The sequence below is a fragment of the Brassica napus genome, chromosome C1 (assembly GCF_020379485.1).
Source record: "Brassica napus cultivar Da-Ae chromosome C1, Da-Ae, whole genome shotgun sequence".
In the NCBI taxonomy this organism is placed as follows: domain Eukaryota; kingdom Viridiplantae; phylum Streptophyta; class Magnoliopsida; order Brassicales; family Brassicaceae; genus Brassica; species Brassica napus.
This window is the reverse complement of record NC_063444.1, coordinates 17,634,106-17,760,917: the sequence shown is the minus strand read 5'-3', so window position 1 is coordinate 17,760,917 and position 126,812 is coordinate 17,634,106. Positions and strand designations below refer to the sequence as shown.

The 126,812-nt window shown below is 37.1% G+C and overlaps 10 protein-coding genes and 5 long non-coding RNA genes across 19 annotated transcripts in view; 8 read left to right on the top strand and 7 right to left on the bottom strand.

The window, feature by feature from the left end:
* Positions 1-9,842: 9,842 nt before the first annotated feature.
* LOC106367466 (jasmonate-induced oxygenase 4) lies at positions 9,843-11,437 on the bottom strand. Its single transcript, XM_013807247.3, has 3 exons — positions 10,811-11,437; positions 10,291-10,612; positions 9,843-10,219 (listed from the first exon to the last, which is right to left on the bottom strand). Exons 1-3 carry the CDS (start codon positions 11,272-11,274, stop codon positions 9,977-9,979), a joined length of 1,029 nt encoding a protein of 342 aa, XP_013662701.1. The 5' UTR covers positions 11,275-11,437; the 3' UTR covers positions 9,843-9,976.
* Positions 11,438-11,521: 84 nt separating this feature from the next.
* Positions 11,522-13,400, top strand: LOC111202269. Its single transcript, XR_002655193.2, has 3 exons — positions 11,522-12,212; positions 12,298-12,353; positions 13,074-13,400. It is a non-coding gene; the product is annotated as an uncharacterized LOC111202269 (long non-coding RNA).
* Positions 13,401-14,432: 1,032 nt separating this feature from the next.
* Positions 14,433-26,353, bottom strand: LOC106367464 (guanine nucleotide exchange factor SPIKE 1). Its single transcript, XM_048746241.1, has 30 exons — positions 26,044-26,353; positions 25,808-25,970; positions 25,638-25,729; positions 25,461-25,573; positions 25,322-25,377; positions 25,137-25,234; positions 24,888-25,025; positions 24,382-24,693; positions 23,511-23,786; positions 23,109-23,270; positions 22,831-23,022; positions 22,705-22,748; positions 22,333-22,402; positions 21,709-21,870; positions 21,523-21,630; positions 21,347-21,384; positions 20,757-20,901; positions 20,441-20,567; positions 19,948-20,141; positions 19,416-19,546; positions 19,045-19,120; positions 18,842-18,952; positions 18,323-18,505; positions 17,885-18,028; positions 17,516-17,689; positions 17,062-17,409; positions 16,655-16,984; positions 15,978-16,163; positions 14,903-15,877; positions 14,433-14,829 (listed from the first exon to the last, which is right to left on the bottom strand). The coding sequence occupies exons 1-30, from the start codon at positions 26,122-26,124 to the stop codon at positions 14,575-14,577; spliced, it is 5,484 nt and encodes a 1,827-aa protein (XP_048602198.1). The 5' UTR covers positions 26,125-26,353; the 3' UTR covers positions 14,433-14,574.
* A 605-nt stretch (positions 26,354-26,958) lies between these two features.
* LOC106367463 (calcineurin B-like protein 6) lies at positions 26,959-29,165 on the bottom strand. Its single transcript, XM_048746242.1, has 10 exons — positions 28,834-29,165; positions 28,646-28,745; positions 28,259-28,413; positions 28,110-28,180; positions 27,973-28,032; positions 27,794-27,902; positions 27,656-27,708; positions 27,497-27,577; positions 27,279-27,391; positions 26,959-27,186 (listed from the first exon to the last, which is right to left on the bottom strand). Exons 1-10 carry the CDS (start codon positions 28,892-28,894, stop codon positions 27,117-27,119), a joined length of 873 nt encoding a protein of 290 aa, XP_048602199.1. The 5' UTR covers positions 28,895-29,165; the 3' UTR covers positions 26,959-27,116.
* Positions 29,166-33,550: 4,385 nt separating this feature from the next.
* On the top strand, positions 33,551-35,074 carry LOC106367462 (protein PYRICULARIA ORYZAE RESISTANCE 21-like). The gene is made up of 3 exons (XM_048746243.1): positions 33,551-33,813; positions 34,218-34,299; positions 34,427-35,074. Exons 1-3 carry the CDS (start codon positions 33,790-33,792, stop codon positions 34,846-34,848), a joined length of 528 nt encoding a protein of 175 aa, XP_048602200.1. The 5' UTR covers positions 33,551-33,789; the 3' UTR covers positions 34,849-35,074.
* An 837-nt stretch (positions 35,075-35,911) lies between these two features.
* LOC125580939 lies at positions 35,912-37,075 on the top strand. Its single transcript, XR_007318657.1, has 3 exons — positions 35,912-36,520; positions 36,621-36,756; positions 36,858-37,075. It is a non-coding gene; the product is annotated as an uncharacterized LOC125580939 (long non-coding RNA).
* A 7,861-nt stretch (positions 37,076-44,936) lies between these two features.
* Positions 44,937-45,665, bottom strand: LOC125579857. Its single transcript, XM_048743738.1, has one exon. The coding sequence runs from the start codon at positions 45,663-45,665 to the stop codon at positions 44,937-44,939; it is 729 nt and encodes a 242-aa protein (XP_048599695.1).
* A 6,861-nt stretch (positions 45,666-52,526) lies between these two features.
* On the top strand, positions 52,527-91,460 carry LOC106446440 (leucine-rich repeat extensin-like protein 3). Of its 3 annotated transcripts, none has more exons than XM_048746240.1 (3): positions 52,527-52,674; positions 53,081-53,162; positions 54,211-55,016. In XM_048746240.1, the coding sequence occupies exons 1-3, from the start codon at positions 52,651-52,653 to the stop codon at positions 54,783-54,785; spliced, it is 681 nt and encodes a 226-aa protein (XP_048602197.1). In that variant the 5' UTR covers positions 52,527-52,650; the 3' UTR covers positions 54,786-55,016. The 3 variants fall into 3 exon arrangements, with proteins under 3 accessions (XP_048602197.1, XP_048602196.1, XP_013743627.2); XM_048746239.1 differs by lacking the exon at positions 54,211-55,016 and adding an exon at positions 90,508-91,460 and having other exon boundaries at positions 52,619-52,674; XM_013888173.3 differs by lacking the exons at positions 52,527-52,674; positions 53,081-53,162; positions 54,211-55,016 and adding exons at positions 89,679-89,888; positions 90,302-90,383; positions 90,508-91,460.
* Positions 57,277-58,594, top strand: LOC125580938. The gene is made up of 2 exons (XR_007318656.1): positions 57,277-57,529; positions 57,630-58,594. It is a non-coding gene; the product is annotated as an uncharacterized LOC125580938 (long non-coding RNA).
* LOC111201916 lies at positions 69,670-75,153 on the top strand. 2 transcript variants are annotated; one of them, XR_007318655.1, is made up of 5 exons: positions 69,670-71,992; positions 72,090-72,892; positions 72,995-73,786; positions 73,888-74,035; positions 74,119-75,153. It is a non-coding gene; the product is annotated as an uncharacterized LOC111201916 (long non-coding RNA). The 2 variants fall into 2 exon arrangements; XR_007318654.1 differs by having other exon boundaries at positions 72,995-74,035.
* A 433-nt stretch (positions 91,461-91,893) lies between the features above and the next one.
* LOC125580937 (pentatricopeptide repeat-containing protein At4g16390, chloroplastic-like) lies at positions 91,894-94,293 on the top strand. Its single transcript, XM_048746237.1, has one exon. The coding sequence runs from the start codon at positions 91,980-91,982 to the stop codon at positions 94,080-94,082; it is 2,103 nt and encodes a 700-aa protein (XP_048602194.1). The 5' UTR covers positions 91,894-91,979; the 3' UTR covers positions 94,083-94,293.
* A 6,845-nt stretch (positions 94,294-101,138) lies between these two features.
* Positions 101,139-104,815, bottom strand: LOC125580936. Its single transcript, XM_048746236.1, has 6 exons — positions 103,976-104,815; positions 103,398-103,721; positions 102,951-103,256; positions 102,402-102,739; positions 102,239-102,332; positions 101,139-102,071 (listed from the first exon to the last, which is right to left on the bottom strand). Exons 1-6 carry the CDS (start codon positions 104,813-104,815, stop codon positions 101,364-101,366), a joined length of 2,610 nt encoding a protein of 869 aa, XP_048602193.1. The 3' UTR covers positions 101,139-101,363.
* A 3,041-nt stretch (positions 104,816-107,856) lies between these two features.
* Positions 107,857-112,394, bottom strand: LOC111201911. The gene is made up of 3 exons (XR_002654844.2): positions 111,026-112,394; positions 110,768-110,830; positions 107,857-109,244 (listed from the first exon to the last, which is right to left on the bottom strand). It is a non-coding gene; the product is annotated as an uncharacterized LOC111201911 (long non-coding RNA).
* A 331-nt stretch (positions 112,395-112,725) lies between these two features.
* Positions 112,726-117,507, bottom strand: LOC106395373. Of its 2 annotated transcripts, XM_048746238.1 has the most exons (8): positions 116,892-117,507; positions 116,194-116,792; positions 115,949-115,989; positions 115,681-115,853; positions 114,765-114,830; positions 114,544-114,669; positions 113,869-114,252; positions 112,726-113,782 (listed from the first exon to the last, which is right to left on the bottom strand). In XM_048746238.1, exons 2-8 carry the CDS (start codon positions 116,238-116,240, stop codon positions 113,249-113,251), a joined length of 1,371 nt encoding a protein of 456 aa, XP_048602195.1. In that variant the 5' UTR covers positions 116,241-116,792; positions 116,892-117,507; the 3' UTR covers positions 112,726-113,248. The 2 variants fall into 2 exon arrangements, with proteins under 2 accessions (XP_048602195.1, XP_013691303.1); XM_013835849.3 differs by having other exon boundaries at positions 116,194-117,507.
* A 7,718-nt stretch (positions 117,508-125,225) lies between these two features.
* Positions 125,226-126,812, top strand: part of LOC106391981 (transcription factor bHLH3-like) — a 1,861-nt gene continuing 274 nt past the window's right edge. Inside the window, exons 1-2 of the mRNA XM_013832741.2 lie at positions 125,226-125,318; positions 125,428-126,812. The exon at positions 125,428-126,812 is cut by the window's right edge and continues 274 nt beyond it. Of these exons, the coding sequence (XP_013688195.2) occupies positions 125,595-126,812 (1,218 nt within the window). The 5' untranslated portion in view covers positions 125,226-125,318; positions 125,428-125,594. The remainder of the gene's footprint in view (positions 125,319-125,427) is intronic.

Below are 126,812 nucleotides of genomic sequence, written 5' to 3'. Positions count from 1 at the left end.
ATCTGTGCGGTTTGACCTCTACGGCTTCTCGTTCTCTGGTGGCTCGTCGGTTCGATGGTGGCGTTTTCTGTTTTGAGGACAACTGAGAGGCTGCCCGTAGCCGCTTGTCAGTCATGGGGGGTGGGTTTGTTGCCATTGGTGAGAATGGTTTTGTGTCGGCGGAGCTTTCTAGAGAGATGGCGGTTCACTTTAGCTCATTTCTCGTTGGCCTGGATCCTTCTCTTCACCGCTGGGAGAGTGGAGGAGTAGCAGCATCTCAGACCTGTGTGGTGGCGGATCTGCGAAAGCGGCAGCGTTAGGGTTTCAAGAGTCGGGTCTTCTCCTTGGATCTGGCGTGCTTAGGTCGCGGGGCTCCTCTGGGGTGCTTGAACGAAGGCGTTTGGTGATGGATCCTGTGTCGGCTTGGACACCTGCCAGGTGATGTCCAGGACTTCGGAGTGATAGTCACCGGTGTTCATCGGAGTAGGGAGCAAACTCCCTTTTTCCTTCTTTCCCTAGCCTTGAATCTCTATTCCGTTTCACCGGTGATCCCGAACGGCGGAGAAGGTAAGTGTTTAGCTGTCGAAGAGGAGGAAAACAAAACGACGTTCCCCGTGTTTGGAGATGCGATTTTGATACCTTTATTGGGCCACTCAATGGGATTTATACAAAGCTCGAAAAACTCAGAACTCTTTTTGTCGCCGAAGAATTGAGTAGTACGTAGAATTCAAGCTGACATGGCAAAATGATTGGCCAGGAATATTTCATCCGACGTGGCACCCCTTAGAAGCTCCAAAAATAGCTCCTTTTATATAGTAGTGATTTCGTGTGTAATCAAATTTGATCTAAACGAAAAATCCCAATGTTTTTTTTTTTGTAACACGTATTCATTTAATTAAATAAAAGTCAAAGAGGCCTCGGGCCCAAGTTAGCCCATTATTGGATCCATTACAAGAGAAGATGAAAGTACATGTTTAGCTAAACGATCGAGTTCGACATTGGAAGACCGAGGAGTGTGAGAGAACGTTATCTCGACAAAAACAGGGGAAATCTGTTGGATATCTTTGAGAATACCAAAGATTTCCTTCACATGTGTGTCGTTGTTGATTACTCGGATGAGGGTTGAGTTGTCAGAGAAGATCTGGAGCTTGTCTAGCTCGAGATTCACTGCAGAAATTAATCCGTTTCGAAGAGCGAGCGCTTCTGCCATTAGTGGAAAGCTAACGAGATCATGTGAGGTGGCTCCTTGATTGAGATGGGTACCAGATGGTTCCTTGAAGATCCATGCCAGTCCTGCCCTTCGGGATCGCTTGTCATAGGCTGCGTCAGATCTGCATGTCGTTGTCGTTCCGGTGATCATCTGTTGTCGCTTCGCCTGCTTGGGTTGAGGTACTGGACCTTTCCTTTCAAGATTTGATTTTGGGCATTTATCCATTCTCTTGCTAATTTGAGGGCTTTTGTCGCCACTTCTATAGCTGTGAGAGTGTGATTCTCAAATATGCGCATGTTTCGAGCTGACCAAAGGGCCCAACACACCCACGGGAGAATAGTCGTTGTGATGCCTGTCAGGGGTAGGCAAACCGCTTGCCTGAAGGCTACTATTGCGTTTGTGAAGTCGATATCAGTAGCTAGGTGAACTACTCTTTTCATTGGGATGAGCTTCCAGACTTCTTGTGCGAATGGGCAATTGAAAAAGGTATGTGTTGCTGATTCCACTTAATTACATCGGACACAAGCCACTCCTGATTGGATTCCTCTCCTTTGTAGGAGTTCTCCCAGCGGAAGAGCTTCTTGGGCAATGGACCACATGAATAGTTTCATTTTTGGTGGGCTTCTCTCTGCCCAAATATCTTTTATCCAGTCGAATGAATCATCACTCGGTCTTACTTGGATTTGATCTTTCATAGCTGCAGTGTAATAGCCTGACTTGGTGCTATATACACCAGATTGGAGGGGTTGCCACACATAGATGTCTCTGGCTGCTCTGTGTCCTGGCTGCAACATCTGAATTTCCTTCGCTACCTGAGGTAATAGTTGCTCAATTATGCTTTTATTCCATTGCATATCTGAAGTTAGGAGGTTCGAAACTGTGAGGTCCAGAGCGTCTTCTTGGATAGGGCCATAGAACTTAGTATCTTTATCTAGCGAGATCCATGAGTCTTTCCAAACTATAGTGGTTAGACCGTTCCCAATGGCTTTACCTACATTTCCTTTTAGTAGTTCTCTTCCATGAAGTATGCTTCTCCATCCATGCGAACAAACCGTAGGCAATTGCACCTCCATAAATGATTTGTTATTGCAATATTTACCTAGGAGCACTTTCGCAAAGAGACAATTTGGATTTGTTAGTACCCTCCACACTTGTTTAGCCAATAGGGCTTGATTGAAAAGTTGTATATCCCTCAGTCCTAAACCTCCTCCTGCTTTAGGTTTAGTGAGTCTATTCCAAGCCACCCAGCACATCTTTCTTTTACCATCTGAAGTGTCCCACCAGAACCTAGTGAGTACTGACAAGATTCTTTTGCATAAACTCACAGGTAGCTCGAAGCAGGACATGGTATAAGTAGGGATTGCGGTCAGTACTGCTTTCAGCATTGTCATCTTTCCAGCCTTGGAGAGGTGTCTTTTGGACCAACTCGCTGCGCATTGCCTGATACGATCCACAATCGTAGTGAAGAGGTCTTTTTTCGATGGTCAAAGTGTTCAGGTAAGCCCAAATACTTCCCTGACCCTCCCTCCTTGTCGATTCCTAAATTTTCTTTCACTAACTTCTTTGTCTCTTCAGGAGTCTTTGATGAGAAGGTGATGGAAGATTTGGTGGTATTAATATTTTGTCTCGAAGCTTGCTCGTACTTCTATAGGATGCTCCTCAATTTATCACAGTTCGGTACTGAAGTTTGGCAGAAGAACATGGTGGCGTCTGCAAATAGCAAGTGGTTCACCCTTGGACAGTTTCTCGCGACCCTTATTCCTTGTAAGGTACCCTCTTTTTCCGCATTACGACATAGACCTGATAGAACTTGGCTACAGAGGATGAACAGATAGGGGGAGAGTGGATCTCCCTGTCTTATTCCTCGTTTAGGCGTTACCGCCCCATGAACTGAGTCATTGATTAGGTATGAGTATGATACCGTAGAAACACATTGCATTATTAGTTTCACCCATTTTGCATGAAAGCCTAGACGTTGTGGGACTTTTTCTATGAATCTCCACTCAACTCTGTCATAGGCTTTAGACATATCAGTCTTTACCGCCATCGTGCATCTTTTTTTCGCCTGAGACGTTTTCAAAAATTGAAGTACTTCATGTGTGATCAAAATGTTGTCTGCTATAGCTCTTCCTGGTATAAATGCTGATTGGTTCTCTGATATGATCGTGTGGAGCACTAGTTTTAGCCTTAACGCCAACATCTTAGAAATTATCTTGAAAAATACGTTGCATAGAGCTATAGGACGATAATCTGCAACCTTCTTTGTTCCTACTATCTTCGGGATCAGTCTAACATGTGTAACGTTTTGCGAGGGGCGGAGCATACCAGTTGAGAAGAACAACATTATTTCTTTAGTCACCGCCGGTCCTACCGTCTCCCAGTTGGCTTGGAAGAAGCTAGCTGAGAACCCATCCGGTCCTGGAGCTTTGTCCGGATGAATGGCAAAGGTAGCTTCTTTTATCTCAGCTGGTGTTGGCTCTTTTATGAGTTCTTCATTTATCTGTTGGGCGACGCAGGGTTGGAGTGCTTCTTCTACAATCTGCAGGCCTTCATTTGGAGAGGAGGTAAAGAGATCCTCGTAGTATTTGCAAATCACATCAGCTATTTGATCCTCCTCAAACCAAGGTACTCCATCATCATTTTCTATAACCGTCATACGGTTTCTAGATTTTCTTGTCTTTGTTGCGGCATGGAAGTAACTTGTGTTTGAATCACCCAGTGTTAGCCATAGTTGTCTGCTGCGTTGTTGCCAATACTCTTCTTCTTGTTTGTATGCCAGTAGCAGACTGATATTTATTTTATGAATCAGGTCCTCGTCTGGGCTTGGATTAGACAGAGCTTCATCTAAATCTTCACGCAGACCGTCTAGGGTCTTCCTGCTATTTATTTAGAACTCTCTACTCCATCTACAAATGGCTTTTCTGCAACTGCTTAATCTTTCTTCAACACTCAGGTGAGTATCTGCTTCCCAAACATTCTTGATGATCAATTTTACTTCATCGTTATCTTTTAATCTTCGATCAAACCTGAAGATTTTAAGACCTTTCTTTCTTCGTGTGTCCATGAAGGTTAGGAGAGGGCGATGGTCAGATGCTTCATATTTCAGATATTGGCTTCGGCATGAGGAAAAGATGTTTAGCCATTCGCTGTTGCTTAATGCGCTGTCGAGACGGCATTGTACCACGTGTGAGCTTCTGTTTCCCCTCCATGAGAGAAAGTTCCCATAGTGCTTGATGTCAAAAAGATCATTCTCCGATAAGAAGGTTCTAAATGCGCAGAAAGTGCCTTCTGCTCGTTCCGGTCCACCTTTCTTTTCACTATTGTCTGTAATCTCATTGAAATCACCAGTTAAAAACCATGGGTCTCCTGTCGCAGGTTGTAAAGAGGACAGTTCATTCCAGACAGCGAGTCTCTTTGTATGGTCTGGCTCTCCATAAACAAAGGTGACTTGGAAGGTAATCCCTTTCTCTGTTATTAGCGTGTCAATAAAGTTCTTATTGCTCGTTCTAACTGTAAGTTGGATGTCGTTCTTCCAGATGAGAAACAGGCCTCCACTCCCTGGACTGTTAGGGGGAACTTCATGGTTGTTATCTAGTGGAAGGCCTTGCAGTTTCTTCTTGACTGTTTCCAGGTTGTTCTTGGTTTCCATGAGGATGTAAATATCAGGAAAGTTCCTCTTATGTATCTCCCTCAACCGCTGGACTGTTGCAGGGTTCCCCAACCCGCAGCAGTTCCAGCTTAATACGACTAAGGAGCCCGGGGTGGAGTGTCCCGAAAATCCGCTTTCTTTCGGGTCATTGCTGGTATGAGTTGGATTGGTGGGTTTCCCGTCCCTTGGGAGTGTCCTTTTGGGTCATTTGTTATCTTTCTTTTCTGATTTGCTCTGGATGTACCTTCACCTGCACCTCTTCCTCCACTAGGTGAGTTCTGCACCTGTGTTAACTTCCTTTTCTTGAAACTAGTTCCTCTGAGATTAGGGCTGTTTCTCGAGCTTCTTAATTATCTTTGCAGGGTTTCGGGGTTTTCTTACTTTGTTTTGAAAATCTCGCAGAATTTCCTCCTGCTCAGATGAGATCAGTTGTTCTTGGTGTTCTCGAGCTTTTGGAGGTAGCTCCTCCCTTTCCACATTAGGGCTGATAATAATTTATTTCATCCTTGCTGATCTTTCATTGTTTTTGCGTATAGGTGCTGCCACTTGTGGTGGGGAGACTTCACTGTAATAGGGATCAAGCTCATTGTCATCGTCCTTATCTTCTCCTCCTTGTGGGCTAAGCATGAGAGACTGGCAGTGCAGAAGAGAGCGTTCAGAGGATTATCCTTCGCTTGAGGGCTTTCTGACCTTATTCCTCGTTCCCATGGAGATAGCGGGCGTCTGATGTTTGCTGAGGCAGCCAAAATAGAGTCTGCTGTCTCTTCCATTAAGCCCGAGGTGCCATCCGCTAAAACTCTCTGTTTTCTAGCTGCAGCTTCCGTAGAATCTGTGCAGCTAAGGTACTGCTTTGTGACATCTTGGAGATCTTCCATTATACGCTCCTTTGTCTGCTTATAACCTGTTCTAATCTCCTGAGCTCCCGCAGGTATCTGTTTTAGGTGATTCGAAGTTGATCTCATCATAACAACCATTGTTTCTGCTCTCTGGCCCTTGGCATCACTACTCATTACACGTTGTCTTCTAGCCGCCGCTTCTGTTGGATCTGGACAGCTAAGGTAGAGTAATGTGGCCTCATCTAGATCTCTTTGAATTTCTTCTTCTGTCTGATTGATATTTGACATTGGAGTAAGAGGTTTGCTTTGCAGGTTCTGGTCTCTTCGTGGATGAGGAGTCATCATGTGTATCTCGTCATTCACTTTAGGTGAAGATGTCAGAGCTAGTGGTTTAACTCTCCATTCCTTAAGGCCTCTCTGAGGAAATGGAGCTCGCTTATGTTGTCGTCCTTCCAACTCCTCTCTTTGTACTGTGTACAGGGGGGAGTTATAACCTTGGACCTCCACCACAAGATTGTTAGATCTGCTTCTCTAGTTCTGTGTAGTATCTGCCTTAGAAGTCAGAGCTCTGGCCGGCGGGGGCACTCTAGTTTGTTTAGTTGCTACTCTATCTCCGAAACTGTTGCCATGTCTGTCGACTCTTTCGTTGAATGTCTTTGCGCTCATATCATTCTTGTGGAACTCTCTTCCTTGGCTTGAAGAACGGTTTATCAGTCTTTGGTATGAGTGTCTTGTTTTATGCTCTTGTGATTTAGATCTCTACCCAAGTTGTGGAGATCTTCTTCCTCCTGCAGTTTTAGGGTTTTGTTTCTTTACATAAGATTATGGCAGTCTTCTTTTAGGTGGGAGAGAGACTGGCAGAAGGAGCAATGATTCTCCAATCTTTCATACTCCAGGTAAATGAAACTCTCTTCTCCAGAATCAAATTATATAATGGATTTATTCTCTAGGGGTTTGAGACCGTCAATTAAGACTTTGATTCTTGCAGATGTCTTGGTGAGTTCGTGATTCAGCAGCGTTTCCAACTCCTTTCCAATGTCACATATCATGTCTTCATGCCAGTAATGGAGCGGTAGCAGATATGACAGGTTCCCATCGTTGAAGGATGATCATCCAGTAAGCAAAATGATAGGGTCTGTTATCTAAGACTCTCTGTAGTTCTTCCTCTCTTTCAAATCTGAACTGAAAGCAACCATTCCAGAGATCTGAACCGGTAACCTTCCCTTGTAGGTGCCATTTGCGAGGCAGCGCTGGGAGGAGAACCCAGATTTTTTGTTCTTGTGGGTTGGTGACTCTGCCTATGAGTGTGAGCATGTTTTCCTTGATGAGGATTGAGTTGTCTACGTAATGAGCTTTGATTCTCTTGATGGTGGGTTCCATGTCTCCGGAGAGGTGATGTTTTCCTTTTTCTTCCTTGGTAAATCTACTTGCCATCGTATCTCTACACCTTTCACTAACTCTTGTTTCTGGTTTCAGGAATTCTTGGTAGTAGAAAGACTCTTACTGCTAGTTTGGAAGTGATTTAATAGCGGAATATTCGTAGAAATGGAGTTAGATCTACGAAGTTGTGAGATCTTGAAGGTTGAGGAATTGAGAAAAAAAATCCTTGGAGGATGCCACTTCCGGTAAGATAATAGAGTTTTCACAAGGAGGCAATGAACGGACCGGTGGATTCTTCCAAATTCGGTAACTTCTTGAGTAGTCACTATCAAGACTTTTGAACGTTAGACAAGTTGCTATGCCCGTCTTGGAGTATGTGCCTGGGAGAATCCTTTCTCACCGAGGCATAATTTATTGTTTACTTCTCCACCTATATAAACATGAAAAATTGTTTAAGGAAAGATAAAAGTAAATCAGAGTAAGAACAAATAAGTGTAAAACTTATTAAACCTGTCTTGATTCAAACATTTGAGGCACAGATTTTCTAGGTGTGTGAACAAAAAAAAAATCATCCTTTTTTTAAACTCCAATCACCAAAATAGAGGCTTTGAGTCCATAATTGCTAATGATATATCATCGTGTGGTAACCTACATATATAGAATAAAAAGAAAACTAAAAATACTCATGGTCGATTAGTTTAAGGAAAACATTCCAACAAACATGCCTGAAGTGAATTATTGACTAAAAGTTCATTATAAAATTTAAATAGACACAAAAACTTCCACCTCTGCCATATTCGAATTTAGGTGTGATATCTGACACATTATAGGCATTGGAGATGCTCCGATCTTCAGCCAAAAAAAATATATTCAAATATACAATTAGAAACACTACTAATATAAGATCCACCATCAATGAGAAACTGTCTACATCCGTAAATATTTAACTTTTCAAACTTTAATCTTTCTAAACCTCAAAACACAAATCTGTGAATGTTGACTACAAACCCGAATATCATCAGCAACATCTGTTGCAAATTGACCCCATAATACAGGTGGGAGACGTTCGTCCCTAATTCAAATAGAAGATGTTAGTCGTTTAAAAATTGTATTTGATGTTGTGGTTGAATATAAGTCGTGTTTAGTCTTCGATAGATACTCAGGTTGTGAAGTTCAATGGAAATCTTGTTGGTGTCTTTCCCATTGACTGAATCAACCTCAAGATGGGTCACTTTGACTATTTGTCCGATAACATTTCGAAAATTAAAATTCAACTTCTGGTTTATGAAGATGCAAGATATGCTAAAATTCAACCTCAAGATGTTATATGTCAATAGTCTTCCGTGACTAACTTGGCGACGAAGTCACTGATGTTGGATGCATTAGTCGTTACTATATAAGGCATACGCAGTGGTGGGTTACCATGTGGATGCAAGATATGCTGAGATGGAGAAGGATAAACTGAGGGTTTATGTCTTGACGTAGTCGTTGAAATAATTGATGAGGCATTGTGTGTCGGAGAGTAAACCAGGAGGCATGCAGAGTGGTAGAAACCATGTGGACGCAATGAAAGCTAGTTTCAGGGGCTTGATGGTTGGGAATATTTTTTCATGTGTTTAGAAAGCTCGTTAGAAGTTACGAATACTCTTCTTCGTGCTATGAAAGCTAGTTTCAGAGGCTTGATGTATATTCAAAATCAAAGTTGTTTTTACAAGCCTTAAAACATCATATCTACTTCACGCTGAAACTTTCAGATTAATAGACAGAGATGTGAGGAACACAATAACTGCAAGGCACAAGAGGCGCAAATTCACCAACATCATGGCACTTTGGATCTGATGACCTGGTCATTCCCAATAGCTAAAAATCTACTATCTTTCTTGTTCTTTATTTAATTTTTGCGAAGAAAAATATATGTAAAAGCCTTTTATTTTGTAAAAGACAAAAGTTTCATTTTAGTTAATGATATTTACAGTTTAGCAAAAAAAAACATCATATCTATTATGTACATAGAGATCATAATTCTTTGCGTAAAAGCTATACGATGCGCTACATCACTATCCATGTTAACAAGTTTGTTACAGTTTTAGAAGTTTTAGAGCCTCTAAAGCTGACCAACTAAAAATGAAGTGTCATCTTTGTTAGAGGTTAAATCCTAAGCACGCGTAGTATGTTGAGAAAATATGAAACTTAAATCAAAGTGGAAAATATTAATGTTCAAGCTTCTATGATTCAAGTTCAGAAAAACTTCGGTTTAAGGTTTGATTTGTGATTGTGGTGAAAATAAAAAGTTAATCTAAAGGATCAAAGTGACAAGAAATTCAAAGTGACTATTTTTATGCCTTAGGTAACAAAATTTTCTCTTTACATTGAATATAAATACTCTGCATTTTTATCTTTTGCATGGTGTGAGAGAAGAAACATTTGGAAACCAATATATTGTCTAGATTGATAGCAGGCGTAAACGTGATCTAATAATATGTCATTATATCCATTGTAGAAAGAAACACAAATTTGATTGAGTTGGCAGAGATAGAGGCGCTAAAGCAGAGAGGTGGAGTACAAGAAAATTGCTGTTGCAAAATTTACTCTTGCAAAACACTTCATCGTAGCTTCTGGCTCCGATGCAATGTTTCAGACAAAAGAAAAAACAAACCGTCGCTCATCTAAGTATTGTTTTTGACGTTGTTACTTTTTCAAGCAAGCAACAGAACTCATATCTTTCTACCATTTTCTTTGACACAAGTACTCTGTTCAACTTACAGCTTCCAGCTTTGTGTACGACATATTATCGTTAAAACAACTTTGTGTATTGGAAATTTAGGTTGTCTACAGATGCACATAAACTTGAAAAACTGCGGGTAACGCAAGTTGAGACAGAATAAAAAGATAGCCATTAAACAAAGTTTGAAGATATAAGATTTAGCAAAGGAGAGCATCAAGGTTTCGTTTACCCTCAGGACCCTTTGAGTACCAAGAAGAAACATACTGGCCGTACACAACTTCCTTGTAAGCCGGTTTGGTGTGTTGCCCAATAAGGTGAGAAGCTGGTGCTATCCTTGCCGTCTTAGAAGGATCATGAAACGTTGCAACAGATAACCTCGCCCTGTTCGCATTAGTCACTGCTCTATGTTGAGCACTTTTGTATATGCCATTGGTTATGATCTGTAAGAAAGGACCGAGCACGATCAGAGCTTCTTACTAGCTTATATGAGAGAATATTACATAGAAACAACCTCGGTTTGGTCAGCTATAAGAACAAGAATGGCGTGAGAGATGGGAGGAACAGTGAGCCAGTGATCATCCTTGTAAAGCTGAAGACCACCAACATCATCTTGAATCAAGAGAGTGATGACACCCATGTCTGAATGTGACTGGAGACCAAGAGTAAGCTCAGGCTGAGGACAAGGAGGGTAATAACTCATGGTAATGTTCTGATAGATTTCTCCAACAGCTTCCTCTATAGATGAGCATGGAAGACTCAAGCTCTCTGAGATGATCCCCAACAGCTTCTGAGCTAGTTTCTTCATCTCATTACCATACTCTTCCACTACTTGTCTAGCCCCCAAATCAATAAAAAAAAACATTAGGAGTCCAAGTGGTAACGTAAGGAACAATTATACCGAACAATATGCAGTTCATATAGTAACAAAAATATATAGATATATTGTTACTATTAACGGCAGTGCGGGTGGTGCGGTATGTCACCCAAGTGATGTGTTTTTTTTTCATAAGTGAAGGAATAAAAGGAGGAACCTGTAGTCAGGAGGATGTAACGGCCAATGAGAAGGGTCGCGGCGAGAGAGAGGGAACGTGTGGTGATCAAAGTAGTCTCTCCAATCCAAAACGACGTCGCCTTCGGCTCCGAGGAGCATGCGGCTGCCGTAACCTTCGGAGGCGGCGGAGGTTGAGTCGCAGGCGTATTGGAGCTTCTCTTCCAATGGACAGTCTTGGAAGAAGGAGAGGCCTAGAGACTTCATGCGATCGAGGAGATGGATGGGGACGCCATGGTTGACCACGTGGAAGGCTCCCCAGTTGCGGCAAGCTTCGCCGATTGATTCCGTCACGGAATCGGAGTTAGAGAGGTCGATGGTTGGGATTGGAGCAGCGTCGCCGGCGTGGAGGAGGTTGGGGCGAGCTTCCGGTGGCTGGATGTACTGGGAAGGGACTACAGGCAAGCCGCCTTTGGTAACTGCTTCGACTCTCGACGCTGTTTCCATGGAGATTGGAGATGATGTGATCTTTTCTTTTGGGATTCGACTACAACATGATCCGGACTTGCGTAAGAAAGACAGCTATCGAAATTTGCAAAAATACCCTCAGACAATCAATTTGTTTTGTGAACATACCATCAATTTGAAAAAAGTTACAAAAACATGCCAGTTGTTCATCCTTGAAGATTAGATTGATGAATTTTTGGGGAATTGCGCTAAATGGTGTACTTCGGCAACCCAAAAAACCTTTGCTAAATGCTCTTTTTTGTTGTATTGACTGAGATTTGAAAAAATGATAATGCCTCTCATCTTCTTTTTCAAGAGACTCCTCAGCATGTGAAAAAAATTGGGCTAAAGGATGTTTAGACGTGATATTTTTATAGCTTAATAATGTTATTATTTATGTATTAATATGATTAGTCTTGAGTAGGTTTCTAACCATTGGTGGTATAACTTATTATTCTTACCATTATGTTGTCAGTTCAGAAGTGGTTTTCGAATGGCATATGATGTGTTGTATTTTGTTCAGACATGTGTAACCATTTAAGTTAGGGAAATTTGAACTCATAACAATAGGAACACACAAAACAAAGATTCTAACCATTGCATACTTTAGGCTACGATATAGTCGGTATATTTATGTATAATGGCAAAAATACCCAACATGCGCGTGAAAAAACGTTGGCCCCACCACTTCTTCCAATTTCACTTACCCCTGGCAACTGAACAATTTCTTCTCCCGTTCTACACTCAACAAAGCGACAACAAAGACGGATTTGGAGAAAGTTCACTTTTGTTTCACTTGTGAAACAAGGCGGACTATTTGTCATATCGTTGTGGGTTAAAGCGTGAGGCAACACTACTTCAAATTTTGGGTACAAAAGGTGGTGGTAAATGTCGTTGGTGGCTCCAATTCAGAGAAGAAAAGGAAGACATCACGGCAGGTAATTTTGATTTCATAGCATTATAGCACCCAGTTTCATTATCCGAGAAAACCTGATCGGGTTTTTGAAATCGATACCACCCTAGCCAATATATTGCAGATCTGTGGTTGAGGGGTGAATGGCTTCGGAGTATAAAGAAAGGTACTTTAAAACTGTTTCACCGTTCGATCATACAAGAACAAATTAATTTTCTAAATTACTAAACTATTTGCTAAACATAAGTAGTATAGACGTTGTTTGTTCTGCATATTTGGTAACTTGTCTTTGACCAAGTTTTGTGTAGTTATTTGTGGCATACAAGCTGTCCTTTTGCTTTATATATATTTGAAGTATACCATGGTACATGTTTGTATTATGTATTGTCAATATTACGAATAAATTGTATAGCCTAAAATTCAGCAGATGTGGCCCAGTGACTATACTATTAGTATTCTTTGACATGGTCAGCTAATGAACATTTGACCGATTGCCAATTGGCCTAGTTATGTTGTTGCATTTACTTTCTTTGTGTCTAATGTACATCCGGAAATGGGTTCGTTGTTATAATAGTCCTGATATTTTTTTTATAATGTATGAAAATTGTTCTACCATGTATACTGATGTAAAGAGATACATACTAGATGAGCAAAGTATATAGTATAGTCACCATGGTGTCAAAAAAATGGTTCGATTATAGTCTACAAGCTAGGTGTGTCTCTTAGCATAGTTTACTATGCTATATGATATATGTGCATAGTATAAAAATATATATTGAATTGAACATGTCGTGATATATGTGACTATATTATATGCAATATAGAATAGTTGAAATTGTAATCAAGTTGGTTTGTAAGTATAACATACAATGATTCCATTTCGCAGGTTTATCGTGTGTTGCATTGCTTGTTCTCATTGACCTCAATGCCACTCAGTGCATGCACCAGTGTACGACCCTAACGAAAGAGGCATTTTAAACTGCAGTTATGCCATATGCAATTGAAGCATTCTCCACATTTAACCCACACCAACTCCCGTAATAATCCACTTGATGCTTCCCCTCTGTTTAACTTTCTTCAGCTGAGACATTGAACTTATCGCATTTTCTTAACTTTTTCCATAAGCGTGCACTTTGGACTTCTATGTCGTCCGAATTTCTTGTATTATTTCGAATTATATCTTATTTTCAACTAAGCGCAACGTATTTATTTATCCTTAGCCATTGCCAAGGCTTGATTGTTTTATATGTCAGTACGACATAATGCAAATACAGAGACTATTACATTATTAATATAGTATAGTATCGGTCATCTTGTTTGTACAAAGACATCTGAATCTGATGCCATACTATATTAAATATAGTATAGTTGCATGTCAGCGTTTTTTCATACAAGTACATGCGTACATATATGTTCCCTCCGTCGATGATGTCATATTCCCATGTAACTCATGCCTCTTATTTTGTATTTTGCTCACAGTCTTTACGAAAAGATCTCCTTGATTGGTTGACTATATGACCATATTATATGCCATATAGTATAGTCTTTTGACCTCGGGTTGGTATAAAACAGAAAAAATAATTTCCCCAACATTAGAGTCTGATTATTTGGTCCCCATTAATTCACAAGTTTTATCTCCTATTTTATTAGCCATGTACATTAATATACTTAGCTGTTTACACTGCTCGTATACATTTTATTCACCAACTGTCATTACCTTTATTTGCATTTGATATATGTGGGGTTCCATATTGGATCCGGTTAACTTTCTCCCTACACATACTCAAGTTTCTACCGCTCGAACATAAATGCCATATGTTTGTTTGATTGTGCGGCCATCCTCCATTGCATGAATCATACTTGTGTTATTGTATTTTGTTTCTTGTCCGCCCATACTATATTACATTTAGTATATATTTATATAGCAGAGACTAACATGAGTCACACGAACACCATGGTTGGGAAATACCGATGGTTTAAATTTATTAAATTAGTGGTTAGGATATAAAAGTGAGTATAGTTTTTGGTACAACGCAATTAAGCACATGGGTTCTCTTTTATTTATGCTTGCCCACGCGCGCTTGGAGGGTTCTCCTTTATTTATGCTTGCCCACGCGCGCTTGAAGGGTTCTTTTCAACAATTTTAGACCAGACCTGTCTCTTCTGTGGGTCCGAACGGGAAGAATTCTCCCTCCAAGTTACCTCTTCTAATCATTTAATTAAAGTATGCCACGAGAACAGATGATTGGATGTAATCCGAAGCGTATGTGTTTTTTTCTTTAAAGATAGACAAACAAAGCTATCCAAAGGCAGTTAAACAAAACCAAATAGTGGAAATAAAACACACAAACTCGTAATAAACACTGACAAAAATTACAAAGATTACACTAAAGTTCGGACAAGATAGCAGGAATGTAATGGGAGAGCTCTGCGGTAAGAGACTGAAATCCATTGACGAGCTGAGTATGGAACTCTTGGTCTTCTTCTCCGATTAATCTGAAGTGAACCCTTATGGCTCGCTTGCAAACCGCCATGAATTCAAGAAGTGCCGCGATGAGTTGCTGCAGCTCTTGCGAACGCAATCTCGTTGCAGGCTCACCTGATAAGAAGGCTGTGCAAACACTCAAGACTCCACTGTTGACCTGCATTGTTTCCATAGAAGGTTAATGAGCATTTCATTTCCACACAATAACAAAGATAACAATATGTACTCACCTGCACTGCAACACTTCCTTGAAGAATCCTCTGCAGACTCTGAAGCCGTGGTAAGTGATCCCCGTCCGAGCTACGAGGCTCCTCTAGCTCGTTTCTAAGAGCGGTTGTTCTGGTTTCAATCATTCCAATTGCATTCTCCACCGGCGAGAATTCAAGGGATTCGGATTTGGTAACCAACACTCTATTCACGAGAGCAGGGAACGATCCTTCCGTCTGCAGCACTGTTCTTCTCTTCCACTGATCTTCTAACCCACCTTGCGTCTTACCGTTCTTTGTAAACGGTGTATCAAACAAGAACCGGTCAAAGACTCGTGCTCGAACACTACCAGTCGAAAGAGAAAATATCCTCTCTCTTCTGCTCCCAAGATCCTCATCTTCCATGACTGCATCAACCGCAGTGATTTGCAGGTAGCACGCTCCGGCCTGCAACTCTTCTGCCTTCACTTGTCTCGAATCTGGAATGATGTGCAGAATATGGTTGCTGTCCATCCTTGATTCGTATATATGGCTCAGCTTCTCCATTATATCTCCAAGCCGCACATCTCGCGGTTCACGGTATACATACTCTTTCCTGTCCAGCTTCCCAAACTTTTCTCCGTAGAATCCCACCCGGTAATACGTGGCGTCGATAAATGGGATGGGGTTTGATTCTTGGTCAAGAATGGACTCGTATATGTTAGTAAGCAGCGTGTGACACTTAGCCAACTGCCCATAAGCCTTCCTGCTCTTGTAAACTGGTATAACAAGCTCCAAAATGCTTGCACAGAAATGGTAGAGCTCAGCTTGAGAGAAAAGCTTATTTGCAAGCTGTAGATACTTGACGGCAGAGTCAACTGTTAGCTTTGAAGCACCGTAACCCTCTACTTCAGCTGCAGATGCCTCTGTCGTGAACTCGCCACTTACCATGGGGCAAATTTTACGCAAGGCAGAGACATGATCCTTGCTCCAGACACCATCATTTCTAGCCACCAAGGCCTACACATGTATATAAGTTCAAGTAGTAGTATTTAGTAGACATGAAGATTTGAATGCCAAAGAGATATCACATACACACAATAAATTTAGAAGCTATTACCTGCATAATCACACCTGCAACCGCCACAGCACACTGTGCAGCTTCAGCCCAGGACTGCATTTCCTGGTGAGCATCACATAGGTGCAACAACCACATTATGTGAAGATCTGGAACAGGAGCAAATGCCATTCCAAGTTTGTAAAAGCTCTCTGCTGCAGCATATCGATCCATAGCCATCACCGATCCCTGTAACCACAGAATTTTGCGTTCACATTCATTCAAAGAAATATCTTAACTCACCCATTAGGGAGCTTCCTAAAATTGCTAAACTCTAAACCAGATTAAAAATTTTAAAAGGGAAAGGAGTCCACTCTCTATAAGCATAAAATTATCCACATGATCATGACACAAGATGCAGATCTACTCGAACACACTATAAGTTCGATTTTACACACACAGGAAACTGAATCCTGTGTTACCTACACAGGAAACTGAATCCTGTGTTACCTTATGACCTATCAGTTTCATGAACAAGATAAAAATACTAAAAATAGGTGCTGATGGGGAGGATTTTGAGTGTAGAAGACATGACGCTTCCGCCATATAACAAAGGCAAGAACCAGTTTAGCAATCAAGTCCTCTAATACAGGTAACAAAACTAGCAGAAAACATTTCTTCTATCACTAAAACGAGAGAAGATATCTTTAAAAAAATGCCAAGTTGTTTAAAAACCGTACCAAAAGAGCGTGCCCAAGGCTCGCATCAAGAGCAAGAACAAGGCTGTCAGAAAGTTGTTTCACTTGAGCCCAAGACCAGCGGTTTTCTGTAAACTTCCCGGGAATTACCAACAGAGTATCATCAGGAAGACCACATTCCCTCAACAGAGTGACACTCTTAGCTTCATCAGCCATTTCGCTTAATGACAGTTGAAGCCGCCTTGCCTCTCCACTCTCTTCCAATGTATTATCCGTTTTCATATGAGTAACTTGGACATCCGACATGAGTTCTGACAGTGTAATGGTCAGCAAAGCCCTCAGCCTAGCAGTCTGCATAAAATATAGCGAGCTCTGCAAGAACAAAGCAATTGAACTCAAGCCTGATGGCAAGAAACTGAGAAGTCTTTACATGAAGCTCGATGTCTCACCTTGACTAGTATTTGAAGACCAATAACGGCTCTTTTCCTGACACTGTCATTTCGGTAAACGGCAAGCCGGAGAAGATGGAAGGCTATCTGTTTTAAGAAGCGATCATTTTCCCTTGCCATCAGTGTAGCCCCGTGAAGATCAAAGATTCTGTTGAAAATAGGAAAGAAGGCTTTCCAGAAGGCTAGTGACTGGTTTCGGGAGAAGAAACTTGTCAATATTGTAGTAATGCAGTCCAATTTGCCATAGTCCGTAGCAATGTTGTGAGAGGCTGCCATTGATGAAAATTTCTCAGTGATCTCCAAAACCTGGAGGCTAACAGTAGCACTTACATTCTCTTCCCAGAGTTCCTGGTCAATGTGAATACAATTAGTAGAACAGCTCACTGAAGATTATGCCAACAAAAATGATGATAAATATAAAGGAGAAGGCATGAAAGACAACAGAGAATTATACCAGTTTTTGCCTTAAAATAGGGTGCAGCGATTCTCTTAATGCCTGGGCTGAAGCTCCAATCCGCGAAGATTGTGCTTGAGCTAAAGCTTCTCTTAGGGAATAAGGTTGGCTAGGGGAGGCTAACTGAGAATTTACTCTCTGCCACAGGTACCCATTATCAGGTGTTCCCTCTAGCTGCAGTAAAACGTCAGACAATACTTAAGTCTTCCCTTGGTTTAACTTAAGAAAAGCAAAAAAGCAGAAGAGTTTCTAACTTAGTTTTGAGAAGTCTACCAGAAGAACTTTAAGGAATTCTAGGTGAACTGGTATGTGTCTTTACTACAAAGTAGATGAGAGGAACGAACACACAAAATAAAATCAGCAACTCACCCTGACTTCTTGACGGGATGCCTCTGACAAATAATTGTTGATAGCAGGAGAAAGTCGCTCGGAGTACTTTGGTGATCCAGTTCCTTCACTAACAGGCCCACGAGAGTTGTTGCCCCCGAGGATGCTATCAGCAGCTTTCTTGTGCTGAAAGTTTTATTAATTCAAGATTATCAATCGCCATAGGAGTCAAACATTATGTAGATTACAACTATATAAATTTGTGTGTAATACAATTAAGTGCTAATAGACCGTAAGCTGCCGCCCATATCATTCTACCACATCACACAAATAGATAAAGTCAAATTTTCTCCAACAAAACTTCAGAGCATGATAGATAACTTTATTACACACCATAGACCACCAGTTTAACAATTTTATAGCGCTTCCTTGATGTAAATGTATTTTCCCAAGTTTTAAGAAAGGGTTGTGGAACGGAACCTCAAATAGTATAAGACATTCTTCCATGAGTTTGAAATACAATCTTGTACGAGCAATGCTCTGCTGCCATGCCTTGACAAGTGATGTGTCATCCAGATTTCGAACGATTTGCAACACACCGATTAAAACCTCACGCTTTTCAGTAGCATTTAGGTTATAGAAAACAGGCATTTCGTCTAAAATCTGCACAAGGAAGAAAATAAAACATAAATTGTCAGCCGAATATATCAGCTGGCTTTAGCTATGATCGTTTGACACAGCAACCAGTATAAAGCTTGTGATTGCCACACCATTTAATTCTTTTAAACATATATTCTATATTCCAGTAATAACGAATGCTTATGACGATAACTGAGGGGGAGGGCAACTGAGTGAATGGTTCTGGGCTACTTTTTAGCCTTGGAAAACAACCACTGATCACGAAACCTTTTAAAGCAGAAGTGGACTAAAGAAGCATTTTTTTTACTACGTAAATGAAAGATTTTGTGCGTGATTATTTTTCAAGCCATCATGACATACCTGCCCCACAAAAGGAAAATATAGCTGTGCAATATACAGCTTATCTTCGGCTTTCTGGTACCGAGCATCAAATTCATGCTTGCATAAGAGGATCACTAAAATTCTTGCACCCTGCAAGGATACCAAAAAGGAATCCGCATTACAATGTAAACTTCTTACATCATAAGTATCTCATACGAACAAACACTTGCAACCAAACATACCTTTGTCCGCAGAGGCAGCTCATCATGGTCCAGGGAGAGAAATAGCTCCTGTATTAAGATGGATGATAAATAGTTCCTAGAACATACAAATAGAGTCAGCTCAGGAAATTTCCTTTCTCCCTCCTTCCAAAGTATGTAAAGATGCAAAGCCGCATAAAATAAAAGACTGTAGGTTCAGTTTAGGCTTCTCTTTTCTGCATCATTTTAAGAGTTCAAGTGCTTACTGCAGAAGTGGCTTCATAACATTCTAATTCTAACTTTTATGTGCTCAAGTGTGCTAATACTTAGAAAATGATTTCAAGCAATAAAGTGCAAATGTTTGAAAATGCCAAATTGAATAAACATGTGATGAAGTTTCCATGGGAGAGTACCTGTCCGATGGGTCTCTGCCAGGCATTTCTACAAAGAGATCATGATCGGAGATAATTTGCAAAAATGTGAGCTTGCACTCGTGTAGGATAGATTGACAAACACCAGAAAACTTGTCCATGTACAACGATACCTGTTGAGTGAGAGAAGGACATTTAAATTTATCACTATCAAACGTAATTGAAGACCTAGATTATTCCCACGTCCTAAACTACTGACAACTGATAACTAGATAAGCTCTATGACTGTATTGAATTCAAGGTTTTCTCAAGAACAATTTTAACATACAATATTTAGAACTGAAAACCATACTTATGCACATGATCAATTAATACGCTGCTAGCAAACCTAACCAGTAAATAATCATTAATCAGATCAAAACGAAACTTCTATGACAGAATAATTCATGAAACCATTCTCATGCTTGAAGTCAACCAAAGATAATATCATCAAGAGACTTCCATAGAAACTCAAATGCAGTTTAGTACTAACGCAACCGTTGCTACCACGTACGATAGTCTGAACAAAACATACCAATTCATAGACCTGGCAGGGCTCAATGATATATAAGAGATCATAGCAGAAGAAGGCCAAACTGCTGTTCAGACGTTTTGCCAAGCTTAGACCCTTTTTACAACGTTCATGAACTTCAGTTAAAAGACAATCAAACAATTGCATGATACATCGAAAGACACTTTCTTTGAGCTGCATGGGTGGAACATCCTCGCCTAAAATCATGAAAAAAAGGCATTAAGATTAAGAAAGCTAGCAATCTGTATCCAAGGGTAAGTTTAATTTTTTTTTTTATCATAATATGCGTGACTTTAGTACAAATAAGTTACTAGAGTCCTTAGTCATTGAGTTCTAGACAATCACCCATATTACAGGTCATCACGTTCTTTATGAATTTAGGTATGCAGTTTTTTAATTATTATTTGGAGAGGCCAATTCCTAGAACAGCATTGCATGAAAGCTTAACGAAGAAAACTCTATGGAAAAAAAATGAAACTGGATACCACAGAAGTACCTGAAGGTAGATTGTGATCAAAAAGACGTGCCTGCTCCAATGCCATTGATTTAACAATTAACTCGAGGAAAAACCACGCCATTGATAAAACATCGTCATATACAGGTCCAACCCGGTAACCTTTAGCCTGTACAAGTCATAGTGTTTATCAACCAATTAAGAATAAAATAAGAAAATTCACAGCATATAGCTGCAAGACTAGGAGAGATGGAGATATGCTTTATTATCGTTGGGATGAGTGATAGGTCTAAGGAATGTACATCACATTAGAACAAAGATAAGCTAGTAGTTTTATCAAAACGTGTGCACTTTATACCTTGCTTCTAGCTAAACTTCCCCACACAGTTGATAATCCCGGATAAACCGGTGGTTGATTGCCTCCAAAATCATCAAAAGAATAATCAACATAGGTGACCAGAAAACGATTTCGGTCAGCATCATCAAACGACACCTGCTGCACCCTGTTAAACCAAATTGAAAGATCTATTAAGCAAAAGGACGTTACAAACTTGTGGTTTTTATACACCGGCTTACAATTGAGAAAAATGGTACAGAGAACGAAATATCAAACTGAGCATCTAATGCTTGATAATCGATGGATACAAATAAAAGGATCAAGCGGTCATGTTGTACATTTACTGTGTCTAGTCATACACATTGATTGCAACTGAAGTGACGGTTGACAATCCAAAATCGTACACCAATGACATTGTGGCATAGCGTTCTTTATTTATTTAGCTAAACCTAAAACCCTTCTTTATACAACAGTTTTTTTAATAGTTTCTATGATCCTTTGAGATTAAGTTCTATTGGTAAACAATTATATGATCCAACTCGACAAGTCCTTTGACAAATCGTATTAAACTAGATTAAACCCAGTTGAGTGAAATACAGTAAATTGCATACCGAGTTAAAATATCCACCATGGCTCTGAATGCTGCGACCTGAAGCAAATACAGGATGGTGCATATTGAGTGGTAAATGATGTAAAAGAAAATTCACATGGACAACAGAAATACGATCTACCAGTGCTTATATCACAAATATGTGGTAAAGGAATCAGAAGCTTTTAGCTGACAAACCTGAAGAGTTTCTCCACCATTGCCAATAAGATGAAGGAGCATGTTAAGAATTGGGTAGAGAAACTGAAGCAGGGCAGTGGAGTCAACGTGCTTCAAACTGTTAATTGCCTTGGGAGAAAGATAAAGAGCATGTTACTAGACAAGTGAAGAAAATAAATCAAATGAGACAAGAGTTAATGTGACTACCTGCAACAGTTCTGAACCCCAGGGAGGGCTTGTTCGGAGGGTATGTCTATCATATTCTAGACAGAAATCCCTGACACGTTCGTTGGTGGGATAAAGCGATGAACAAAGTCTCAGTCTCAACTTAAAAATACTCTTGCCATCTTCCAAATAATCTAATCTCTCCTGTGAATATCAGACAGTATCATCGTCAACATTATGTTCGAAATAGTGTTGTATTGATCAAGATATAAGATTATACTATACAAATCAGTGTGATTAGAAATAATAAAAGGACACTAAGAATAGAATTATCTCACAAGTTATACCGAGGTCAAAATCAAGATCTGATTAACAGGTTCACCTACCACTATCTCTAAACTAGACCAAATCACACACAATGTGGTGGCAGAATATACTTTTATTAATATCGTAATGGTTTGTTTTGCTTAAGGTAACTACGCCTTCTTAACAGTCTAGCCTTTTTGCTCTTTACCGTTATTTCATCTATGAACAATTTTCCTAGTCCATTTCCCAACTTTCTCAGACATTCATGTGGATTTGACCAGTAATCATTAGCTAAGCACCCAGAAAAAGATATAAATCAATGATGAAAGCATATGATGAAAGCATATGATGATAGCATACCTTGGTGGTCTCTTGAAGATAATGAGGAACCAGTTCTCTCATAACCGGAAGAGAAATATCAGACCGTGAGCTGCATTAATGATCAAAGAAACTATCAGTAAAAGAAAGAATTACTAAACCAAGGCATACACTTCTCCCAGCTTGTTATTACTGAAAGCACAAATAGCCTAATCCAGTTGTCCAGATAAGTTTGACATCAATGATTTATTGCATGTTTCAATTTCATTTTGGTTTGTATACTAGCACTTTTGCGCACACATGAAAAACGCGCGCCCATTAGCAGTCTAAGGAAATCTAAAAGAGAAGCCTTCTTTCAGAAAAAACATAAGAAAATTCTAGTGACCATATGGAAGACTGATATCATATACATACTGGATATATGTAGACAATGGAAGTGATGCATATCCAATAACTACCTGAAAAAAATAAGAGATAATTAGTAACTAGGCACCAGATTCATCAAAGAGGAATAAGCACATAACTCTATATAAATCTTACTGGTCTTGGAGCTTCAAGCTTTGTCTGGAGATCAACATGAAAGAAAGTGAATAGCAGATGATGTGATGGCGTCCAGGTGGCAGGGAGAGACACCTTAATTTCATCATGGTAACTAGCAGCTCTAGCTCCAACAGCAACTTGTGTGTGAGCCCACTTCTGGAGTGACACACCAGGCTCTCTTGGATATATTGCCTAGCCAAATCAAAAGTAATATTCAAATAAAGACTCGATAAAAAGGCATGATCGTGCCCAGGACTAGTGATGATCAAAACAATTACCTCCAGTGGTTGTTTTCGGACATCTGTATCATCCTTTCTCAATTCTACCCGGATAAAGGGATTCCTCTTCCGACTCAGTGTAACAGCTACGGGATACACATAAAGGCAATGGAAGAGATGTAGAAAAGGCTCGTTTCTTGTCGTAGAGCAGAAATCAAAAGCCTGGAACCAGAAGATGGATAACCAGATCAAATTGTTGGTCAATTATAGCAAGGACTAGAACACAGCTTTCCAGCTTCATAACTAGTTAGAAAATAGAATGATCACTGTTTTACTTCAACGTAGAACCACGGTCAAAGATCGATTATCAGGAGGAAAAAACAGGTTGATAAAAAATAAAGGGAAGCTAAAGAAGAAGAACAAGGAATGAGTTGAACGAATGATAAAAGCTGGTATACTTACATAGTAACAATTGTCAACATTCCCACTTGAGCTCGTTAGGTTTTTTGAAACATCCTCTGTACTCCACTTGGAACCACTGTTATGGGGTCCACCGGAACCAGCACTAGGACACTTCATAAGCGTCAGGTCACCGAGGCGGTCAGTCAGATCAAGAGATTCATTTCTGATACTCCCATTCTCAGATAGATCTTCAACGTCTCCATGTCCATTCCTATGTTTCTCAATTTCCAGTCTTAGAACTCCTTTAACAGGTTTATGAACCTTTCGTTTAGGGTCCTGTAAAAACCAAAGAACAAGTTATTAAACAATAGTATATTAGTGTATGTCCAAAGGTTTAAGATGGGCTATAGGGATTTTATATATGTTTATCCTCCAAATGAAAGCAGCAAGATACAGTATGATATTATATGCATGAAAAGCGTGCCAGTTATATCTACAATTCAGATCTGAAACTTTTTTGTAAGCGTAAGAAGAGACATCTCAGAAATCTTATTTTCTTGTGATGCATTTAATAAATATACTCAGTCACTAACTACACTTCAGAAAAAAGAAAACTAAATGAGGGACTTCACTTCCTCAAACCTTATGAATTGACTCGCTCATACAGAAAAAAAAATGTCTATTAAAATAAAAAAGGCTGTATGTAATCAATCAATTGTGTATACAACTCTAATTGCTTACATATATGACCAGTTCAGGAAAGACAAACCAAAGGGTACCTAGCAAGTAACAGACATACTACGATGATCAGGTTGAACGAACTCTAGGAAATCATAAAGAAAATTACTTTACACCATATCTAGTTCAAAACAATCATAAAAGAACATGAATTACTTAAAAACTTGTTGGCTGTGAAAATTTAACACTCTACCTGAATCGACTCCTCAGAGTAGTTCTCCTTAACTTTGTTTAAATTAGATATTTCAACAACGACAGAACTTCCACCTGAAGAACCTTGCTTCCCATCTGATGTGATCTTTGCCATGGGTTCAAAAACACCATCATGGGAACTTGCGGCAGTCATACTGGGAGTAAGAGGACTGCTAGGGGAAGCAGATTCGCCAGTGTTTGTGGTGATATTATTATCAAAAAGCGGAACGACTGCCCAGGCAAAAGACTCTCGGTAAGGCATAATGCGGGACCAGACCTGTAACTTTTGCTTTTCCCTTTCAGTTAAGTGCACCTAATTCACAAATGGCCAAATAATGGAGTTACTACAAAAATTATGATATAGATAAATCTAAAACACTCCACGGTTTGTAAGTCATGATATTATATGCCATTGTAAGTCATAGACTATCTTTATGTTACTAAAAAAGCACTAAGAGCGAGGCATTGACATGAACAAGAGACACGAGCGACAGTAAGGGAAATTACAGGTTCTTTACGGGAATAGACAGATGTTGTAACGCCTCCCTCCTCCGTTGCTGTCTTTTCTAACTGAATCAGCAAGCAAACTGATGCTGATGGGGCATCTAGATAAAACACTCCACGGTTTTCAGATGAAGGTTTGGCCTACAAAAAAATGGAGCACGTTCACAATATTTAAGTGGAGAAAATAACCCAAACCAACTTCACACAATCATGAGAAGGAAAAGGCTAAAAGGAGAAAGTTCAGTGACTTGCATCCTGCATTTCGGTTGGCGAAATATGGAAATAAAAATCCTCAGAGAGTTTCTCCTTCCTCTCTTGGTTGTACAATGAAATGGAGCCATAAAATGGTTCTGCAGGGTTGCAAGAGAAGGATTTAAAAAGAAAGGAACTTTAAGATAGACATTATCATCCCCCAAACAGCTAATCAAAGTCCTCACCAACTAAGCCAGACTGAAAAGCTAGAGACAAAACTCTGACAGAAATCTTCAACCCACTGTGAAAAGAAGAGAAGAACAAATGAGAAGAATATAATAACAAATAAGAGAGTATGACAAGTACAGCAAAAAAAAAAAAAACCTGGAATAGCTAGCTGCAGGAGACTCAGGAGTTCTCTGACCAAATATCATAGATCTTTCATTTTCCCAGTCAAAAGCCGGTTCATACGCAGGGAGTGGAGGTAGCCCAAAATGCTGCAAACAAAAACAAAATCACGCCACTGAAACTAAGAGCTGTACAGAGAAAAAAAGTTGAAACCTTGGGGGATCCAGAATCAGTAAAGGGCGTCCCAGAAACGCTGGCTACATCCTCATCCAATGTAGCACTCCTAGCACTAGCAAGATGGAACTCTGGAGGAGAAAGAACAGCAGTGAGATTTCATTTTGACAAAAAAACAAAAAAAGGACATGCATCATCACTTCTCTTACCAGTCTCAGTATCAGTGTCGGGACCTTCGAAAATCTGAGTTTGGAAAGTATCAGGCCGAGTAGTCTCGTAGTGTCCGTATTTATTAGCATCCTTAATCCACTCCGTTCCGTAGCACTGAACCAATTGGTTCAAGTGCGGCCACTGTTCCAGATTCCCATCAAGCTGTGACCCAAAGAAGAGGTGAGAGAGAGAGAGAGAGAAACGCAATTTAAAGCTGGAGGTTAGACATACATACCAAAGGTTCGAGCTTGGGGAGAGAAAGAGGCTGCCGAGGAATCTTGCGGAAGCGAAGGCTAAGGTTGTTGTTGTTCTCCATGGTTTCGAGATCGGAGAGATGTCGGTTACAGCATCTGAGCTACTAGGAAGGAGAAAAGGAAGCACATTTGGAGAGTTGGTATATAGATCTGGAGAAGTTAGTGAAGGTGAGAAGGAGACACGAGTGGGGGCGATGAATCTTTGTCTTTACGCAGAGGGAAAGAGATCCGTGTGAGAGAGAGAGAGAGAGAGATGGAGGAAGCAGTTGAGAGAAAGCAGTAGAAAGAAAAAAAGTGAAGGATTATATTATATTTAATCAAAGATTTACATATAGTTCCTCGTAAGAACAGTGTCGAGCTGGAGTCCAACCACAGTCCTTTTTTATTGAAGAGTCAATCATTCCAACGACCGAGACGAGACGAAAATGTTACCTTTCATATCTACTAGAAAATGGGTATTATCGTATACTACAAAAGATATTGTAAGACTAGGCCTAATCATGTTGTTCATACTTCCACTTTTGATTCCATAGCGTCTTAGGTGGTTTTAACTCACAGCCTTGGTTCCAGTATTGTTCATTACACTCCATTCTACTGAAGAGGAAAAGCACAAGTCTTATCCTTTAACACTTGCCAATCAACACACATATTGTTCAGTTTCATGCAACTTTCTCAACCGCAGCACACCTTTACTTGGTCTAAACAAAGTGCCATACATCAAACAAAGAGGGTATATCATTGTGATTAAAAAATAATAATAACATCAACCATGATGAAAATCTCATATTTTTTTTTAGCAAACCAACTAATTTCTAATTAATTTTGGCAACCGGTTAAGTTCTAATTTCTATTTAATTTTGGTTCCAAGGTTTGTCAATTTGAAAATTGCTTTAAAATAAATCAGAAAGGCCAGGTTTCAGATACAAATAGAATTAGAGTCGAAGTTAAGTAAGAAACAAGTTTTCAAAATACAATATTGTACCATCTCTTTTGCCAAAAAAAAAGAAAAGAATCAACTTGCACCAACAAAAATCCAAAATCACATCCCTCATGATCATCCAGATGATGGGTTGTCAGTCACTATGGTGTAAAACACAAAGTTCGGAAACGTCTTTGTTATGTCTCTGCACATACACAAACATGGAAGAACTGTGTAAGCCCCCACCGAAGAAGATAACAAAAGAGATGAAGGCATAGAAAGAGAGGCATGGCTTACTTGAGATGCTGAAGGGTCATGTTCTGCAACAAAGAGGGGTGACGAAGAACAAGACTCTGCCACTCTTCCTTATCAATCTTCCCGTCCATTTTACTATCAGCTTCTTCAAATGTCTACACACACACCAATCAGTTTTTTTTTTAATACCTCATGTCAAAGAATAACGATGAGAAAAGCCTATTCAATGGTCATTGGATATCAATTTAATCAAAGCCCACCTTGTCTATGATGATCTCTATCACGCCATCAGAAAGATTCATGCCAGATTCAGCTAGAGTCGCCACCATCATTTGCCTCAACTTCACATCAAATAGAGGATCAGAGAAACGAAACACACAAACACTTACCTAAGAATAACACCAACTGTATATACATACCTCTTGTCTCTCTATAAACCCCTGGTGCTTCAGATCATACAGCTTGAAAGCAACTGTAGAGGCACAAAGAGATCATATCAAAGAGCTGTGACAAGGTTGAATATCAAGGGAAAATGGTAGATCTCTTCTACTACTTACACTCGAGCTTATCCTCCATTCGAGCCTTGGGGTGGAAAACCGAAATGGCACGTGCAAAGGTTTCAAAATCAAGGATTCCAGTATGCTTGGTGTCAAACAAGTCAAACACCTGCAAAGTCTTGAATATGAGTTCACGGCAAGGAAACCTAGATGTGGGGAGTTAAGAAGTTTTTTTTTACCCTGTCAGCAAAAAGGCTCTTCTTTCTGTTGGATTTAAAGAGTACCAACTGAAACTGTTCCTGCATAATTTGAAAGGATCCTAATTGAGAGTGTATACTGTATAGGACGAAGAAAGTGAGGATGGTTTATGGCATACCTTGTCGATAAGGCCGGCTTTGCTGATGCTCTTGAACATTTCGTAAAGAGCTTCAATCTCATTCACAGTAACTGCAATTGGTATATGAATATGACTTAAGTTGCGAAGTTAAAAAGGGAAAAAAAAAGGTGGAGGAGAAGAATACATACAGACAGTGCCTCTAGCCAGATCCTTAGGGTTGGGAAGACCCCCGGAGTGTTGATGACGATCAGAATCACAACAAGTCAAGAGAAATATGGAGAAGTGCTTTAATGCATCTAAACACTGCATCATCATCTCTCCTTCCAACTCACTGTTTCCATGCCTACCACAAACACATAAAAATATGCTTAGCTACTTTTGAATATCAACAGGCATTGAGAAGAGAAATCAAGAATCGAACACAAGTTTGCCGATCAACGCATCAAATGAACAGCTTTGACTTTCGAGAGAGAAGGAAAGTTTTACTCTTTTATGGAGTTGTGTCTAGATTGCGTGTAAAAAAGGAAGCTTCACACTACGACTTGTTCCATAAAAAAAAAGTTATTCAATTTCACCACGATCTAGAGCTGTAGTTGGCTGCTGATAGCTGAGAAGGGATCAACAAGCTCGTTGGCGTGTATATAAGTCGTCTGTCTCTTTGTTGGTTGGTGACAACTTAGATCAACAAGTTTGACATTTTCAATGAGAGAGAGAGAGAGAGATAAAGAGTATAATAATGCATTCGTCAAGACCAATAAGATACCTAAGAATCTTTCCTGGTAGGTCATTGACTCAGGTCTCAGTTCTTGAAATTTTATTGACATTTTGAGATAATCTCTTTATCATCAACCGTCGCTGACTCCAAAGCTGAGCCTCAAGAAGAGCTTGCTCTCATCGGCACTGCTTCACTTCGGCATTCTTCTTCCGTCTCTCTACTGTAATCCAATTTCACCATCATCATCAAGCAAGCTTCGCCTGCGATGATTCTCCATCGCCAGCCACAATCGATGATCTCGAACTCAAATCTCCATCAAAGGTCATTCACCCATGTCACAAGAAAGATACAGGCCCAAAGGCTCATTTTCTTCATAATAAGATATTGTCCTAAAATAGGCCTATTTATGCCGATGTGAGCTTTTTGATTGATGAAAGGTTAAGTCTATATTATTAAAATTAAATTACTTTTTCGTACTATTTAAAAACAAGGATAACAAGTATTTTTAGTAATTTTATTAATATAATTACAATAATTATCTTTCCATACTTCACTTAGTTTAATTTTTTATTAATTATATTATCTTAACAATATCATTAAGAGAAAAAGACAAAAATAACACTAAATCAAGTTTATGTTCTCAAACTAGCACTCAAGGTCAAAAGTCACAAAAATAGCACTTAATGTTTTATCGAAAGTCACAAACTTAAGGTTTAGAGTTAAAGGGTGGGGTTTAGGATTTAGGGTTTAGGGTTTAGAGTTTAGGGTTTAGGATTTAGGGTTTAGGGTTTAGGGTTTAGAGTTTAGGGTTTATGGTTTAGAGTTTAGGGTTTAGAGTTTATGGTTTAGAGTTTAGGGTTTAGGGTTTAGAGTTGAGAAATGAGGTTTTGAGGATAAGATTTCAAATTTTGAAAAATAAAAAAATTAAAATTTTCAAAGGATAAACTTAGAAAGATGCTATTTGGGTCATTTTAGTTTTTGAGTGCTATTTTTGTGATATAAACTTAGAAACGTGCTATTTTGGAGATTTGCCCTATCATTAATTATATTATCATAATAAAGATAGTGCAGATTTTTATTTATTAGTTAATCAACATTAACTTTGTTCCAGTTATAAAATCAAGAGTGTAAAATAATTGGGTTTTATTAAAACTGAAGTATTTTTTGATACTGTTTGAAAATATGAATAGAAATATAAATGATAATTGTTTGGAAACATATTAAAACTACTTTTTCAGTTTTGGCGGGACAATGCGTTTTTCGGTTTTAGCGGGAAAATGCAGTTTTTTCCGGTTTTGACGGAAAATACGTTTTTGCGGTTTTGGCGGAAAATGCATTTTTGGGGTTTTGGCAGGAAAAATGCAGTTTTTTCCGGTTTTGGCGGGAAATGCGTTTTTGCGATTTTGGCGGGAAAATGTGTGTTCCGGTTTTTGCGGGAAAATGCCAGTTTACGGTTTTGACGGGAAAGTGCGTTTTTACCGTTTTGGCCTAAAAGTATGGTTTTACTGGTTTGGCCGAAAAATGTGTTTTTATGGAAATGTGCGTTTTACATTTTTTGCGGAAACACATTATCGGTTTTAGCGGAAAAATGTGTTTTTCAGTTTTGGCGGGAAAATACATTTTTCGGTTCTGGCGGAAAAATGTTCATGCAAAAAAAAAAATAGAATTTTTGGTTTGAAAATAATATTTTGATTTTAAAAAGTTATTTTTGTCATTTATCATTTTGCAGTGAACTAGATGCATATGCATCCAGATGCAGCATCAAGGCTCGTCTTTATTTGGATGAGAATTTGAGATGAGTTTTTAAAAATTAAGCTAGGTGATCCATATAGATGTAGCATTATAATGTACAAAACGAATATTGATTTGCATCTTCACCCAGATGGATCACCTGGGTGAGCAAACAAACAGCCCCATAGCAGTATAAAAAGAAGTATAGTGTTTTTTTTATAATTTCATTAATATAATTAATTGTATTTTTATGTTTCATTCAGGTTAACAGTTTCATTAATTATATTACATTAAAAATACATCACATCATTAATTATATTAACATGATAATAATAATGCATATTTTTATTTACAGACATGTTTTGTGAATCAAATAATAACTTAAATCAAAATAATAAAAATATAAAACTGAAGTACCTTTCTGTATTTTTTGGAAACATGGATGATAGCAGTAAAATAAGAAATGCTTGGAAATATGAATAGTAGTATAAAAGAAGAAGTATATTATCTTTTTAGTAATTTCATTAATATAATTACATTAATTTTCTTTTCATATTTCACTCAGTTGAACAATTTTATTAATTACGTAATCTTAAAAATACATCACATCATTAATTTTATTATCATAATAAAGATAGTGCAAATTTGTATTATTAGTTAATCAACATTAAATTTGTGCCAATTATAAAATAAAAAATAAAAATAACTGGTTTTTGCTTATGGTTAAACGTTCGGTTTGGGTTGTTTTACTAATTTTTTAATATAATACATAAATTAAATATTTATACAAGATTTATAAATATATTTATATATGTTTATAATATTATAAGATTAATTCATGTATAAATATTAATATAAGATTTATTCATGTATAAATATTATAATATTATAAGATTAATTCATGTATAATATTCATTGTAAAAACAAAATATTATATTATAAGATTAAATCATGTATAAATATTAATATATCAAATATTAATATTAATGAAATTTAAAAATTTAATGTGTTTTAAAAATATGGATGCGGATCCGGATATCCGGACCTAAAAATTAAGATATCCGGATCCGGATTCGGTTTGGACAGATCCAAGATTTTACTATCCGGATCGAATCCGGATCTCAGATAATAAATCTCAGGCCTAGGTAATATCGTGAAATTATTATTTTACTGAATAACTAACTTTGAAATTTTATATAGCCAAAATAAGCTCAATAAAATGAATGGTATTACATTGCTCTCCTTGTTTTTAGCGGCCTATTTATGCATATCAAGCTAAGGCAAGAGACCTCTTTGCCGAAAAGAAACTCAATGGTGGAACATATATGTAAACCACATAAAAAATTCTCAGTTTAAGATTTGTTTTCACTGGTTTAAGGTAGTAAATATTAATCATTGTTAGATAATATGATTTTTGTTATTTAGGGGATACGAAACCATATCTCTTTGCCTATCAGATGATTAAGCATGTGATGTATTGTAGAAGTTGGAGTAGTTGGATTAGTGGATAGTGGTGCTGGAGAAACAATTACAGATCTCCAAAGAACAGCAAATAAGAGAAACAAGGAGGTGCGTTGAAGGAGCAAATGGTTGAAATAGCCGCCGGCTCAAACTTTAATTTTAACTTTTCACTAGATCTCAATCCACGCAACCGTGCGGGTTTTTGTATTCATTTATTTTTATATAAATATTTTGTTTTCAATTTTAAATTGGTATATATTATATATATGTGTCTATCAAGTTTTAAAACATAATAATTTTATTGTATATTTTTTTCATTGAATATATTGTTTCAAACTTTCACATGTATTTGTATCTTCTCCTATATATATATTTTCGGATTATTATTTCATTATTGTTTTATTGTCATATTCAAAGATATTGTAAAATTTCACAAATTTATAAAGTTTTTTAAAAATTAAACTTTTCGCTTCATAGATTTATATTATCGAGTAAATAATTAAACATTTAGTTTTTGTTTAATTTTTAAAATAAACTATATAGTTTAAAATTTGTTTTCATTGGTTTGAGGTAGTAAAGATTAATCATTGTTAGATAATATGATTTTTGTTATTTTAAAAAAAATATTTCTAATTTTAAAAGTTAACATCGACAAATATTTAAATATTTAGCATATAGAGTTATAGTATTACAACATTAAATTATATCTATTTAATTTATACTATCTATAAATCCAATAAATCATCTATTGTTTAAGTCTAATTATTGATAGCCCAATAAAAATTTATGGTAGACCCAAAATTTAAATGATAAGATTAGATATTAAATGTAACATGACTTTCTATGAATAGGTCCATTAAGTCCATTTAAAAAAAAAAATCACACATGAATCAAGGCTGTGACTTCTGTTTTAATATATAAGATGTGAATTAATCTAACTAAACTAAAAAGAAACATTAGAAGAGAAGTAAATATAAAATGGCAAAAGAAAATAAGAAAGAAAAATTGATTAGTAGGAGTGGGCAAAATCTCGGTAAATTTTTATTTAATTCGTTATTCGTTTCAGTTCGAATCAAAACGTCCGGATATCCGTAATGGTACAAAGTAAAACAAATACACAAATACTAATATTTTTAGGAACGAATATCTGATTCGATTCGTTATATGCATATATATAAATATATTTTAAAAAATTATATATATAAATTATATAAATATTCCTAAGTTTTACAATATTTTATTTATTAAATTTACTATTTTATTTATTAGAGTTTGAAAAATAAAATAAATTTTATTTTTGTAAAAAAGAAATATTGTTCTATATTATTTATGGATTTTTATTATTTATTTAATTTGTATGAATCAAACAAGATTTCTGTCTAAAAAATTGGATATGGATACTGGATATTCGAGTAGCCATAAATCAAATCAAATAGGATAATTGATTATTGGGATGAAACGGATTGGATCACAAATACTTCCAAAAACCTTGATATTCGATTCGTATCTACCCATATTAATGGCAACTCTGAAAGCTGGATGTAAAAAGAGTTTTTTTTTCTCCTTTTCAGTGATACATTTTTTTGTTGAACACCTTTCAGTGATACATTATTGTACACTAATTACGAGCAAAAAAGAAATGATAAAGTTTTTGATTTAAATAAAGAATAGATGCCAAATTGACAACTGCATACGCGTGCAGCATATCATTGGTTGAGTAAGGTTTGAGTGTGTGTGTGTGTTATAAAAAGCTACACTAATCATCAGTAGACTCTAAGCCACCGCCAGAACTCAGCTCTCTGTTCTAAAGCCATGGCCGAGAAGGGCAAGAAAAAGGTCTTTCTTCGTTTCTTTTTATCTTCTTGTTTTGTTCTTCTTTCGGTAGACAGAGAAAGTTGTGTGGGTCTTTAGAGTTTACATCTTGTGGGAGCTTTTGATACTTATTTTTCTGCTCATTTTTTGTTTTCTGTTATTATAGTGTAGGTTTTTGTATATATGGGATATGTATGTTTTGTGTGGATTAAAATGAAATTCGATCGTATTAAATAAAGTTTTTAACTTTATGGAAGTTATAAGAAGAATCTATGTTTCTTTCTTAACTTTTGTGTGTCAGAGATCGAACCAGGTCTTCTGCCTCTTTCTTCTACAGTGATTAGATCTTTAGAAACGTCCAATCCAAGTGTATGTTGTCACTTTACGGCAGAACCTGACTTTTAGTGATGTCGATATCCATTAAACAGATAACTATGATGAAGTTGAAGGTGGATCTTGATTGTGCCAAGTGTTACAAGAAGGTCAAGAAGGTTCTTTGCAAGATCCCTCGTGAGTTCCTTCTCTCTTCTTTTTTTTTTATCTTAGATTCTGTTGAATTATATTGTTTGTTTGATCTGATTTGATTGGTGAGGAAATGGACTGAGTGGATAATGACTTGTGTGATTGGGAACAAGAGAAATCAGAGACCAATGGTTCGATGAAAAGTCCAACATAGTCATCATCAAGGTGGTTTGCTGCAGCCCTGAGAGGATCATGGACAAACTCTGTTCTAAAGGTGGCGGCTCTATTAAGACCATTGAGATCATCGAGCAACCCAAGCCACCACCGACACCACCCAAGCCACCACCGACACCACCGGTGGTGCCGAAGCAGCAAGGGCAGCCCGTAGCAATGTGTTGTTGGCCATACTACGACGGTTGTGGAGGTGGACCAGCGTTCTATGGATACGGAATGCTGCTGCCACAACCATACGAGTACTATGGCCGACCAGTCTGCGATTGCTGGGGAGGTGGCCCACCACCTGGTTACCGACCATGCCATCTCACCAGATGCAATTTCTTCAGCGAAGAAAACCCACAAAGCTGCTCCATCATGTGATATATATGACTCATCTTCCTTTTCAATCTTTTAAAATCTTTATTTTCCTTCGAATCTTTCCTTTTCCAATAGAAATAATAAAACAATGTTATCTAGATGTTTACGTGTAATGTTGTGTAAGAGAGGAATAAGGAAGGAAGGATCGTATTTTGTAGATTTTGTAATTGGTAGCCATTTCCATCTGTAAATGTAAACATTATGCAAATAAAAATAATCTGTTTCATTCCTTAGATATAAACCAAAATAGTATTTCCGTTTATCAATTATCTATTTTATGTGTTGCGCCCGTGATTGAACAAATTATTTCATCCAAATAAGTGTTGGTGGGATATATATTGGGATGTTAAGAAGTTTGTGATGCATCATGCATAAGAAGCAACTTAATCTCAATTCAAGATGAGATGATTCCTAATACCCAAAACCCAATTCTTTAGTTGATTTTTATAAAAATATTACAAAATCGTTTATATAAAATTTCATTTTCATAGTTTCTTTCAAATTCAAGTCTAGTTCACCTTTTTGAACTAATTTCTTACATATTTGACTAAAAACTGTTTTAATATTTTTTCACATCTTTTGACTATTTTATTTATAATCTAAGTTTTTTTCGCGATACTTCTAAATTGTTAAATTGTTCAACTTAAATAGTATATGAATTCTTGCATTTTACATTTTTATGTTTGTTTTATTTCGCTCTAAATTCAATTTTAAATTAATAATAGTTATTTAATTGTATATATTTCAAATACATATTTTACTATTTTCTACTTAATTTATTTGCATAAATTAGAAATTAATTTTACTGTAGCATGGAGTTTATACTATTCTTTTCTTTTTTTTTGAACACATAAATTTATACTATTCTATAGTAGGTTTTTATTGTATGAAGCAGAAGGTTATCAAAACAAAGATGAGCAAAGTATGTTGGGATTGTTTTTCTTCTTTAATTAATCATAAACTTAGTATCACTTGTGTATATACTTGAATCATCTTATTTAAAAAGGATCTGAATTTAATCATAAACAAATGCATTGAAAGAAAAAAATTTCCATGATTAACCCGGGTTCTTAGAGTGGGGTTCTTAGCTTCGGTTAAGAACCGTTTCTTAGCTTTTAACTAAGAAAAGCTAAGAACCGGCTCTTAAATAAGAGATATAAAAACTGGTTTTTAGCCGAAAAGCGTAAAAAAAAAAAACAAAAAAGTGTCAAATCATAAATTAAGAATCCTAAATTAAGAACCCGGTTAATCATGCTCTTAGGAGCATTGTTTTACGTTTACATCAACATTTTAAAATCGTTTGGTGCTTGTGTTTGGAGGCGTGTTAGGAATGAACTCAATCACTCCACTGGTACCGTATAATACAAGATTACTTAGATGCCAATTAAGGCCCCTTATCGAAGCTAAGAGAATTTGTGAAGAACAAATTACTAAAACAAAACAAATTACAACAGTTTCTCTTCTTCTTCGTTATCTTCCCAATTCATGCTTAAATACAAAACTAAATAAACAAACTAACTACCACGTGAACATGTGCAACTAGCACATCCACTACACTCTCCACTAAACAAAACATAAATTAAGATAAACGTTTGACTACTCATTATTTTGATCTAAGGCCACGTCATCGTCTTCTCCACATTGTATCTCATCAATACTTGTAGTAGATGTGCTAGTGAGTTAAACGTTTATATTTATTTAATGTGCTTGTAATTGATTCTGATTTGAACCACTCATCTCTTTCATCCGTGGTCTTCGCTTGTAACTCTTATTAGGTCTGTTTTGGCGGCTCTATCTCTTCCACTGTCACTTTTTCTGCACTGATTCCAATCATCAGCTGTTTGTTATATGCAACGCAAAGAACGCACCGTTTACACCATATTATTGGGTAGTGAAACACTGAAATAGAAGGTTTCATCTCTGATTTTGTTTTTGCCTGACTTTTTTTTTCTATTTAAATATATTGTCATTAGCTTACCTTGATTGCTTTAACTTGTACTTATTCTTGTCAGGTATTTACCAGAACTTCATATTTAATTATCACAAGAATAGAAGCTCAGATTTTGGGGAATAAGCTTCCCTGATATTTTTTTTTGTTCAATGTCGATCATGGGATTCTGTATGATTGTATTCTAAAGTTTAGTTTAAAAAAATGTCTTGCTAAGTATAATGGGAACCGCACAATGTTGTAAGCTTTATTTCTTCCTACTGATAGCTCATGTATCCTGAATTTCTAGATTTTGAAACTTCATCTATGCAGACATTATCCAAATTCATGCTCCTTGTATGCCTTAAGCAATAATCATGCGAGGATTTGAGCACCTAAAATGTGTACACTAAGCTTGCCGGTGAGAAGAGGTGGGAGATTTCAAAAGTCAGAATGAGTTGCTGGCCAGTAAGATGTAGATGCAAAGATCAGATGGACATTCTGATACAGACGTAAATACATCAGCGAATGGAGCATAGTCTGCAACAGAGAAGTGTACGTGCGGATGAACAAGTCAAGATGAAGATTTCGACTTGAAGAATGGATTGCGGACCAAGGCGAAATTAATGAGAAGACATCTTGGGGAGCAAGCTTGAAGATATTCACCTTGGAGAAGGGAGATCTCACAATGAGAAGTTTTTTAAGGACTTTGGAGAGGTTTTAGGGAACTTACCATATTTGGGTAGATAGTGAATATTGGGTAGATAGGCGTGGATAGCCGACTTGGCTGTATTGTATATGTAGTCATACTCGACATGTGGATTATGGTCGTTGAGAGAATTGTATTCTTAGCATAAGAGTGGAGTTCACTAAGCTTGTAAGCGAGTGAATAACACTAAGGGCTATGGGGTAGAGGTTCTAGAGATCTTGTATTCGATCTTAGGACGTGTGAGGCTAGGGGAGCAAGTCAAGAAGGGTCTTGATCTTGTTCGAGTTCTGTTTAAAGAGAGACTTGTAAGTTCACTTTAAAAGAATACTAGTAATAACACATATCTTTGTAGAGATATTCTCTGGTGTACTATGTGCTTTACTTTGTGGGTTTGTTCTTGCATTTACAAGTGGTATCAGAGCAGTCACCCGTTCGATTATATAACAGGTGAGATCTTGCGGAAGAAATGGAGAACTATCATGAGTTGGTATCAAGCACAAGGGTGATGTTGGATGGATCTAACTATGGACTTTGGAAGTCACAGATGAGATCTATCATTTGAGGGATTGATGCCATGGCGTGGAAGTCTGTGACAACTGGATGGTCAGAACCAAAGGCCAAGGACGAGAATGGTGTTGAATCCAAGAAAGAAGAAGAACATTGGACAGAGACGGAACTCAAGATGGCGAAGTTCAACTCCATAGCACTTTCAGCTATACATGCCAGTGTTACGAAGAAGCATTTTGAGCTGATTCAAGAATGTGAGACAGCCAAGAAAGCATGGGAAATACTGCAAACTCACTTCGAAGGAACTTCAAAGGTGAAGAGCTCACGATTGGATTATCCAGCATCCAAGTTTGAAAATCTCAAAATGGGAGAAAATGAGTCAGTTGAAGAATTCAGTTCACAATTCGGTGGCATAGCTTAGGAATCCTTGATACTGGGAAAGAAATACACTTAGTTTATTTTTTTTATTAATTATATTATCTTAACAACATCATTAATTATATTATCATAATAAAGATAGTGCAGATTTTTATTTATTAGTTAATCAGCATTAACTTTGTGCCAGTTATAAAATCAAGAATGTAAAATAATTGGGTTTTATTAAAACTGAAGTATCTTTTGGTAATGTTTGAAAACATGAATAGAAATATAAATGAGAATTGTATGGAAACATATTAAAACTATTTTTTCAGTTTTGGCGGGACAATGCGTTTTTTGGTTTTAGCGGGAAAACTGAATGCAGTTTTTCCGGTTTTGGCGGGAAATGTGTTTTTGCGGTTTTGGCGGGAAATGCGTTTTTGCGGTTTTGGCGGGAAAATGCGTTTTTGGGGTTTTGGCAGGAAAATGCATTTTACGGTTTTGGCAGGAAAATGTGTGTTCCAGTTTTTGCCGGAAAATGCGATTTTACGGTTTTGACGGGAAAGTGCATTTTTACCGTTTTGGCCTAAAAGTGTGGTTTTACTGGTTTGGCCGAAAAGTGTGTTTTTATGGAAATGTGCGTTTTACATTTTTTACGGAAAACATATTTTATCTGTTTTGGCGGAAAAATGTGTTTTTCAGTTTTGGCGGGAAAATACATTTTTTGGTTCTAGCGGAAAAATGTTCATGCAAAAAAATAATAGAATTTTTGGTTTGAAAATAATATTTTGATTTTAAAAAGTTATTTTTGTCATTTATCATTTTGGACTGAACTAGATGCATTTGCATCCAGATGCACCATCAAGACTCACCTTCATTTGAATGAGAATTTGAGATGAGTTTTTAAAAATTCAGCTGGGTGATCCATCTGGATGTAGCATTATAATGTACAAAACGAACATTGATTTGCATCTTCACCCAGATGGATCACCTGGGTGAGCAAACGAACAGCCCCATAGCAGTATAAAAAGAAGTATAGTGTCTTTTTATAATTTCATTAATATAATTAATTATATTTTTATATTTCATTCAGTTTAACAGTTTCATTAATTATATTACATTAAAAATACATCATATCATTAATTATATTAACATGATAATAATAATGCATATTTTTATTTAAAGACATGTTTTGTGAATCAAATAATAACTTGAATCAAAATAATAAAAATGTATTACAACTGTTTCTATATTATTAAAAATTTAAAACTGAAGTACCTTTCTATATTGTTTGGAAACATGGATGATAGCAGTAAAATAAGAAATGCTTGGAAATATGAATTGCAGTATAAAAAAAAGAAATATATTGTGCTTTTAGTAATTTCATTAATATAATTACATTAATTTTCTTTTCATATTTCACTCAGTTTAACAACTTTATTAATTATATAACCTTAAAAATACATCACATCATTAATTTTATTACCATAATAAAGATAGTGCAGATTTGTATTTATTAGTTAATCAACATTAAATTTGTGCCAATTATAAAATAAAAAATGTAAAATAACTGGTTTTTGCTTATGGTTAAACGTTCGGTTTGGTTTGTTTTACTAATTTTTTTAATATAATACATAAATTAAATATTTATACAAGATTTATAAATATATTTATATATGTTTATAATATTATAAGATTAATTCATGTATAAATATTAATATAAGATTAATTCATGTATAAATATTATAAGATTAAATCATGTATAAGTATTAATATATCAAATATTAATATTAATGAAATTTAAAAATTTAATGTGTTTTAAAAATACGGATGCGGATCCGGATATCCGGACCTAAAAATTAAGATATTTGGATCCGGATTCGGTTTGGACGGATCCAAGATTTTATTATCCGGATCGAATCCTGATCTCGGATAATAAGTCTCAGGCCTAGGTAATATCGTGAAATTATTATTTTTCTGAATAACTAACTTTGAAATTTTATATAGCGAAAATAAGCTCAATAAAATGAATAGTATTACATTGCTCTCCTTGTTATTAGCGGCCTATTTATGCATATCAAGCTAAGGCAAGAGACCTCTTTGCCGAAAAGAAACTCAATGGTGGAACATAAATGTAAACCACATAAAAAATTCTCTGTTTAAGAAACTACTTCAAAATCCCCTTAAACAATTTGTTTCATCAAGTGTTCTATAGTTTTAGTAAATAAAAAATTAGACCTTCTCTACGAAAACCACAAATCTTTAGAACTGGGTCTTGTCCTTGTAATCAACTTTGTCCGTGAGAGATCAGATAGATTCGCCATCTGGTTGCTGTTAGTACATTCTTCTTATAATAAGGTAACACAAGATTAGATTAGATTACCTTTTGGTTGTATCCCTTTTGTGTGATACAGATAACGTGAACGCAAGAGAAGAAGCAAATCGTACCCACAAACCTATATGCGGACAACGCTGAGATTTTCTCTCGTGGAACCATATGTCTACTTCTTCCGACAGTAACCACACCCGCAGCACATGAGATCATCGATCAATCTCCTTCTCACAGCCCTATTAGTCACACAATATCTTCATATATTTCATAAAAATAAATAGTTATTTAATAAATGCTAAATATAATTAAATAAGTTAGTGACGTAATTATTTTTATAGTTTATAAAATAAATTTTAAATGTGTATGCAACCTAAAAACACATTTATGTTTTTCAAATAAAATTATTTTAAAAATTGAATATTAAAAAAGAAATTATTTAAATTAGTACTAATTAATTTAATTTATAAAGTAAAGTTATTTAAAAATAAAATTTTGAACATTTAGATCAATATACATTTAACTTGGAAAGATAAATAGAAATTTACAAAAATATATTATTTTGATATCATGGGTCGGATTACAAATTGATATTTTGTACAGTTAAAAAAATTTCCATTAAATATGCAAAAGTTTAAATGAAGGTGCGATGAGTTAAAACAGATGATCTCATTTCAATTTTAAAAATACCAAAAACAAATGTGACCAATGTAAGATGAGTTAAAATGATGTTATATCAATTGATGTAGCCTAAGCTTTTAGGGTTTAAAAATAATCTTTTGAATGCTTTATCAAAAGCTCTTTAGAGTTTTAAAGTACTATTTCTCGTGCTATAAAAGTCGTTTAGAAATATTTTTCTTATTAAATCATCAAAAATTGAATGCATCTTTAGGTTTGAATTCCTATTTATAATAGATCACTAACCTAGATAACCCTAATCTTATTTCATATATAGGAAAACCATTAAAACTTTAAAATAATAAAATAAATTTTTTATTAATAAATAATAAACTAAATAATCATGATATTTGGAATATTATCATGGATTAACTTATTAAAATTATAAAAGTGTCCAAGAACTAAAATCAATGAAGAAAATAATTGAGTTTTTGCTCTCTTGTAAGGGTATCCACCTCAACATTTCATTTATTTTGGTGGGACCCATCTTTATGCTTTTGTTTTAATATATTATCTATTCGTAAAAACTTACAATAAATAACACTTAGTGCAGCAGTTTATACATCTTTAATAAGACTAACAACCCGGGTTCGAATAGAAACCATGAGCGTTTTGCATGTTTTTATGATTAAGTTTACTTAAAGGCAATTATGATTTTTACAAGTCGTCTTCCTCTTTAGACTTTTAGGTTTTATGCAATATTGACTTCGACGGCTCATAATTTTTCACGAGTTATAGATCAATTTCTTTGTTTTTACAATTTTCATGAAAACATCATGAATCTTTATATATACTACTCGATTATAGGATGCAACGAGTAAAAAATAATTTTTTTAAGAATCCTGATTTTTAGACCGAATCAGTCTAAATCGTCACCGTTGGTGCCCGAGTTACGTTTCTACGGCGATTTTACGGCCCTCGGTGATGAGTTTTCGAACATGGTTGTTTAATGAATTAATGGTTGTTGGGTCATTTTAATTAACTCGCGGCCTATCGGACCCAGTTTCTACGTAAGCCTTAAAAGGTAAGGCTGACGTCAGACAGGCCCAAAGAAGCCTCCTAATCGTCTATTCTTTTTCACTGTCTCTAAGCTAGGGTCTAGGGTTCTCCCACTTCGTCGCTTAACTCTCACCTCAATGTCGCGTATCATTGCAACTCTTTAAATTGATAGAATTTCATAGTCCTACTGAAAACTTGATTAATATAATTTTTCTTTGTTGTTTGTTCTACTTTAATTTCCGAAGTTGTCCACCAAGACATGTACGCCATGGAGGGATTCACTAATTTTCCACTTTAAATCCGAATTAAAACACATTGGTAGTTTCAAGGAGGAGGTGAACAAAATTGTTTACAAAGCCAAAAACTACAGGAACGACCAATGAAAAAGAAACACAGCTTTTTGGATGGACTAAGAGGGTTCGCATAGATCTGAGATGAGTTCATGGAGATACATTTTTTATTTCTGTTAAATTATCTCGCCTTGACCATTTTTAAAGGTTATGTATATTTTCCTGCTCTATGTCTAATAAAAGGTTTCACTATTGTTTGGGGTTTCTAAACTGTGGTAGATAATTATTTTCTTATACTTGCACAGCTTGCGGATTTACTGGATAGCTAATGAGGATGTAAATTAGTCAGCGTATCAGATGTTTAATCTCAGCGGATATGTGGGTCTCTGTCCGACATATTCATCGGGAAAATGTTGCTAGACGTCAAATTCATGAAGATAAATTGGAAACTATTTTAGACGTTCACATAAGATGTGAAATATCAACACATAAGAAATCATCGGTTATTCTCATATCAATCTAATCGATCTATTATAATATAGATTATATACAACACGGAAAAACAAAAGTTAAAAAAAAAATCTCATACATAAGACTACATAATGCATCAATAACGTACCTGGCGCGCGGGGACTATGCCCCTAGTACTATTAAATGAGCGAATGCTCTTTTTCCTTTGTATTTAATTATATCGACTAAGTATTAGGTAATAAGGTAAACTTTCTTAATCAATAAAATGAGTTTATTATATTTTAGAACCAAATAATTTTATTTCAAACTTAATTACATGTGTTTATTACCAGAAAATTTTAAAAACGGTCCACAAACATATGCTCTTTTTCTTTTGTATTTAATGAAAAGGTTGTCAAAATAATTATGCACTTTGGAAATGTGGATAAGAATTTAGTATTCTTCTCACGTATAAAAGAATTGATGATGATGTTTGTTCTGTTGGTTTCTTAGTGTTTATACTATAAGCTAGACAAACTAGGATAGAAATATTTATTTAAAAACTTATATTTTTATATTATAAAATCTGATTATTTCTGCGGGTCTGGTTTAATTCGGATTGGATTTTTGCGGGTCTGGTTCGGGTTTGGATTCACATAACCTATTTAATTTTTTTTCTAAAATTAAAGTTTTTATATACTTTAAATTTTTAAAATAAAATAAAAATAATATATAACATATAAATTTGAATAATATATGCCAAAATACTTAAACTTAATATAAAAATTGGTTTAGCTTAAATATTTGGATAGAAAACCAATAGATATTTTAAGTATTTTAGGTATTTTAAGTATCGTTTAGATATTTTAAACATGTACTTATAAATATTTGTATATATTTCCAAGTATTTTGGACAACTTAAAAACATCATATAGATTTTGTATATATTTTTAGATATTAAACTAATTAATTTATTTAAGTATATAAATCTTGTTTGAATATATTCGGATATCCGAAATATTTCAGATCGGGTTCATTATGGGGCTCTAGATACCAAAATTTTGGACTCATTCGGATATCTAACCAATTTTGGTTAAAGTTCAATACTATTTTTTGGATTGGCTTTGGTTTGGTTTTTTGGATTCAAATTGTTTTGCCCAACCCTATATTTTTATTGCTGCAAAATTTTAAACGAAAATGATGATGGTTCATATTGATTTTGGGTATGAAATAATTTTTAAACCAAAACACATTTTACTATGTACGTGACTCATTTAGTTAATCATTAAAAACTGTTCTATGCACATTTAAAGAAAACAATGGGCTGAACTTAAAAACGCTACCATTTCAGATTGTCAATCGACACTTTCAAATATGCTATGTCGGTGTTGTGAAGAATAGAAAGGGGGGTTAGGGTTAGGAAATCAAATTTTTTGTGCAATTGATGTCTCGAAAAGTGATTTCAATAGCTTCTAAATAAATCTTAGTTATATCGATCTCTTGTAAGATTTTTGAACAATATTAATTAATAAAATCTTACATTTGCTAGAGTAATGAATTGGTTCTCAAGTAATATATAAGAAATTAAAGTGACTTGTTTTTTTGCACTTGATAATTAGTGTTCATATTCAAAGTAAAACAAAATAAGCACATATGTGAATATCATATTAGAAGAATTTACTTGGACTCACTTCAAGAAATAATGAAAATCTTATATAAAATGAGATGTGACTTTTTTTTTTTGATGAAATTTTAAATTTATTGATCATCGCTAAAAGAATATATGAAAATATTTACAACTATGAGTAGTTCATACAACTACCTCTGAAAAAGAATTTGAAAACTCTAATGTGCAGTGTCATGAGCTGCAAACCACCTGATCATTAAACCTTGCAGTCGCGGGTTGAGAGTGTACTTTGTACATGAGATGCGATTCCTAACTATTTTATCAATCAAATTTGCAAGCTGCTCAACTGTCTTATTGCTAGTACCGTGCTTCCTATCGTTGTGTTCACGCCAGATGAAGTAAATGGTGACTTGCAGGACCAGTCGGAGGAGTATGAAAGTCAGGCGGTCATATGATCTAGACAGCACTGTAGACAGAGTGATGTCCCAGTCTGGATCCGGATCAGTCCCAAACAAATTCCCTACCATCTTCAGCCAAAGAGTGAAAGTATAAGGACACACAAAGAAAAGGTGGTCTCTAGTCTCGTCTGGTTCACCACAGTAGAGGCAATGTTGCGGTTGACCCCACCGTCGAGAACGATGACCAGTGGCGAGCCTATCCTTAACCGCAAGCCAAGTGATGAAAGCAAAGCGAGGAACACCTTGAGGGAACCAAACAATTTTGCTCCAAAGTACAGTCTCCTTGTGCACCATGATTTGATCCCAAGTTTCAGAAGAATTAAACTTAGTGCCATAATCATTAGCACCACGCTTCCATAAAACTTCATCCCTTCCATCCGTTAGCGTTAACTGAAACGTTCGTATCTCTATTACCAAGCTTTGGATATGTCTGTCACGACATCTGCAGAATCTCCATTGACCCTCTCTAAAGACATCACAAATCCTCATATCTCTACTGATGCCCAACTTTTGTGTACCAAGTTCCCTAGCAATCTCAATAAGTCTTCCTTAAGGAAACCACAGATCAGTCCAGAACCTTGCAGTGGCGCCATCCTTAACATCCATCAGAAGGAAGTTTTTTGCCAGAGATCGATACTTCAGCAACTTGCGCCACGCCCATGAACCCTAACCCGTGTCTTTTGCATCCCATAAGGTCTCACCTCGCAAGAGATACCTCTTCACCCAAATGACCCAAAGCGAATCAGACTGGACAAATAAGCGCCATATAAGCTTTTGAGTGAACACCGTACTGACCTCCTGAATGCATAAGCTTTAGAGTGAACACCGTACTGACCTCCTGAATGCGGCGAATACCTAGACCTCCCTCAGCATAAGGACAACACACATCTTCCCAAGCAATTTTTGCCTTTGACGTTATATTTGGCGAACAACTCCAGAGGAATGCAGAGCACATGCTCTCAACCTCGTCGATACAGCTCTGCGGAAGACATAAAGCAGCACACCAGAAATTTTTGATGCTTGCTATGACTGACTTGATAAGAGTCAACCTTCCCGTATATGAGAGGGCCTTCCTCGTCCATGATAAAATCCGGTTCCTGATCCTCATTATCAGAGGCTCATAATCGCTTCTAGTCATGACTTTAGTAGTGAGAGGGAGTCCAAGATACTTGATAGGCAACGCAGAGGTGGATAAACCCGAGCCTGCTGCTGCATCCTCAAGAACGAGCTTCCCTCTTCCTGCTGCAAAGACCGTGGATTTGGCTACATTAATTCTCAAACCCGACATTACAGCAAACTCCTTGAACACTTAGAGAGTACCAAGAAGCGAATCTGGTGTTCCATCATTGAAGACAACTATATCGTCTGCAAAACTCAAATGTGACAGATTAACTTCTTGGCACTGAGGATGAAACCCAATATGGCCTGCCGAGACTGCTTTGTTGATGAGTTTGGACAGAACGTTACTGACGATGACGTAGAGATAAGGAGAGAGGGATCACCATTGTCTTATTCCTCTGATGCTCGTAAAAAAAACCTCTAGCTCTCCATTGACAGAAACTGAAAAGGTTGCAGTTTCTATACATTTCATTATCCAGGTTACAAAGATATCTGGATAGTTCATCGCACGAAGAGTACTCTCGATGAAAGACCATCTTACTGTATCAAAAGCTTTGGAGATGTCCAGTTTAATAGCAAATCTGGAGGAGACCGATGGCTTATGGTAGTCTTTAACAAGCTCCATAGCTAAGAGGACGTTTTCCAGGAGTAATCTGCCCTCCACAAAAGCGCATTTGTTCAGTTCTATAGCTTCCGGGAGAGTGGCTTTGAGTCTTCTAGCAAGGATCTTGGAGATAACCTTATAGATGACGTTGCAGCAAGCAATAGGTCTGAAGTCGGTCATCTTCTCAGCATCAGTAGTTTTCGGAATCAGCGACAGCAGGGTGGCGTTGACACTATGAGGCATGAAGCCGAAGAGGAAAAAAGACTAGATAGCTATGATGAGATCCTTTCCAATCACTGGCCAAGCTGCTTTATAGAACTCCATTGGGTACCCATCAGGTCCCGGCGCTTTGTTTGCAGGCATGGGAAACAACACCTCTTTAATTTCTGAGGCCTCCACCGGTATAGTAAGGATGACTCTATCTTCATTTGAGCAATGATAGTCAACAAGATCACTAATATAGTCAGGAGAGACATCTGAAGTGAGCGGAGGAGAGCCGTTGAGGAAGTTCTCAAAGTGAGCAGCAGCCTCTAGTTTGATGTCAGACGGAAAGGTGAGAATTCTGCCATCTTCGATGACTATACGCCTGATAGTGTTCCTCACATTACGACTTTGGGTGACTTTATGGAAAAACCGTGAGTTCCTGTCTCCAAGACCCAACCACTGCACCCTGGACTTCTGATAATAAATATGCTCCTCAATACCCGATATGTGATGCCAGTGCTCCCAAGCATCAGACGCAGCTTCAAAAGTGGAGGTTTGGGGGTTCTGCATAGCTTTAGTTTGTTTCGCACACAAGTCCTCATAAGCATGTTTCACATGACTGGGTAAATCGCCACACATATTACGGTTTAAACCACGCATCTCCGATTTTAGAGCTTTCAATTTATCCTGGAATCTCCGAAGAGCAGTGCGAGAATGGAACAGGGGCGCAGTCTCATTCCAAACCCTATCAACAACTTCAAGAAAGCGGGGATTCGAGGCTGTGTGGTTGAAAATTGTAAAAGGCTTTGCGTTCCCTTGCGGCACCTCGCGGAGCTGTATGTGCATTCGTAAGTGATCAGACACGCCACTTGATTCAAAAGTAACAAAGGAGTTCGGAAGGGCACTGATCCAACAGCTGTTGATCATAACACGGTCCAACTTCTTACTAATAGGATTCTCATCTTGACAGTTTGTCCAAGTAAAAGAAGGGCCAACTTGAGCTAAATCCATCATATCGCAGTTTCGCACTACATTTTGGAACTCTCTGATTGAGCTCCTATCCGCAGCATTTTTCATGAGGCGAGAATGCTCCGTAGAGGATAAAGCGACATTAAAATCACCCTGGATGATCCAAGGGTTAGTATCTCCTGCCACTGATCCAACAATAACCTCCATCTCATTCCAAAGCTCCCTTCTCTCCATCCTACAGTTTGATGCGTAGATGAAGGAATATAGAAAAGTGTCACCAGATGCTTTGTATCTAACCCAAACTGTAATCATTTGCATACTCGTAGAGACCGGTATAACTTCCACTTCATCGGACCAACAAACCCAAATCCTTCCGAGCCTATGATTGGAGTAGTTGTTTACACAACTCCAGCCCGGGAAAGTAGTATCAAATATCTTTTTAAAATTTTCCTCTTGCACTCTAGTTTCCAGCAAGCACCCAAAAGACAATTTTGCAGCATTGACCCAATAATTAACTGCCTTTTATTTACGTGGCTTATTGAACCCACGTATGTTCCAAGCGAAGATTGACGACATCAGTGCTTCCTAGAGGAAGCTTTCCTTGCTTGACTATTAGCCTTTTTCTGTTGAGTCACAGCCTGAACCAAATCTCTCGAGTTAGCTATCCCTCGCTTAGCACCTCTGCCTTTATTTCGCTGAGAGCCTCCCTGTCGCTGAACTGTCACTGATGTTTTCTCATTTGTGACCACAACCACTGGTAAGCTTCCCACGTTTAGACTAGCAGAATCAGCTACCTCCACTTCCTCAGTCTCCTCATCTTCTTCTATCTCTCCTTCTTCACAGATATCCTGAAGAGATTGAAAACCATTAGGAGAGATGCAATCATTGCTGATGTTCTGTACTTTACGAGGAGATGCTGGAGGGCTACTCTGACCCGAAACTAGAGACCAAGAGTTACTTTCTGGAGCCAAACTATAGTTTGAAACCGTCTGATCTACCTCCGCCTTGGAGCTACCTTCACCAGAGAGACTAGCCTTTCCAGTCATAGACTCCAGGTCTTCCATTAGTTTTGTAACAATCTCATAAGGGGATTTCTCCGTAGTGTCCTTTGTCTAAAAACCCTCCAGTACAACGAAGTCATTCGCCACCACTATAGCCTGCTCAATCACCACATTGGCCTGCTTTGCCGCCTCTACGTTGGCCTTTGGAGCTGAGCAATCCTTCTCAACATGTCCCCATTTAGAGCAAGAGAGACAGCGAGGAGGTAGCCAGGGGTAGGTAATGGAAACAACAACATCAGAGCCATCTCTCCCTTTGAAGTTGATCTTGGTAGGCAGTGGTTTAGTTAGGTCAACCTCCACCAGCACACGAGCAACATCCAAGCGGACACAATGTTCTGTATTAGGGTGAAGTTTAATGAACTTCCCAGAAGTTCTAGACAAAAAGCTCAAGCCTTTCTTGGAGTAGAGATAACCGGGTACATTCATCAAGTCAACCCACAATGGCATTGCAGAGAGATCTGGAGGGGAACAAGCCGTTTCAGGAGTCCATTCACCCAACATTAGCGGAACATCGGAGATGTGCCAAAACTTTCGCTTCAAGATCCTGTTACGGATCCCTGCATCCTCAATCCTGAATAGTACCGTTGTTTTTCCTATGAACTGAACATCAATCTTGGTCTTCTTCAGAGGAGAAGCCCAAATCCTGTTAACTGTCGCGTGAATCGATCCAATGTGGGGAGCATCATTCATGAAATACCCTACAATGAAACTAGTCCACAATAGCTCAGCCTCTTCCATTAACGACATTAGAACTTCCACTTCTGCAACACCGTCTTTCACCACAATCTCAGGATACTCCTCCGATCTTGAGGATCCACCGACTAGAACATCAGAGTACGAAACTTCTGGACATGTTCCTTCCACTTCAAGCGCTTTCAGAACAGGAGAGGGGTTCTCCTTTTCTTTTGGGGCACTGTCTCCACCTGCGCCTCCTGCGCTATTCTGTCGAACACCCAGATCCGGCGCCTCCTGCGCAGTACGATCTTGGTCGGATGGGTTTGGGGAATCGTCGCCGCCGTCGTCTGTCATTATGTTCTTCGATTTTATTGTTTGATGAGACGTGACTTGTGTTTATATAAAGTTAACAAATTAAATTAAAATCTATATAAAATTCATGATAATTATCTTAAACATATATTTACTTAAACACATATTTATCCTAAACATAAATAATTATAATTTCAAATTTATATATTAATTATTCAAATATCAAATTGGGTAAAAAGGTAAATTCACATTAATGAAAGTGTAGTTTTGAAAAAAAAAATAAAGACGGTGTATTTTTCAAATTTCGAATCTTAAATAGGGTATTTTGCAAATTATTCCTTATTTTAAATATGATTTAGAAGACATACATAACTGCCACATATGATGAGTTTTTTTTTTAATTAATACAAATTTAAAGTTCTAATTTTTTAAAAGATTCTCGATTAATATATAGGGGATACGAAATCATATCTCTTTTCCTATGAGATGATTAAGCATGTGATGTATTGTAGAAGTTGGAGTAGTTGGATTAGTGGATAGTGGTGCTGGAGAAACAATTACAGATCTCCAAATAACAGCAAATAAGAGAAACAAGGAGTTGCGTTGAAGGAGCAAATGGTTGAAATAGCCGCCGGCTCAATACTTTTATTTTAACTTTTCGCTAGATTTCGATCCACGCAACCGCGCAGATTTTTGTTTTCATTTATTTGTATATAAATATTTTTTTTTTCAATTCTAAATTGGTATATATTATAATATATATGTGTCTATCAAGTTTTAAAACATAATAAGTTTACTGTATATTTTTTTTCATTGAATATATTGTTTCAAACTTTCACATGTATTTGTATCTTCTTCTATATATATATATATTTTTCGGATTATTATTTTATTATTAAAATCATAAATATATATATAAAGATTAGTAAAATATTGTTTTATTGTCATATTCAAAGATATTGTAAAATTTCACAAATTTAAAAAGTTTTTTAAAAATTAAACTTTTCGCTTCATAGATTTATATTATAGAGTAAATAATTAAACATTTAGCTTTTGTTTAATTTTTAAATAAACTATATAGTTTAAAATTTGTTTTCATTGGTTTAAGGTAGTAAATATTAATCATTGTTAGATAATATGATTTTTGTTATTTAAAAAAAATCTTTCTAATTTTAAAAGTTAACATCAATAAATATTTAAATATTTAGCATATAGAGTTATAGTATTACAACATTGAATTATATCTATTTAATTTATACTATCTATAAATCCATTGGATCATCTATTGTTTAAATCCAATTATTGATAGCCCAATAAAAATTTCTGGTATGCCCAAAATTTAAATGATAAGATTAGATATTAAATGTAACATGACTTTCTATGAATATGTCCATTAGATCCATTTTTTTTAAAAATCACACATTAATCAAGGCTGTGATATCTGTTTTAATATATAAGATGTTAATTAATTTAACTAAACTAAAAAGAAACATTAGAAGAGAAGTAAATATAAAATGGCAAAAGAAAATAAGAAAGAAAAATTGATTAGTAGGAGTGGGCAAAATCTTGGTAAATTTTTATTTAATTTGTAATTTGTTTCAGTTTGAATCAAAACGTCCGGATATCCGTAATGGTACAAAGTAAAACAAATACACAAATACTAATATTTTTAGGAATGAATATCAGATTCGATTCGTTATATGCATATATATAGATATATTTAAAAAAATTATATATATAAATTATATAAATATTCCTAAGTTTTGCAATATTTTATTTATAAATTTACAATTTTATTTATTAGAGTTTGAAAAATAAAATAAAATTTATTTCTGTAAAAAACAATATTGTTCTATAATATTTCTGGATTTTTATTATTTATTTAATTTGTATGAATCAAACAAGATATCCGTTTAAAAAAATTGGATATGGATACTGGATATTCGAGTAGCCATAAATCAAATCAAATAGGCTAATTGATTATTCGGATGAAACGGATTGGATCACAAATACTTCCAAAAACCTTGATATTTGATTCTTATCTACCCATATCAATGGCAACTCTGAAAGCTGGATGTAAAAAGAGTTTTTTTTCTCCTTTTCGGTGATACATTTTTTTGTTGAACACCTTTCAGTGATACGTTATTGTACACTAATTACGAGCAAAAAAGAAATGATAAAGTTTTTGATTTAAATAAAGAATGGATGCCAAATTGACAACTGCATACGCGTGCAGCATATCATTGGTTGAGTAAGGTTTGAGTGTGAGTGTTTGTGTGTGTCAGGGGCGGAGGGAGTGTATGGGGAGTGGGGTCAGCTGACCCCACTATTTTTTAATTTTTTTTTGTTTTTGTTAAAAAAAAATTATTTTGACCCCATTTAATAATAAATTTTGACCCCATAAAATTATTTTGACCCCAGTGTAAATTGATCCTGGCTCCGCCACTGGTGTGTGTGTGTTATAAAAAGCTACACTAATCATCAGTAGACTCTAAGCCACCGCCAGAACTCAGTTCTCTGTTCTAAAGCCATGGCCGAGAAGGGCAAGAAAAAGGTCTTTCTTCGTTTCTTTTTATCTTCTTGGTTTGTTCTTCTTTCGGTAGACAGAGAAAGTTGTGTGGGTCTTTAGAGTTTACATCTTGTGGGAGCTTTTGATACTTATTTTTCTGCTCATTTCTTGTTTTCTGTTATTATATTGTGTAGGTTTTTGTATATATGGGATATGTATGTTTTGTGTGGATTAAAAAGAAATTCGATCGTATTAAATAAAGTTTTTAACTTTATGGAAGTTATAAGAAGAATCTATGTTTCTTTCTTAACTTTTGTGTGTCAGAGATCGAACCAGTTCTTCTGCCTCTTTCTTCTGCAGTGATTAGATCTTTAGAAACGTCCAATCCAAGTGTATGTTGTCACTTTACGGCAGAACCTGACTTTTAGTGATGTCGATATCCATTAAACAGGTAACTATGATGAAGTTGAAGGTGGATCTTGATTGTGCCAAGTGTTACAAGAAGGTCAAGAAGGTTCTTTGCAAGATCCCTCGTGAGTTCCGTCTCTCTTCTTTTTTTTTTATCTTAGATTCTGTTGAATTATATTGTTTGTTTGATCTGATTTGATTGGTGAGGAAATGGATCGAGAGGTTGATTGTTTGTAATTTTTGTTTTAGTTTTCGGTTTTTGCTTTTGTAAAAATCATTTTTTATCCAATCAAGTTTTATCGTGTAGTTTTTGTTTTGTAAAAACCACTTCATTTGCCAATCAAATTTTTAAACAAATAGATTCCCTAAGGGAAACTAGTTTTTCAAAATTTCAACCAATTTGTGAAGAAAAGCTAAAAACCAACTTTTGTGGATTTTCAATATAAAAACGAATTTTGTTTATTTTGTATAAAATACTATATTTTAATTAATTAATAATTATGTAAATAATATTTTCATAAAGATAAAATTCCCATACAATTTGTTTTTTTATCATTTAACATTAATGTAAAATAATTTATGTGTTTCATATATGTAAATAAATATAGATAATTTTAGTATTAGTTGTAGCCAATTAATTCTTAATATCTATAAATAAATTATTGAATAATATTATTATACATAATAAACAACAACTAAAAATTATAAAATTTAAAATATTTTATCAATACAATTTATTATATTAATTTGAAAAATAGCCATTCAAGTTCTAAAAAACGAAAAATATTTTATGTAATAAAATTTATAAATAGTTTCAAAATTTTAAAATATTTTAATTTTTATAATTTATAGATATTTTATTAATTATATTTAAGTATAACACTTAAAATAAAATAATTTAAAACATGGTGATGTTTTTAATTTAAATATCAGCCACTATATTTTGATAAATTTTAATGGTAATTTTAAAAAAATATTATTTTAAAACAATGTATTGCTTATTTTATAAAAAAAACTAAGAATAAACCAAAACCAAAATCTAAAAACCAAAAACCAAAATCTAAAAGTTAAAAACCAAAAACCAAAATTTAAAAACCAAAAACTAAAACCAAAATCTAATGGAAACAATCATCAACTGAGTGGATAATGACTTGTGTGATTGGGGAACAAGAGAAATCAGAGACCAATGGTTCGATGAAAAGTCCAACATAGTCATCATCAAGACAGTTTGCTGCAGCCCTGAGAGGATCATGGACAAACTCTGTTCTAAAGGTGGCGGCTCTATTAAGACCATTGAGATCATCGAGCCACCCAAGCCACCACCACCACCACCGGTAGGGCCGAAGCAGCCAGGACCGACACCACCGGCTGTGCCGAAGCAGCCAGGACCGACACCACCACCGGTGGTTCCGAAGCAGCCAGGACCGACACCACCACCGGTGGTTCCGAAGCAGCCAGGACCGACACCACCGGCTGTGCCAAAGCAGCCAGGACCGCTACCACAGCCGGTGCCGATGATGCCGCAAGGGCAGCCCGTAGCAATGTGTTGTTGGCCATACTACGACGGTTGTGGAGGTGGACCAGCGTTCTATGGATACGGAATGCTGCTGCCACAACCATACGAGTACTATGGCCGACCAGTCTGCGATTGCTGGGGAGGTGGCCCACCACCTGGTTACCGACCATGCCATCTCACCAGATGCAATTTCTTCAGCGAAGAAAACCCACAAAGCTGCTCCATCATGTGATATATGACTCATCTTCCTTTTCAATCTTTTAAAATCTTTATTTTCCTTCGAATCTTTCCTTTTCCAATAGAAATAATAAAACAATGTTATCTAGATGTTTACGTGTAATGTTGTGTAAGAGAGGAATAAGGAAGGAAGGATCGTATTTTGTAGATTTTGTAATTGGTAGCCATTTCCATCTTGTAAATGTAAACATTATGCAAATAAAAATAAACTGTTTCATTCCTTAGATATTATGGGTTTGATTGGATGAAGCTGTGGCTTGTTATTTTTTGCTCTAAGATGTAGGCTTTAAATTTTTAGCTTTGGCTTTAATTTATTTTGGTGTAGAAATTTTTTCTGAGCACTAAATAAAAGCTCTAGAGAAAGTGATTTTTAAAGCTAGCATATTTCCTTTTTAATGTTTTGGCTTTGGATTCAATTTTAAAAATAAAAGCATAATTACTTTTAAAAATGTCTGTAGAAATTAAAAATCTGTCTACAACTTCTAAAATAAAAACATGATTGCTTTATAAGATGGTTCTAGAAACTAAAAAGGCTGTCCACAGCTTCTACAGACACTACCAATCACCCCCATAAACCAAAATAGTATTTCCGTTTATCAATTATCTATTTTATGTGTTGCGCCGGTGATTGAACAAATTATTTCATCCAAATAAGTGTTGGTGGGATATATATTGGGATGTTAAGAAGTTTGTGATGAATCATGCATAAGAAGCAACTTAATCTCAATTCAAGATGAGATGATTCCTATTACCCAAAACCCAATATTCTTTAGTTGATTTTTATAAAAGTATTACAAAATCGTTTATATAAAATTTCATTTTCATAGTTTCTTTCAAATTCAAGTCTAGTTCACCTTTTTGAACTATTTTCTTACATATTTGACTAAAAATTGTTTTAATATTTTTTCACATCTTTTGACTATTTTATTTATAATCTAAGTTTTTTTTCGCGATACTTCTAAATTGTTAAATTGTTCAACTTAAATAGTATATGAATTCTTGCATTTTACATTTTTATGTTTGTTTTATTTCGCTCTAAATTCAATTTTAAATTAATAATAGTTATTTAATTGTATATATTTCAAATACATATTTTACTATTTTCTACTTAATTTATTTGCATAAATTAGAAATTAATTTTACTGTAGCATGGAGTTTATACTATTCTTTTCTTTTTTTTTGAACACATAAATTTATACTATTATATAGTAGGTTTTTATTGTATGAAGCAGAAGGTTATCAAAACAAAGTTGAGCAAAGTATGTTGGGGTTGTTTTTCTTCTTTAATTAATCATAAACTTAGTATCACTTGTGTATATACTTGAATCATCTTATTTAAAAAGGATCTGAATTTAATCATAAACAAATGCATTGAGAGAAAAAAATCTCCAATAAGGCACTTAGACCATGATTAACCCGGGTTCTTAGAGTGGAGTTCTTAGCTTAGGTTAAGAACCGTTTCTTAGCTTTTAACTCAGAAAAGCTAAGAACCGGCTCTTAAATAAGAGATATAAGAACCGACTTTTAGCCAAAAAGTGTAAAAAAAAAAATAAGTGTCAAATCATAAATTAAGAATCCTAAATTAAGAACCCGGTTAATCATGCTCTTAGGAGCATTGTTTCACGTTTACATCAACATTTTAAAATCGTTTGGTGCTTGTGTGTGGAGGCGTGTTAGGAATGAACTCAATCACTCCACTGATACTGTATAATACAAGATTACTTAGATACCAATTAAGGCCCCTTATCAAAGCTAAGAGAGTTTGTGAAGAACAAATCCCCTAGACTATATTTGCGAAGTGATTTTGCCACATGTCCTTTCTACAATTAATTTCACAAAACAAATATGACATGACTACTGAAATTGATGACATGTCTTATAGCTTAATATGACATGGACAATTGCATTTAATGTTAATTTATATTTTTGGTAAAATTTTTAAAATATGGTAATAACTCATATATTACATTTAATGTCAATTTATATTTTTGGAAATTTTTTTAGAATATGGGAATAACTCATAAATCATCATTAAAATAAATATATTCAAATATGACATTATAAATTTCGAAATATAATTTAATTATATATTTTTAAATTATACAATTTTATTACTAAAATTTTCAAAAATGTATACAATTTTTTAAGAAAATTATAAAAATTTAATCGTAAAATCATTATTTTCTTATATATCTACAAATTTTATAAATATTGTTTAATTTTTGGTAATTATGCAACTTTTACAAATTTATTTATTATATTTAATTAAAATAAATAGATAGAAAAATATATCTAAGATTATAATTTCAAATATATACATGCATATTTTTAAATATAATTTTTATGTTTAATTAAGTCAAATTTATATTAAAATATTGATACGAAAAAGAAAATTTACAATATTAATAAAATTTATTTTTAAATATAATTTATATTTATCTGTTAAAAAATACTTTAAATTTTTTTATTGCACATGGTGCAGGAAGACACCTAGTTAATAAAACAAAACAAGTTACAACCGTTTCTTTTCTTCTTCGTTCTTCTCCCAACTCATGCTTAAATACAAAACTAAATAAACAAACTAACTACCACGTGAACATGTGCAACTAGCACATCCACTACACCCTCCACTAAACAAAACATAAATTAAGATAAACGTTTGACTCATTATTTTGATCTAAGGCCACGTCATCGTCTTCTCCACATTGTATCTCATCAATACTTGTAGTGGATGTGCTAGTGAGTCAAACATATATATTTATTTAATGCGCTTGTAATTGATTCTGATTTGAACCACTCATCTCTTTCATCCGTGGTCTTCGCTTGTAACTCTTATTAGGTCTGTTTTGGCGGCTCTATCTCTTCCACTGTCACTTTTTCTGTACTGATTCCAATCATCAGCTGTTTGTTATATGCAACGCAAAGAACGCACCGTTTACACCATATTATTGGGTAGTGAAGCACTGAAATAGATGGTTTCATCTCTGATTTTGTTTTTGCCTGACTTTTTTTTTTCTATTTAAATATATTCTCATTAGCTTACCTTGATTGCTTTAACTTGTACTTATTCTTGTCAGGTATTTACCAGAACTTCATATTTAATTATCACAAGAATAGAAGCTCAGATTTTGGGGAATAAGCTTCCCTGTTATTTTTTTTTGTTCAATGTCGATCATGGGATTCTGTATGATTGTATTCTAAAATATGTCTTGCTAAGTATAATGGGAACCGCACAATGTTGTATAATTCTTCCTATTGATAGCTCATATGTATCCTGAATTTCTAGATTTTGAAACTTCATCTAGATGAATATGCAGACATTATCCAAATTCATGCTCCTTGTATACCTTAAGCAATAATGATGCGAGGATTTGAGCACCTAAAATGTGTACACTAAGCTTGCCGGTGAGAAGAAGTGGAAGATTTCAAAAGTCAGAATGAGTTGCTGACCAGTAAGATGTAGATGCAAAGATCAGATGGACGTTCTGATACAGACGTAAATACAGCAGCGAATAGAGCATAGTCTGCAACAGAGAAGTGTACGTGCAGATGAACAAGTCAAGATGAAGATTACGACTTGAAGAATGGATTGCGGACCAAGGCGAAGTTAATGCGAAGACATCTTGGGGAGCAAGCTTGAAGAGATTCACCTTGGAGACGGGAGATCTCACGATGGGAAGTTTCTTAAAGACTTTGGAGAGGTTTTAGGGAACTTACCATATTTGGGTAGATAGTGAATATTGGGTAAATAGGCGTGGATAGCCGACTTGGCTGTATTGTATATATAGTCATACTCGACCTGTGGATTATGGTCGTTGAGAGAATTGTATTCTTAGCATAAGAGTGGAGTTCACTAAGCTTGTAAGCGAGCGAATAACACTAAGGGCTAAGGGGTATAGGTTCTAGAGATCTTGTATTCGATCTTAGGACGTGTGAGGCTAGGGGAGCAAGTCAAGAAGGGTCTTGATCTTGTTCGAGTTCTGTTTAAAAAGAGACTTGTAAGTTCACTTTAAAAGAATACTAGTAATAACACATATCTTTGTAGAGATATTCTCTGGTGTACTATGTGCTTTACTTTGTGGGTTAGTTCTTGCATTTACAAGTGGTATCAGAGCAGTCACCCGTTCGATTATATAACAGGTGAGATCTTGCGAAAGAAATGGAGAACTATCATGAGCTGGTATCAAGCACAAGGGTGATGTTGGATGGATCTAACTATGGACTTTGGAAGTCACAGATAAGATCTATCATTCGAGGGATTGATGCCATGGCGTGGAAGTCTGTGACAACTGAATGGTCAGAGCCAAAGGCTAAGGACGAGAATGGTGTTGAATCCAACAAAGAAGAAGAACATTGGACAGAGACGGAACTCAAGATGGCGAAGTTCAACTCCATAGCACTTTCAGCTATACATGCCAGTGTTACGATGAAGCATTTTGAGCTGATTCAAGGATGTGAGACAGCCAAGAAAGCATGGGAAATACTGCAAACTCACTTCGAAGGAACTTCAAAAGTAACTCATTTCGAAGGAACTTCAAAAGTAAAGAGCTCACGATTGGATTATCTAGCATCCAAGTTTGAAAATCTCAAAATGGGAGAAAATGAGTCAGTTGAAGAATTCAGTTCACAATTCAGTGGCATAGCTCAGGATCCTTGATACTGGGAAAGAAATACAAGGATAAGAAGCTGGTCAAGAAGTTTCTAAGGTGTCTACCATCTAAGTATACCACGTACAAGCAGCTATGTCAGTATCTCTAAACACAGATGAGATAAGCTTTGATGAAGTGGTAGGGATGCTGAGAGCACATGAAATGGAGATTGACGGAGGAAAGAAAGGAAAAGGAGTCGCACTGGTATCACAAGAATCAGATGACAGAGAAGATGACGATGATCTAGTAAGTATGCTAGTCAGACGTTTTGACAAAGTTCTTCGTAGAGCCGAATCAGGTCAGAGAAGAGGAAGTACATCACAATGTGCTGCAGAAGGTGAGAAAGAAACATTTGAGTCAGAAAAGAACGATCATAAAGTGGAGGTTCAATGTCATGAGTGTACGGGGTATGGACACTACAAAACTGAATGTCCAACTGTCCGAAGGAGAGAAATCAAGTGCTACAAGTGCAAAGGAATTGGACACACTCAGCTGGAATGCGTCAATGATCAGAAGAGGAGACGAGAGAAGTCGATGATCGGAATTGATGAGATAGACTCAGAAGAAGATAGTGATGAAGAGGAGCTGGCTAACGTCGTAGCATTCATTGGCATCACAGAGTTCGTGGAAGGGGTAACTGACACTGATGATGATCAGTCAAGCGCAGACGGTGATGATGGAATTGACTACCAAGAACTGTGTCAAACAGTAGTTCAGATTGGTAAGGAGAATCTGTGTCTCAAAAAGGAGAAAAGCTGGTTGGAAGACACGATGATAAATCTCAGAAAAGAACTCGTTGATGAAAGAAAGAATGAGGCAGATACCTCAGATCTGAAGAAGGAGAATGAACAGCTTGTTGTCCAAATTGAAGTACTAGTGAAACATGTGAAAAACGAGAAGGCCCGATCGTCTGACTTAAATGCCAAGCTGGAACATCATTACAAGACTGTCAGGATGCTCACTGGGTCAAAGGAACTTGATAAAATATTGAGTCTGGGAAGACAGGATCAGACTCCTCGAAGTCAAGGATACACTGGGTATGGAAAGAGTGATACAAGACCTATCAAATTTGTCCCAAGCTCCAACTCCGAAGGAAGAACAACAAGTGAAGGTACTACCTTAAAGACTGTTGCTGAGAAAGTTAAGAATCATCAGAAGGTGCTACGATCAGAGACTCAGCAGGAGAAATGATGTTACTACTGTGAAAAACCAGGTCACATCAAGAAGAAATGCTATCACTATCGGGAGAAAGTAAATCAGTTGCTGAGACAAGAAAAGTACGATGGAATGGCTCTCGAAATCAAGTCTGGATCAGGAAATCTGATTTAGGACATACAATAGTGAAAAGCATGGCACTTGTATCAGAAGCAGTGGCATTGGTGTCCGAAGATGAAAATCCATGGTACTTCGACAGTGGATGTTCTCGTCATATGACAGGAGCACGCAAGAATCTCAGAGATATAAAGCCATTGAAAGTTGGAAGAGTCACATTTGGAGATGGAAGCCAAGGAGCGATCAAAGGCAAAGGAAAGACAGTTGAAACCAGACTACCTCTGAAGGATATGTTCTTAGTCAAGGGACTAAAAGCAAACCTAATCAGCATCAGTCAACTATGTGATGAAGGGTTGATGGTCCAATTCACAAGCAGAGATTGCAAAGCTGTGAATGTGGAGAACAGAGTCATGCTCCATGGAGTACGATCTGCTAACAATTGCTATGTATGGCAGAGTGTACAGCAGTGCTTTGTTGAACATGATGAAACAAGTCTGTGGCATCAAAGACTGGGTCACATGAATATGAGGCATATGATTTAACATCATCAGGAAAGGTGCAGTCAGAGGCATTCCTCAGCTGGAGGAAACAGAGAAGACAGTATGCGGACCGTGCAATCAAGGAAAGCATGTCAAAGTCCAACACAAGATGATTCAAGATATTCAGTCAAAGGATATGCTTGGAATGATACACATGGATCTCATGGGTCCTATGCAGACAGAGAGCATAGCAGGGAAGAGGTATGTTCTAGTTCTGGTTGATGATTACACAGGGTTCACATGGGTCAGATTCATTCGTGAAAAGTCTGATACACTGGAAAGCTTCAAGATCTGGGTTCTTCAAGTTACAAATGGGAAGAGAAGACTGAAGCAGATTCACAGTGATCATGGGGGAGAATTCCAGAATGAAGCCATGAGTAACTTCTGTGGACAACACAAAATAGTTCAGCAATTTGCTGCACCCAGAACTCCTCAACAAAATGGAGTGTTAGAAAGGAAGAATCGCACGCTTCAGGAGATGGCGAGAGCTATGATGCATGGTAACAATGTGCAGCAGAGGTTCTGGGCAAAGGCTATTAGCACCGCATGCTACATCATAAACCGTGTATATGTCAAAAGAGGAACTGTCAAGACTCCGTATGAGGTAAAACACCAAATCTCAGCTACTTTCACGTTTTTGGGTGCAAGTGTTACATTCTGAACGACAAAGAGCATCTTGGCAAATTTGATGCAAGAAGTGATGAAAGCATGTTCTTGGGGTACTCAGCAAACAACTCAGCATTCAGAGTCTACAACTTGATGTCCCTGATGATCATGGAGTAGTAAATGTTGTGTTTGATGATGTCACATCAGTTCAATGGGAAAACGATGAGGAACAGAAGACGGATACACCATCGGATGCATCAAAAGATCCATCAAATGAATCAACGAATGGCACATCGCCACCTTCAGAGTTAACTCAGGAGATGAGTACTCCAAATGTTCACAGAAATCATTCATCAAGTGATGTTATTGGCAAGGTGAATGAAGGAAGAAGAACAAGAGGTATGAAGATCAATTTCAGAGAAATGGTGCAGTCTACATGTTTTGTCTCAAATATTGAGCCAAAAGATCACACTGAAACACTCTCGGATGAGTTCTGGATCCAAGCCATGCAGGAGGAACTAGAACAGTTCATCATAAATAATGTATGGGAGTTGGTGAAGAATCCATCTGATGGCCACATAGTTGGGACTAAGTGGATCTTCAAGAACAAGATTGATGAGAATGGAATTGTGGTCAGAAACAAAGCAAGATTAGTGGCCCAGGGGTATTCGCAAATCGAGGGAGTTGATTTTGAAGAAACATTTGCTCCAGTGGCTAGATTGAAATCTATCAGATTGTTCTTTGGTATGGCGTGTATCATGAACTTCACATTGTACCAAATGGATTTTAAGAGTGCATTTCTGAATGGGGTACTGTCTGAAGAAGTATATTTGCATCAGCCTAAGGGTTTTGAAGATGCAACTAATCCTGAGTATGTGTACAAACTCAACAAATCCCTATACGGGTTGAAGCAAGCACCTCGGGAAAGGATGACAAACTTTCTGAGTGACAAAGGCTACATCAGAGGAAGTGTTGACAAAACACTGTTTGTGCTGAAGAATAAAACAGGGATGATGGTGGTTCAGATCTATGTTGACGACATCATCTTTGGAGGAACATCTTAACAACTTGTAGATGCTTTCACTCGAGACATGACTAAAGAGTTTGAAATGAGTATGGTGGGGGAGGTGAAATATTTCCTCGGGTTGCAAATTCAGCAGACAGAGGAAGGTGTTTTCATCTCGCAAAGTACCTATGCAAAGGCACTACTGAAAAGGTTTCAACTGGATCACTGCAAGGAGGTAAAAACTCCGAGGAGCTCTACCAACAAAAGCTTCAAAGATGAGGAGGGTGAACTAGTGGACACGAAGCTGTACAGAGGAATGATCGGGAGCTTACTATACCTTACGGCTAGTCGACCAGATCTAAGTCTGAGCGTGGGGATATGTGCTAGGTATCAAGCAAAACCAAAGAAGTCTCATCTGGAGGCAACTAAGAGAATCATTCGATATGTCAAAAGCACGACTAACCTTGGGATCTACTACTCAAATGGATCGAATGGAAATCTTGCTAGATACTGTGATGCAGACTGGGCTGGAAGTGTAGACGACCGGAAGAGTACTTGTAACATCCGCGATCCTAGATAAGGATCGTCGGGATGGCCATGGTTCGAGGAAACGAACCAGCCGGTCTTAGGACCTTAAGGCTAGCGTTACATGGCCAAGATAGAAGGTTAAGACGTCAGGATGCTGATACTTAACCTTATAAGAGAAAGAAGTCAGCTAGGACAAGCTGTACAGAAGCTGGGAGATGCTTACGGGAAGCTCGATCAACTAGACGTAGCTCGGTCAAGCTCAGCCTAGCTCGTTCCAAGTTAAGTTAGCTCAACCATCTGGACGACTAGCTCACTCAGTTGGGTCAGCTGAGAGCCAGCTCAACTCAGCTCGACAGAGTGTTCGGGTCTCGGGCAGTTGGACCGGGTCTGGGCCGGTGGCGGGCTGGTTGGCCGGCCATGTGGGCTAGGGACTGATGGGTCTTTGGGCAAGTCCGTGGGCTATGTCCAGAAGGCCTGGGTATCTCTTTGGGCTCAGGACCGACCCAAGAAAGGGCAGTTATGGGCGCTGGGGTGCAAGTGGCCAAAGTTGCAACCTTTCGGTCAAGTCATGCCCATTCGCCTAGCAAGTTGTACCTGTTCGTGTGTCAAGTCCTGGCCGTCCATTCTCTATAAATATAGTCCCTCTCTGTCCATTCTGTACAATCAGTTTCGTGAGAAACGAAAGGCAGAGGCCAATTAGAAAGAGAGAGAGAGAGAGATCGGCCAGAAAAGGCTCAGTTGTGGTGGTTTAGTATCTCCGGCAAGGAGAACGGTTTAGGAGAGAGGAGGCCGTGTGGTTATGGATACCCAAGGCATATAGAAAGGTCTGAAGAAGGACTCCAACCCCGTGGTTCAGTCAGATAGGGTCAGTGGGGTGACCACCGACTCATCGGCTAAGACAATCGGACAGTCCGAACCGGTCTAGCTATGGGCGTTTGGATTATGTCATATTCTTCTTATTCTTTTCATCTATTTCTTCTTCTACTCCTCCTGTACATTGGCGTGGCCTTGTTGATATGTTGGGATTTGGTTATAACCGTGGTTCTGATTGAGTAATGCGGTCGCAGTCCATAACCGATGAGTTAGGCGCATGCATGGTCTAAACCGGCCTCAGGTGATCCGATTGGATAGGATCGGTTCTGTTCTGTTCTGAACGGTTGCAACATTTCCGTGAATAGTCACAATGGTTCATGACTTGTGTAGGTTAAGGCGTGGTCTTTTGGCCATAGGCCGGACACACGCACGGACCAGACAGTCCGTACGGGCGGTTAAGTCGAACGGTTGGAACATCTGAATGGGTGCAAGTTGCCAAGGGTCATGAGTTGCCAAGAGGCACGTGTGTCCAAAGGGTACTAGTTCCCAAAGTATGTGAGTTCTAAACGGTGCCAGTGGTTCAAGGCTTAGGCCGAACCAAGTGGACAGTCTGCGGCTGCATAGTCGAACAGACGGACGATTCGTTTAACCGGAGTGTTGTGTCGCAAGGTCGTATCGGTTGCAAGGCAATCCGGTTTGGGCTTGGGCCTTACTCGGTGATATGGATCCAGGCTTTGGGTCGGATCAGGTGTTGGGGTCAAAATCGGTCACGACGGAATCGATGTCCGAAAGTCCTTAGAAAAACCGAATCTCGGTCAAAACTTCAAAAGTCGAGAAAACGAACAGCCGAAACGGATCGCCCGGCAGGCACGGCCGTGTTGCCGGTCGAGTCGCCGATGAGCTCGGCCGTGACACGGGCCAGCTCGCCCGGCGAGCACGGCCGTGTCGCCGGTCAACTCGCCGGCGAGCTCGGCCGCGACACGAGCCAGCTCGCCCGGCGAACACGGTCGTGTTGCCGGTCGACTCGCCGGCGAGCTCGGCCGTGACATGGGCCAGCTTGCCCGGCGAGCATGACCGTGTTGCCGGTCGGCTCACCGGCGAGCTCGATCGTGCCACGGATCGGCTCGCCCGGCGAGCGCGGCCAATTCTCCATGGACCATTCCGAACCCGGTTCCATCCCATAACCATGCATCTTCGTCCGAAGTTTCCATAACTCAGTCTTCGGGTCCGGGGATACGACACCAATGTTCCTTCTAAAAAACATCGTCGAAAGTATTCAGGAAGTTAGGGAAGGTTATGTCTCTCGAACAGTTTCCTATTCTTCGTAGTAGAGCAGGTTACGGTTAACTTAAACTGCCTCGGCTATGCGAAGAAAGAGGGTTCCGTTGGAAGAACCATGCCTTTACCAACGGCTACTTCGCGAGTAAAATCGTAAAAACGCTTAAGTCTCGATACGGCCCAAAGAGGGTCCGAATTGCGGACAACGGCCCATCTTTGGTCCCAAAAGACTTGAACCCAAAGACTGGTATGACGGTTTATCTCATCCGTGGGGAGAGATAAATTTCAAATTTCCGAAGATAATCACAAAGAAGAAGGAAATATGGAAAAGCCCGCTTCACGACAAATCCGGCCCGAGAAGAAATAAACCGACCTAAGGATGAGTATATAAGGAGGACATAGGACGAAGAGAAAAGGGGCATTCTAAGAGCAAACTTAATACTTAGAGTAATTTAGGCATTTTTCCGTTTTTACTACCGAGCTGCGACTCGACTAGGTTAGAACTTAGGTGGCTAGACTAGCGAACATACCGACATCTCTCGTGGCCTAGGATCTTTCCTGTTGTACACGCTCAAACGCGAATTCGGAAATAAGACCTCTTTGTTCTCTTCTCGCTCTTTTACGATTTATTACTTTCGAATATTTCATCTTGATTATGTTGTGCGTGGCCCAGCAGATAACCGGGACCTTTAGGGAAGGCTAGGTTAACTTGGCTTTCCTCCGATTAACAAAACTCGACGGTGTCAATTTTGGTTCCCACATCAGGTAAGAAGGTCCGTGAGCCTTTGGGCCGGACTTATAAATGGCCGATCGCACCTAGATCTTTACCGGACGGTTAGACGGGACTATGGACGATCCATCTATGGTTGGATGGTTCTAGCCGCAAAGGCTAAGTAGGATATCTTATAATCAACTTCGGGTTGATGAGTAGGATAGGCGCCATATGCCTTATGTAGGGCGTAGACCCACATGATGGCAATGGAAGGCCGGTTATGTCAATACCTGCTAAGTAGATGATGGCTTATCAAGTCTAATGGTCGGATCATGTTTCATGACGATGGTTTGATGGCCAAGCACTAGTATGGATAGTCACATTGCTGGAGTAAGAGTATTGATGTGATGCTTCTAGATATCAACCTTGGTGTTGATAACTTCGAGATTGGCTAAGAGTCATGACGAAGTGTATGGCTAGTACTATGTGTCGTAGACCATAAGTATTGAGCTTAGGTGTGATTGTTCAAGGAAAGCCGTGTAAGATCTGATTTTGGTTGAGTATGGACGACCTGGCCTCTGAATGATGGTTCAAGGTGTCGGAACTAACATGATTAATGAATGCATCGGTTGGTATGAACAAGTCATATCTGTTGTCTGGGTTAAGTCCCAAGGCCGGTCAGGCCAGATGATGACTCATCAGTTCCAAGTCATGTGAGGATGGTTGGTTGATTGACTTAGGATCTAATGAGCTTTGTTAGTCCATAAGATGGACTTGGTACTATTGCCTATAAGGCAAAAGGATTTCGGATTGTGCATGAGCCAAGAAAGGCCAGATGTATATCCTTATCCTTTCAAAGACTTCTCAAAGGTTACTTATGTCTGTGGGGATGGTTGGCTGAATGACTAAGTACCTAGGGGAGTTGTTTAATGCAGGAACAAAGATAAAGACCAATAAGAGACTCAATGAGTTGAATGGTTAGTTCGAGTCAATGGAGGACCGATGAGCTAATGAGCTCCGTAGATGTGGCAAAGGTAAGATCTTGCAATACTTGCATAGATCTAGATAGAATGGTTTAGGGGAATGGAACCTCAGAATCATATGACTTGGTTTGGGTTTAGGATTGACCTTTAAGCTAATCGGTAGTTGTGTAAACTGACCAAGGCTAAGGTGATTCGACCAGACAAGTGTTAGATTGGTTTTAGACCAATGGTTAATTAGAGAATAATCTGCTGTGTATCTGTTGAAAGGATCTAGGCTATAAAAGACTAAGAAAGTCTTTAGCTAAGGTCTAAGTTAGCCCTCGCCTTTAGGCGATATTATAACTAAAGGGCGAAAATTAAAAGGTTCGGCCAGGAAGTGGGCCGAGCGACGTAAGGCTTCGACCGCGGCCTAGTCGGCCGGATCGGGGTGTTACAGTACTAGTGGGGGATGTTTCTTTCTCGGAAACAACCTGGTTGCATGGCTGAGCAAGAAGCAGAATTTTGTATCATTGTCTACAGCAGAGGCAGAATACATTGCTATGGGGAGTTGCTGCACGCAGCTGATGTGGATGAAGCAAATGTCTGCTGACTATGGCAAGGATACTGGATCATTCCTGGTCTACTGTGACAACAAGAGTGCAATTGACATATCAAAGAACCCAGTGCAACAGTAAAGGACCAAGCATATTGACATTCGACATCACTTCATCAGGGAACTAGTCGATGAACAACAGGTAGTGATTGAACATGTTGTCACAGAATTACAACTAGCTGACCTTTTCACTAAACCTCTAGATCTTAACCGTTTTGTTACTCTTCGAAACTCCATTGGGGTTTTGTGAGATGTAACAAGTTTGTGTAAGTGTACATGGGATGATGGAAGGGCTGATGCAAAGGCACTCAAAGCTCATATTTTGTCTTACATCAGAAGTGAGTAGTGGAAAAGAGCTGCCAAATATGCCGTCATGATCTTAAAAAGTACAGGTTTCGCATCGAGAGAGCAATCAAGTAACAAGGGGAAGAAGATGTTATGTGTTTCCCATCATCGAAAAAAGGGAGCACAAGAGAAATTTTAGAAAGGAAAAGAGAAAAAGAAAAGAAAAGAAAAGAAAAGAAAAGAAAAAGAAAAAGAAAAAGAAGAAAAGAAGTAACAACCCCCAGCTCTCTCATGACGAATAAAAGTTGAAAACTGAGTCAGGACATGATAAAGACATATTTGTGTGAAAGCTAGATATGAAATAAGCCTGATGATCAGATGATGATCTAGTAGAGCAGTGCATCTGTAGCAGAAGCTATGTCAGCCTCTAGATCACTCGACGAACAGCTGTTAGCGGGAAAAGGTAAAACATAAATCTTTCTATACTTAAAAAAAAAATTGATAATTAACCTTTGTGACATGTGTTCTCTCATTGCTTTGCTTGCATGTTTAATATACTGAATGTTCTTTTGTCTAAGTGATTGTGTCAGCAAAGGTCATTGAGTAAATGTCACTAGTCTATGTCATCGAGTGTCACAGTGAAACAATGAAGATTCGACCCGTTCAAGTCTTGAGTGGACAATACGTGTCGACATCAGAGTAAAGGAAAGAGAGATCGTGTGAGCCTAAATGGAAGATTTCAAAATTTCAAAATTTGAAAAACTTCCATTTTAGAGAGAGTGGGAGATATGACGAATATCTAGGAGATCATGGGGTAATGCACCAAAAAGGAAATGATTACCCCTTGATAAACCCTAGAAGCTAACTTATCTCTCCTACAATTCTCTTTGCTCTTAAAGCTCAAAAGTTTCAAAAGAAAGAAAACTCTCTCTCTCAAGAAATCATGTCGATGAACAAAAACACTTCCGCCGCCGGTAAAGCTTCAAACCCACCGCTGTTGAGTCTCGTGGACTACTCTGATGATGAGCAAACGACGCCACAACAAATCCAGACGTCTCAATCCATGTTAAGATCTTCATACTGCAGCCGAACAACTGGTCTCTGAGTCAGATGGCGAGTCAGAACCGGTGGGAAGGAAGAAGAAGAACGTGAAGGAGGGAAGAAGCAAACAATCCTCTGAAGCGATTCTAGAGGAAGCTGATGCAACTAAGGCTCGCAAGGAAAATCGAGGCAAAGCGATCGAAGTCTCTTCAGTTGAATCTGAGGAAGAAGATGACTCGGAGAACACTGACTCAGATGAAGTTGAGGAAGTTGATGCTGAAGACGTGGAACCATCAATCAGTGTTAAGGAGAAAGAGAAAAAAAAGGAAAGCTCCATCATCAGCAACCCAGAGCAATCCTGTGAGAAAATCGACCAGAAAAACCTCTGCCTCAGGAATAAAATCTCAGACGAAGGACAAAACAACTTCAGGTGCAGCACCATCTGAGCTAATCAAGAGAGGATTGACTAGTGCATAGCGTCTTGCAGAGCAAAGGTATGCGAGCTTTGCCTCTAGAGAGATCATTCCAGAACATTCAGTGGATCTAAACTCAGAAGACACATGGGGAGACTTGATCAGGAGAACTAGATTATGGGGGAGAAAATTTTAGTTTTCTCGTTTTTTAATTATAGGGGAGTGAGAGATAAAACAATGTTGTTGTTTTTTGTTTTGGTTTTATGTTTATTTCTAACTCTTGAACTTGCATGTTTTGAACCTTCATTTTAATGCACGTATTATTCAGGATATATGTGTTCGAATGTGTGTGGTTGTTTGAGCGGATCTGTGCAGGTACTTGAGAGGCATCCAAAGCTAAAAGGGGGAGATTGTAGGTGCAAAGATCAGATGGATGTTCTGATATAGACGCAAGTACAACAGCGAATGGAGCAGAGTCTGCAACAGAGAAGTGTACATGCGGATGAACAAGTCAAGATGAAGATTACGACTTGAAGAATGGATTGCAGACCAAGGCGAAGTTAATGCGAAGACATCTTGGGGAGCAAGCTTGAAGAGATTCACCTTAGAGAAGGGAGATCTCACGATGGGAAGTTTCTTAAAGACTTTGGAGAGGTTTAAGGGAACTTACCATATTTAGGTAGATAGTGAATATTGGGTAGATAGGCGTGGATAGTCGACTTGGCTGTATTGTATATATAGTCATACTCGACCTGTGGATTAGGGTCGTTGAGAGAATTGTATTCTTAGCATAAGAGTGGAGTTTACTAAGCTTGTAAGCAAGTGGAGTTCACTAAGCTTGTAAGCGAGTGAATAACACTAACGGCTAAGGGGTAGATGTTCTAGAGATCTTGTATTCGATCTTAGGATGTATGAGGTTAGGGGAGCAAGTCAAGAAGGGTCTTGATCTTGTTTGAGTTTTGTTTAAAGAGAGACTTGTAAGTTCACTTTAAAAGAATATTAGTAATAACACATATCTTTGTAGAGATATTCTCTGGTGTACTCTGTGTTTTACTTTGTGGGTTAGTTCTTGCATTTACATAAGAAGGATAGTATGATGGTAAGAGATTGCATAGGTTATTTGTGGATTTAGAGTAGAGAATTTGAGAGCCATTTAAGTGAAGAATGTCATATATATAGAGTTAAGGAGTGGCCGGACATCATTCGGTTACTGTCTTGAATGCGGCCATGATTGATCTGGAGAGGTAGAGGAAGTGGGTCCACCTTAGGGATGAAATGGTTGGATGTTTGAAAAATGACTTAATGGGCCAGGACGAAGAGAGCCACGAGAAAGTCAACCACGTGAAAATTGAGTATGACTTAGGCTTGTTAATCTATTGGGCCTAAATAATTTGATATTTTGCTTCTGTATTTAGTTTGGTGGTCCAAAATGGTAATGAACAATATGTTTGTAGTTAGGCCACAAAAATTTACATAGAAAAGAAAAATATTTGGGGAAGAGTATTATTGAAAAAAAATTGAATTCGATGTCAATTTATCTATAATAATAAAGTTGGCTTATCTGCCCTCTCAGACGTCCACGTCATCAGTCACATAGGGGAGTTTTGCGACACGTCAGCGGTTTCCTCTTGCATAGTCTCTTTCTTCAGTAAATGATTAAACGTCTTGGGCTTGTTGAATTTAAAATCAACATTTGTTTTTTGTTGGGTTTCTTCGTTGTCGTCGCAAGCCGTAACTCTCCTCATATTGTCTTCCATCAGTTCCTTCTACAGAGTGACTTAGCATTGATGGCATTCAATTAATTCACCCACTTTCTCGTCATCAATACATGTTTTTCTCCTCCCATCAATCGAATTGGATATATATATATAAGCTCTGTTCTTTTGATTAACGCAGCTTCTCGCGTCAGCGACTCCAAATCTTACGGTGGCTGCTTCGTGTGAAACGACGCGGACAATGGTGATAACATAAAAAGTGTTGCCGTAACAGTAAAAAATAGTCGCCGCGTGAGTCGTAACTGATTTCATCGAAGTTGAGTAAGAGTCACTCAGTCGGCCTAGTGAAAATAGCCCTAGAAAGATCAAGGTGCGGAATAGAATTTTTAGCGATCAATTATCAGCCCAAAAATAACGCTGCGTCTCTTATAATTAACATAGGCAAAGTGGTTTTTCAGCAATCTTGCTTTTAAAGTAACGGAAATACAGAGCGAAAAATAGACGCAGACGCTAACACAGCGTTTATCAAAAGAACATGACTATAGTCTCTAGGGCCTCAGGAGAAATCTCAAACGTCTTACGAATCATATTCTTGCTACAACCCTAGAAGTAGAAGTTCTTAGAATGGTGATTACTCAGCTCCACTTGATTTGAAGGCTGGTCGTCTCGAGGACAGAGTTGTCACAAGTCTCCTTCGTTTTTGGGAGGCTAGGAATGTTAAGAAATCTGGGGAACTTATGAGTGTGGATTTCATGTTCCTCAATGAGAAGGTAGCGAATCTTGAAAATCTTTCTTTTAATTACTTTAATATTTTCGCAAGAGTATGTACCATTTAAAATCAACACTCACTGGGTGTGCTGTGTGCAGTGCCGTCGACATTCCAAGATTACGGGGAAGAAAGTCACAATTGGTCTTATCTCTGCAACCTCTCTGAACGAACACTACTCTTTCCAGCGATGGCGTTAAAACCTAGGTTAGATCTTGAGCTTGACGAGATTCATTTCTTGGACGCAATTCCTATAATTTTGAGTTTGGTGATTTTAATTATAAACAGCTCCAGTTATGGGAGAAATTGTGAAAGTGCATCGATTTAGTATTGTTTCGTGTTGTTTATATGCCTTGCCTACACCGACAGTAAAGCACGTGATTAATACACACCTTCTGGTGGCAATATCTATCTTTTAGATTTCTCTTTTGTAGGCTGCATTAACTCTGCAAACTCATACTTGGTGTGAGGCGGGAAGCTCGCAAGGTGTGAAGCGTGAAAGTGAAACTGAAACTGATGCCTGACTCAGAGAACCGGCTTCTCTTCGGTTTCTTTTTTTTCTATCATATATATGGCTTAACAATCTTATGCTTTTAGAAAAGGTTTGGAGGAAAATCCATGGTTACAGGAGAAATATAGAGCCACCACTGCGACGACATTTAAAACAATTGGAGGCAATGCAGGTTAATAAAACAAGTTTCGGTTTTGATTTGTCTCTCCACATTAATTTTTGGAAGCTACAATTTTTCTACTTTGTCCCAGAGAAGATTACTGGTTAGTAGTCCCGGTCACTGGTGAGGTAACAATGGTGTAGAAATCTCGAGAGTTCTTTTGTGGGTTCAAAAAGAAAACATGGCAACGGTGGTGAAACACATCTCGATGAGCTTAGCAATGGAGACACGGGGTATCATCATCCGTAATTTTAAACCATTGATTTTCCTCTGTACGTTTAACTATTTCTGCCATGAATTTTTTGGATTCATGTATCTGTTAATGTCTTATGCAGAAAACAGCTATGGTTTCAAGAGGAGAGTTCACGTTTCAAGATATTCACGGTGCAGAGGCATTGCTGAATGAAGAAGATGAGGACGGCTATAGTTGTGATTGGGAACCTGTGCATCAGAAGATGCCAGTTGAGTTTGTGAAATGGTGTTGCTTCAGTTGCACCATGGCAAATCCTGGTGATATGGTTCATTGTTATGTATATTTTGCTTACTTTTTCATGTTTGAATACTTTTGTTTCTGATCTTATCATTACCAGTATCTGCAATTATTTGTCTGAGACATGGATATTTTGCATCTCTGTTATTTAAAAGACACTTGTCTCTCACCGAAGTCGAAGAGAAATGCGGAGGTAAGATTTTGCTTCTTTTCGAACATGTCGTTAAGATATATTGCTATTTCGTTCCACATTACCTAACTTCAAGTAACACTAAGCGTGCTCACGTCTCTTTTATCTTGATCTTAGGAAATTCATCTGCAACTAGCTCGACAGCTATTGGTTTCGAGGAGATAATGTTGTTGCACTCAGAAGTATGATTTTATTACTGTTACAGTTTCGTGAGATATCTGTTGACGTCAATACAATTTATTTATCTCCAATGCTTTTCTTCGTGCAATTATTTCGCAAGAGCTCCAGATGGTGAGCTGCTACTTAATTTCCTTAGAGACATATCTACCTGCGAGTAGTTTGTTTATTTCCTTACTTTTACAAACAAGTCGTTAACTGATTTTTTTCTTTCAATTTTAAGGTCTACACTTCAGAGCATGTTAATATCACAAGCCAGCTTCTCTATAGGTTTGAATTTACCTGTAATGTTTCAGGGTTCAGCATGCAAAACATGATTTGTTTGTGTTATTTTGTCTTTCACTGCTCATAATTTTCCTATTGTTTGCCAGCTACTTCACTGCCGACACATACTAATAAGTATTCAGCACCTGCTGCTAGAATAGCAGCACGTCTGTGTGCTGATCTAGCTAAAGAAATGTTCTCATGATACAATGTTAATCAGCCGGGAACTTAGAAGCTCATTATGTTTAAGCTCAGGTTAGATTGGTAAGTTGCTCAAATGTGATGTCCCGAGGTTAGATGTCTTTAAACTTGCAACTAAAGGTATATTCACACAGCAGTTTGGGTGACCCTGACATGAACTGCTCACAAGTTCGACAAAGTATGGCGGTGTTCAGAAAATTTAAACTATGACGGTCTCTGAGCTAAACGCTTATGTCCTCCATTGTTCCCCGCATGTGCATTCCGTTCCTGGTCCATTCTGCTAAATGTTATCACAAGTATTATATTATTAACGTTTGTAGCCTCAATGCACTACAGACTACTCTTCACCAGCAAAGTAGAGGCCATTGAAACAACCAATGGGTGGTGCTATATTTCTTGCTCCAAATATTCTAGGAAGCTTCAGCGTGGTTTTTCATTGTTCACCTGTAACTCATGCAATGACTGTAAGGCTATTTATTCTTTCATTTTGGCTTCTCGTGCCTATTTCTTGGAAAGGTTCGGTATTTGATGAAATAACAACTTATGTTGATTTACCTAAATATTTTTTCTTCTGAATCTTATCTAAAGACAACCAAAATGGAAATAACAAACTGAGCTTAACTTCTGCAACAACTACAATATACATATTACATACATGTAATATTACGTCTACATCTTCAGTTGATTATTTTGTTCTGGTGCTTATCTTTTTCCAGTTTACAGTTTAAGGGTTCGATAGATAAATGTTTGGTTTATCTCACTTGATCAACTCCTCCGCAACTAAAGTCATTGTCGAGTTCTACAAGTAATAAACCCGTTTCTAATATTACAGAGGTATAAGAGCAACTATTACATGTCACCGCTACAATATAGTTGACCGGTCCGGCACATGCTACTATTACAAGCTACCAAAATTATTTTCATCATTTGACGAATATTTGTCCACCTATCTATTACCATATTAAATAAAACCAATCCAACTTCTATTGTTTAACAATTAGGCAACCAGATTCAACCAAAACAAACCCAACAAAAGTTATGTATCTTTTTTTTTTTTCCTCAACTGATTATATTATCAAACGATGAAACATACATGACCAACGGACGAAGATATGCCGTGGTTAGCTAATCCGACAGACAACACAATGTCTCCGGAAACTAGAACACATAAAGGGCAACCGAAGCCCAAACAATAACAAACCAGGGCACTTACAGACCAACATTTTAAGCTGAGTAACAAGACTCATGGACCACTGATAGCACGGTCAACAAATCATAGAAATCTAAATGATAGAGAGTCTATGAAAGTTGTTAAACGGGAATGCCCCTGGCCAAACCACCGTAAAACCACTCCCTCCTAGTACAACGAGGATACACCTCAAGAACCAAGTAACACAAGCTTCACAAACCGGTAAGGGAGAACCTTCAGATTCAATCAACCTCCGAAAACAGATGAGTCGTACACGACTGAGAAACGCCAAGTTATGAAGCCACACCAAAATCAAATCTCCACAAGATCTGAACTAACAACTAGGAGCCAAGCCCACCTAATCCGGAGCACCAAGAGCACAGGCCACGAACGGCATAAAGACGGATCAGAGGAATCCACGACAAACTCCGCCCACTTAGATTAAGACTGAAAAGGAGAGAGCCACACAAGAAATCCAGAGATATGCAACACAACAAAATTCACCAAACCCAAGCACAGATTTCTAAACAAAAGCCTTGTGGCTAGACCACACCGTGAATCATCAGATCCGGAGCTTTTATCAAAAATCTACAATAGATCTAGGGTTTCATTGATTTGATCCAAGCATATCTCTCAAAATTGAGTCACAGTCACAAACCGAACTAGAACCACGCAAAGAGGAAGAAATACCGAGGTTGTGACCGGCGGCGGTGCTGAACGAGCCACCACGCGCCGCTCGACGGAACTCACGCGTTAAGACTCTCTCGCTCGCCTTTTTCTCTCGATATGATGTTATCTCTCACTTTTTATATATTATATTTATCTTATTTTAAGTTATGTATCTTTAGACGATGGAAAAATATGTGAAACCCCATAAATGACATCAAAAAGTACATAGACAAACATTCTTGACACAATGTTAAAAAAAAGAACACAACTGCAACTTACAGATACGGAGTAAATTCCAAAACAAACATCAATGCTATACTAACAAATATTAAGTTCGTCTATTTCATTTGATACACACACGGTCAATCATTTTTATATCTTAAGATAATACTTCAAAACGCAAGACTTTTATATGCTATCCAATAAACATGCTAGCGGAGTTTATGTTCACCACAAATAAAAAGTTACTAGGCATGAATATTCTTAAGAAAATAAAATATAAAAAATATGGGTAGTATTTTGTTAGTTTTCGTTTTAGCTTTATTTGAGTTATTTAATTTCTCTTGCAATATTTTCAACTTGGCCATAGTATTTTCTAAAATAGGGGAATTTCAAATTTACCACGAATTTGATACCAGTTTCAAATTTATTCTTAAAAGATAACAATTTACATATTAAGTTTGTGATTAAAAAATCTTAGTTAAGACTCTTAAATCATTTATAAAAATATAAATATATTTCATACAGCATTAATAAAATTTTATAAACTCAGCTTCATCCCTTAAATATTAAACCGAAAACAATACTTAATTTTGTTTCACCTTCTACCAACTTTTCAAACTTTTTAACCAAATCATCACCTTCAGTTGTTTCATGAATACGATTTTTCTATGAAATAGTGAGAGTATAATTAGAAATTATATAAATTGAAGGATTAAATTTTGAAATACACTTTTTAAAAAAATATATATTTTTAAAATAAATAATTATTATTTTACTGAAAATTAAAAATTGAAACATCATACATTAATTTCAAGCATTTAGTTTTAGTATCTATTAAATTACTGTTTTATCTTCAAAACAAAATAATGACGACAAGTAAAAATACAATCTATATATTTAAATCTTATTTCATTTGGATGAGAGGTCTGTATTCTAATCGTAAAAAAGAATGAAACACCGTAAACTAACAAAACCCAAATTTTACTTTCAAAACCCAAATTTTACTTTCTCGAATCAATAAAAATATTTAATTTTATTGAAACAAGTCGTTCTAAATAATAAAAAGTATGGGAAATAAAATTAATTGAAAAGTACGTCTAAAGCATTAATAAAACTTATAAGAAAAGTAAATCAACAACATATAGTTATTAAGTCATATAATATTTATTTTCAAATTTATATTCGTTTGCACTCTAATAATTTTAAATTCATTTTATAATTTATATTTTGTGAAAATTGATAGATATGCATTATATATATTCAAATAGTAATATAATAGATTAAATTAAACTAAAATTTATATAAGAAACCCGGGCGTAGCCAGGGAAAACCACTAGTTTCTTAATATAAGTGTTGAAATATCATAACTAAATGGTCAGAAAAATAGTCTCTTTTATATGGAGGATAATTCTACTGTTTTTAGTCGATTAAGAAAATAAAATAAAATGTCCATTGGCTTAATAATTCACTAGATTTTGACACGCGCTTAGAAAACGCATGTTTATTTTTGAAATTAAATAAATTCTTCTTATATAATTTTTATATAAGATAATGTATATGTTTGGGTACATTTATCCGGGTGCATTGAACCGTACCAAACTGAAGAAAAAAACCAAAAATTAAGCTGAATTTCATAAATAACCGAGCATTTCCTATATTTTTAGAACCGAAAAATAGAAACTGAACTGAGAACCAGTGCTTAAAATTTTAAAATAGAATTATATACCTACAAATATTAATTATATTTAATTTCTAAATAATCAAATATCCTAAAAATATTATTAATAAAGCAAATTATGCACAAAAAAAAATAATGACTCAAATATTTTTTATTCAAATAATTAATAGTTAATTATTTATCCTATAGTTTTTTCCAAACAGCCTAAACTACCCGATTTTAAGCTAGAATATTTTACATTTGTGAAAATTCAATAAAACATATAATATTCATTGTTAGAATTTGTAAAGTAAATAAACATGTTCTATTCAAACCAGTTTGTTTTTAATTTCATTTAAATCTCCAATCCGTTTAGATCCATTTGATATTTTTTTTTATGATAAGTCATTTAGTTCATATATAAGAATGTAAGATCAAATCCTAATAATTGATTGCATGTAATTAATTAAATTAACGTTTCATAGTTGAATAGTTGACATTAAGACTTTTAGTTTTCAATTCACGTAAAAATGAAAAAAAAATGTTATATACCAGAGGATTCTCTATTACAACATATATTAAATATAACTAAACTATTGAAAATCCCTATATATTATTTGAGACGCAGTACAACTTCTTTTTTGTAGCCACATGTCATTACTAGAATGATTCTTAGAATCATTAGAGAAATATGTTGGTCCATCTAATTATATAATAAGTTTTTTATTAAACTAACAGTAAATTCATCATTAATGTACTTTATTATTTTCTTAAATAAAATTTACGGAATTGCTTAATGTGGCTAAAGTATATATGACAATTAATTATTTTGAATAATAAAGATTTGATAAAAAAAAATAGTGTATCTTCTATCATATTTGTTTCATTTTAAGTTATTAAATAAATTAAACAACCACAATAACCATATAATAAAAATTTAGATTTTTATATATATGTTATATTTTGAATATTTACAAACGGCTATAAATTACTAAAACTGTTAAAAGTCTCACATTCAAATTTTATAATCCATGGTTTAGAATTTTTTTATGACAATATGCAAATGATTACAAAAATTATATAAGTAAAAAGTCTAATGTAATTAATTATTAAGATTAATATATATATCGTTTTAAATTAAACTATAAACCATATAAATACAATATTTTAGTTTCAAAATTTACTTTGAACAATTTTTTTGATAAAAGTTTTGAACGATCTTTGACAACTTATTTTTTTTTGAAATTATAAATTACTAAAACTATTAATCCCACAATGAAAATTTTGTTATCAGTAATTTAAATTTTTTTCTATAAAAGATACAAATGATCAAAAAAAACAATATGAGTAGAAATCATCATTTAATAGACATTAATATTAAAAATACTAAAATATATTATCTATGTTAGTATCATTAAAATTTAATAACATATCCTATCAAATATAAAAAAAATATTTTTTGGATTAATAAAATTGATTTATATGTTCGCACCAATTTAATTATATTTTTAATAGGTACTAACTTTTAATTATTTAATATATATTTATTATTTCATAATATGTAAAAATATTTAATACATAAAATAATTTATATATATAATGTTGATCTCGCGCAAGGCGCAGATCTTATCCTAGTTTTATACTATTAATGGAACTATATGTGGTTAGGATCACGTCATGTGTAAACATGTTTGAATAATCCGTCTTATATTTATGGAGATTTATTGTTAGAGTAATTATATAATAGATTATGGGAGAATAATAAATGAGTTCATTTAAATTATGTAAAGTATTTACATATTTAGTGAAATATAAGGTAAGACCAAAAAAATAGTTAAGAGTGTGACTGGTGACCAACAGAATGAGGAAGAACCCAATGTTCCTTAATATTCCTTAAACTTTTTACTATTCATGAAGAATATGTTTTCTTTTGCATTCATTTGTTTGCAGAGAATTATAGTACAAATCAATTCCTCATTAATTTTGATAATGAACCATCATTCCTCATCATTCTTAAAATTTTATTCATATTCATTTCTTTTTCCTATCTATTCCTATTGTTCCTATGATGGTTACCACTAAGTCTAATGAAATTTTACAACAAACTTGTTTAAGTATATATATATTTTTAAGAATGCTTCTCTTTTAATATTATAGATAGTAGGCTTGTTTAATAAACCGGTTTGGTATTAAGATTACAATCGTATGATATTATGTATATAGTGCAATCTAGATAATTTATGAGGTGTTATAAGGTAGTATTTTTTATAAAGGTTATAAAGTAGTGTTCGTAAAACAAATATATATCTAAAGAAAACCAACTGAAAATTATTTAATATATTTGTATAGTTTACCCATATAAAGAAAGAATGAAGTATATGTGGTACAGTAGAACCTCTATAAATTAATACTCGATAAATTAATAATCTCTATACATTAATAAATTTTGTCGGTCCCAACTTGGGCCGGTTCAAAATTTGATACAAATCGATAAAATAATAAGATAATATTTTTTAGAAAATTCTATATAAACACATGGTCCCATTAAAATTATAAATTAATAATTTATATATATAAATTTTATATAAGTAAGAACCTATTATTATATTGTTTGTTTTATATTCACAATGGAATTATTTTTATATTTTTTAACAATATATATTTTTGATGAGATTTAATATTATTATATCTAAAACTACATTTTAGTTCTATACAATATATATTATATACACCAAATAATATAACAAAATTAATATGAATGTCAAATTTTAAGAAATAACAACTAACACTACAAGAAAACGTGCCCATAACAAAGAAAATATTTTCGTCGTAAATTTACATGGTGTTTACAACGCAGTTACGAGGAATCCAACTTTCATCGTAAACGCCATGTAAATTTACGACTAATTGTGTTCGTCGTAAAATCCATGTAAGTTTACGACGAATGTACGTGGAATGAGAAATACGTCGTAATCATTACATGGACATTACAACGAAACATGTTACCGTTATATTTAGGTGAAAACGTGTATTCAATGTGTTTTAACTTACCTAATTTCGTCGTAAAGTCGTTGTAAATATTATGTTAAAACCATGTAAAATCCATGTAAAATATTCCTTGTAAATTCGTAGTTATATTTCAACTACCCAACTCGAAAATTTCTCTATATATATGTCATTTCCCACAACTCTCTTCCTCACAACACACAAACGGAAAAAAAAAATCCGAAAAAATCAGAAAAAAAGATTTCAAAAAAAAATCTAAGAAAAAAATGGCCGGTGGCGGTAGTATTTACGAGTTACGGAGTTGGATGTATTTGCACAAAGATTCCGACGGGAGGGTGATGAACACATTTCTGAGCGGGCTAGAGACATTCATGCAGCAGGCGGGTTGTACACCGATCACACAGGAAAGCGGTAAGATGTTCTGCCCCTGTCGGAAATGCAAGAATTCAAAATTTGCACGTAGTGAAACTGTATGGAAGCATTTAGTAAACAGATGATTTACACCACAGTACTACATTTGGTATCAACATGGAGAGGGTTATGGGGGAAATGAAGCTAGTAGTAGTAATAATAATTTTGAGGATGGTCATCATAGTGAAGAACCGAATCATTTTCATAATGAATATAATTATCATCCAGATCATGAGCAGATGGTAGATCATGATAGGGTTCAAGATATGATTAGTGATGCATTTTTAGAAACAACTACGAAAATAGATGATGGAACTGGAAATGTAGAAGAACCTAATTTGGATGCAAAAAGGTTTTATGAAATGCTAGATGCTGCAAATCAACCAATCTACACTGGTTGTAGAGAAGGTCTCTCTAAATTGTCTCTAGCAGCTAGGATGATGAATATTAAAACGGATCATAATTTACCTGAGAATTGCATGGATGCATGGGCGGAGTTGTTTAAAGAGTATTTGCCAGAAGACAACGTGTCTGCTGAATCTTATTATGAGATTCAGAAATTGGTTTATAGTCTTGGGTTGCCTTCGGAGATGATTGATGTTTGCATCGACAACTGCATGATCTACTGGAAAGAAGATGACAAGTTAGAAGAGTGTCGATTCTGCAAAAAACCACGATTCAAACCGCAAGGCCGTGGGAGGAATAGGGTACCGTACCAAAGGATGTGGTACCTACCAATTACAGACAGATTGAAAAGATTATATCAATCTGAGAGGACTGCTGCGTCGATGAGGTGGCATGCGGAACATGTCCAGAGAGATGGTGAGGTTGCACATCCATCAGACGCAAGAGCGTGGAAACATTTCAACAAGGTACACGCAGATTTTGCTACAAATATTCGGAATGTCTATCTTGGGTTATGCACCGATGGATTTAGTCCATTTGGAATGTCTGGTAGACAATATTCTTTGTGGCCAGTCATTCTTACGCCGTACAATTTACCGCCGGATATGTGCATGGAACAAGAATTTCTATTTTTGACCATATTAATCTCTGGGCCGAAGCATCCAAAACGGCCTCTTGATGTTTTTCTTCAACCGTTGATAGAAGAGCTAAAGCAATTGTGGTCAGAAGGGGTGGGGAAGTACGATTGTTCCTTGAAAAACAATTTTACGATGCGAGCAGTTCTGCTGTGGACGATAAGTGATTTCCCTGCTTATGGGATGTTTTCTGGCTGGACAACACATGGAAGATTATCTTGTCCATATTGTCTTGGATCGACGGATGCTTTTCAACTGAAGAATGGTAGGAAGAGTTGTTGGTTTGATTGTCATCGTCGCTTTCTTCCACTTGCCCATCTGTACAGAAGAAATAAGACATTGTTTCGGCACAAAAAAATTGTCAGAGACGGTCCTCCTCCATATCTCACCGGCCAGCAGATCGAAGCAGACATTGATTATTACGGAGCTCAGGAAACAGTTAAAGTTGGAGGAAATTGGCATGTTCCTGGAAATATGCCTGATGGGTATGGTGTGTCTCACAATTGGCATAAGAAGAGTATATTTTGGGAGCTACCCTATTGGAAGGATCTTCTCTTACGCCACAATCTGGATGTCATGCATATTGAGAAGAACTTTTTTGAGAACATCATGAATACATTACTTAACGTCCCTGGGAAGACAAAAGATAACAAAAAGTCAAGGATGGACTTACCTGATATTTGCTCAAGAAGTGAGTTACATATCAAGAGCAATGGAAACGTTCCTGTTCCCATCTTCCGGTTGTCATCAGAAGCCAAAACAACCTTGTTTGACTGGGTTGCATCAGAAGTTAAGTTTTCTGATGGTTATGTTTCAAATCTGTCAAGATGTGTTGAACGAGGTCAAAAGTTCTCCGGAATGAAGAGTCATGATTGTCATGTGTTTATGCAACGACTACTTCCATTTGCTTTTGCCGAGCTCCTTCCAGCAAATGTCCATGAAGCACTTGCAGGTAATTATAATTTTATAATAAATATACATATGTTATGAAATGTTATTAATTTGATTACTTTTGCAATATACAGCCATCAGCGCTTTTTTCAGAGATCTTAGCACACGTACGTTCAAGGAAGAATTCATCGAACAACTTCATCATAACATTCCGATCATATTGTGCAACCTGGAGAAGATATTTCCTCCTTCATTTTTTGACGTCATGGAGCATCTAGTTGTCCACCTACCGTATGAAGCATTGCTTCGTGGACCTGTTCACAACGGATGGATGTATCCGTATGAGCGACAGATGAAACATTTGAAGGGGAAAGCAAGAAATCTTGCAAAGGTGGAAGGTTCAATAGTTGCGGGGAGTTTGACAGCCGAAACATCTAACTTCACATCATACTACTTTGCTCCAACTGTTCGTACGAGAAAAAGAGTTCCTAGAAGATATGATGATGGTGGAGTACCGACATCATATCCAATTGATGGTGTTCCTGACATTTTCTGCGAAATTGCACGGTTTGGTGGTAAAACGAAAGAAGTATGGTGGTCATGTGAAGAGGATAAACATAGTGCCCACACTTATATTCTGCTCAACTGCGAGGATGCAGTGACCCGTTACTTTGAAAGGTAAATATTTTTGTGAATGTTAATTATATGAATTGAAGTTAATTATGTATGACTTGATTATTTGTTTAATTTGCAGCATGTTTGTATCTCAAGTTGAAGAAGCAATACCAGGAATATCTGCAACTGATGTGGACACACGTAAAGATAAGCACTTTGTCAAGTGGTTAAAATCACAGGTACGTAATATATCTCATACATTGATTAATTAAGTAAGTGTTTTGATACTTCAATATTAATTAAGAATAACTGCTTTTTGCAGGTTGATTATGACGATCCTTATTATCCCGTATGGTTTCACGAATTGGTTCAAGGTCCAGTTGCAAAGGTCACCACATCACCTATGTATTTCACACGAGGATTTACCTTTCACACATACGAGTATGGGAGACATCGGGCAACGAGTAACTACGGAATATGTGTGAAAGGTGAAACGGACTTTTACGGGATCTTGCAGGAGATTATTGAAGTGGAATTTCCGGGGTTATTGAAGCTAAAATGCGTCCTCTTCAAATGTGAATGGTTCGATCCTGTTGTGAACCGAGGGATTCGGTATAACAAATTTGGTGTTGTGGATGTCAATTTTGGGAGAAGATACAACAAATTTGAGCCTTTCATTTTAGCTTCACAAGCCGAGCAAGTTAGCTTCCTTCCTTATCCTCGGCTTCGAACTTCCGGGATAAACTGGTTAGCTGCTATCAAAATTACACCTCGTGGACGCATTGTCGCTGGAGAAGAACCGCCCTTGCAAGAAGAAGACGCTATCAATGAAGTTGAGGTACCAGAACAACCAACTGATGAAATCCTTTTGATCGACCCGCAAAACTTTCAATATGAAGATATTCCCGAAGATGCGACAGATGAAGCACGTGAAGACGAGTTCGAGAGAAGCGACGATGATGATTGTAATGATAGTGATGAGAACGAAAACGATTTAGAGTGATGTAATATTGATGAGAACGAAAACGATTTAGAGTGATGTAATATATGTAACAAATGTTGTATTTCTCTATTGTAACGTATGTTTAAAGAAATATTGTTTTTTTACCATCCTAATGTATGTGTAACAAATGTTGTTTTATATAATATGTATTTCTTTAGTTTTTAAAAAATTATTTGGAGTTTTAGGGTTTTAGAGTTTAAGTTGGAGAAAGAGCACATAGTAGTAGAGAAGAGATATGATGTTAGATGATATGTGACTTTGGGGTTTAGGGATTTCATTCTCGGTGTTTAGGGTTAACCGTTGTAAAATCGTCGTAAATGTATCTATTCCACGTAATTTCGTCGTAAATGAAAAAATGCGGGCCTGGTAACTTCGTCGTAAACGCGGGCCTGGTAAATTCGTCGTAAACCGACGTTTCGACGTAATTTCGTCGTAAATCGAAAAACGCGGAACCTGGTAACTTTGTCGTAAATGAAAAAATGCGGGCCTGGTAAATTCGTCGTAACCCGACGCTTCGACGTAATTTCGTCGTAAATCGAAAAACGCGGGCCTGGTAACTTCGTCGTAAATGAAAAAACGCGGGCCTGGTAACTTCGTCGTAATATTACGTCGCGTTTACGACGAATCCTTTTCTATATATTGAGACGCCGAGACGAGGCTTCCTCGTTCATTCCTCCCAAACTCCTCTCCTCTCCCTCTAAGGTACACTCTCTTTACTCCTTTTTTTTTTTAAAGTTAGTTTAGGTTATCAGTTTAGGTGATTAGTTAGATATTTAGTTTAGGTGATTAGTTAGATGACGGAATACTATAGTTTAGGTGATTTGTTAGGTAACAGAATAATTTTTTAATTATGTCATCATAATTGATTAAATTTATTTAATTTTTTTTTAGATGGCTCCTAGAAGGAAACCAGCAGCACCTACTTATGCCCAGTTGTTTGGCGATGGTTCCGGTACATCTTCTTCTGGTCCATCGTCTTCCGATGCAGTTACAGACTCTCAGACTTCTCAGAGAGTTTTTTCGAGTCCTCCTCTTCCACCGCAGATGCCTCCACCTCCTCCTCCAGCGGCTGCACCTCAGCCTGTCCCAGAAGGTGCAGTTCATCCGGATTTGCGTGTGCCTTCATATGCTCCCTTCGCGAGATATACGGTGGAGGATTTGCTTGCCCAGCCTGGACGGGAGGGTTTGGATGTTCTAGACCCCGATAAACCCCGAGGAACTTATTGGTAAGTTATTAATTTTTATTACATTAAAATTTAATTATTTTTATTTTCTAACGGTTAAATTTTTTTTTTTCAGGTTTGGGGCTAACAACCGTGTTAGCCGGAGCGTTTCGGCGACGATTAAGGGTTACTACGACGGGGCATACCCGAACTGGAGCAAGACACCAAATCACGTTAAGATCACGTGGTTTAAATGTTTTGCGGTAAGATTTTTAAATTTAATTAAATTTTCACTTTTAAATATATATATATATTTTTAATATTTATTATTAATTGTAATTTTTTCAAAATTTTTATGTTTCAGCAAAAGTGGCATTGGTCTTTGAGAATCACCGAGAGGGTGAAGGCGGAATTCGTTGCAAAGGCAAAGATACGCCTCTGCAACACAGTCTCTGATTGGAAGGACAAGTGAGAGATCTACGGGTATGAGGGAAAGCCCACTGAGCTCACGACGGATGTGTGGGATGGCCTCATCGCCTATTGGGAGCACCCCTCTTCGATCAAAAAGGCCAATTCGTGTTCGGCTTCTCGAAGGACGAAGGATAAAGATGGTCATTTGCCCATGCTTCACAGAACCGGACAAAAACCTCATGCAGGAGTCCGTCTAGAATCTGTAAGTTTTGTTTTAAATATATATTTTAAAATATCCAATTTATATAATTTATAATATTTAATTTACTTTTTTTTGTAGTTCGAGAAGGCGGGAGTCTTACCTTCTGTCTGACCTATTCAAAATGACTCACGCCACATCCAACGGAGTTTTTGTGGATCCTGCATCTGAGAAACTCTTCCAAACAGTGGCTGGTCGGATTGAAGAACGGGAGACGCAACTAACCCAGGAGTCTCCCGATGGATTACCAGTCACATTGTCCACCGAAGAGGTCGACAGAATCTTCGAAGAGGTACAACTTAAAATTTTTGTTTACATTATTTTATATATTTTAACATAATTAACTATATTAATATATGTTTTGATTTTATAGGTGGCTCCTAAAAAGAAGGGACGGATAGTCGGTATAGGCTCTGTTAACGAAGTTGCAAGGGCAACTTCGTCATACACTTCGAGACGGGATGAAGAGACTGCTCAGATGAAGGCTCGAATGGATAGCCAGCAGGTTCGTTTAGACTCTCTTGAAGATTTGCTAGACGTGATGGCCGTGGGAAACCCGGTCATGCAGAGAATGTTGAGTGAGAGACGAGCCGCTCTTGGAATGCCACCACGAGATCTCCAAGAGTCCGATCCAACCCGTCAACAGCGAGCAACCCCACCAACTACTTCGAGAATATGTAGTTTTTTTTATTTTTCTGTTTGTATTATGAATTTAAATATTATTATATGACTTTTTAAAATATGTTTTTCAATTTCATATTTCGTTTTAAAATTTAAATTATTTTAAATTCTGAATATTAAATATAAATTAAAATTTATTATATACTAATTAATAATAATATAATAAGAAACGATGTAAACTCCTCGTAAACATTACATGGAGTTTACATCGAATGATTACGAGTGATTAACATCGAAATATTTACGAGGGTTTCACATCGAAGAATTTACGAGTGATTTACAACGAAAGTATTTACGTGTGCTTTACATCGAAATAATTACGTGGGCTTTACGACGAAAGCTTACGTGTCGTTTACGACGAATCCTTTCCATGCGCTTTACGAGGAATATATTTCGTCGTAAACGTAGCGAGTCGTTTACGACGAAACCTCCGTTACGACGGACGTTTAACAACGAAACGTCTTTCGACGTTAATTCGTCGTAACACTCCGTTTACAACGAGTTTACAACGAATACTGCCCTAGTAAAAAATATGTTTTCTTGTAGTGTAATGTTATACACTGAAATCAAATATATTTTTCTTATCTTAAAATAAATATATCTTAAAATAGGAAATCTAAATAAGAAAATTTTTGTAAATTAATATCTCTATAAATTAATAAAATTTCAAAGTCCCATCATGTTTAATTTATAGAGGTTTTATTGTATTATATTTCATGTACTAAATGATAGTGGTCTATATGTGGTATAATCAAATCATGTACAAAAATATATGGGCCTAATAAATAAAAGTATTTGCAAAATAATTGTTAGAGAAATTTAAGGTAAGTCAAAATTTAAAGTAAGACCAAAATATTATTAGTCAAATGAAAACTTGCAACAACTTTGTATATGTAGATTTTTTAAGACTCCTTCTCTTTTAATAGCGTAGATTTGGCCTAAATAATTGTATAATATTTTGCTTTTATGTTTAGTTCATCAGGGCTGGATTTGGGTCAAAACCCCAATATTAGTTTTGGCTCCCAAAAGTTTTACAGTTTTAACATAAGTTTAGACTCCGAAATTGATCCAAAAAATTGATCAAAAAAGACTCCAAAATTTTAGAATTTTTTTTTTAACAATTTTTTTAGAAAAGTTTATGACTCAAGTTCTCATATCCGACCTTGAGTTCAATTGTCCAAAATGGTAATAAGCGGTATGTTTGTAGTTTGGCCACAAAGTTACATGAAGTTTCTTTTGTCTTTATTAGTCTTTAAAAACTGAACTAAATGTTAATTTTATGATTAGTCTGAATATAATTGTTTAAGTGTCATAGCTAAATAGTCCAAAATAGTTCATTTTATATAGTATAGATTCTTATTACTGTCATTATCAGTCGAGCATTGGAAAAACAAAAGGTCGATCTGGTAGTCTCTTATTTCGACCAACTAAATCCGCATGTGACTCGAATCTTCCAGCTATTTCTTTTTTGTTGTTTTCTCTCTTCCTATCTTCTTCTTCTTACGTATGAAAGAATTGATGATGATGATTGGTCTATTTGTTTCTTAGTGTTATACTATAAGCTAGACAAATACAAAACCATGTCTCTCTCCCTGTTTATATTCTCTCTTCCTATCTTCTTCTTCTTACGTATGAAAGAATTGATGATGATGATTGGTCTATTTGTTTCTTAGTGTTATACTATAAGCTAGACAAATACAAAACCATGTCTCTCTCCCTGTTTATATTAGATGAATACATTGCATATGATGTGGCATTGTAGAAGTTGGAGTGGTTAGATTAGTAGTGCTGGAGAAACAATTACAGGTATTCTCTATCTTTTTTTTATTAGAACAAATCTCTACAAAACAAAAAATTAAGAGAGACAAGGAGAAGAAGAGTTGCGTTGAAGGAAGAATGATTGAAATAGGTTTGTTAGAAAAAAATGATTGAAATAGGGCTGCCGACTCATGACTTTTATTTCAACTTTTCATGTTAACTAATCTATGTTAACTAATACTCTCTGTTTCAAAATACATGAAAATTTAAGATGGTACACAACTATTAAAAAATTATTTTTTATCTTAAAAATATCATTAAAATATATATTAAAAGTTATTCAACCAATCACAAAACAGACTACAAAATATCATTGGTTACACAGTTTTTTATAAAGTGAAAAAGTGCATTGATAAATGAAAATATCATCTATTTTGAATCATCAAAAACTCTCTAAAACATCATCTATTTTGAAACGGAGGGAGTATAATAAAACTAGAAGTCACATTTTTGTATGTAACTAGAACGTAACATTACATGAGAAGTAAATATCATTTGGGAAAAGAAAACAAGAGAGAGAAAGATTGATTGGTCGCTGCAGTTAATGGCAACTCTGAAAGCTATAGATGTGAAAAGAGTTTTCTTTTTTCAATGATACATTATTGTACACTAATTACGAGCAAAAAGAAATGATAAAGTTTGTGTTACATAAAAAAAGAAATGATAAAGTTTTTGATTAAATCGGAAATGGTGCCAACTGCGTACACGTGTCAGTATTTCATTGGTTGAGTCAGGTTTGAGTCTGTGTTATAAAAAGCTACACTTCTCACCGCCATCCATATCTCTCTCTCTCGAAGTAGACTCTAAGCCACCGTCCCTATCAGATCTGAGATCTCCGTTCCAAAGCCATGGCCGAGAAGGGCAAGGAAAAGGTTTGTCTTCTCTTCCTCTTCTTGTTTTGTTCTTCTTTTAGTAGACAGATAAACTTGTAAGGGTCTTGAGAGTTTACATTTTGTGGGAGCGTTTAATACTCTTTTTTTCTGCTCATTTTTTGTTTTTATTATTCACTTGTGGAAGGTTTTTTTATATCTGTGGGATGTGTTTGTTTTGTGTGGATTAAAAAGAAATGCGATCGTATTAAATAAAGTGTTAACTTTGTGGAAGCTATGGGAAGAATCTCTATTACTTTCTTAACTTTTGTGTGTGTGTCAGAGAGCGAATCAATTCTTCCGTCTCTTACTTTTTCTTTGGCAGTAATTAGATCTTTAGAAACGTCCAATCCAAAAGTAGTTAAACTAAGGCCGAACCACTTAGGCAGAACCTGATGTCAATATCTGAAAAACAGGTAACCATGATGAAGTTGAAGGTGGATCTTGATTGTGCCAAGTGTTACAAGAAGGTCAAGAAGGTTCTCTGCAAGATCCCTCGTGAGTTCATTCTCTCCTTTTTTTTTATCTTAGATTCTGTTGAATTATATTGTTTGTTTGATTTGAATTGATTGGTGAGTAAATGGACTGAGTGGATAATGATTTGTGTGATTGGGAACAAGAGAAATCAGAGACCAATTGTTCGATGAAAAGTCCAACATAGTCATCATCAAGGTGGTTTGCTGCAGCCCTGAGAGGATCATGGACAAACTTTGTTCCAAAGGTGGCGGCTCTATCAAGACCATCGAGATCGTCGAGACACCCAAGCCTCCTCAGCCTCAGCCACAAGCCCAACCCCCTCCTCAGAAGCCTAAAGATGCTCCCAAAGCCGCTGAGAAGCCTAAGGAGGCTGAGAAGCCTAAGGCGGCCGAGAAGCCCAAAGAGGCTGAGAAGCCGAAACAGCCTGAAAAGCCCAAAGAAGCAGAGAAGCCTAAACAGTCTGAAAAACCAAAAGATGCTGAGAAGCCGAAGCAACCCGAGAAGCCAAAAGAATCCGCAGCTCCCAAACCCGCACCGGCGGCAGCAGGTCCAGCACCTACTCCGGCACCTGCTTCATCCCCGAAGCAGCCAGGACCGCCTCCACAAGCTGTGCCGATGATGCCCCAAGGGCAGCCCGTAGCCATGTGTTGTGGGCCATACTACGACGGTTATGGAGGTGGGCCAGCGTTCAATGGATACGGAATGCCACCACCGCAACCGTACGAGTGCTACGGACGACCAGTGTATGATACCTGGGGAGGTGGCCCACCACCTTGTTACAGACCATGCCCTCTCAACAGATGCGATTACTTCAGCGAAGAGAACCCACAAAGCTGCTCCATCATGTGATATGATTCGTCCCCTTTTCACTCTTTTTAAATCCTTAAATTTTCTTCAAATCTTTCTTTTTTTTTAATACAAATAATGAAAAGAATATATAGAGATATTTACGTGTAATGTTGTGATAGGAGAAACGAATAAGGAATGATCGTTGTATTTTGTAAATGGTAGCCATTTCCATTTTGGTTGTCCATTTTGCAGCTGTAAACATTAAAGAAATATTGTTTTATTTTCCTAAATATAAACCATTTATAATAATAGTATTTCTCTTTATAAAATTATCTACTTTCTGTGCCTTTTGTATAACAGAGAAGCGTAGGTGGAATATGGGATGCTACAAATTTGTTAGACCATTTCTAATGGATCATTTTATTTATTTACATTCAAAATAGAATAACTTTACAACAGGGTTATGTTTTACATCTAATAATATTATGTTTTAAAGTAAAAATAGAATGATAAATCATGAAATAAATGATTTACTCTAAAGTAAACCTATTTTTTCAATCTATTATTGAGTAAAAAATAGAATGGAATTGAAATTCTTTTATCATTTGGGCCAAAGGATCACCACCAAACCCAATGCGTCATCGTCCATTGGAAACATATTCGAACTACGCGGTGGGTTTTAACCAAAGAAACAGCAGGCAGTTACATTGACAAACACTTAAACAACATAACACTTTGCTTCTTCTTCTACAATGCTCTTCGACTACTTCGTTGGATAAGGTCGACGCCACCAGAGCGAAGAAATAACAGAGAGAGAAAAAAAAAAGAATGTCATTTCATCTATACTCCTCTCCTTCATCGCTTCTCCACGATCCTCATCCTCTCTGCAATCTCCTCTCAGCTCATCCCAAATCCACTCCAAGGAGCTTCCTTTCCACCTACAACCCCAACTCTCCTCCCTTCCACTCCAGAAACCTTCTTCAAACAAGCCACGTTTCACTACAAGAATCTCTCCCGCATGAAACCCAGATCGAAAAACCCAAACTTGACGCAAACCCACCAGGTCCCACCCCCAAAAGATACGCCTGGGTAAATCCCAATAGCCCTAGAGCTTCTCAGCTCCGTAGAAAGTCTTACGACTCGAGGTACTCTTCTCTAATCAAACTAGCCGAGTCCTTAGACGCGTGTCCCCCAAACGAGGCTGATGTCTCCGATGAATTAACTAAGTTTGGTAGTAACCTCTTCGAGCAAGACGCTGTTGTCACCCTCAATAACATGACCAACCCTGAAACCGCGCCTCTTTTCTTGAACCATCTCCTCGGGACGCTGAAACCCACCAGGGAAGTGATTCTATACAATGTTACTATGAAGGTGTTCAGGAAGTCCAAGGATCTTGAGAGGTCCGAGAAGCTGTTCGACGAAATGCTCCAGAGAGGAGTTAAACCTGACAACGCAACGTTCACAACGTTAATCAGCTGCGCTAGGCAGTGTGGTTTACCTAAGAGAGCCGTTGAGTGGTTTGAGAAAATGCCTTCTTTTGACTGTGAGCCTGATAACGTCACTTTGGCTACTATGATCGACGCTTATGGTCGTGCTGGTAACGTTGAGATGGCTTTGAGCTTGTATGACCGTGCGAGGACCGAGAAATGGCGCATTGACCCTGTTACCTTTTCGACTTTGATTAAGATATATGGCTATTCTGGAAACTATGATGGGTGTCTCAATATCTATGAAGAGATGAAGTCTCTTGGGGTGAAGCCTAATCTTGTTATCTACAATAGGCTGTTAGATTCTATGGGTAAAGCCAAGAGGCCTTGGCAGGCGACAATAATCCACAAGGATCTTATTAGCAATGGCTTTGAACCCAATTGGAGTACTTATGCTGCTCTTATTAGAGCGTATGGTAGAGCTCGTTACGGCGACGATGCGCTTGTTATCTACAGGCAGATGAAGGGGAAAGGAATGGAGTTAACTGTGATTCTGTACAACACTCTCTTGTCCATGTGTGCTGATATTGGATATGTGGATGAAGCTTTTGAGATTTTTCAAGATATGAAGAGTAGTGGGACTTGTGATCCTGACAGCTGGACATTCTCTTCGCTAGTCACCGTGTACTCTTGCTGTGGGAGGGTTTCAGAGGCTGAGGCGGCTCTGCGTGAGATGAGAGAAGCTGGCTTTGAGCCTACTCTTTTTGTTCTCACGTCGCTTATCCAGTGTTATGGCAAAGCCAAGCAGGTTGATGATGTTGTGAGGACATTCGAACAAGTGCTGGAACTTGGTATAGAGCCAGACGACAGATTCTGTGGCTGTCTTCTGAATGTAATGACCCAGACACCGAAGGAGGAGATCGCTAAACTCATTGGATGTGTGGAGAAGGCTAAGCCAAAGCTTGGTCGCGTGGTAAAGATGTTGGTCGAGGAGGAGAGCTGCGAGGAAGGGGTGTTCAAGAAGGAAGCATCTGAGTTGATTGATTCCATAGGCTCTGATGTAAATAAAGCGTATTTGAATTGTTTGATTGATCTCTGTGTCAATCTCAATAAGCTGGAAAAAGCTTGTGAGATCCTGCAACTGGGGCTGGAGTATGACATATATTCGGGTCTTCAATCAAAATCTGCTACTCAATGGTCTTTACACCTGAAAAGTCTCTCTCTTGGGGCAGCCTTAACCGCTCTTCATGTTTGGATGAACGACTTATCAGAGGCTGCTCTGGTATCTGGAGAAGAGTTCCCTCCGTTGCTTGGAATCAACACTGGACATGGGAAACACAAGTACTCAGACAAAGGTTTAGCAGCTGTTTTTGAGTCTCACTTGAAGGAGCTAGATGCTCCTTTCCATGAAGCTCCAGATAAGGTTGGCTGGTTTTTGACCACTAGTGTTGCGGCAAAGGCATGGTTGGAGTCTAGACGTTTATCCGGAGAAGTTTCTGCGTAGCTCTCTGTCGTTGGTGTTTATCCGGAGAAGTTTCTGCGTAGCTCTCTGTCGTTGGTATGTAGCTTTGATATGTCTATGTGGCTTTGAGTTTTATTCCGGCAAAGGATAGGTTTTTGTAATGCTAGCAAACTCAGTGATATACACATTTAAAACAATTCTACAGAGGCTGATTAAGTCTCATAATCCTTAGTTTATGGGATTTTCTTCATTATCCTCCTGTTGACTTTAATGATGAGGGGTGGCTATTTGACTTTGCCTCTTGGAAAGCATGCTCCATTGATATATGTTTGATTTAAAAGTAATATTTGAGGACCCAGTTTGACATTGTGCATGTGAAACAAGATATGTTTTTCAAGTGCTGTTACCTTAGCTGACCGTAATAAAGAAAAGAGTTAGTGCGCATATGATGGTCTGCACGTTGGTCCACGAGCTGAATATAAAGACTGTAGGAGTCGAGGCATAATAAATCACATCACTACTACGCAACAACATGGGAAACTGCATTCACACAATGCGCAGCAAGCATGGAAACATAGTTAGAGATTTGTCGTTGGATGATGCATCAACAAAGAAGATCAAGGAGTCACCTCAACTAGAGGTAGCTGAGCAGAAAACAGGGAAAAGGCGGTGCGTAAAGATCATTCTGACGAGGAAGCAGCTCGAGCAGCTACTTCTGAAATGTCCAGAAGGCGTTTCTTTTAAGCTCCCTGAGACTTATGGTAGCTGCAACCGTAAATGGAAGCCATCTTTGCAGCCAATAGTAGAGGTGGATAACTTATGATGTGGCTTCCTAGTCATTTTGCTGTATTATGAACCTCGTTGTGGATTGAAGCTGAGTAGCAGAAGGGTGAGAACTTTGAAAACAACTCGGTCTACCAGTTGGATTCTCCTTTGTAAATCTTGTATTCAAAAGAAAAATCTTGTGATCAGTAAAGTGTTCCTATTTACTGTTCTTTTAAGGGGTGTTTTTAAGAACCTACTCCCTCTGTTTTTTAAAGATTAATGTTCTAGGATTTTCACACTTATTAAGAAACTATATTAAAACTTAGTTATTAATGCATAGTTTTTTGTAACTTTATATTTCTTATATTTTTAAACCAATAGGATTAAAAGAAATGTAATTAATATTTTTGAAACACACAATTTTTCATTATTAGTTGACAAAATATGCTTTGAAAACATGAAAAATACATCTTTTGGAAACAAAATATTTCTCTAGAACATCCATCTTTAAAAAACAGAGGGAGTATTAAGTAAAGGGAAAATTATTTTTAGAGCAAAAAAATGATAATTATGTCCATTTAAATTAGTCTCTATTTTATGCCATTTTTTTCTATAACACCCTTTAATATATTTGAAAATAAATTTAATAAATAGTTTTACAAACAAAAAAAAATTGGAAAAATAGTAACTTTTGATAAAATACTTATATGAACTTAGTGATATTTTTTCCAGTTATAAAAAAGTTGAAATCATAAATTTCAGATTATGTTCTAAATAAAGAGAAATGGCATTCTACGAAGTAGAAAACGAAATCCACTTTTTTCATTGAATCTACAATGTTTAGAATACATGATCTACGTAAATAGGAGTATTCTAAAAATATTTAGAATACACATTCCGCGCTTAACCTACCGTTCTAAAATCTTTAGAAATCAAAATCTACACATTAATATAAATCTAAAACACGTAGAAACCGACTTCTACAGTATATACTCCGCATTTTTTTTCTGCATAATGATCAGGATCGATCGATCCGTTAGACCTTTTAAATTCGGATCGATCGATCCCGCATGATCGAACTCATTATATATTTTATTAAAAAAATTACAATTTTAAGGTATTACTGCCATTTGGCCATTTTGAAAAAAAATAGTCTAATAGCACATAAAATAATAGAAATTAGTCTAAAAAGACATAGTTACCATTTTTGTGCTCTAAAAAACAATTTTCCCTTAATTAAATATGTCTTAGTTATCTATCAGATACTTCAATTTTATTTTGAAACTTTAGGGAAGTGACATTTACTCACCAAAAATATCACATGACAACATATACACACGATCAATTCCATATGCTTGTAAAAATAAATATTTAATGCCACACAAGATGATAGATCGAATCGTAAAACTACATAATGTTTTAAGTTCCAACATTATGAACACTCAATTGCTTTTCAGATCTTTCAAGGCAGAGCCGATGCAAAGCTTGTACATGAATCTTAGAGCCATAAGGGAAATTATTGGGGCTGAAGGCGAACTAGTTGCTAATCTTTGAGTTGGAGCTGCTAATCATGGAGAAGAGGAGTGATGTTGACGAATTAGATAATGATAATGAATCGGAAGACAACGAAATTGAAATACAACAAAATTAAGATGGAAGATAAATTAAGATTGAAGTTAAAAAATCGCATTACAACAAAATTAAGATGGAAGTTAAAAAATCGCACTCCCCGTGTATTTTTAAAGAGTGTCATTTTAACATTTTTTCTTATCAAATAAAAAATATCGTTTTAAAATTTCAGTGCAATTTTAACTTGTTTTTAACTGAATATTAATTGTAAAATAAATTGATATAATAAATAATTTATTTATCTCAAATATTATTGGTCAATTAGATGTAATTAATGAAAATATAAATGCATTTCAATCACTTTTTTAATATGTGTGAAAAGTGTTTAAAGTGACATTTTTTTATGAAACGGATGGAATATATATTTGTTGATATATAATATTTCTAACAGAGAAATAAGTCGTTTTTCCAAATCTTTAATGTTAAAATCAATTACTTGTGTCATAACAAAGTGGAGTTTGATAGTATATAAACAAAGGATAGAAAGTTGATGCCTTTCCACTGGATATGATTAGGGTTGGGCAAATAAACCGAACCCGATCCGATAAAAATGAATTCGAATTGATCCGAACCCGACATAAATACCAAATGGATTTTGTTTTTTGGTATTTTGGGTTATGGATATTATCCGAACCGAACCCGGACCTAAATGGATATCCGATAAAATCTGAAACATTTAAAGGGCTTTTTGCAAAAGTGACTCAAAACTTGGAGTCAAACAGAAAACTAACATTTTCTTTTGACTCCTTTTTTTTTTGAGATTTTAACCCCACACCTGCACTTTATCTACGAAAATGCCATTAACATTTTTTTTTTTTTTTTCGAAAATGGCTTCTTTACTGTCTCAACCTCATCTTCTTCAAGTATTTACAATACTGCCACTGCAATGAATAGTGGCAACAACCTTGTACGAACTGTTTGGAGCTTTTAATGCCCTTTAATGCACGTAAATCTCTTTACACTCTCTCTGTTTCAATTGTTATGAACTAAAAACAACATTTCTTTCACTTTCTCTCTATATTCATCCAAAAAACTCAAGCTTTTGATTCAAAATATGGGCTATGGTTGCAGAGCCATATTTCTTTCGTTTTGACTTACGGTTGCTTTCGTTTGAGGTTCTGGGTGGTTGGAGAAGACCCTGTGTGCAAACGAAGTCATCTCACCTAGTTTAAGGTACGAATTTGAATTTTTTTTCAAGATCTGTTCGCGTAGAAGACTTACTAGTAAGTCATCTGTATGTAGAAGACTTACTGATGAGTCTTCTGGTCAAACGGACGACTTAAATTAAGTCGTCCAGCTTTGTTTGTTAAAAAAAAACACTTCAGACGACTTATATATACGTCGTCTACGAGAAACGGGCTAGTTTTGCATTTGACCGAATCGTGTCAGATCTTTGACTATTTCTGGACGACTTATAATTCAGTCGTCTCTGGGAAAGTTAAAATTTCAATATTTTATGAAAACTTGACGACTTACGTGTAAGTCGTCCTAGGTTAGTTTTGTAATTGAAAAATAAAACTTCATAATTTAACTTTAACCAGACGACTTAATATAAAGTCGTCCCTCCAGAAGACTTAATTTAAAGTCGTCCGGGGAAAGCAAAGTCGTCCAGAATTTTTCCCAATTTTCTGGTCAAACCTTGCTTATCCCGGACGACCTTAAATTAAGTCGTTTAGCTGGACGACTTTCATCTAAGTCGTCTGGAGAAAGTTAAATTTCAAGTTTTATTTTTCAATTACAAAACTAACCTAGGACGACTTACACGTAAGTCGTCAAGTTTTCATAAAATATTGAAATTTTAACTTTCCCAGAGACGACTGAATTATAAGTCGTCCAGAAATAGTCAAAGATCTGACACGATTCGGTCAAATGCAAAACTAGCCCGTTTCTCGTAGACGACTTATATATAAGTCGTCTGAAGTTTTTTTTTTAACAAACAAAGCCGGACGACTTAGAATTAAGTCGTCCCTTTTAATTTTCAATTGCAAAAGTGACCTCTTTAGACGACTTACCTTTAAGTCTTCTGGACGACTTAATGCTAAGTCGTCTGCGGCAATGTTTATTGAACTTCTTCATTTCCCTTTTCTCTATGTTTACTAATGTGTTTTATTTTGAATATTTGCAGATGATTTTTCAGTTACATGCAGTGTATGGAGAATGGTTGTTGAGAGATTTCCGTTGGGATTTTGTGGTTGATGATCTCAAAGGAGGAAGATTGTTTTTATTGAATGAAGATTCAACACATGCTGAACTTGTTGCAATGGCTCAAGAAGATTATAACCTGGACATGAGAACAGTGAGTGTGGAGATTAGCTACTCATTACCAGCAGAAATGATGATGGCTCCAGGCAGTCTTCCCATTCATGTTACAAGTGATAGACAAGTTCGAAACTTGCTGGAGATACTCAAAACCCATAGAGTATGTCTTTGTGTATCAAGCCGCAGCAAGGTCGAAACGGTTTCAGAGAAAAGGGATATTGATGAAGCTGGTGAATGGGAAAAAGATGTTGGTGATAATGATGAAGCTGGTGAATGGGAAGAAGATGTTGGTGATAATGATGAAGCTGGTGAATGGGAAGAAGATGGGGAGGAGGAAAATGGGGAGGAGGATGCTGATAATTCTATTGTTGGTGAAACGGATCAGAATGGTGGGGATTACAGTCTTTATGGAAAGGTTCCAGATGAGGACGAGGAAGATGATGATAATATTTGTTTTGAAGAAATCCAAAAGACATATGCTAAGACAAATGCTATTGAAGGAGGAAAATCGAATGGTACCAGTATCTATGTCAACCAGAGTTTTGTTAGCAAGGGTGCTCTGCTTTCAGAGCTGCGGTTGGCAGCAGTGAGGGGTAAGTTTTCTTTCAAATTATACAAATCAACGAAAACTCTCGTTGTGGCAACATGTCCGGTTAGCTATTGTGGATGGAAGGTCAGAGCGAGTGTCAAACATGGGACAAACACGTTTTGGGTAACAAAGTATGTGGAAAAACATTTATGCTCAGCGGGAGACCGAATCGCTCAGCGGAGACACTGTACTCCGAAGTATGTAGGTAGTCTTTTCATTGATCGTGTTGGAATCATTGATGGGATAACTCCGCAGCATATCACTGATGCAATGAGGAACATGTTTGGCATGGCGCTTGATTACACCACTTCATACAGAGCACTGTTATATGCACAAAGATTGGTGAGAGGATCAGCAGAAGAAGGGTATTCGCGTCTGGCATCATATCTCGAGCAAATCTCCATTGCAAATCCTGATTCTATCACGGCGATAGAACTTGATTCTATGAAAAGATTTAAGTATCTATTTCTCTCTTTTGGAGCTTCTATCAAAGGTTTTAAGTATCAGAGAAGGGTCATTGTGGTGGATGGAACTCACCTAAGTGGAAAGTATGGAGGAACTATGTTAGTTGCAGCCGCACAAGATGGCAATTTTCAGATATTCCCATTGGCTTTTGGGATCGTGGATGAGGAAGATATACCTTCTTGGGAATGGTTTTTCACAAAATTGGCTAGTTGTATATCTCATGACAAGCCTCTGGTGATAGTCTCCGACCGGCACAAGGCCATTAAAAGTGCGTGTGATAAGGTGTTTCCTTGGGCAACCCGAGGAATATGTTATTATCACCTTCAAGATAACATTGTCAAAAAGTTTAAAGGGAAACATCTCATGTACTTGGTGAAAGGGGCTGCTTATGCTCACACGGTTTACGATTTTGACCGGTACATGGCTGAGATACGGAGTGCAAACCCGGAACTTGCAACGTATTTGGAGAAAGCCGACGTCAGGCTATGGTCAAGGGTTTATTGTAAGGGGAACAGGTTCAACATAAAAACAAGCAACATTGCTGAATCTATTAATTCCGCACTGAAGCGAGCAAGAGGATTTCCGATTACGTTCCTGCTGGAGTTCATAAGGCAGAAGTTAGGAAAATGGTATTGGAAAAGGAGACAAGATGCTTTGAGTCTCACAACTGAACATAGCGGGGGTGTTGAATACTTGCTTGCTGTTCGAGAAGAGATAGCGGGTACGATGACGGTCGAACCAATTGATGGATGGCATTTCTTTGTCAAAGGTGGCAAAATGGACTGTGTGGTTGATTTGGAACATGCAAAGTGTGATTGTGGTGTCTATGGAGTGGAGAAAATACCTTGCTCTCATGCTATAGCTGCTGGAATACATGCTGGTTTGCATATCTCCACACTTGTATGTCCACTGTACTCAAAGAATTATCTGTATGCAGGATACTCAGAGAATATATATCCTATCGTGTCACAACATATTGAGGAACGAGAATGCTTTCCTCCAGAACTAAAGCGTGGTCGGGGGAGACCGAAGAAATCAAGATGGCAATCTTGGTTGGAGCTATCTAGGATGAGAGGACACAAACCCAGGAAGAAACACAGGGCACGGAGATGCTCAAACTGCAAGGAAACTGGCCATACGAAACCACAATGTACACAAAATTTTTAAGTCGTCCAGTCTTGATTACCCGTCCAGACGACTAAATTTTTAGTCGTCCAGTGTATTTTATTTTTAGACGACCTTCTACTAAGTCGTCCAGTGTATTTTATTTTTAGACGACCTTCTACTATCCCTTCAAGTGTATTTTATTTTTAGACTACCTTCTACTATCCCTTCAAGTCGTCCAAACCTTCTAGACGACTTATTTGTAAGTCGTCCAGTTGGAAAACCTTCCAGACGACTTATAATAAGTCGTCCAAACCTTCTAGACGACTTATTTGTAAGTCGTCCAGTTGGAAAACCTTCCAGACGACTTATTTCTTCCAGACAACTTATATATTTACAAGTTCAAATACAAACACTAATCTTCCAGACAACTTATATATTTACAACTTATATATTTACAAGTTCAACTTATATATTCAAATACAAAGACAAGTTCAAATACAAACACTAATCTAATCATACAAGCCCACGAACCTATCACCATCCACATTTTCTTTTAGATGCTGATCAACAAGCTCCTTCCATATATCCACCGCCATATTATCCCTCATTTTCTTTGCGTTGCACCTAGCAAAGTCTTTAGGGTCAAAGGAGACACCGAGAGCATGACATTCAATGTACTTTACAGTGTACACGCCACAATCACCATTGTTGGCCGTGGGTACACCTTTCAGCGGTCTCTCATATGTGTATGGCTCCAACCCGTATTTGACCCGTATTTCGTCGGTGGCTGCGCACTCAACAAGCAGATAAGGGACCATCTGGAGAAAAGGCTCCATTATCGCATCCCATGCGTCTGGTACACTAGATGAAGGTATGCTGTCCCAGACGACTATGTGCCTCTTAGGGATCGATATCCAAATAGCAACCCAATGCTTGTCGTCCAAGTTCACTGGCGCATAGATATCATCAATGTCCTCCCCCCACTTCTTGTTTGATTGGCAAAATGAAGGTATTGATCCGTCATAAAAATACGACGCCCCACCAGGTAGAACTCTTCCTAAACCTTTGTGATCAGGTTCCGATGTTTTGAAGAGGTGATACTGCTCTCTCCAAGACTGGGAAAAGTTGTGATCCAGGAAGCACATTCGCTCGCTCCTGAAAGCTTGTGGGTTCTCCTGATACCTCTGCCTTAGCACATTAATCCAAGCATCTATATGCTGCATATTAAATATAACAAGTTAGAAGTTACCAGACGACTTAAATATAAGTCGTCTACGTGGTCGTCCAAGTAGACGACTTTCCAGACGACTTATAATAAGTCGTCTGGAAAGTAGTCTACTTGGACGACTTTGTAGACGACTTAAATCGTGTGCAGAAGACTTACGCAGTCTTCCAGCCATCCTCTGGCTGTCCGGAGGAAGTGGTACCACCTTGTTGGTGATGTACGTGGTTTGTCCTCGGTCTTAGTTAAATAATGACTGCAAACAAAAAAAGCAATCAGTTTTGGACGACTAAATCAAGCTATTATGGGTAAAGCAATCACTTACGGATCAGTTTTCAACCAATCAGCGAGTTCCTTCAACCGATCTTTGTTTACTGGCGGAAATGGATTATAGGCTCCCACTTTATCTTTTTTTTTCTCTGCCGTATAAGGAGATCTCACAGTGGGAGCAGGTTTCTTCGCTCGTTTACTCTTTGCACGCTTGTCCAATACAACCAGGCTCGGTTCTGAAACTGGATCGCTTGGCTCGGTGGAAGCGAGGCTCGGTTGTTGATCGGTGGAAGCGAGGCTCGGTTGGTGATCGGTGGAAGTGACAGCAACAATCTCTTTGGAGGTCTTATTTACCGAGTTCGCCTCGGTTGCTGTATCCTCCGGCAACCATCTCTGCAATAAAAGTTGCACACAAGTTAACTCTGGACGACTTAAACAAAAGTTGTCTGGACGACTAGTTGGACCTGGACGACTTAAAATTAAGTCTTCCGTGGTCAACTAGTCGTCCAGACAACTTACGTTTAAGTCGTCCAGGGTCAACTAGTCGTCCAGACAACTTTTACAGTCGTCTGGACAACTAGTTAACCCTGGATTTGATACTAACCTCTTTGATTTGAGGAGGCTGTTTCTTTTGAGGAGGAGGCTGTTTCTTTTGAGGAGGAGGCTGTTTCTTTTGAGGAGGAGGAGGCTGCTGCTGTTTCTTTTGAGGAGGAGGAGGCTGCTGTTTGGTTTGATGAGGAGGAGGCTGGTTACTAACCACGGTTTCATTGGCATGAGGGGTAGCCTGTTTGTTTCTACCCCCGGTTTCTTTGGCAAGAGGGGTAGGTTGTTTATCTTGAGGGGTAGCCTGTTTGTTTCTACCCCCGGTTTCTTTGGCAAGAGGGGTAGGCTGTTTATCTTGAGGGGTAGCCTGATTGGTGACACCAACCTTCTTCTCCACAGCTTCCAATCTATCGGACAACTTCCTAAACTCCCTCATGCACTTATTAAACCCTTTTTTCATGCAGTCAGCTACGCCCTTGAACATAATTTCCAACTCCTCTCTGGTCACCCCTCTAGCCTCTTCTCTAGCCTCTTCACTAGCCACTTTAGGAGCCTCTTTACGAGCTTTCTTCCGAGGTCTTGGATTGTCTTCCTCCTCCTCCTCCTCCTCCTCCAACACAACCATCTCTTTGGCCTTCTTTGATGGAGTCACAACCTTAGGTTTTGTATTGACCTTAGTACCAGTGACTTCCCAGCAATCCATGGTCCACTTCCACGGTCTCCGCTCATACATGACTTTAATGATGTTCTCCGCGGGCAGGTCCTCAACCTCAGAGTCCCATTTTGGCCACATTTCACTAATGTCCTTCTCAACAAAGTTGATCACGCGGGTCTGCAGTAAATAGAAGAATCGAGTTAGATATTTGAAAAAAAATACTAAATAGACGACTTAATTATAAGTCGTCTACTATGTCGTCCAGCTGGAAGACCTTCCAGACGACTTATAATAAGTCGTCTAATAAGTCGTCCAGATGGAAGACTTTCCAGACGACTTAATTAAGTCGTCCGATAAGTCGTCCAGCTGGACGACCTTCCAGACGACTTATAATAAGTCGTCTGCGCAGTCTTTTGGATTGAAGTAAATACCTGACTCAAGATAGCAGCTTTCATTGATCTGCGGCCTCTGCTGCCCTCGTAAGCCAGTATCGGTGGAGACGGACTGTCTGCTCTGGGACCACCAATACTAGCACCCAATTCCGGCATAGCTGTGTACGTCCAGACCTGAAGAACTTGTATAAACCCATCCACGGTGTAACAGCCAGCAATTTCTTTGTTCCACAAAGAGTCCATCAGCACCTTAAATGCGACTCTCCCCCATGGATAATTCTCAAACCGTTCTAAATCCATCACTAGCCTTGCCAGAGTAGATCGTGTAGCGGTTGAAAACTTTCTCCCTTCAATGAATCCAGTGAAGATGGAGAGGTACGCGAGCCGCTTGCGATCTTCCCTGGACCAATCCCCGCATCTCTGCAGTGCTGCTATTATCTGATCAGTAGTTGGCCCAGCTTCCAGATGAACTCCCAGCATCCCCCAGAAAGAAACCATCTCTGGGGTAACATCACATTTTGGTGTCTCAAGGTCCTCGATGTACTCGCAGTTTAGACCAGTGAGGTTTTCAAACTCTAACAGTGAAAACCTCAAAGGTTCTGGACCAACGAGAGACCACATCTCATACTTCTTCTTAATGTCCAGCTTGAAACTGAGCATGTAGTGAACCAGCCTTGAAGCCCAACCAAATCCCTGCTCCTTGAACTTGATGAAAACTCCCAAACTCGACTCCTTGAGCTCTTCAAATTCGTCATCAGTAAGAGCTTTCCTAAGAGCAGTATGCAACTTGCTGTTATCCGTATGATACGAAATGCTATTGTGGGCTTCTGGTTCTTCCCCTGATGTGTATAACCTACGGGGGAGTTCTGGAATATCCATCCTTTTTGTCTGCAAAATAATCAAAGACAACAATATAAGTCCAGACGACTTAGTAGACGACTTATAATTAAGTCGTCTGGAAAGTCTTCCAAATGGACGACTTATATTTAAGTCATCTACTAAGTCGTCCAGTTGGAAGACTTTCCAGACGACTTAAATTACTTACAAGTCTTCCAGTCGCAGAAGGAGTTGGAGTACTCGTCATTGCGGTTATAGATCTGAAAAAATAAACGTGAAACGGTGAGAATGAGTAAATTGATAGAGACAACGTTTTATGTTCATCTTTTCCTCGAGATTGATGACTTAGCGGCGTTAGGGTTTACAGAGAAACGGCGCTAAGGTTTACAGAGAAAAACGGCGGCGCTAGGGTTTAGAAGAAGCGGCGGCGCTAGTGTTTAGAACGTTGGTGACCACGGTGGCGAGGGCGACGGTTTGTTCGGAAATAGTGGAAGCGGCGGCGCTAGGGTTTAGAGGAATCGGCGGCGCTAGGGTTTAGAGGAATCGGCGGCGCTAGGGTTAGAAGAAGCTGCGGCGACAACGGTGAGAATGAAGTGAGATAGATAGCCGATGTTGAGAACGATGGTTTGTTCGGAAATCGTGGGAATTCGAAATCGCCTTTGAGAGAGAACTGTTAGGGTTTCTGAATATCGCGAAAAATGAAAAAAAAAAAAAAATCACCTTATATATTGGGTAAATAATCCGGTTAGCTTTAAAATTACATTGGTAAACTTTAAGGTTTGGTCCGGTTTAGACGACTTATTCTGGCTGATAATGTACAACAGACGACTTAATATTTAGTCGTCTGTTTTCAGACGACAAAATATTAAGTCGTCCTAGACCCTAAAATGAACCCCTAAACTAAAATGACTAGATTAACTAACTAACCACGTTATAAAATCAAATTATACTTAAATAGTGTTTACTATACACAGAAATGAACACGCATAAGTAATTTTAAAAATTTTCAAAAACGGTTTTAATGCTTTCCAAAATCTAACCCTAAGAACACATACAATACTACAACATATGTTGATGAAACATAAACTTAAGAATATCATGACTCACTACTTTCACTCATCTATGCTGAAAACAATTGAAATTTGTTATATCTTAATTTATACCTCCTAAGACATATGTTAATTACATAATTCCCATTTTTCACTTATCAAAATATTTTTTACAAAATTTTTAAATTATGTTTAAGACTAACTGTCCAGACGACTTTAAGTTAAGTCGTCTGGACGACTTATTTTCAAGTCGTCTAAACAGACGACTTGCGAGGGGTAGAAACGTAAAAAGAATTCCGTTTTTTTGTTTGGTCACAAGGGGATAGTTGTAATTTCAATAGCCTTTTAGGTTACTTTTGCCTTTGACCCAAGTTGGGGTATTGTTTTGGGTTTGACTCCAAGTTTTGAGTCACACTTGGCAATTCTCCCACATTTAAAATCACAAAAAGAACTTCTACCAAATATGATCTTAATTCTTAATATGTATCCAAAATACTTTAAGATATTATTGAACTTCTAAAATAATTATTTGTTACATGAAGGTTGATGGTGAAATGTAGCGGTTGAAGCCTAAAGTTTTTAGATTTTGGTTTTTTTTTCATTGAATAATGTTTCTGAACTTAGTTTTTGTTTTATGATTTCATTTATTTGGTTTTCTTTCTATCACTAACTATGTTTATCTTTCGCTTGATTTTGGATGATCATGTTTGATGTTTTTTCTTATTTTTGAATCAATTTTACTTATGTTTTGGCTATTACAAATATGTACAAATCATGTATTTTAAATCCGAAGAACCGATTTCATTTATGTTTTAGTTACAAAATAGGTACAAATCAGGTATTTTTAAACCGAAGAACCGATTGGTACCCGAACCCGAAAGTACAATGGGTTATACCGGTTCTTTGAAGATTTACTAACCCCGACCCGAACCCGAACCGAACCCGAACCGGTCCCGAACCGAACTTTTATATAACCCGAATGGGGCTGATTTTAATAAACCAAAACCCGAATGGATAAAACCAAAATCCGATTGGGACCCCGAATGCCCATGCCTAAATATGATGTAAAGGAACTTTGCAAAGAGTTTCCATCCCTATTCCTTCATTATTTTCTGTCTTTGTTTTGGTAATCAAAATGAAGAAAAGGGACAAAACCCAATCCGTGGACAAGGCATCTCCAAATCCAATGCATCGTCCATCAATCCTAAAATGACGATCATGTCCCTTCATATTCTCTAATTTTAAGGTATTCATGTCATGGAATAGTAATCATAAATACAGTTGGCTAGATTAATGGTAAACAAGGGAATCTTCACCGAAGTACACAAACAGCACACTAAGAACATGTTTATTGCTAACAACCTTTAGTGTTGTTTAAGTGGTTGTTAATGAATTTTTAAGTATTAAAATAAAGCTAAGCAACAAATTAAGAAACACTTAATGATATTGGTTTATTGGTAGTTGCTTAACTTAGGGTGCTTAACAATAAAAAAATTTAAATTTATTTTTAAACATAAATTTTTTATAAAAGATAAAATTTATTAAGTAAATAAAACATAGTTAAACATAACATTTTAAACATAAATTTTAAAATACAAACATAAAAGAATGGAAACAAAGATTATTAAAACAAACGATAATAATTTGAACGAGACATCGAAACTCAGTTGGTATCTTGATCACGTCCAAATTTACGCCAAATATGTTCAACCAAATTACCTTTCAGTTGTTGATGTGCTTGTCTATCACGAATTCTTGTTCGAACACCCATCTGATTGGCGATATTTGTAGGGATATCTGTTGAATATGTGAGATCGACATGTGAACTTCTGCTTCCTTCTCCTTGTTGAAAATCAGAAACATGGTGTCAAGTTTGGTCATCCCGTTCGTTTTCTACTATCATATTATGGAGTATGATACATGCTCTCATAATCTTTCCATTCTTGACTTTATCCCAAAAAAGTGCCGAATTTTTAACAATTGCAAATCGAGCTTGCAAGACTCCGAAAGCACGTTCGACATCTTTTCGGGCAGCTTCTTGACGTTGAGCAAATAAAACTGCTTTAGGCCCTTGTGGAATTGGAATAGATTGGATAAAAGTTTCCCATTTCGGATAAATTGTCATCGGTGAGATAGTAAGCCAAATGATACTCTCTTCCGTTGGCCGTGAAATTTACTTGCGGAGCTTGACCATTTATTATGTCATCAAAAACAGGTGAGCGATCAAGAACATTGATATCATTTAAGGTACCTGGAGGTCCAAAACACGCATGCCATATCCAAAGATCATATGAAGCACCCGCCTCTAAAACGATAGTCGGTTTTCCAGAACCATGAGAATATTGCCCTTTCCCAGCGGTGGGACAATTCTTCCACTCCCAATGCATACAATCGATGCTTCCTATCATCCTGGGAAACCCACGAAGCTCTCCAATATGAAGTAGACGTTGAAGATCATCTTGTGTTGGTCTTCTTAGGTACTGATCTCCGAACAAATCTATTATTGCTTCCACAAAATTTTCCACACATAACCGAGTAGTGGTTGCACCGAGCCTGAGGTATTCGTCCGCATCAAGCGCAGAACCATATGCCAACACACGAATAGCTGCCGTACACTTCTGAAGTGTAGAGAGACCAAGCCTTCCGAGACCGTCCTTCTTCCGACGAAAGAATTGAACTTCATTTGAGAGACGATCAACAATATGTATAAACATTGGTTTGTTCATACGAAATCGTCGCCGGAATAGGTTTTCTGGATACGTTGGAGCGTCACTAAAATAATCATTCCATAATCGGAGATGAGCTTCTTCACGGTTTCTTTTGATAAAAACTCTTTTTTTCTTGTCTTCTTTTCTTCTGTTTGATCACCAAAAGTATTGCACAAATTCTCAAATGCTTCACCGAATTGATAATCAAAATATTGATCGAGCACTTCAAATCATAACTAGAGTCTTCGAAATTGTTATGAGAGGAAGATGCCATGAGATAAAGGAAATTGATTGTTTATAACTTGAGAAACGGATTGTTTAATCAACGATAATGAGAATGGATTGTTGAATCAAGAGAATTGAGAGTGAGAATGGATTGTTTTGATGAAGAGAATTGAGAGAATGAAGCAAGAGAGTGTATTGTTTATAACTTGCAAGAATGGTGATAATGAGAAAGTGATAGATAGATACATTTTATAAGTCTTACAAAGACTCGTGACCAAATACATATCAATGCATTCTCGTGACCAAAACAATGCATTAGTACAAGTTCCGTGACCAAATGCACAACACGAACAAGATAATACAAAACAGGAACAAGACAATATAAACAGAACAACTCCCGTGATACAATGCTCCACTCTCGCGTGGTCTTGTCTGCCTCTCCACTCTCCACTCTCTCCTGTTCTTTTCCAAGTCGCCACTCCCGTGATACTAGAATACAAAACAATAAAACAAGAACATCAGTGTCATAGAACAAGTGACAACAGGAACAACAGCAACAACTATATCAACAGAACCAATAAAACATAGAACAAGAGCATTACAAGGTTACTGGATTAAATTAAACATGAACATTGTAGCATTACAAGAACTTGATTAAACAGAACAAAAACATCCAGTGAAACGAGAAACTGAAAGACAACAACAAACAGAACAACAAACAGAACAAGAACTACAATCAGAATAAGTCATTGATTAGCTTTTTCTTAAGGGATTCTTCATACTCAAGCAAAGGTTCTTTTTTTCCAATAAGACTATCAAGCAGGCTCATCTTAGACAGGTGTTCCTTAGCATCAATTTCCTTCTGCTTGATTTTCCAAATCCTCTCAAACTCCTTCACTTGCTTGTCTGGATCAACCGTCTTCTTACCACTTGCCTTTGAGGCTTTAACACCTGGTGGACGCTTCTTAGATCTGCTTGAGATGTTGAAGAATCACCACCGTCCTCACCCTTTCTTTTTTTAGAGGTTCCTTCATTCTTAGCAGATGAAAGCTCACACCACTTCTGGTCGTGCCTCAGTTCCTTCCACGCGTGTTCAAGGAGGAATTTCTTCTTATGGTTGTTGTAAAAATATTTGATGAGCAAGTTTGAGCACATCGTTTTCGTTTTGACCCGATGTCTTCTCTCTCCTTGCAGCTTCATAGGCTCCACAGAATTTGCAAACGAGATCATTGATCTTCTGCCAACGGTGCTTGCAATGACTAGCCCCTCTCTGTTCGGAGCCACCATCTTGACGACTTGCAGCAAAGTAGGCTGCTATTCTTGTCCAGAAAGCGCCTGACTTTTGCTCGGTGCTAACAACTGGATCTTTGCTCGTGTTTAACCACGAGCTGATCAGCACCACATCGTCAGCTGGTGTCCAAGTTCTTCGTTCACGATGGCCAGCAGGAGTGTCGCCGTCGAAGGCTGAATCAGCGGTACCTTGAGTGGCAAGAAAAGGAACTTGGGTTGAAGATAGCTCTACACTATCTTCATAGGATCCAAATCCAATGTCTTGTTGACTATTGAGTAAGTCAACAAACTTTGGATTCTGTCTATATGGATAGGAATCCATATTCCAAGATGAGAAAGAAGAGATAAGACTCAAGAGAGATGCGAAGATGAGAAAGAAGAGATAAGACTCAAGAGAGATATGAGAAAGAAGAGATAAGACTCAAGAGAGATGCGAAGATGAGAAAGAAGAGATGAGACTCAAGAGAGAGGCCAAGGACAGAGTTTAAATGGAGGAAGAGAAGCATTGATCACAACCAGTTCGAGAGGACATATATCTACCGCAATTAACACACAAGACCATTGATATGTATCAATCCATAACTACACTTTATTATCCTAACACAACCATAACCTAACCATCGCATTTATTACAGTGTTCACCTAACCTAACCATCAACATTTACATTTACACTACCACACAATGCTTTATCATATTCACAAGAGCAAAGAGAGGGGCTTACCTCTATCAACAAGCGTAGGGCTTTTGTCTCACGAACCTTGCCACTGCATCTTGATCCAACAACCTAAAGACAGAGAGGAAAGGAACAAATCACAACCAAAACAAATATTTATATATATGTAAACGAGCTCGCCAGAGAATAAAAATCAACAATAACAAACCACAAACCACCAAATGTTATTAACAATGCTTCATCCAATTCACCAGACCAAATACAAGAGTTTTTATCAAACTGAACCGACCAAAGACAAAGGTTTACCTTTAACATGTAACCCTTGATCTTCTGCCTTTTGAATGAAGAATCGTCTGGCTCTTGATCATTCCATCTCACAAGAACATGACAGAAAAAAAATCAAATCCAAATTTATCATGTTCCTCATATTAAAATTCTCGATCTGTTCGAGAAAATCTAAATCAAATACATGCATAATCAAAATCAAATACATGCATCATATTAACAAATCTTTACCTTCGATTCGCCTGAGATAGAGCTCGCAACAATTCCGCCAAGGAGAGGAAAGAGACAGATAGGGAGATCGCCGTGGCCCTTCCTCAACGACAGCCACCGACGGAGACGTCGTCTGATCGTCCAACAGAACCACCGATCGGGAGAGATCTCCCCTTTCGCCAAGGAGAGGAAGGAAACGGAGAGAGATGTCACCGTTTTCCTTGGTGGAGGAGAGTAACAGATAGAGAGGCTGTCGTTTGCCGTCGTCGACGACAGCCACCCACTGAGACGCAGCCGTGGCGTCGAACAGTCCCATCGATCGCATCGGATTTCGCCTTTCGCCATAGCGAGGAGAGAAAAAGAGAGAGAGAAATGAAGGAAAAGAGAAAATGCGATGAACACGACGGTCACCTCTTCTCCAGCCTGTCCCGGTGCGACACCTGGCAAAGATGCAACGAAGCTTCCCGTGCCAAATTAAGCAACACCTTTTCTCTTTTTTTCCTTTTATCATTTATTTTAATTGCAATTAGCCTTAAGCAATTCATTTAAGCCACTGCGATAAACCTGCTCTAAGGAACATGACTTGAGAACATGCGTTGATCAACAAAGCCAAAGCTACATACTTTTTGACATTAAAACCCCATATCTCCTTCCTGGCAAGTTGCAATCATCAGAGTTTTGGTTATATTCTCCCTCGCTCTTTCTCTCTCCCCTATCAACAAGAAATGGAGATTCAAACAAGGCTGATGGAGTACAAACTCGATTTCATGGTCGCAATCATCGTGAGCCTACTTGTTGTATCCCTCGTGTACGCAGCACCCAGAATTCTCGACATAGTAGCTTATTTCTGGCCACTGTTTGCGTCAACGGCCGCCTTCTTGGCCATAGCAATCACCTTCGGTGGCGTTCAACAGCTTTCAGATAAAGCAACCGGAGAGGGAATCATGGACTACGTCGCTGGAAGGCCTGATGATTCTCACAAGTACAATTAAAAAGAAAGATTTGTAACCAAATTGTCTCCATATTTCAAAGAGCCTTAACATGTACAACTTTTGGTGCTTTTATATCAAAAAAAATGTATCTGCATTCTACCTCGTTGATTAATTGTATCATAAAATCAAATATTGGTGAGCACCATGACATGTAGAATAGAGTATTAATGAAAGAGAACAAACTTTAGTATCCGTATTCATAAACGAAGCTTCCACCTAAGATGATAAAGATGAGAACGGCGGTGATTGGGTTCTTGAGGAGTTCGAAGATGGGCTCAAAGACGGCGGAGAGTGCTCCTGTGCTGACGGTGAGAGCGTAAACACTGTAACGTCTCACGTTGTCCCAAAACTCTTCCATCAAAGGACCTTCCGGACCTAATGCCATGGCCTTTTCTGCATCTATTCCCAATACCAAAACCATCATCAAAGCACTCACAAGAGCATATCTCCTCCAGTGCTTCTTCTCCAGACCCAAACGGTGTGACGTTTCAAGGCTTGTTATGCTTTTCGCCGTTAATCTTCTTCTTCTTCTTCTTGCTGATCCGCACCAAACGGAGTTGAGGAAACAATCATGCTGATGAGTGAATCACGTTTTTCTGTTATATAAACTACAATTGTGACAAGGTGTGTAATAAACAAAGGGAGTGTACGACGTAGAAGACATGACTTTGTAGAGCTCACACTATCATAACATGATACCTCAAACTAGTCTTAAATTTATAAGCAATTGTTTATCTAGAGATATGAGAAGCAATAAGATTGGCGATTGACTCACTGTAACAAATAGATTCATACCAGTACCGATCGATAAAACTGGTGATTGCTTCAACCCGAAAGGCCGGATAGAATCATTCCATCACATGAGCTAAAAAAACTGTCAACGGTTTACCGACAGAAATCAGAGTTTTTTCACAACATGAAAACTTCAAAAAGCCATACAAAAAAAAAAGAGTTCTAAAGCTCAATGAGGAAAACATCCAAAGTCAAAAAATTATTAAAAAAAAGAAAGAGATATGCATAGCAGGCGGAACATAGCAAAAAGTCAAGCAGGAGGGTTGTTGGTCTTGGCCGTTGGGTCAACCTCCATGTATGCGGCGTCCCCCTGGTCTAGGGACTCATCAGGGATCTCCGGCTCATCATCGAAAGAAGGAGGAGGTAAATTCTTGAGCTCTGCCTCAGTCTCCATGAAAATTCGGTATTGCCTGAATTCCGCCGCCGGCTTCCAACTATTTGTTTGCTGCTTAAGCCACTCTCGCATGAGCTCCCAGCGAGCAACGATCTTTGCACCACTGACTGCCATCTCCATCTCCTTCGGAAAAGTCTCTGCAGCTATTTTCAGTTGGACAACTTCCTCATGCAACTGGTCTTTTTCTCTCTGCAGGGAGGAGATATCCGCTCGTGCTAGCATGCCATCCTGCTCCACATTCCCCTTAAGGCGTTTGACCTCTTTCTCCAATGCGAGGGCCTTGTCCTTCTCCTGCTGACACTGACGGGTTAGATCTTCGATGAGCTTCTGATTGGCAGCAGAACCCTCAATAGCAGTTTTCTCCCCAACATGATGGAGACACGACATAACCTGATGGAAAAGAAAAATATTAATAATAACCTGTCAGAAAAGAAAGACATGGGCACCATGACAAACACAAAAAGAAGTAGAAATACCCTGAGCAAATCGCCTTGGAGATGGAGCAAAGCATTGGATGATTCGGCTTCTCCCAAAGACATTTTGTCCAGAGGAAAAACTTTGGTGTTCAGATTGGCCAAAAAACCTTGGAGTAATCCGCTGGAGAAAACGTATTGTCTAGAGATTGCTGTGGAGATCGTGTGGCTATCTCGGAAGTTTTTTGGCTTCTTGAACGTGCTGGAAGAGGTATGCTCAATTTTCACAAACTGTCTTGCGCTTGGTGTCCGTGGGAGGGGTCCCCAGAATTTGGACATCGTCCTCAGAGACAATCCTGATGGAAGCTCTATTCTTGGAAGACATAACATCCTTGGCTTTCTTGAAGTTAGCGAGTGCAACGGCACCAGAAGCTCCTGGCATATTTCCTACAAAAAAAAAAAAAAACATGAGAATATCCGGAAAATAGATATCAAAGGACGCTAGCAAGAGAAATCAAGAGTACTCTAGACACTGCTATGCTACAAACCCACAATAATTTCAGAATTCTAGATAGTAACACGTACGACAAATAATCACACAAACCATCAAGCAAAAGTAGTGCAGACCTTTCTTATTCTTCCCTTGCTACAATATCCTGGGAGATAAGATGTGTAGACCCTTAGATTAATTATATTACAAAACACTAGCACTACTATGGTAGATATATGTTGTCATACCGGAAGTGGGAAACAGGGCGAGTTCAAATAAATGTTTCTGTAGTGCTCGAGACATTGTTCTTTACTTTTGCTTCCCACATACTCCGCGACCTCGGTCATGTTTCCCATGCCATACATTTCAAGTCCCTGAAGTAAGAGATACAAAAGGAAACTACAGTTTTCTGAAAGAAACAAAAATCTTTGGCCACATATCAGTAAGAATATCTTAACAAAAGTAGTACCTCCAGGAGAAGCATTTCATCATCTGCACTCCAGTCCGGACAAATAAGCGGGAAAGTTAGGTTTCCCTGACAAAACAAACGGATTGTAACAATTTTTATAATTTGAAGTGTGAATATAATTTTTATAAGTCTAATAGGCTGAAAAATATGAAGATAAATGGATATTTAGGTTGATGGACAAAGGATAAATCTAACAAATTATGTTTAAATAGTTACATAATAATTCCTACATTATTTTGGAAATATGTAATAATTGCGTCTAAACATGTGCATAACATTTCCTAAAATATTTTTGGACAAATAACAAGACCACCTTTCTCAATTAATTGTAACATTTCCTATATTATTTGTAGATTTTTTTATCAACTTATTATTATTTGTAGATAAGTCTAAAGATTACATCTAAATTTAATTAAATATTTCTCATAGAACTATGAAATTTTTCTCAAATAGTTGTTGAATATTTCTATTCATATATACATATATATATTCTTACTTTAATCACAAAATTATTTTTTGATGATCAAATAACTCATATTCGTATAAATAGATATTTAGTCTCTTTATTACAAATACACAAAAAGAAGGAGAAACACTAAAGATTCCTGCAAAAAATATCTTTTAATTTTATTTTTGAATGCAGTTGTTTTTGAAAGTAGATCACAGTGATCTAAGTTGGTAGGTTCTAGTTTTGAGTGTTGCAATACAGTTTCAGACGTGATTATATCATGAAATTTAGAAATTGCGTAGAAATAATATCACTCCGGACGTATATTCATCTATTTCATCTTTCAAAAATCGTTTTAAGACTCGTATTCCTTATTGTTTCTATTTAATTGTTGATGGCATCGATTTTTGTTTCGAGATTTTCGCGGTTCTACAAACAAAGAAAACTAGAAACAAAACGCAAACTAACCATAACTCGGTAGGCGTGATCACATTTGTGAGTATTGATCTCTGCTCCAGCAGACATACATTCTACACAGAGATCGAAATTGAGGCACACAGCACATTTGATCCTGATTTTGCCCGTAATGTCTTTCTGGCAATAATTGCAGTTGTATTTCGCTCCTCCCTCGGTACCTTGAACTGTCTCCACAAGAATAGTGTTATTAGAGTGTACAGAAACAAAAAGTGAAAAAAGAAGCTTTACAGGAGAAACTTGATGAGAGTAGTAGTTTTACCCATAGAGGAGGACTCAAAGTTCTCCACAGTAACGCAGATTCTGCAACAAAACAGTGAAAGCCACAATCACACACAGACAGATGAAGGATACTGAAGACTACTTACTATATAGCCACATAATTTGAAGCGATCACCATCGTCTCAACAACAACAATGCAGGTTCAAAGAAGATTGCAATTCAATTCAATTTCGAGAATTTTACAAAACCCATATTGCGAAAATCAGTAGTAAACAGGAAGGTTACCTCTGGGTTGAGTCTTCGACATTGTGGAAGTTCCCACGGGATCTCATTGATGCTGATCAGCAAGTCGGATTTCAAAACACAAATCGTAGATGAATCTGTAAATCGACGGTGGCCTGAGTGTGTGTTCCGACCTGAGAAAATTTAGCATGTGAGTTTTACTTAATTAGTCTAATATGATTAATGGTTAATTCACCTACCACTATCACGATAGTATGAGAGCATCATTATCCCTAAGAGACACTTAGAAGCTTTTATTCATTTTTTAATATTTTTAAGTTGGAAAAGTGAATTTAAGAAATTAGTTAAGAGATGAGAATATTTGTGTGGTCCAATGCAAGTTTTTTATTCAAAAATTCTTAGAAAAAATATTAAAAACAAATTGTTTTAGAGCAAAAGAAGGACAAAGGAGAAGGAAGAACAAATTGTTTTAGAACACTTTCATCACGAAGGAGAAGGACAAACAAATCTGTTATAGAACACACACATATACACAGAGAAGAATCAGTTGAACCTGCTGAATGAGAAGGAAGGAGATGGTCCAGACGATCTGTAATGGTTCCAGAGCCAGAGCAATAAGGATCCAACAATATAGCTCGAACCTGTGATAATCAACCACACACAACCAGTAATCAAGCTCGGACTTTACAATATGAGTTCACGAAAGAATGATGAAGAGACAAAGGGATATATATCCATACCTCAAGAGATCTGCAGCTTCTTCTGCATTTGGATTGGTTGCAGTAGATATTCGCTTTCCACCATTCTCTTAAGAAGGTTGTGCATCAATATCGTTTCTGACTCTCTCATGGATCCCCACAAGGTGAGGTTTTGCTTCCATGACAACACCTATAAACCAGCCGAAACCGTAAGTATGAAGTAGCCTTCATAAGCAGAACTGAGAGACCAAATTAAATAGAGACAACAATTCAGTTCCTGGTTCTCTAATTCACAATGTGTATGCTTTAAAGTACCCTAAAACAAGCTTCTACAAAAGTTAACCTTTCACGTACAGCTCTATAATCATGTGAACCTAAACATGAGGATAAGAATGGCACTGGCTGCAGGACTTTCTTTTGTTGATACGCAATTAACATCATCAAAAGGTGAACCTTTCATTCTTGAGATCAACCAAAATGCTACAAAGATGCAAACAAGTTGTGGATAGAGTACCTTTAGGTTTAGCTTTCTTCTTTTTACTGGGTCATACGCTTAGCATGCTCAGCATCTCTAGCAGTGGCTTCTTCATCAGCTTATGTACGGTTGTTTAGAAACTCTGGTGACCCTGATATCTGCAAATATTTACACAGAACTTTATGGATCCATCTAACAAATTTTAATCCAAAATAAGAAATCATTCAGTTCCTGCAGCGGATCTAGTCAATAACTCCTCGAAATTTGATGGATTCTGAGAAAGAGAGTGATGATAACCTGAGAGAAAACATCATTAGCTGAAGGAAGGCCAGAGTCTCTAGCGGAGTGGGATGCATAGAAATCGAACACTGAAGAAGAAGAAGATTTGTATCTCTCAACGCCATGGTTCCCATTTTCTTCGTCGGAGTTCTCGTAATCCTTCTCCTTGGCATCTTCTTCTTCTGGATCAACTGTTTTTTTTTTTGCTCGAGAATGGCAGGGAACTGCATCTTGAGATAAGTGCAAGTGCAGATCACAAACAGCACCACCGTCAAAAATGAATGGAATTTGGTCTGAGAAATTCGAGATTCTCTGTGGGAAGGGGAGAGAGAGAGGCAAAGAGATGAGCAAGAGGCGCCTCCTCCGTAAGGTTTCCAGGAACCGACCTCTTAGCCCAATTCTTTTATTTTTAATTTTTTAATTAAATTTGGGCTTAATAGCCCACATTAGAACCAGCGTTAAAGATGGTCTAATATTTGTTCCCACTAACCCCCACTTTATGCTAACTAGGGGTGGGGCCGGCGCTTTGGACTTAAAGTTGTGTTTTGTTGATGTTGAAGCGGTAAGCGGGTTACTTTGATTTTGGGTTTGAAACAAAAGAACTCGTTATTTATTAAGCAAGACACTGAAGAAGGTGGTTATTGCTTGGTGCTGAAGTATTCAAAACTTGCCGGTGCTTTTGTTTGAGCAAGAGCATACAACTATTAGCTATAATTGTCCCAACAATTTTGAATTCTATGGGACGGGACGAATTTTGAATCCATTGTCTAAATATTGAAATATATCTTAATCTCTTGATAATATTGCCATATCGGTAAATAATATTATCCAACGAAATGTTTCTTTTTAAACTTGGATTAGCGATAACTGTCCATTTTTATGCTAATTTCTAAATTACGAGACTTAAAATTTGCGTTACATAGAATCGGAAACGAGTACGCGGAAGTGGAAACGTTTGGAAGCGTGGAAATGAGTTTTTTAAAATATCTAGGAAACGGATACATGTTGAAGGATATACACATATATTATTGTACATTACTATATTAAAATAGATATTTTAAATAGTAAAAATAAAGTACACAATTTAAAAAAATATGTATAACTATAAAAAAGTATAACAGTATCTATTTACGTTATATGTACATATGTATTTTAAGAATTAAAAAGAGAACAGATCACCCCAATTAATCAATACAAACAACATCAAACAAATAATTGGATTAATATTCAGAAAACAGAATATGATGAAGTTACCTTTGTTTTAAAGTTCAATATAATAAAACTTTTGTTCTCAACTATTTTTTTCTTGTTTCTTTATGAATTTAAGTTTTACTTGTTATGTTTATAGAAAAAATGTTATGTTTGTAAAATGGAGGAACTACCCTAACGCAGCTGATGTTTGCAATATCATATTTTTCAAACACCATCTCTAATCATCCGTTGTGTTTACGATACAACCACCATAACGCTTCCAATCTACACCATCAACGCTTCCACTTTAGAATCGTGAGCTTCTGTCATGCTTCCAACCATCTTAATCTTGGAATCACGATTCCAAGCCGATTCCATGTGATTCCGAGTGCTTCCGCTTTCGGAGCGAAAAGCTCACAACCACTGACGATTCCATGCTTCTTAGCTCAAACCAATTTTGAGAATCTCATTATATTAAATCCTGATAATTATGGAAAATACATCCATATTAATTTCTGAAATGTAAGTATTTAACGTGTAGTCGTAGATAGATCATTCAACTCAACACTCAAAAATATATAAATATGGATCATCCGGTCGATTCTAAGAATAAAAACTCTATAGATCTCCTAACAAACTCTAGTTATATTCATTCGATTTTAGTTTATTTATCTCCACTTCAAACGTGAAATAACCATAGAAGACATGAAAAAAATATGATGAAATGGGTTGAAACTAGCTTGAGGTTCTGCAACAAAACAGTGAAAGCCACAATCAAACTCTATAACTGTATATATGGATCATCTGATTCTAAGCATAATTGGATGAAGCCCGGGGTTTAAAGGACTTTAATGCAACTACAATATGTCAAACTGCAATAACAATATAGTACAAATTCAATAGTACATGTCATCAAGGTCACATAACTATTTAGGACTTTAACTCCATATGCCTCAAGTGCTCTTAAAAAATTCTTGGATGCCTTCTTAATATATTTTAGTTTATTTTCTTTAAATGGATAATGTGGATAATGAGAGGCTAAAGACGAATTACCCCTTAATGAACTATAATATTTACTAAGGCCCAACCTAAGTCTCCGACCCACCCAAACCCAATCAAATAATCTGATACACCTAAAACTAAACGACTGCATTTCTCTTCTTTCTCCCTCATTTCCCTTATTTCGTTCTCCGGCTCCTCTCTCTTGCGATTCCGAAACCCTAGCCTCTGTTGCATTATGCCTTATACGTCATCCATATAAATCGAGAATCCATCAACATTCAAACACCTGAACCCGAACCACTTCCACATTCATAATACGTTGCCATACCTCCTCCTATGGCTCTGCCTATGCATCTGCATGTGCATGTGCCTCTACCACTGCCTCTGTCTGTACCTCTGCCACTCCCTCTGCCTCTTTTTCCTCTTCCATGAAATTTTCCTGCTGATGGAAATCTTGTTTGTTGAGGTTTTTCTTTCTTGACTTCATACTCTTGAGGAAGTACTTTCACTGCTCTAACTTCTTCTAGTATAACCCAATCAGACATATGAGGAACTAGATATATTTTCCTGTGATAAGCCAAAGCCCATTGCTCCACCAAATAGTACTTAGAACGATACTCAGATAGATGGAGTTCCCTTCCAGCTTTATCAGTCATAAATGTGGCAGCAGCTACTGCATGCACACATGTGTATTTGTGTTTATCAAATTGCTCACAGCTACAAGTCATCATAGCCATATCAACGGTATAAACCTTCCTGTCACTACCTTCGACTCTGTACTCAAGATGGAAGCTGTTTAACTCATTAACCGAAGGAAACCCTACATCAACACATCTTTTAGATATTTTCGTTTCCACAATAGGCACAAGTTTTATTGTGGGTGGTATTTCAGCTGCCTCCTTCCTATGTTTAGTAAACCATTTTTGCAATGTTAACATCAAACATTGGTAGTAAAGTGTACTTCCTTGCGTCCTTAATAACACCATTATAAGATTCTACTGAATTGGTGGTGTCAACATTGTATCTATCTCCTTCAAAGTAACATCTAGCCCATTTCCTCTCTTTAACACTTTTGTCAAGATACTCCGCTGCACTAGGATACTTCCTGCGAAAAGCATGATAAAGGTTCAAGAACTCATCCTCTGTATAAGCGTGTGCGCACTCTCTAAACTTATATGCACAAGTATCTCTGTTGTCACGGACATGGCCTTTAACATTCTGAGACAAATGTCATATATAATATCCATGAGTGGCCTGAGGGAACACTAGACTTATTGCCTTGATCAAACTTTTTTTTCTATTTGAAAGAAACACCAATCCATGGACATCGGATATCACTGATTTCAATTGTTCCATAAACCAAATCCAGCTATCCTTTTTCTCACCATCTGCCACAACAAACACAATTGGGTAATGGTGATGATCGGGATCCTGAGCAGTTGCAACAAATAAAACTCCACCATAAAATTCTCCAGGTGTGTTGCATCCACAACGAGGACTTTCCTCATCGCGAGGAACCCTTCTATTCTTGCTCAGTTGCTCCCAAAGCAAAAAAAACAAATACTTAAATTTGCTTGCCTCATCCCCAACCGCACGAGTTACTGTCTCATATACATATAACAACATAATAAGAAAAAACTCTCTTTTGGACTTCCTCACACTTTATTAGCAGTTAGTCTTTTTCATCTCCATGTTGTTGTATATGATACATCCACATCAACCCTGTGATGAATCAAATCGATCAGAGCGTTGGGAGCTGGTGTGTAAAATCTTTCGGGATAATCTTGAGCCAAAACAAATGCAATTATTTGTGGTGTGCCTCTCCTTCTATTAGGCAGTGTTCTTGTAGTAACAACGGAACATCTATGCTGCTTGATGTGACTTTTAATCGTGCAAAGATCTGAATTGATCAACTTTGCAACACACACAAACCACTTGCAGCCTTCTTTGGCTCCTTGACATTTTATCACATATCTCTTAGTATCCGACTTAACTACATCATACTCAAAACACTCCCTATATAAAGTCGTCTGAATAAGAACTCCTCCTTGGTTTTAAATTCTTGACCTAAAACCAAATCCATACCATCATCATGTTCCCGATAGACAACAAGTGTGACTTCAACTGATGGTCTTGCTTATGTATCTTCAAACTCATGCTCATCTCTTTCCATGACATTCTCATGCATCTCAATGTCTTTGTAATATGTGAGCACCCCACCATTACCTTCTTTATCATTTGCATCATTCTCGGTCCAATCTTCATAACCACCCTCTGTCTCAGTAGCCTCTGTATCATTAGCCTATTTATCAGTAACCTCTGTATCGGAAGCCTCTGTATCAGTAGCCTTTGTATCAACCTCTTCTAAAATGTTGCACTTCTACATTGTTGAACTCCACATGTATAACACTTCTCTACAGTTCTCATGATTAACTTGCAGTAGATAACCAAAAACGTCTTCATCATTCCAGATATACGATGGTTTGTTCGAATACAATACCATTGGAAAGTAACTAAGCTTTGCTTCTATTTTAGATTCATCTACCTTTAACTTTCTGCAAATAGGCTAAGCAGAGTATGTGACCTCCTCCACTGATTTCTTCAACAAAATCGTGCAAATTTCATCTTCTCCTTCACCATCTCCCGATATCCATTTTTATTCAGCCCCAACATTCATATAATATCCCCCGTAATCACAACAGATGATGTGCAAGGCGGATTTTGTATTTCCCTGAATTAAAATAGAATTATCATTACAATTAGCATTATTAACAATCTAAATATTAATACCCACAACGTACAATCTTCTCTTACTAATACTAATTCATTTCAGTACCATCTTCGAGACATTATTTACGAAGTGATTTGACACATGTCATTTTTACAATCACTTTGACTAAAAAAGGTGACATGACATGTTAAAATTGATGACATGGCTAAAAACAAAATATGACATAACAATTACATTTAATGTTAATTTCTATTTTTGGTAAATTTTTTAGAATATAGAAATAACTCATACTCATCATAAAATAAATATGTTTAAATATGATATTAAATAATGTAATAAATATAAAATATTTTACAAAGGTCGAAGTATTATTTAGTTTATTTTATAAGAATATAATTTTTACTACTGAAAAATATTTTCAACATTTTATACAATTTTTTTAATATAAACTTTTACTTGGAACACCATTTATTTCCTACATATATTTATAAATTTTAAATTTAGGAATTTTATTTAATTTTATTTTTTGATAATTATAAAATTTTTTAATATCATTTTTAAAGAAAAATTTTACAAATTGATTTAATATAAATTAACCAAAAGAAATAATGAAAATTTATCTAAAATTATAGTTTATATATATATATTTCTCAAATATAATTTAAAATAAATCAAATATTTATTTTATCTTAATTTTATGTTTAACTCAATCAGAATTTAAATGAAAATATTGATAGGAAAATAATAAAATCTAGAATATTAACATAATTTAATTTTTAAATATAATTTAAACTCAAAATTTTATTTCTGCACAAGGTGCAGGAAAACGCCTAGCACATAGTAATACTAGTTAAATTTGTATACATAGTAATATTAGTAATACTAGTAATACCGTTTTGCCTTAGTAAATACCCCTGTTCTAAAAATTGACCGCCTAGCCGCTACGCGTCACTTTTCCGTCCCGATTTATGTCAAATCGGTTTAAAAAATCGGATATCCGATTTTTTCCGCCTAGCCCGCCTAAATGACCACCTAGCCGCCTAAATGACCGCCTAGCCGCCTAATCTTTTTTTTTTTTTTTTTTTAATTTTTAAAAATATTTTTATTTGTTTATTTGATCTAAAATTTTATAAATATCATTTATATTCATAATTTTGATGAAAATTACACTATATTAAGTTTATATATTCTATTTGTGTGTTTTATACAATATTAAACATGAAAATGTATTAATGTTATACACAATTAAAGATTAACATGTTTTATAACATAGTAAACCATCTAAAAATTCCGCCCCGCATAATTTCCGATTAATACCCGATTTTCTCTTTAGGCGCTAGGCCCAACCCGACCGTCCGACTAGCGCCTAGCGCGTTCCCGAACAGGGGTAAATACTAGTTTTCTAGTAATACCCAAAAATTATTCATGCACTAACTAATCAACTTTTTAGGATGATTTTTTGGGATTTTACATTAGCCATGATATATAATTCATCTTAATGAAATTACACCAAAAATCATCAAAAACGGACATAAAATATATCATATATCCATGAACACAGTTTTGAAATTCCTTTTTAATCTCTTCAAATTTGCATTGAATCTTCCTTTTTTATACTAGCCGATATATATCCTTCTTTTTAATAGCATTCCAGCAAAAATTTCATCAAAACTGACATAAAATATACCATAAATCCAGAAACACAGTTTTCGAGATCATTTTTAATCTCTCAAAAATTTCATCAGTTCTAAATTTTTTTAACGTTGCTCATGATATACACAACATTTAAATGAATTTCCAGAAAAAATTACATCGAAAATAGACAAGAATTCATGTTCTTCAAGCTTCAAAATCGTCAATAGAGGATGAAGAAAAAAAGCTTATACGATGAACATGAAGACGTGTGGGGCATGTGAAATCTGATTCGTTAAAATTGTTTTATGGGCCATGATGGTAGATGAATTATGGTTGGTTTATTTAAGACTTATTCTTGTGTGTTATGTTATATTCGATATCTTTTATAAAAGGAAACAAAATATTGTTAATTTATATTATGTTTTTAAAATAAAAAGGTAAAAATAAAAAAATAAAAAATAGTAGTAATTATAAAAAATATATTTTTTAACGAGCAAAATACTAAACTCTAAATCTTAAACCCTAAACTATTGGATAAATCAAAAACACTAAACACCAAAACACTCAAGGGTTTAGGGTTTAGGGTTTTAGTGTTTAGTGTTTTTGATTTAGAGTTTATTATTTATCCAAATGTTTAGGGTTTACCCAAGAGTTTAGTGTTTAGGATTTACGGTTTAGAAGTTTAGGATTCAGAGTTTAGTGTTTTGCTAACGACGTTAAAAATATTTTTAAAAATTGTTTTTTTCTTTAACTACTATTTTTTTATTTTTTTTTTTACCTTTTTATTTTTAAAACATAATATAACTTGACAATATTTTGTTTTTTTTTTAAAAAGATATCTAATTTGAAATAATGAAATTCTATTGGTTGGTTAAGAATAACTATTTCTTTAATAGGAAGAAATAAATGTATTTATAATGTGAAATTAGATATATGGAAGCACAATCATAAAAGAACAGTGAAAATAAAAAAAAAGATAAAAAATTGATTTTTTTTTTAACAGGGGCATTTAGAGTTAAAGTCCACCTATTTATCTCTTCTTCTTTTTATGAGATTTTTATTGTTGACAACAATTATTGATTTCATAGTAATCAATTAAAAACAACAAAAATAAAAACTTTGCATCCAATTGCAGAAGACCACGCTTGCATTGCAGGTAAGAAAAACGCAGACAATCATGTTTTTAATAATCAAGACACGATTTATAACCCTAAACCCCATTTTCTCGCATTTTCCTCAAATTTCTTTTTCGTCAATTTCTTCAGAAGTCACGACAGATCTGAGTGAATCAAGCTCAGGTTCTGTCTTTCTAAAGACAGGAGCGTTTTGCCTAAACTCGGTGGCCCCAACAAGAAACACGTGATTCTTCTTCTTCCTCCTCCCAACAAAACGAAACGCCCACCTTCCATCCCCTCGTAAGCGGCTGATTTCAATGGGTCAAAAGTTCTGGGACAATCAAGAAGATCGGGCCATGGTGGAATCCACCATAGGCTCCGAAGCTTGCGACTTTTTCATCTCCTCTGCTTCTTCCCTCACCAAGCTACTCCCCCCTCCTCCAACTGATCCCAATCTCCAGCAAGGCCTGCGCCACGTCGTCGAAGGCTCAGACTGGGACTACGCCATCTTCTGGCTAGCTTCCAACGTCAACAGCTCCGACGGTTGCGTCTTGATCTGGGGAGACGGCCACTGCCGTGTCGTAAAGGGTAACTCGGTAGACGAGCAAGACGAGACCAAAAGGCGTGTCCTTAGCAAGCTCCACTTGTCCTTTGTCGGTTCGGATCTGGTGAAACAGGGTCCTCTCACTGATCTCGACATGTTTTATTTGGCGTCTCTCTACTTTTCGTTTAGGTGTGATTCGAATAAGTACGGTCCTGCTGGAACTTATGTCTCTGGGAAGCCGCTCTGGGCTGCAGATCTGCCTAGCTGCTTGAGTTATTACAGGGTTAGGTCCTTTTTAGCTAGATCTGCTGGTTTCAAGACTGTCTTGTCTGTACCAGTGAACTGTGGTGTTGTGGAGCTTGGCTCACTTAAACTGATCCCAGAGGATAAGAGTGTGATTGAGATGGTTAAGTCAGTGTTTGGTGGATCCGACTTTGTAAAAACTAAAGAAGCTCCCAAGATCTTTGGTCGACAGCTGAGCCTCGGCGGATCGAAACCGCGGTCGATGAGTATCAACTTCTCACCTAAGATGGAGGATGACTCCGGTTTCTCCTTGGAGTCCTACGAGGTGGGAGGTTCGAATCAAGTGTACGGGAAAGACGAGGCGGCGTTGTATCTAACCGACGAGCAGAGACCGAGGAAGAGAGGGAGGAAGCCGGCAAACGGGAGAGAAGAGGCCTTGAACCACGTGGAAGCTGAAAGGCAGAGGAGGGAGAAGCTGAACCAGAGATTCTACGCGTTGCGTGCTGTGGTGCCTAACATCTCGAAGATGGACAAGGCTTCTCTCCTTGCGGATGCGATCACGTACATCACGGATATGCAGAAGAAGATAAGGGTGTACGAAACGGAGAAGCAGGTGATGAAGAGGAGGGAGAGCAATCAGATAACTCCAGCAGAGGTTGATTATCAACAGAGGCAGGATGATGCGGTTGTGAGAATAAGCTGTCCGTTGGAGAATCATCCGGTTTCGAAGGTGATGCAAGTGTTTAAG

Excerpts from the sequence above, each read along its gene's own strand:
- LOC106367466 (XM_013807247.3), bottom strand. The coding sequence starts at position 11,274 with ATGGAAACAGCGTCGAGAGTCGAAGCAGTTACCAAAGGCGGCTTGCCT. Across the intron at positions 10,613-10,810 it reads TTACATCCTCCTGACTACAG|ACAAGTAGTGGAAGAGTATG; the intron begins GTTCCTCCTTTT and ends TTTGGGGGCTAG. Across the intron at positions 10,220-10,290 it reads TTATAGCTGACCAAACCGAG|ATCATAACCAATGGCATATA; the intron begins GTTGTTTCTATG and ends CCTTTCTTACAG.
- LOC106367464 (XM_048746241.1), bottom strand. The coding sequence starts at position 26,124 with ATGGAGAACAACAACAACCTTAGCCTTCGCTTCCGCAAGATTCCTCGG. Across the intron at positions 25,574-25,637 it reads CTGATTCTGGATCCCCCAAG|CATTTTGGGCTACCTCCACT; the intron begins GTTTCAACTTTT and ends TTTTGTTTGCAG. Across the intron at positions 16,164-16,654 it reads GCCTTGGGCACGCTCTTTTG|GGATCGGTGATGGCTATGGA; the intron begins GTACGGTTTTTA and ends CTGTGGTTACAG.
- LOC106367463 (XM_048746242.1), bottom strand. The coding sequence starts at position 28,894 with ATGTCAATAAAATTTCAAGAACTGAGACCTGAGTCAATGACCTACCAG. Across the intron at positions 27,392-27,496 it reads TAGAGATCATCATAGACAAG|ACATTTGAAGAAGCTGATAG; the intron begins GTGGGCTTTGAT and ends GTGTGTGTGTAG. Across the intron at positions 27,187-27,278 it reads ATGACCCTTCAGCATCTCAA|AGACATAACAAAGACGTTTC; the intron begins GTAAGCCATGCC and ends GTGTATGTGCAG.
- LOC106367462 (XM_048746243.1), top strand. The coding sequence starts at position 33,790 with ATGGCCGAGAAGGGCAAGAAAAAG. Across the intron at positions 33,814-34,217 it reads CCGAGAAGGGCAAGAAAAAG|ATAACTATGATGAAGTTGAA; the intron begins GTCTTTCTTCGT and ends TCCATTAAACAG. Across the intron at positions 34,300-34,426 it reads GGTTCTTTGCAAGATCCCTC|AAATCAGAGACCAATGGTTC; the intron begins GTGAGTTCCTTC and ends TGGGAACAAGAG.
- LOC125579857 (XM_048743738.1), bottom strand. The coding sequence starts at position 45,665 with ATGAGGATTTGTGATGTCTTTAGAGAGGGTCAATGGAGATTCTGCAGA.
- LOC106446440 (XM_048746239.1), top strand. The coding sequence starts at position 52,651 with ATGGCCGAGAAGGGCAAGAAAAAG. Across the intron at positions 52,675-53,080 it reads CCGAGAAGGGCAAGAAAAAG|GTAACTATGATGAAGTTGAA; the intron begins GTCTTTCTTCGT and ends TCCATTAAACAG. Across the intron at positions 53,163-90,507 it reads GGTTCTTTGCAAGATCCCTC|AAATCAGAGACCAATTGTTC; the intron begins GTGAGTTCCGTC and ends TGGGAACAAGAG.
- LOC125580937 (XM_048746237.1), top strand. The coding sequence starts at position 91,980 with ATGTCATTTCATCTATACTCCTCTCCTTCATCGCTTCTCCACGATCCT.
- LOC125580936 (XM_048746236.1), bottom strand. The coding sequence starts at position 104,815 with ATGGATATTCCAGAACTCCCCCGTAGGTTATACACATCAGGGGAAGAA. Across the intron at positions 103,722-103,975 it reads AAGCTGCTATCTTGAGTCAG|ACCCGCGTGATCAACTTTGT; the intron begins GTATTTACTTCA and ends TATTTACTGCAG. Across the intron at positions 102,740-102,950 it reads AGCCTCCTCAAATCAAAGAG|AGATGGTTGCCGGAGGATAC; the intron begins GTTAGTATCAAA and ends CTTTTATTGCAG.
- LOC106395373 (XM_013835849.3), bottom strand. The coding sequence starts at position 116,240 with ATGAGATCCCGTGGGAACTTCCACAATGTCGAAGACTCAACCCAGAG. Across the intron at positions 115,990-116,193 it reads GTCGAAGACTCAACCCAGAG|AATCTGCGTTACTGTGGAGA; the intron begins GTAACCTTCCTG and ends GTTTTGTTGCAG. Across the intron at positions 114,253-114,543 it reads CGCCCTGTTTCCCACTTCCG|GAAATATGCCAGGAGCTTCT; the intron begins GTATGACAACAT and ends TTTTTTTTGTAG.